The sequence below is a fragment of the Myxocyprinus asiaticus genome, chromosome 33, assembly GCF_019703515.2.
Source record: "Myxocyprinus asiaticus isolate MX2 ecotype Aquarium Trade chromosome 33, UBuf_Myxa_2, whole genome shotgun sequence".
NCBI classification, from domain to species: domain Eukaryota; kingdom Metazoa; phylum Chordata; class Actinopteri; order Cypriniformes; family Catostomidae; genus Myxocyprinus; species Myxocyprinus asiaticus.
This window is the reverse complement of record NC_059376.1, coordinates 3,759,433-3,903,611: the sequence shown is the minus strand read 5'-3', so window position 1 is coordinate 3,903,611 and position 144,179 is coordinate 3,759,433. Positions and strand designations below refer to the sequence as shown.

The window sequence follows — 144,179 nt, the reverse complement described above, 5'->3', positions numbered from 1 at the left end:
GACGCCTTAATGTGTCCCTTTTGCAAAATCCTGATTTCCAACAAATGTTAAAGACTGAAATCAATGTTTATATGGAGACCAACTGGTCCTCAGTATCCTCTGTGGGCATGGCTTGGGAGGCACTTAAGGCGGTTCTTAGGGGTCCTCACAGTATGCCTCATTCATCAAAAAATCCAAAGCACGAGAACTCGTGGAGTTGGAAGGAAATATTAAAATTGCAGAGGCAGAGCTGAAGCGCCATATGTCAGCTGATGACCTCAGAGAACTGACCCGATTGAAATATAGATATAATACTATTTTGTCAAGGAAAGTGGAGTTTGGGTTATTCAGGGCAAGACAGTCATACTTTGAGTCGGGTGACAAAGCAGGGAAGATTTTGGCTAGATATATAAAGCAGAGAGAGTCTCTTTCTATCATTCCCTCAGTGAAATCTGCTGGTGGTGAAATTTTTACCTCAGCCATTGATATTAAGAATGCCTTTAAAGGGTTCTATCTTGATCTTTATATCTTTATATAAAGTTCCACGTCTTTATAGTTCCACGTCTTCGTCTACTGATGAAGATATTAGAAACTTTGTTGAACCATTAGATCTTCCTAAACTGATGACTGAGCAAAAAAATTCTCTTGATTCTGAGATAACCTTGGAGGAGCTTGACGAGGTAATTAAGTCCCTACGTACTGGCAAGGCTCCGGGGCCAGATGGTTTTGCCGCAGAATTTTTTAGATCCTATGCTACAGAACTGGCTCCACTTTTATCAGACATTTATACTGAATCATTAAAGAATGGAAAGCTTCCTCCAACCATGACACAAGCCTGGATCAGTTTGATTCTTAAAAAGGACAAAGATCCAAGTGAGTGTAAAAGTTACCGTCCAATCTCCCTGATCCAACTAGATGTAAAAATGTTGTCAAAAATTTTGGCTAATCGATTGATTAAAGCTATGACATCTCTTATACATATAGATCAGGTGGGGTTTATTCGGGGCCGTAGCTCTTCTGATAACATTAGGCGTCTCATCAATATCATGTTGTCAGTAGCGAATGATCAGTCTCTAATCGCTGCCATCTCACTTGATGCCGAAAAGGTGTTTGATATGGTAGAATGGGATTATCTTTTTAAGATTTGGGAAATGTATGGGTTCGGGAGTACATTAATTGGTTGGATTAAGTTACTTTATAAACACCCTGTAGCAGCGGTACAAACAAATGGATTAATTTCAGATTATTTTACTCTGAATAGGGGCACTCGGCAGAGCAGCCCTCTTTCCCCATTATTGTTCCGTCTTGCCCTGGAACCATTAGCAGCCGCGATAAGAAAGGAGGATGATTTTCCAGGAGTGGTTGTGGGAGGTGTGGCACATAAGCTTCTGCTTTACGCAGATGATATTTTATTATTTGTCTCTGAACCTTCGAGCGATGTGGTTATGTGGGCTTCATTACATTTATTGATGATTGGGAAGGTTAATGTTATTAAAATGAATTGTATTCCAAAATGTAACTACCTGCTACAATCTCTCCCTGTAGATGTCCCCCTCTCTTATTTCAAGCAATTTGATAGCATAGCGAAGTCCTTCATTTGGAATGGTAAATGTCCCAGATTGCATTTTAATAAGTTACATAGGCCGATTGACAAAGGAGGGCTAGGCCTACCCAAGATTTTGTTTTATTACTATGCGTTCAGTCACAGACATTTGTCACATTTGTCACTACCACCTGAGAGAGCCCCTCCCTGGTTGGTTATTGAACAGGCAATTCTTGCCCCTATTTCACCATTACAAAGCATCTCTATCAAACTAATCAGAAAAGTTAAGTTACACCCCGTTATTTCGCATTTACACTCGGTATGGACTAAAGTGTCCAGATTGTTTAAACTGGACGCTTATTTAAATGTTGCCTCGAGCATATGGCAGAACCCAAGACTGTGTATTGGCAAGTCCCCTTTCTGCTGGCCAGAATGGATTGTGAGTGGGGTTGCTACACTCAGTGACCTATATGAAAGTGGAGTGTTGAGATCATTTGAAAACTTGGTCCAACATTTTGGGATCCCCAGACCTCAGTTTTATAGGTATTTACAACTGCGCCACCTGCTTTGGGAGTAGCACACCCCCCTAAGGAGGCAGATGCTTTGGGAGAGGTGATTGCGGCTTTTGGAAAAGGTCATGAGGCATCAGTGTACTACTCCCTGTTAATTCAGAGTATGGGGGGGCGGAGCCTTAACTTCTCTCAAGAGAGTATGGAAGAAAGATTTCAACTTGGCATTGGAGGAAGGAGTGTGGGCTAAGATTCTTAAAAACGTTAAGTCTGCATCTAGAGATGCAAGTGTGCGTCTTATACAATTCAAAATTTGGCATAGATTTTATTGGACCCCCTCTAGACTATATAGGCTTGGTCTCAAAGACACACCCACCTGCTGGAGATACCAGTCGGAGGATGGAGACATGGCCCAAGTTTTTTCTTGGTGTATCGAGATCCAGAAATTCTGGTCGAAGGTTCAGAATTTTGTGTGTGACGTGGTGAGCACTCGGGTTTCCACGAGTCCCCAGATTTTGTGTTCTGGGCGATGGGGCAGTCATCGATGTGGGGGATGGCCATATAGAGAAGTGGGTTCTGACCTGTGTGATGATTGCCAGGCAGGATTTTTTGAGGGGTTGGAGGTCAGCTGGTGCGCCCCCATATCCAGAGTGTTGCATGGAGGTGGGGAGGGTGGCAGCTTATGAGGAGGTATCATCGGGAAGACGAGGTGGCTTGGATATGTTTATATGGAAATGGGGCAGGTATCTGGAGTTTTTGGAGGGCTCTCGGGTGGGGTGCGGAGAGAATAGTGTAATATAGTTAGTATGATTATTATGTGTGTGTATGTATGTATGTATGTGTATATATATGTATATGGATTTATGTTTGTGTATATATATATATATATATATATATATATATATATATATATATATATGCATATATGTGTGTTTGATTTTTATTTCTATATATTTGACCACAGGGTTGTTTTTTGGGGGTGGGGTCGGGGAGGGGGGTTGTGGGGTTTAAATGTTGATTTTATATATATATATATATATATATATATATATATATATATATATATATATATATATATATATATATATATATATGTTTTACACTTCATTGTTATTGTATGCTTTAATAAAAAAAAAAAATTATTACAAAAACATATGACCTGTAATTCAATAAACCATGACTGAAAAAAAAAAAAAAAAAGCATGTTTCTACTCAATGTTCCAGTACCCTGTCATCGGCCCAATTCTGTAGAATTACTGTCAATCACACGTTACATTTTTGCATCTAACGATACATTTTTACCCCACTCATGGTTAGATTTAGAGTTTGGGGTAGAGTTATCAAATATGCATTCCTCTTCACTGTATTACATCACTTAAAGCTAACAAATCCCTTCACAACTCGCTTTTGGGGCCCCTCTGTGGACAGTTCTCCAGGACACTGAAGCTCACACGTGCCCCTAATTTCCAAAACAGTTCCTGCGTAGGCCACTGGGGGCAATGCTTTGAGTTTCTGTAAGCACAGAGTTAAAGTCTTATGACTTTATTTTTCTATGTAAACAAGCTGCATGCCTGTGCAGCTCCTATCTACTTGAATTGGGAAAGACCAAAATCTCCAAAACGGCTGGTCAAGATTACAATCAAAGAACATATTTAAAATCAGCAGTAAAATCTGACTACATTGGTATCATGAATTGTGATTCTTTACCTCAGATCATGCTAAATAACAAAAATTTCCCAGCTTGTCTAGCTAATGTGCATGTGCATTCTCGAGTTGATTGAAAGGCGATGTCTGTATCTAAAAGGTGATTGGCTCTTTTACCTGTAAGGTGGGACTTCCTTTCTACATCACACTCACCGTAAAAAAAACAAAAAGCTACGTGACATTTTTCACACGATTCGGCGCGAAGGTTCGCTCCAGGTGAGAATGGCTAGTTAGGAATCCATTGTTTTGGTTCAAAATGTTAATCGCAGTGAGTAACTGCAGCGAAGATTCACGTTTGCTGTGCAAAAAATTAGAATTAGAATAGGCCTTTAGAATGGGGTTTGTGTAGTACTCACATATAGGAGTGTGTGCGCAGTGTCTCTGCTCTCTGCATACACTCTACAGATGGCCTGATAATCATACAGATTCAGCCTGAAACACAGCAGCAACCATTCTTCAGTCTGTGATGCTTATAAAATTTATGCACATGGACAAAATACATTATTCTATATAAATAAAACACATGAAATCATATTCAGTCAAAAGCAAATTTACTGATGACAAACACTGAATGTGTGTATGTGTGTTTTGGTGGTTTAAGAGGACATTTTTTTTTAGGTTATACACTAGTAGTTAAGAAGGTATTATGCTATAAAGGTTGTTTATGAGGACATCCCTAGTGTCCCCATAATTTAAACGGCTTAAAAAACATACTAAACAATGTTTTTTTTTTGAAAACGTAAAAATGCCAAAAGGTTTCTGTGAGGGTTAGGTTTAGGGGTAGGGTTAGGGGATATAATACATGGTTTGTACAGTATAAAAATCATTATGTCTATTGAGAGTCCTCGTAAACCACAAATACCAACGTGTGTGTGTGTGTGTGTGTGTGTGTGTGTGGGCAGGTTTAAGTGGTTTACGAGGACTTTTTTTTTAGGTTACAAACTGGCAATTACAAGGGTATTATGCTATAAATGTGGTTTATGAGGACATTTCTAGTGTCCCCATAATTTAATCACTTAAAAATCATACTAAACGTAAATGTAAAAATGCAGAATTCTTTTTGTGAGGGGTAGGTTTGGGGGTGGGGGGGTAGGGGGTGTGGGGTGGTTAGGGTTAGGGGATAGAATCTATAGTTTTTACAGTATAAAAATCATTATGTCTGTGGAGAGTCCTCATAATGATAGCTGCACCAACATGTGTGTGTGTGTGTGTGTGTGTGTGTGTGTGTGTGTGTGTGTGTGGAAATTGAGAGCATAATATTATCATTTAAATTAACCTCATTAAAAATTAAAATTAAGTAATGTTTGGTGAACATAATTGAAAGATTTATAGGCTTGTCCACTATCTATAAGAGAATCTAGAGTATATGTTTATCCACTGTTTTCACAAGATCTCTGGGCTCAGCATATCTGATCATCACATTGCATCTATCATTCTCTTTAATGAGTGATTGTGAAAGCCTCAGGGTGTGTGTGTGTGTCTGAGAGAGAGAGAGAGAGAGAGAGAGAGAGAGGGCTGGCCTCCTCTCACGTCACATCGCACTGTAAATCAGAGATAATTATAGCGAGCCATTGCTTGCAGCTCTTTCTGTACCTCAACCACTGATGTGTGTGAAATAGACATGTTACACTCTCATGTGTGCACGTGTGTGAGCTGTGTTTGTATGTCAATGTCAGTACTTTTGTATGACATACTGTTGTCTGAATTACAGTGCATGTACTGTACATATTCTTAGCCATAAACTAATACAGGCTTTGGCAGCTTTAATTAAAAGAATCAATGTTTTTAATTAAAAGAATCAACGTTTTCTCCTTATGCATTCTAAAGATGTTTGAATCAGGCAAAATGTGCTAAGACAGCATTCCTGGTTTTTATTCTTTTTTATTATCAATTCTTGATTTATGTGTTCATGTCTTATGTTAGGGGTACTACTTCTTTTAAACAATAATAACACTGATAACTGATCATTTAAATTTTTCAGGTTTTAATCTAATTAATTTCAACCACTGGATTTTAAATAACTATATCCAGTAGGCACAGTTTTAGATATATACGGTATATTTATTTGTGTGACCGCCGCAGTATATGCCTTTTATAATAATGCATTTTCAAATGTGTCTGCTTTCATTGTTTGTTGACTTGTTGTAGCCCACCATCCATTCCACTCAAATCTCTCATCTCTGGGCTGTATCACTGAATGTTGACGTACCTTTTAAAAGATCTCATTGAAATGAGTTTGCTCATCACTGCTCCCTCAGCTTCCCCAAAGAACACACCTGTCTGAAAGAGACTCACACTTCACCAGAAAACTCTACAAGACAGGGTCCCACTTTACTGGGTGTCTTTTTTTTAGGTGTCATTTACTACTATGTACTTCCATTAAAAAAATAAGCATTTGATACAATGCATTTGATACTTATTGTGTATATACTTTATGTGGGTTTTCTGTGAAACTCTCTGTTGGTGTATGGCTGTGGAACTTTAAATAAACAGTAAGTATAATGTAACAGCACACTTGTAAACATTTTTAAATGATATTTGATGTAAAAAAAAAAAAGAAAAAAAAAAGAAAAACAATACAAGAAAAGCTGTCATCCCAACTGTTTTTGTTTTTTGCCAAGAAATGGCATTTGTGAAGAATTTCATTCAGAATTTAGTCCCCATCATAGTTAAAAGACTTGTCAGACTTGCAGATGAATTGCTATTAAATCTTTGTGCTACATTCAACACCATAAATCATGAAATTTTCTTGGATCGGCTCAAGAATTATGTTGGCATTTGTCGTTATTTGTATTTGAGTTAACCTGCTTCAGATCCTACTTATATATTCTCAACCACTTTGTTTGTGGAAATGAGCAATGGACACACAAATCACAAGTATGGAGTGACACAATATTAGGCTCAATATTAGGTCCTCTGCTGTTCTATCTGTGCATGTTTGCCTTAGGTGACATTATCAGGAAACAAGGAATTAGTTTTCACTGTTATGCAGATGATAATCATCTTTATATTTCTAAATTTAAATTTCCGATTTCTCCAAGTTATCAGAGTGTATTCATGATATCAAAGACTGAATAGCCAGTCTTTTCCTTCTACTCAATTCTGACAAAACAGAGGTATTAATTATTAGACAAAATCTTTAAACATAAGATGCTAGAATATAATTTGTGTCTCGATGAATGTAAAGTTATGTAATCTACTACAGTTAGGGACCTGGGTGTCACACTTGATAGCATTTTGTTCTATAAAAATCATCAATCTTCCACCTTAGAAATATTGCTAAGTTATGACATATGCTCTCCATTTCTGATGCAAAAAATGACCTCAAAACTAGATTATTGTAATGCACTACTGTGTGGATGTCCTGCAGTCTCAGTAACAAGCTTTAATTGGTTAATATCAGCTCAGATTTGTCATCACTACATTGGCTCCCTGTTAGGTTTCATATCGATTTCATATCAGTTTCAAAGCACTGTTGCTTACCTAAATAGCTCTAAATGGTCTAGCTCCTCAATACTTAAGCGACCTTATATTACTCTATTACTCCATCTTGTTTACTAAGAATCAAAACTCCAACCTGTTTATAGTACATAGAATATCAAAATCCACAAAAGGAGGTAGATCATTTTCCTTTTTGGCTCCTAAACTCTGGAAAAGTCTTCCTGCAAATGTTCGGGACTCAGGGCTTAAAGACTCATCTCTTTAGCAAAGGCATACACCATATTTATTCCTCAATCACTTAGTTATGCTGCATTATGTAGGTCTGCCAGAATTTGGACCCAATTCACATAAATTATATCTCTCCATAATGACGTGAATAGGATCTGCTCTAAAATTATTTCATTTGCCTCCTTGTCTATACCTCTGTTAGAGCCAGGATTTGAACTTGGGTCTCTGGCGCAAGAGTCTTAATTCCCACCACTGAGCCATAGAAGGGAGTTGAACTTTATGGTCAGACGCGTTCTTAAATGAACTAAGAAGAGTTTATTAACAAAAATAGCAAAAAGGGTACAAAAAGCAATTTCTTACTGATAACCACAAAACAGAAAAATCTTTAGTCCAAAAAGGATCCAAAAGGAGGAAAAAATAATCTCCAAAGAACTCAGGAAAAAGACACCAAAAAAACAGCAAAAATAAACACAGGGAAAAAACAATCCAAAAGGCTTTCAAAGTTTAGTACTTAGAACTAGAGCAGACTTACGGCAGCAACTGGCTAGGAACATCAATAACCAAGCAAAGAAACAAAAGGAAGTGATCAGCTTAAATACACAGCCCAGAACGAGGCACATGTGAAAACAATAACACATGATAAAATGGCGGGAAACTGAAATGAAACACAATGAGGGCCTCTAGTGGCCAAAATATAACATTAAAGCAAAAACTCTGACAGGACCCCTCTCTCTAGGAACGGCTCCTGACGTTCCCTCCCGGACGACTGGACTTGCGAGCATGAAATTCTTGGATTAGTTTGGGGTCCAAGATGTCCTTGGCAGGAACCCAGGAGCGCTCCTCAGGGCCATAGCCTTCCCAGTCCACAAGATACTGCCGGGACCTACGTACTCGACGGGCATCCAGTATTCTGTGGACTGTGTAAGCTGGCTGGCCACCAATGATACGAGGAGGGGGAGGTTTACCTGTCGTAAGAAAAGGAGAAGACAAAACAGGTTTTAACAGTGAAACATGAAAAGTGGGATTTATCTTCAAAGACTTAGTATAAACGATAAGTAACTGGGTTTACTTTCCTGGCAATCTTGAAGGGGCCAATGAACCTCTGGGAAAGTTTACGGGATTCCACCCGCAAGGGAATGTTCTTAGTGGAGAGCCAGACTCTTTGGCCGGGATGCAGAGTGGGGGCAGTTCTGCGTCTGCGATTGGCCTGGTGCTGATACTACTGAGAGACCTTCAAGAGCTTGAGTCGGGCTTTTTTCCATGTCTGGCGGCAACGTTTAACGAACTGTTGAGCAGAGGGAACTGCAACCTCCACTTCTTGCTCAGGGAATAGTGGAGGGGTGTATCCCAACTGGCACTCGAAAGGGGACATGCCTGTAGCAGAGGAGCGAAGGGTATTGTGAGCGTTTTGTGCCCACATGATGAAGGAAGACCAAGAGGATGGGTTGTTAGCTGCCATACACCTCAGTGTAGTCTCAAGATCTTGGTTAAGCCTCTCCGTTTGCCCATTGGACTCCGGGTGGAACCCAGAAAATAGACTCACTGTAGCCCCCAGAGATTGGAAAAATGCCCGCCAGAATCGGGAGGAAAATTGGGGTCCTCGATCAGAGACGATGTCTTGTGGGATGCCAAAGACTCGGAAGACGTGGTTTATAACCAATTCAGCAGTTTCTTTAGCGGAGGGTAGTTTGGGCAGAGGAATAAATCGGGCGGCCTTGGAGAATCTGTCAACTATGACCATGATAGTGGTGTTGCCTCGATAGCGGAAGTCCAGTGATAAAATCCATGGAAAGATGAGACCAAGGTCTATGAGGTATGGAGAGAGGATGCAATAGCCCCTGAGGAGAACGGTGAGGGACCTTACTTTGGTTGCACATGGGACATGGGTTTACAAATGTTGTCACATCCTCCTTGAAAGTTGGCCACCAAAATTGTCTTTGGAGGAACTCAAGAGTGCGAGAGGTACCAGGATGACAAGTGAGACGAGAGGAGTGTCCCCACTGGAGGATCTGGGAGCGGACAGCTTTAGGGACAAACAGGCAGTGGGTTGGCCCCCCTCCTGGGTCAGGTTCTCGGGCTTGGGCTTGTTTTACAGTATTTTCCAGATCCCACCTGATAGGAGCTATTATCTTGGAACTGGGGGTAATCGATGCAATAGACTCTTCCTGAGGTGTGTTTACATATACTCAGGACAAAGCATTAGGTTTTAGGTTCTTAGAGCCGGGGCGGTAGGATAAGATGAACTTGAATCGGTTGAAGAATAAGGACCAATGTGCCTGGTGGGGGTTGAGTCGCTTTGCCTGCTGAATGTATTCCAGATTTTTGTGGTCCGTGAATACTTGGAATGGGTGTTTGGCCCCCTCAAGCCAATGCCTCCACTCTTCAAGCGCTAGCTTAACTGCCAGTAACTCTCGATCCCCTACATGATAGTTCATCTCAGTCGGTGTAAGGCGGTGGGAAAGGAATGCACATGGATACAACTTGTTGTCCTCCCCCCTTTGGGACAGCACAGCTCCAACCCCTATGTCCAAAGCATCGACCTCCACGATGAAGGGTTTTTCTGGGTTAGGGAGAATGAGAATAGGTGCAGAGGTAAAATGGCTTTTGAGTTTGCTGAAGGCCAACTCTGCTTCATGTCCCCAATTAAAGCTGGTTGTGTTCCCCTTGGTGAGGGCAGATAAAGGAGCCGCCACAGTACTGAAGTTCCGGATGAACTTGCGATAAAAATTGGCGAAGCCAAGGAAAAGCTGTACTTCCTTTACCGAGGAGGGGGAGGGCCAATCCACAACTGCTTGAACCTTTTGAGGGTCCATTTGTATCTGGCCAGGCTTGATAATGAACCCCAGGAACTGAACTTTGGTCACATGGAACTCACATTTCTCAGGTTTAACATAAAGATGGTTATCAAGAAGATGTCTGAGAACCTTACTGACATGTTTTACATGCTCGTGGAGGGAACTCGAGAAGATGAGGATATCGTCTAAGTAGACAAACACAAATTGGTTGAGCATGTCTCTGAGAACATCATTGATGAGAGCTTGAAATACTGCAGGAGCATTAGTGAGACCAAAGGGCATAACTAAATATTCATAGTGCCCAGTGGGCGTGTTGAAGGTGGTCTTCCATTCATCTCCTTGTCTGATGCGCACGAGATGGTAGGCATTGCGCAAGTCAAGCTTAGTGAAGATGGAGGCTTCTTGCAGAATTTCGAAAGCAGTGGCCATTAGCGGCAAGGGATAGCGGTTTCGAATAGTGATCTTATTAAGGCCCCTGTAATCAATACATGGCCGGAGTCCGCCATCCTTCTTCCCAACGAAAAAAAATCCAGCTCCAGCAGGGGAAGTGGATGGTTGGATGATACCTGCCGCAAGGGATTCATTAATGTATTTGTCCATAGCAGTTAGTTCGGGGGGAGACAAAGAGAATATACGACCTCTGGGGAGACAGGTTCCTAGGAGCAGCTCAATGGCGCAATCATAGGGGCGATGAGGAGGTAAGGAGGTGGCCTTCTTTTGCTGAACACTGCTTTGAGGTGGTGGTACTGAGCAGGGACTTGAGACAGATCTAGGGCTTCTTGGGACTCGAGAACAAGATCAGGGGAGTTCTGGGCCAAGCATGTAATCTGACAGGTGGGACCCCAACTGAAAACAGCGCCAGTGGACCAGTCAAAGTGTGGGTTATGCTGGAGGAGCCAGGGGTGACCGAGGATAATAGGGAACTCTGGAGTCTGTATAAGATGAAAGCACATTCTCTCCTGGTGCTGGTAAGTGACGAGACAAAGGAGAGAGGTAAGGTGGGTTATTTTCCCTGGAGCTAACGGTCTTACATCCAAGGCTGTCGCAGTTAGGGGGGCAGGAAGGGAATTAATAGGAATCTGGAGACTTTTGGCAAAGGAAATATCCATGAAATTCCCGGCAGCACCAAAATCAATCAATGCCTGGAGTTGATGTGTTTGATCTCCCCAAGTGAATGTGATGGGAAGGAACAATCCAGAGTTGGAAGGTGAAGCTGTGCGTGTAACTCCCGTTACAGTCCTTCCTTGCCTGTACGGGACTGGGAGTTTCCCGAAAGCTCGGGGCAGGCGGAGCGGAAATGACAATATAGACAACAGCGCTCTCTCATGTGATGGTCTCGTTCTGATGGGGAAAGCCTAGTCCTTCCCAATTGCATGGGTTCCGAGGACTCATGAGGCACTGGTAGCATTTGAGCAAGTGCTGGACTGGTAGACAATGTGGAAACAGATGGCCGGTTCAGTCTTCTCTCCCTCAGGTGATTATCCAGCCGGATTGCTTGATCCATGAGGGTCTCGAGATCACGAGCAGGTTCTCTGGTAGCCATATCATCCTTGATTGCCTCAGACAGACCATTCAGGAAACACACCATGAGGGCCTCGTCGTTCCAGCCGCTCCCTGCTGCAACTGTCCGAAACTGTATGGCATATTCAGCCGCACTGCCATTACCTTGTCGGAGGGTGAGAAGTCTCTTAGAGGCTTGCCGGCCACTGAGGGGGTGGTCAAAGACTTGCTTGAACTCCTTTTCAAACACAGAATAACTTGAACAGAAGGGTGCCTGTGCCTTCCAGACCGCTGTTGCCCAAGAAAGAGCCTTGCCAGAAAGGAGGGTGATAACATATGCGATCTTGGCCCGATCTGAGGGGAAGGAAGATGGTTGTAATTCAAATGTGAGAGAGCACTGAGTCAGGAACCCATCACATGCACTGGGATCACCTGAGAAATGTTGTGGTGGAGGTAAGCGAGGTTCAATCAGAGGAGAGAGTACTCGAGAATCCCGAAGGGGTACCGAGTCAGCAGTAGAAACAGTAGCTGAAGTAGAGGTCAGCCGGTCCAGGATCTGACGGACAGAAATCATGAGATCAGACAGCACTTGTGAGTGTTTAGCCATCACAGTCTCCTGCTGAACTAGTGCTGACTCATGGCGTTGGATTGTGGACTCCTGCTGAGCAATTGTGGCCAGGAGTTCCTGAGCATTAGGCATCTCTGGGTTCATAATGTGGCTTGGTTATTCTGTCAGAGCCAGGATTCAAACTTGGGTCTCTGGCACAAGAGTCTTAATTTCCACCACTGAGCCACAGAAGGGAGTTGAACCCAATGGTCAGACACGTTTATTAACAAAAATAGCAAAAAAGGGTACAAAAAGCAATTTCTTACTGACAACCACAAAACAGAAAAATCTTTAGTCCAAAAAGGATCCAAAAGGAGGAAAAAATTATCTCCAAAGAACTCAGGAAAAAAACAGCAAAAATAAACACAGGGAAAAAACAATCCAAAAGGCTTTCAAAGTTTAGTACTTAGAACTAGAGCAAACTTACGGCAGCAACTGGCTAGGAACATCAAAAACCAAGCAAAGAAACAAAAGGAAGTGATCAGCTTAAATACACAGCCCAGAACGAGGCACATGTTTAAACAATAACACGTGATACAATGGCGGGAAACTGAAATGAAACACAATGAGGGCCTCTAGTGGCCAAAATATAACATTAAAGCAAAAACTCTGACAACCTCGGCATACCCATCGCAAAATTACCAGAACCTGTCGGTGTTTTCACCCTGTCAAAATCTTGTTATTGTTAATATGCCAGATCCTAACTTAATTGTGCAATTTAAGCTGATGTGTGTAATTTTTTCGACATCAAAATAATTTCTCCTATCCCAGATTAAAATGAATAGACAACAAAAAGTTAATAATTTGTAGGTTGAGTTCCCTGAAAAGTATAACAATGTGGCACTATGAAACATTCCTCTATTTGTTTGAGCAGCCTGAAACACAGCAACATTGACTCAACTGATGGCGTGAGTTTGGGGCATGACTATCTGTTCAATGAGCGGAAGATGGTGGGAGTAATTGGAAAAGCTGTTTGAAAACAATGTTTATTTTTTTTTTCAATTCAGAATATATTGTGGATTTAACTGATATCTTAATTTTTTTCATGCATTCCTTATTTCAGCAAATATGGCATATAATTTACTGTAAAATATATGTGAATATATCAGAATAAATTAGTATATCATATTCAAGTATTAATGAATATCGCACTGGAAAATATTTGAAATGTTTCTTACCAAAGACAAATCTCAGTGACAATAATGAACCCGTTGTTGTCTATTAGGTAACAACTGATGTCCTACACAGAGTGTAAAAATGATGGATATCGTTTTTTTGTTGTTGTGTTTGTAGTGTTCAGGGGTAACAAAATAAACACACAAAAACAGAGTTTCGCCTTGAACTGAATAAATAAATTGTTTAGGCACTCTATCAATGTAATAAATATCCCTTTATTTGAGTTTCTAACATAAGGGAACCAAAAGTGATATAACATGTGTGGCAGTAGAGTGACAGAGTGTAAAGAGTAAATATCTTACATCATTGTCACAGCTGACTATACATTTCCCATCCAGAGCTGCACACTACAGCATACAAGAGACTATTACACCAGAAATTACACCACATGAATAGAAACAGATTTATGATCCACTTTAAGATAAGTTCAAAACGACAATAGGATGAAGTGGTGTGTGTGTGTACAGGTTTGGGTGGTTTAGGAGTAAATGTTTTTAGGTTACAAACTGGTAATTACAAGGGTATTATGCTATAAATGTGGTTTTGAGGACATTTCTATTGTCCCCATAATTCAACTAAAGTATCGTGTCTAATTCATTCATCCAACCGAACCACAATGGTCTAGTAATCTAGAACAAAATCAAGAGAGTTTTGGTGAACACCAAGTGTATATTTCATAACTACAATACTAATTTCTTGCTGGAAATGAAATGAAAAGTTGGAAAAAAGTGGGAAAAAAGGTACTTCTTTTTATTCACAAACTGGCTATTAACCGCCTCTTTGGCCGCCTTTTTTGTTCTTCAGCTCAAATGCCATGGATCCGCGTGCACAGTATTGTGGGATTTCATAGGCAGTGAAGGATACATCTATGCTGCCTTCAAAAATCGATCTGATGAAGGTATCTCAGTAGACAGGATGTAGCACAAACATTGGATTTGGACATGCCTTGATCCCTTCCTACCTCCTTATACAGCCTCCAGAGGCAGCATTTTCCTGGTTTCGGATACAGCCATAAATTCAAAATTAAGCTTTGTTGCTTGAAGTCAAAGGCTTTATCCCAATACCCACACTTACAGTCTTGCCTACTGAAATGCACATGCAACCAAGTACTGTAAGTATTCAAGACACTTACAGTGTTCCACCCTCTTGTGAATGCACATACTGCTGCTGACCGGAAGCAATGGTTTATAGTTAAAAAGTACTTAAATATTGATCTTCTTCTCACCTAAAGCAATCATATCACTTTAGAAGACATTAATTTAGCCACTGGAGTCATATGGATGATGTTCTTTTTGGAGCTTCAAAAGTCTGATCACCATCCACTTGTATTTTGAGGACTTACTGAGTTAAGTTTTTTTCTATTTTTCTTAAAATGTGTTCTGCTGAAGAAAGTCGTACACACCTGGGACCTTATTTTGTTTGTTCTTGCCTAATACTGCTGGTGATTTTGGTAATTTATCAGGCAGTTTTGCATACAGTATACAATGTATTGTACATAGTGTTGTTTTAAAATGAAAAATAAAAAGTTATTAACTACTACCACTGTTTCTGTACATATGTTTATGTATTTAAATTTTTAATGCTTTTTATTTGATGTATGAAACCTTATACTGATAAGTTGTGTAAAGTATTCTTTGGCTGTCTAACATGAATGAAAAGCCAGAGCATATAATTTAAATGGTTTGTAGTAGTAGTGATTTATGGATAACAGGTTTATAGAATCAATTATTTGTATATACACCGATCAGCCGCAACACCAAAATCATGCCACGGTCCAAATCACTAAGATCACATTTTTTCCCCATTCTGATGGTTGATGTGAACATTAATTGATGCTCCTGACCCATATATGCATGATTTTATGCACTGCACTGCTGCCACATGATTGGCTGATTAGATAATCACATGGATTATTGTTGGTGCCAGATTGTTGGCCCCTCTGTAACTCCTCCCCCGTTGGGTAGGACCTACCATGAGACTTCTCCACATAACATACTTCCGACATAGCTCAGCAAGACCATGTGACGTATTTCCACTTAAATACCCCCCCTCTCTGGGAGAGGTGTGGTCTCCACGGTGTCCTCCCCTTGGGAGGGATACCCCCCGACTAGACCTGGTCGGCCTAGTCGGATAATCCCCCTCTTTTTTAGGGAGTGGAAAAAAAAAGGGGAAAAGAGGCCACGACTGGGCTAGCCTGTCTCTATCTTTTGGGTAGTCGACTTGTCCCAAAGGGCCGTTCGACACTCATAACATTGTTGGGGGAGGTTACGTGTCGGCCTGGTGCACTGGCTACGAGGCACACAGTGGTCTGCCCATCACACACCGCCAGTTCACATAACACAGTTCAGCCAGTTGTGGCGTTTTGTATAGGGACCCCTAGTGTCACTACATCGACACAACGTCGAGTGAGTGACAGATAGGGAACGTCATGGTTACTTGCGTAACCTCCATTCCCTGAAGGAGGGAACGAGACGTTGTGTCCCTCCTGCCACAACACTGAACTACCCGCTGAAATGGCCAGACCTTGTCTCGGCTCCTCAGCATAAAACCTGAATGAGTGGTTGCACGCCAGCTCCTTTTATACCCGTATGTCTGGGGGAGTGGCATGCAAATACCACTCGCCAATTTTCACTGGCCTTTTATCAAAGACCAGATGTGTCTCAGGCTCCCAAGAGTGACCCCTAGTGTCACAACATCGACACAACGTCTTATTCTCTCCATCAGGGAACAGAGGTTACGCAAGTAACCAGGACGTTTTGTTGCTTCATGGAATGGTAGGGAAATCTCCATTTGCAGGAATTGTATGGATCATGGTGGTGTGAATGCTGTTTTCCGAACTCGGATGCGCACCCACAAACTGCACCCGAGTCCGCTTGAAAAGGTGGTCTGGAGTATGGTTCATGTGAACTCCGGTGCAATTCAGTGCTAATATGAATGCAATTGTACCAAATCACGGTAGTGAACTGCCATTAATGACGTATAATTCACATCTTTGCATGCTCCCGATCGCAATTATTATGGTTTAATGAATTTCTCATACCAGCTTGTGTCCAAATATATTCCCTTCAGAGAGCAGCTCACATTCTTCACATCTCTTGCAATGCATCCGCATGCTTGAGGCAGACAAACATTAATATTCTTCACATCATTGCATATTCAATGCATCCATGGCAGACAATAAGCTCAGTTCAATTAGTCTTTCTATCAATAAAAAAAATAAAAATAATATATATATATATATATTTACTGTATATTTTTTTTAATATGTTAAAAAAAAAAATGACTACATACAGGACATCATAATTACAAAAAAAAGAAGTTGCTAAAATTATCTAATGCAATATCTTGTGATAATATACGCAATATGAGAGACTTATAAACAATCTTATTGAGCCGGTCATTTTTGACCGGGAACACAAAATGTGTTAGCACAAAACAAACACAGCACAAGGGTTAAGGGAAGCTCAGTGGTTTTAAATGTAAGTTACACATGTAAATGAAAGTTAAAGTTCACCCAAAAATGAATAAAGCGCATGAGTTGGATGGACTGCATTTATAGTACTTTATGGTACTTTTATGATGTGTTTTGAACTGCCATTGTCTGTAAAATAGATGTGTGAAGATTCTTCACTTTTTTTTTTCTAAATGTAAGGCACATAAATACATTTTAATAATGAGAATGTGTAATGCATTACTAGGAACAGTAGTGTGTATGCTTTAAAAACTGTTCAAAACTATGAAAAATAGACTGATTCATCACAAGGTCAGACCAGTCATCCGAGCATGAAACACACACACAAGAGCAAGCGCGCACGCGCGCACCACATACACACACACACACACACACACACACACACACACACACACACACTAATTTCCACTTGCGCAACTTATGTAAATGTCAATGTAACACAAACTGTCTCAGATCTGCCTAAAGAGCAACATCTAAAAATACATGACAGCTCTATCACACATATCAAGTGTAGTTAATGTTGCCAGAAAGCTTCTGTCAGTATTTTTTAAGACAGGACAAGAACAAGGAGGAGAGGTCAGATAGGAGCAGATTGAGTTTCACAGAGGAGTTAAACAACTACAATAAAATTACAGTGACTTACAGACCATTAAAAGTTGCAGACCAATGCAGGTCTACAAAAAAAGTGTATATATACACACTACTGGTCAAAAGTTTTGAAACACAAAATCTTTTGATCTGAAGGCGTATGTTTAAATGTTTGAAATTAGTTTTGTAGACAAAAATATAATTGTGCCACCATATTAATTTATTTCATTATAAAACTAAACTTTAATAATAAAAAAAAAGTTTTTGAAATGGATGACTTGGACCAAATAATAAAGAAAAGCAGCCAATGAGTGCCCAACATAGATGGGAACTCCTTCAATACTGTTTAAAAAGCATCTCAGGGTGATACCTCAAGAAGTTGGTTGAGAAAATGTCAAGAGTACATGTCAGCAAAATCTAGGCAAAGGGTGACTACTTTGAAGATGCTAAAATATAACACAGTATTATAACATAATTCCCATAGTTTCATTTATGTTATTCCATAGTTTTGATGGAGACTTTACTATTATGTGAAAAAAAAAAAAAAAAAAAAAAATTATAATAAAGAATAAGAATAAGTGTTTCAAAACTTTTGACCGGTAGTGTATATATATTTAAACTATAAATTAAATGGATGGCAAACCAGTGTTACTTTCGTCAACTATAATGAAGATGAGACAAAAAAAAAAAAAAATACAAAAATAAATAACATGATGAAAATAATTCAACAATTGTAATTAAAACATACTGTTGACGAAAATATGACGAGAGAAAAAAGTCATGTTGCAAGATATTAACAGTGCATTTTTATGTATCTTTTATATGTTTGATACAAGGATTGAATATTTGATTAAAGTTCTGTTATAGTCTGTATGTTTTTGTCATTTTGCACATTATATTGTCATGGTCTCGGTGAGTCTGCTGGTTTGTTCCAATTTGTCATTACATGTTCTCTCTCAGATGTCACTGGCTCGTGTAATCAGCATTGCCATGGAAGCCTTGATAGTTTCCATGGTAACGCTGATCATTCCAGCTTTCTGCAAGCAGCACCAGATTGCTATTAGTTCCCTGACTATATTTAACCTCACTCTGTTTTGTGTTCGTCACTCGAATGTCCTATTGAGAGTCCTATTGCTTACCACTCTCTCCCTTTGCCCTAGTATACCCTGTATTGTGTTCTGTGTATTGCTCATCCTTCCTGACATTATCATCAACTTGACTAAAAATATTTGCCATTCTAGTCTAAATTTTAGAGTAAAATGTACTAAAATTAATAAATAAAATCTTGATGAAATATTGACTACATTTAATGGATATTTTTGTAAAGACAAACTATAACTACGAAAAAAGAAAAAAAATATATAATTTGACTATACCAAACTTCACAAGTACAGTATGATCAATTCAAGGTGGCAAGTATCATTTGGACAAAAAACATTGCAAAGATACAGCCTCATTTCCTGTTTGGCATTGCAAATGTCTAGTATTGTACCGTTCAAAAAATGCATAAAAATACAAAACTTTATTTTTATAACTTTTTGTGCGATTTGTTCAGAAGATCATTTAAAGTCAACTTTAATTAAGATTTGATAACATTTGTAATGAAACTATTTTTGTTGTAATCCTTAGATGGTAGCCAATCTAGTGGAACGAGATTCAAATCAATGAGTAAATCAGGGCAAATAAGAGTTACAGGCTATAGAAAAATAAATATTGAGCAGTTTTTAGGATGAGGGTTTGAGTGAGAGACCGCAAAGTTGGTCAAAGGACTATTAAGGCCCATCATAATCAGTGTACCAAAGAACAAAAGCAAAACAGGCTTACTCACCTTTGGTTCTAGGCCCCCCTAAAGGCTATACACTAACAGAGAAGTTCTTCTTAGTTCTTTGCTCAGAGATAGAAAAAAAAAAAAAAAAAAAATTCAGTGGTTAAATGAATGTCTTATAAAGTGATACAATTGCTTTGGGAGAGAAACAGATCAATATTAAAGTCCTTTTCACTATAATTGTTTAATACCAGTCACTCTCCAATGCACTGCCTCTCGCTTGATGTAAGCGCATTGACATGTTCATGCAAAAACTGACGCAATACAACTGGAAGTGCAGCTCAATTTGTTTATAACAGAACGCTGTTCACAAGCTTAATTGGTTTTGCTTTCATTTGAACATGCCAATGCCAGCGTGAACTGATTCCCCTCATGGACATGCATTGGAGAGTGACTGGAAGTAAACAATTATAGTGAAAAGGACTTAAACATTGATCTGTTTCTCACCCAATGTGATTGTATCACTTTAGAAGACATTCATTTAACCAGTGAAGTCATATGGATTACTTTTACTACGACTGTCTGTGGTTTTTGGAGCTTTAAAGTGCTGATCACCATCTAATTGCATTGTATGGACCTACAGAGCTGAGATATTCTTCTAAAAAATCTTTGTTTGTGTTCTGCTGAAAAAAGAGAGTCATACACATCAGGGATAGCATGAGGGTGAGTAAATGATAAGAGAAGTTAAATTTTTGGGTGAACTATCCCTTTAAGAGTATTCTGGTTTTACCGACTGAAGCAAATCTGCCTGCCCGTAAGGTAAACAATCCATCCAGTTTAATAGCCAAGTCATGTATGTTGTTGTGGAGCCATATTTTCATGAAAATAAAAGTGCAACAGTCCCTCATTTCAAGCTCTGTGGTGTTTCTTTGCCTGAGGAAGACCATTTTAAATTCCAGTGAGTGGATATTTGTCAGGAAAATAGTTGGAATTGGTGGTCTGTTCGCGTTGGCCTTTAGCTTGACTAGCACCCCAGCTCTTTGCAGTGCTTCCACTATTTCTCTTACTGCTTGGCATCTCATTATCCGGGGGCACCTCTTAGGAAACAGCACAGGTCTAGGACATAGCAGGCCATGTTTGCAGAGTAGCGTTGAAACAGAAGCGCTGAGGGGCAGAAAACTCTAACTACTGTACATATAGTATGCCATTTTGGGACCTGGTGAAGCCACTGCTTATTAGTGCACCACCATCTTTATTTTTAGGTTTCAAAAAATGCATCTTTAACAATTTCTCTAGCTCATGATGTTGTCCTAATATGTCTCAAATCCACCATCATCACTCCAGTCCCAAAGAAATCACCTGCACACGAGACCTCAGTGACTACCGTGCCATCGCACTTAACCCGGTCAAAATGAAGTGCTTTGAGAAACTAGTCAAAGCACACATTAGGAAACTCCATCTCACCCACACTAGATCCACACCAGTATGCATACCGACACAACAGGTCCACTGAGGGCACCATCACTGCCAAAACATTTGTGGCCCTGACTCACCTGGGGGTTAAAGACTGCTACGTGAGACTGCTGTTTATATCCTTCAATTCAGCATTTAACACCATCATCCCCCAACAACTTTTATCCATGGGCCTCAACACTTAACTATGTTGCTGGATCCTAGACTTTCTGAACAACCGACCCCAGGTAGTAAAGATCCATCCTGAACATCAGTGCTCAACATGGCTGTGTGTTCAGTCCATTTCTGTACACCCTGCTGACCAACCCCACCATCCTGAACATCAGTGCTCCACAAGGCTGTGTGCTCAGTCCATTTCTGTACACCCTGCTGACCAACGACTGTGCTGCCAGTCAAAACAGCAACTACATCATCAAGTATGCTAATGATACCACAGTGATAGGCCTCATCACTAAAAACTATGAATCAGCATACAGAGATGAAGTAGAGCAGCTTGCAGCTTGAGGTAAGTCCAATAACCTGTTCCTCAATGTGGGAAAGACCAAGGAGATGGTTATTGACCTCATAAGGTCACGGCCCACCCCCATCCCCTTGAACATTTAAAGCTCAGTAATGGAATCAGTGCATAGTTTCAAGTTTTTGGGTGTACGCATCACATCAGACCTTTCTTGGACTCACAACACCTCATACTTACAGTACTGAAAAAAGCACAGCAATGTCTCAACTTCGTTAGGAGACTTTCAACACCATCCTCCTCTGATTTACAAGTGTGCCATTGAGAGCATCGTGACATGCTGCATCAGCTCCATCACTCTTGCCTTCTGGAAGACAATTCCGCATTCCATGAGCCAAGCGCACCAGGCTAAGCATGAGATTTTTCCCTCAAACTGTTTATGAACTTGTGTGGTCGTGTAAAACCTTGGAATATTCCATTACAGCCTGATCTGGGTGTGTATGTTAATACAGTTAATATTAATCATACAGTGATATTTATAAATTCAGCACATATGATTTAGCATAAATAATAATAAAAAAAGTATATAATTTAAATTTTGATGGGGTCCTTGTGCTTCTGGCGGCCCTTGGCCATTGCCTACCTTTGCCTAGTGCTAAATCCACCCCTGCATGTCTTTTTCATACACTGTATACCAAGGTTATTATAGTTAACTGAAACTGAAACTAAAGCTGAAACAAAATTCTAAAAAATAACCTAAAAAAAATTGAAATGAAATTAAAACAAAAATTTTCCAAAAAACTAAAACTAAACTGAAACTATCATGCATTGCTTCAAAACTAACTAAAACGAAATAGAAATGTTCAAAAAAACTAATTCAGTTTTCGTTTTTAATACTTGGACTTGCATGTTACAAAACTGTTTTGGTTTATTTTAATGTCTCCACGTACTGCATCGCAAACATGCCATCTACTGATGAGTTTCAAATGAGAAACATCATGGCCAGAAGAAGACGTACCAGCGGGGTTTGGGCGTTTTTTGAATATTGTTAAAGTTCACCCAAAAATGAATAAAGCGCATGAGTTGGATGGACTGCATTTATAGTACTTTATGGTACTTTTATGATGTGTTTTGAACTGCCATTGTCTGTAAAATAGATGTGTGAAGATTCTTCACTTTTTTTTTTCAAAATGTAAGGCACATAAATACATTTTAATAATGAGAATGTGTAATGCATTACTAGGAACAGTAGTGTGTATGCTTTAAAAACTGTTCAAAACTATGAAAAATAGAATTATTCATCACAAGGTCAGACCAGTCATCCGAGCATGAAACACACACACAAGAGCAAGTGTGACTTTGTGTGTGCCCCTGCTTCCCAAGCCTTTGCTGAACGGATTTTTTCAGTGTGTGGGCAGTTATCATTAGGGGTGAGGAACAGGGCCACCACATCACTGGAACAAAGAGTGTTCCTCAAAATCAACAAGAAAATTCTGTCTGATTGAAGACATTTACATCTACACACTGCTTTCTACTACATAAACACACATTGATCTAATGACATCACCTGGTTTAGTGTTATTAGTAATTTTCTTTTTTTCTAGTGATTACAAATACTATGAATGTGTGGCATGCCCTGAATTGTTCATTTTTTTTCAACTTCAAAGGGTTAAAGTTTTGTCACCATCCATAAATGGTCAAAATCCATTGTTGTTCAAAAAATAAAGGGATACATATCTCTTTGTCCTTGGTTGTTGTTTTTACCATGTTGTATGTCAACCTAGCTATACGCTATGTAGAATATGAAGACTGTGTAATCTGGACTGAATAGGAAATAGTTTAATTTAAAAACATAACACAAAGTTGTCCCCTTCCAAGTCATTTACTCATCTGTGTTAACTGAAATAGGAGTAAAAATAAAAACTAAAATATATTGATATGCTAAAATAAAAATGAAAACTAAAATTCATTGGAAAACTAAAACTAAACTAAAACTAACAAACACAGTTGGTAAAATAACTGAAATGAAACTGAATAATAATTTGAAATTTAAAACTAAATAAAAATTAAAACTAAATTTAAAATCCAAAACGATTATAACCTTGCTGTATACAAATATAATTATCCATAAAATCATTGCTTTGTTTAGTTAATGTGAATTTGTTCACAATGCAAATTCAATGCAATTCTTGTTGAGAGAACTACTAATTTTGTGTTCAGTCAACTATCAATTCGCAATATGAATTGTGAATTCACTTCCATTGTAAGTACCTAACTGTAACCCAGATTTGTGCTTTTTTATTTTTTTTTTAAGAAAAGGAGAGGCAAGTCAAAATAAATTTTTGTGGTAATAAATATTATGCCACAAATGCTGCTGATTTAGCATAACTTGTATTGAACTCGGAATATTCCTTTAACTGCAATCTTTGCCTCTGTAGAGAGTATGGAAGAGAGTATGTCTTGGCCATGCAGTACATAAAAATAACGGCAAAAAAAAAGAAAAAAAAAAGAAAGAAAGAAAAGCAGAAAAAAAAGCAGGAAAAAAAAGCAGAAAAAAAAAAGCCACTAACTGCATTTGTTCTACTAACTGCTATTCTTCTCTATGCAAATTGCCCTTTATTGTGGTAGTTACAGTCCATTATTTGTTTTCACAGGATATGTTGCTTTTCCCACTGGGGTCTGGCCACTACAATCACTACTGGCCACTTTCACAACCAGATGTTTGCAGGTGCTCCATTCTCAATCAATGCTGACCTAAAAACAGCATTCTTCTCACACTCAGATTCTGAGTTCGGAATGGCATACTACTCATACAGCTCTTACTACTTCAGCCATATCTGTCTATGGCAGAAATAGTAATAGTAATATGGTAGTATGCCATTCCGAACTTGGCCAGAGAAAATTTTAGCTGAAGAACAGGCAAACAGTCTTCATATAGAAACATACCAAAAAACACTCAAGGTTGCGATTGCAGCCAAAAGATGATGCACAATGCAGAACATTTAGAAATGCAGATGGGTGAATGCTTTCTGAAGGCACTGTACATGTGAGCAGTACCGCGTGAGCTGGTGAAGGCGCTTCAGGCATGTGTGTGTGTGCGTGCGTGTGTGAGGAAACGAGAGAACTGCTAGGACATGCTCTGCCAGTTCTCTGCCCGGGGTCACTCAGTGATGTCAGAGCAGTTCAGCACAACGCTGTGTGTGTGTGTTTGCGTTAGGCCCTTGACAGTGAGTGTGTCTTTTCTGTGTGTGTGTACGGACGATGCAATGAATGAGAAGATGGTAAAGAGTAAAACATGAAGATATTTGCATATATGTACATATATAGAGAACGAAAAAGAGAGAGAAGAAAATGGCTGCCATCCAGTAACACAAGTTCTTGTTAACGTGTTCTCTGAGCTTTGAAAACACGGATACGATATGCCGAACGTACCCTGGACACACTGACTGGAAGATCGCTCTAAGAACCATGATAGGTGAGTTTCAAAACACCAATATGATTTCAGACATTCATAAAAACACGAGCAATACACTCAAAGATCAGCCTGATGAACATGCTCACTGCGGTAGAATTAACCCTCTTAAATTGCAATAATTTTGTGAATTCTACCCTCCATAGGCAAGGGTCAATTATATTATGATTGCAGATTTATTACCGAAAGGTTTAAATGTGTTCTTAGGTCAGGGCATGTTGTCACATTTTTATAAGGGCAGGTTGTCATACGTTTTAAATTTAAAAAATGTATACAATTTATAATTTACAATATTTCTTGATCAAAACAGTGATTTTTGTACACTACCTTTTCCTTTTTTGTTGTTTCATAAGTCATTTGTGCCTCATATTTTAATACTTTTTAAATTTAGCGTAGATTGAAAGAGAGGTGCACAGCAGATTTTGTTTTGGTTGTGGGGTGAAGAGGGAATGTGTCCCCACCCCCCAATATTTACACAAATCCAACTCCACTGACAAATTACCTCATATAGTGTGACAACATGCCCTGCTGTTGTGAACGAGCATTATTATTTATAGATTTATTTTTTTTGTCGCCAAAACTTTAAGATATTTGGCTCTGCAGAAACTGACTTTCAAAAACAAACCAAAAAGTACTAGTCCCAGTGTTGTTACTGTTGTTATAGAGAACCAAAAATTCAAATATTGTACATACTGTATCATCCTGTAATTAGTTCATTACATGTATAATTTTAGTTTACTTGTAATTTGTGTTTAATTTTAATTGTATATATTTTATTTTGTTGCTGTTGTTATTCAAGTCTCAGCTATAATTGAAACAATTGTCTTAATCTCTTCATGCCTTGTTTGTTGTATACTAAAAGAATAATAAAAGAGAATTCTGATATAAGAAAAATATAAAGAAAATATAAAGAAAAAATACCATAATAACCAATATTGGATCTTATTTTAAGACACTGTTTATGTTAAAATTAGGAAAGATGTTGGATGGCACTGCATGACACTATCTATGCTCTGCAAACAAAAATACAAGACTAACATAGCATGACTATAGCAAATCTTTAAGGTTTGGTTGTAGGAAAATACAAAAATACCACCAAATAAATAAATAAATAAATAAATAAAATTGAAGTGAGACTTAATTATTCAGCTAAAGAGATGCTAAAAACATCCATAAATCTGTTTTAGGGAATAGAGGGAATGTATTTACTAAACTGACTGCTGATGTCTAGAACACTGAGAATAACATGCACTTTTCATTTGAGCCCATCACATCCATTTCGTTCAGCATTTCCATGTGTTTTACAAGGCTGCTACTGCCTGCTTTTGTGCATTGCATTAAATATGAATTAAAATGACACAAATAAATAAGGTTTAGAAATAGTGTAATAGCGAGAGTGTGTATCCACAGTCCAACTCTCATTAGTCTGAGGTTTGTGTCCTTAATTTAGAAATCCTTCAGGTCAGTGAACAAATCCACTCCAAACACGTCCTGCTTGCACAAACATCACATCTGTATATGGAGGGGAAAAGCAGAAAACTCAAGTTCCATGTGTGTAGCAAACCGTCCGCTAGCCTGTTCTCTCGCTACAGAGAAACAGTATCAATACATGGACACATCAATCCAAACATCAACGTGTTCCTGGATCAACATTCCCATCAAACAATCCAATTTTAGAGATAGGTGCAGGGTTAGGGGCTTGAACAACATTCTTACCAACCTATTACTTCCCTTTGATTGTAGGAGTAGTTATGTGCAATATGATCACAAGTCAGCATGTTGCTACCGAATGTACCAGAACACTGACATCATTATGCCGAGTTACTGTCAAGCGCCATCTCCCATCAGGCATTTTTGCATCAGTTCAGCTGTGTTAACCTTCTCATGTGGTGCGACGGATAGCGTGTTGCATGAAATACAGGAAGTAAGCGTGTTTGCATAATCAGTGACAGGCATGATTCAGAGGTTCCTTTTTCACTCTAACAATAAATTTTTACTTCACTGACAGTTAGGTTAAGGGATGGAGTTTGGGGGGTAGAGTTAATAAAATATGCATTGCTCTTCACTGTATTACATTCTTTTCAGCTAACATACTAAAACATGCTAAAACAACTTAAATAAAAGCTGTGTTTCCATCCCACTTGTTAAAAAACAAAAACAAATCATCACTTCTGGAAAAAATTGTAGCCACTGTGACTCGATTATTTAATAAAATACTTTTCACCCTTAGTGGACATTTCACCCTGAACTCACACATTTACTTTTACAGACCGAGTTTGGCTCATGAAATGTCAGCCTACTGTTTCCGAATTCACTTTAGCTGTGTTTCCATCCAAGTTGCGAATTTAATTTATGCAAAAAACCATAATATTGCAAAAACAATGTGCGAATTGAAGATGTGTTTCCATCCCGCTGGTTCAAAAGAACAAAATCGTCACTTCCAGAGAAACTGTAGCCGCTGTGACTCTTTTATGAGTAAAATACTCATGGTTTAGAGCATGCAGACAAAACACTGTAATGAACTTGTCTCATGTATGGGAGCAACAGTGCATCACACAGTTCTGGGAAAACTATGTGTGTGTGTTCCTCCTTCTTTATGTCTTTGTCGTGTGGGTCTATTTGATATTTTTCAAAAGTGTCAATAAACCTTTGGCACAGTTTAAGTTTGTATTCGACTTATTCAAACTCTATGCAGGCTTTGGATTTTCAGGACTGTTTTTTCAGGATGATCAGAGCAGATGAGATGATTGGTCCGCTGGTTAGTCTAGTCGAGTCATTCAGTCACTTGACTTTTTTGATGCCCATTTTGTAATCCTAATAAATTCGATAGGAGTTTATTCAGTAAATGTGTTTCCATCATAGTTTATGCACATTGCTTCTTATCGAATAAAAAATTTATCTACCTCAAGCAAGCGTATATGATTTTTTGAGAATTTTGGATATTTTATTAATATCTTGGTGTTTCCATCCAGCAGTTATGTGATATCCCAAAATGCGAATTGGAATATGATGGAAACTCAGCTATTGAGACTAGTCTGGTAAGTGTAGAGTAATGTTTGTTTACATAACATCCTTGGTCTTCAGGCTGCCCACATTTACCTGTTCAAAGGACCATGGGATGTTTGACTTCCATCCTTACCTCTACTCCACCACCCTTGATATGGTAGTGTGGTGTGGCAGTTATCATTACAAATGGTAACTGAAAGTTAAGCTACCACCATCCATGTTCCCTTGAGCAAGATAGTCAACTGCATTTTTCTCTAGGAGAAGTATGCTTGTAATACGTTCATGCTGCCATTCTTTGGTGACATCACGTAAAAGTTGTGGGAAAACCAATTCACAACCCCCAACTTATGTGGCGATAAACAAAGATTATGCCACTTGACCTGTTACAGCTCTGCATACTCAATACTTTATACAGTCTGTTTCAAGTATTGGGTGTTATCTGATTACAAAGTAATTAATGTAATCTAATAAAAAATTTGGACAAGACGTAGTGTAAACGCATTACATTTTGAATTCTTGGAATGAAATTAATGTTACTGATTTTCAATTCATTCAATTTAGTGCTGTCAGTTGATTAAAATATTTAATCGCGATTAATCGCATACTTTTTCACAGTTAATGGGGATTAATTGCAGATTTCATAACTGCTCAAATTTGACTAGAAATATACTTCTTTTCCCATCAGAATGCATTTACTTCCTTCTTAGAAAAGAAAACAATATGTAACAACACTGTTAATCAACATTTTCCAAACAAAGTATTCCACAAAAAAAATAGATAAATGCACTAACATAACATCAATTCAAGTAACATTAAACATTTTCCAAAGTCTAAGTGGGAAGTTGACTAACTGAAAGAACTCCCATAGGTTGAGTATTCATTGGACAATATTAATTGACAATACTAATAGTGGCTATCCACTTTGCTATAGCAATCGTGAAGTCACATTCACATGATTCATGCTGTTTTGAACTCCACATGAAAAGCACTTGCATTGAACTCTTTTGTTTTACTTTTAGTGCTGGCACTGCACACGTAAATGATACTTTATCCAAACTGTCCGGTAAGAAGGACGCGCAGCACAGCACCGGGGAAACCCTGATGTTTCACTTCAGCGAGTCATGTGAATGCGGCTTTTCACAGGTCCCATCTGGGTTTGTTTTGTACAAAATAATACAGTTAAGACATCCTTTCTTGATCACTTGATCACTGACACAGAATCAATGTTGTGTATGTGTCAGCGTGATGACCCCGGATGAACACATCTCGAAGGTTACAGAAATGTCAAATCTGTAAATGCATTAATCACAGTTAAGAAAAATTTATATTTTAAATCAATTGCATCTGTTAACACGTTAATTTCGACAGCTCTAATTTCATTATGTTTAAGTACATGACTAGGTTACAAATATTTCTAAAATAATATTATTTATGTGGAATACTTGTAAAACATGAATTTTGTTCATATGTAAGTCTGGATATAAGCCCCATAACAGGTAAGCGAGAAATATATAATTGTTTTTGAATTTGTTCAGTGTAAGGTGTTTTAGAAAGTATTAGTAATGTGATTTATTTTAAAATGAAGTTATCAGTTAAGTAATCTGATGACAATTTTAGAGAAGAAATTAATAATATGTAGTGGAATACTTTTAATGAATAACTTACCCAACACTGTCTGTTTCTGACCTTCTGAGGTTAATAATAATGCAATCTACATTTGAAGACTTCCAAATCCAATTAACCTGGTAATTTGTTAGACAATGAGGCACTATCCAGCCAATAAAATATTCAAACCCTTGTCCGCCCACTATTTGCAGAGACAGTAATTAACTTGCAACTGGACACCAGTTCCAGAAACCTTTTGTATTCTTATCAAACATATAGCCACACAAAACTTAAAACTGACAGCCGTACACCACTAGTGCATCAGAAAAATCAATAGCTACTCTACTGTCTTACTTTAGTCCTGAACATAAAATGCTTAGTTGCTTTGGAACAATACTTTAGAAATAAATGTAATTGAAATATTGTTTGAGGGGACACCAAAAAAGCCTGACAATTAAGGTAAAATTATTGTAGTGGTAACTCCCCCATTCATCTGTTTCTTCAGCAGGTGTGGTGTTTGCATTATCCAGCCTGTTGTTACTTCAGGCAGTCTCCTCTTGCCCCAAGGAGTGTTCATGTGACACTCACACCAAAGTGGTGGACTGCCGGGGACGAGGATTGTACGATATTCCTCATAAGATCCAACAAGACACAACAGAGCTATATCTCCAAAACAACCGCATCCGAGGCCTCAGCTCCATGTCTTTCCAAGAGACACCTCAACTCCAAATTCTGGATCTGGCCAACAATTCAATCACTACACTTTCCCCCAGTGCCTTTCTGGGACTCAGAGGCCTGAAAATGCTCATTCTGGCCAATAACTCTATTCGGGAGGTGGACCGGCGCCTTCTGGTTTCAATAAGAAACCTAACCCTCTTGGACCTGTCCCATAACAGCTTAGGAGGTCTACCAGGAGCTCTTGCTGATAGCTTCCACCATCTGACCCACCTATCCCTGCACTACAATCGGCTGACCAAGCTGGACCGTACACACCTGGAGTCTCTTGGGAATCTGAAAGTTCTTCATCTGAAGGGTAATCCCTGGAGATGTGACTGTCATCTGATAGGACTCAAGCTATGGCTGGAGACATTTGCCTTCAAAGGTAACAAAATAGTCAAATCCACCATACACATTGCTGATAGAAATGGATTTCATATAACTGATAAAGTAATTAGACAACAAAAATCAAGTATTTGCAATTAGATTACATAACATTTTTAAATAGTCAAATTGCAGTTACTTTTTACGAATTACATGTTTACATATTCATCAGGCAACAACAGTAAAAAAAATTATAATCTATTGATCCCCCTTATTTTTTTAAAACTTTTAAAATAAATTTACTGTCAGTTATTTTAATTATTGATTTTCATTATAGATTTTCAATTGATAAGTTTAATTTGATTCTTCTATTTTAAAAATGTTCATTCTAAATCAGCCTACAGCTGATATTAATTTTGTATGTCTGATAAGTAATTTTGGAAGAGGGTCAGGGGAGAGGGAGGGTTGTGAAATCATACACACAGTGTACCAAGATTACAATTCAGAAGTAATCTACCCAGCACTGAATAGACATTGCTACTAATTCAAGTTTATGTACTTGACCTTTGTACGTTTCATCTGGTCATGACAAGAGTTGAAAGATATAACTACACAGTGATTCTATCACACCAGTCATATGCAAACATATACTGTATTTAAAGCAATAGTTCACCCATAAATGAAAATTCTCTCATTAGTTACTCACCATCATGATATCCCAGGTGTTTATGACTTATTTTTTCACCAGAACACATTTGAAGAAAAATAGAAAAATATCTTATCTCAGTAGGTCCATAAAAAAGTGGATGGTGATCTGACTTTTGAAGCTCAAATTTCAAATTTCTGCCTTTAAACCCTCCAAAAATTTGGCCCCATTCACATCCATTGTAAGTGCCTCACTGTAACCTCGATTTTTTTTTTTTTTTTTTTTTTAATAAAAGGAGGGACAAGTCAAAATAAATTGTTGTGGTAATCAACATTATTCCACAAATGCTGTCTATTGAGCTTAACTTGTATTGAACCCATGGCTGACCATTACGGCAGGTTCACACACCCTCCGTGAGCGGGTGTGAGTGGCGCGTTTTCGTTTTGGTGCCCATAATAACAGATTACACCATTCTCATGGCAAGTGAGAGTCAGGAGGTGACTCATCCCAGAAGCGTCCCAGACGCAGCGAGAGGATAGTTTCCGCGTTGAGCTTATTTTTGCCGTGCGGCTCACGCTGATCTCAGCGGCTCTGGGTGCAGTACACAACACTAAAATAATCAGGAGATTACAGAAAAGACACAAAAGCAAATCAAAATTATTCAAACTAAACCTGCAGTACACTACAATTTATATGTCTGCATGCAAGTAAACTCAATAAAATAACTTAATAAAGGAAAGAATTAATAAACTGCCGGACCTTTTGCCATTCTGTATAGGTGTATAGTATAGACACAACATTAACCAATCACGACCATGTGTGCTGATTAAGATGAAGTGCACGTGACAGCCCGCTATTGTCCTTAACCAGCAGCACTAACCTCAGCTTATTATGACCTTATTAAAGAAAAAAATTGGTGTAGGACCCCAGAGATAACTTTATTTCTGCGCAGATGCACTGCTGTTTCTTGCGGAAGAGACATGGCCAATGTCAATGCCCAATGCGACCACCTTGCTTACGCCCCGCTCCTGGAGGATGTGTAAACCTGGCATTAGCTTAAATTATTGTGGCAGATAAGACAACACAAACGTGGCTTTAAACCTGTGTTTAGGCTGCCAGTTCGCAAGAATAATTGACTATAGAAATCTTCTATAGATTCTTCTAAATCATTCTTCTGACATGCTGGAAATTTACGTTTTATCCCAACTCATTAACTCAGGTATCAGGTTGGTGACCTGAGCGTGTGTGGATGCTCCATCTGTAGTGACTCTCAGCTGTGATGGGCAGTAATGCTTAAGCTGTTTGTTTAACTCTCTCAGCAGTAGTGTAGCAGTTATCTGAGCAATTAAGCCGATAATGTCAACGAAACTCACGCAGTGACTGACAGCCCAGTCTCCCTTAACACCAACTCAATTAGCTCATTACACATAAAAAAAGGTCATTGTTGCCACCTGCTGGCTAAAATCTTTAATGTCATAAGGATGAATGAAAATCCCCACATCTAGTCAAGTCAAGTCAAATTGATTTGTTTAGCGCTTTTCACACAGGCGTTGTTTCAAAGCAGCTGTACATTAAATTATGCTATAACAAAGAATTTATGAATATAATGCCAATATTAGTTATGTTTAGAACTATTAGTGGTTAAAATTAGTAAATGTATTAAGTGTTGTGGGTCAATGATTAAACAAAATGATTTTGTATTAACTATATGTTTTAGTGTTAAAGTTCTTGAAGTCATCCCGAATTAACTGAGGAAATACACGTAGATGCATTGTCCTTTGATTTTGGCAGATGAAGGCTTCTGTTAGTGGTTAATTCATTTTCTATGTAGTTTAAGAGAGTGTTGTCCCTCCTTTGACCAAGTTGATATAATTTAGGTATCATTCAGTGAGGTGCATCGCAGTCCGGCTGTAAGCTTATGGCAGGTAATTTTGGTGAATTCCATCCTGAGCCCATGCTTCAGACAGTGGCTCATGGAGAATCCCATGTCTTTGAGTTCGCATCAATTCATCCTCTGTGAAGTCCGTTTTAGTAGACTGAAGTGAAGTCTGGCTGGCACATGCTTCAGTTGGTCATCATCACTCAGTGACACAGTGGGAATCGGACATCAGGCAGGACTGGAGATGGATCTGGCAGGCTCTGGTAACCTTGGGATATAATCCCAAAATTTAGACAAGGAAAGAAATAGAATAAAATTAGTGTAGATGCCATTCACTTTAAAGCAGGGTTAAAGAATTAAGAGAAGTGTTTTCGGTTCCGGCAGACCTAACTAAAGCAGCATAACTATGATTTGAGGGATAAATTAGGTGTATGCCTGGCTTAACCCTCTGGGGTCTGAGGGTGTTTTGGGCCCTGGAGAAGTTTTGACATGCCTTGATATTTGTGCTTTTTTCAGTTGCTTAAAAACATATTAATGGCTAAAGTCTGATAACACTGTATTCAGCACAAACTAGGCTACAATAATATGTGAGCAACATGTATGTACTTGTTTGTATTTTTGAGAAAATAATGTTTATGTGTGGTTTTTGAAAAAACAAACATTTTAAGTTAGTGAAATAAGGCCATATAACACATACTAAATATTTGTTCACAAGACTTTTGAGAACTGGATCTTGTAGCCTAGAATTTTTGCTACAAAATGATGTGAAAACCATCCTGATCATTCATTCATACAAAACAATATAGTCATTTAACTTTTGTAAGACACTTTTAGTGTTAGAAAGGACATATGCAAGGAGGCGTGGATGATCATGAATATTGATGTGATTCACACCTGAGGAGACAAAGACCCCTCCCCTGAGAGAGAATGAATGTGAGGAGACTTAATGATTGAATGCATTGTTTGTAACTTATTCACAAAATCAAGTTTAAGTTAAACGTAATCTGACTATACATTTTCTTTATATAAAGACTTTAGACCTACACTACTGTTTAAAAGTCTAAGATCGGTAAGATTTTTAAATGTTTTTAAAAGAAGTCTCTTCTACTCACCAAGGCTGCATTTATTTGATCCAAAATACAGCAAAAACAGTGATATTGTGAAATATTTTTACAATTTAAAATAACTTTTCTACTTGAATATATTATAAAATGCTATTTATTCCTGTGATGTAAAGCTGAATTTTCAGCATCATTACTGCAGTCTTCAGTGTCACATGATCCTTCAGAAATCATTCTAATATGCTGATTTTCTAATATGGGCATATTTACAGCACATTTTACACATTTACACCTGAACAGATATTTGCAAGCACAAGCTTTGTTGATGATAATGAGGCAGCATAAACACTAGTTAAAATATAATCTAAACATTCATATTATTTTATATCATACAACACACAATTTAAATACCTGCTTTAGCCAAAACAACATTAAATGTAACTAAAACTTGTCTATTAGGACATATTTCAAATTTCAATACTTTGAATACTGGCTGGCAAGTCTGGAAATAGTCTAACTAGTAAAATATGTACATGTTTATATAAAATAGCATGTCAACTAATGTAAGTAAAGACTTACTCATCCGAAATTGTATCCTCGGCTGGATCAAGTCACTCTTCAAACTTTCATCGTCAGAGTCCCGCTCTTCTACTGAGAAAAATGTGAACTCTTCGTCACTATCCAGGACCATCTGTAAAGCTTCCTCACCTATGTAGCGTGCCATCTTCCAAACACGCAGGAAAGTGAATGAATCTGATGATGTTTTTTAAGGCATTGTTGGGGGCATTTACCATTTGCATTGATAGCCTCAGCACATTAATGTATGAATAGCGCGCTCTGCTGGTGGGTGGGATCACATTAGCTTTACATCACAGGAATAAATTGCATTTTAAAATATATTATATATATGTGTGATCACATTAGGGATAATTAGCTGAGCCAGGAGAAACTGTACATCGCTTTGTTTCATACAGATTACATTGCAGGAGAATATTTGTTTTAAATCTGAATTGTTTTATTTAAAAGTACACATTTTAAGCTTTCTTTAGACATATGTTTCATGTTTGTCTGATAAGTATTCGTGGAGTTTCCATTCGTTTTTGTGACGTGTTTCAGAAAGATGCTCGCGGAGACAGAGACGGCTGAAAGCGCACCATTTATTTTCTTTATTTTACAAAAGCACAAGGTTTTGTTGTTATTGTGAGTGTACACAAATAAAAGTAGACCCTTTATAGTCTCTACTGATGTCTTACACTTATCTGTATGCCCCAAAATGACGGAGTATTTTAAGTTTTTTCCACTGTAATGAGGAAAAAATCCAGCAGAACGCGCCGGCGTGTCCGTCGACCCCTGAGGGTTAATAAATAAGTCTTTAGTCTAGACTTAAACTGAGAGAGTGTGTCTGAGTTCCAAACACTGCTAGGAAGGTTATTCCATAGTTTAGGAGCCAAATATGAAAATGATCTCCCTCCTTTTGTGGATTTTGATATTCTCTGTATTGTTAACAGACCGGAGTTTTGTGATCTTAGTGAGCACGATGGATTATAGTGTGATAGAAAGTCACATAAGTACTTAGGAGCTAGACCATTCAAAGATTTGTAATTAACAGAATTTTAAAATTAATACAAAACTTAACAGGTAATGCTGATAAAATGAGGCTGATATGATCATATTTCTTGGTTCTAGTTAGCACTCTCGCTGCTGCATTGTGAACCAACTGAAGTTTATTTATTAAACCTGCAGGACATCCACCAAGTAATGCATTACAATAACCTAGTCTTGAGGTCATGAACGCATGAATTCATTTTTCAGCATTAGAAACAGATAGCATGTGTCATAACTTGGCAATATTTCTGAGGTGGAAGAATGCAGTTCTACAAATATTAGAAGTTTGTTTTTCAAAGGTTAGATTGCTATCAAATATAACACCTACATTTTTTGCTTTAGAAATTGAGGTTACAGTAAATCCAACAAGAGTCAGATTATATTTAAGCGTCTTATTTTTTGAGGTTTTTGTTCCAATAATTAGCACTTCTATTTTATCGGAATTGAGTAGAAGGAAATTTCTAGCCATCCAATCTTTGTTATCATTTCTACACTCAAATTTGGTTGGGTTTCGAAGAAATATAAAGTTCCCTATCTGTCACTCACTCGACGTTGGTGTCGATGTAGTGACACTAGGGGTCACTCTTGGGAGCCCGAGACACCTCTGGTCTTTGATAAAAGGCCAATGAAAATTGGCGAGTGGTATTTGCATGCCACTCCCCCGGACATACGGGTATAAAAGGAGCTGGTATGCAACCACTCATTCAGATTTTCTCTTCGGAGCCAAACGGTCATGCTCACTGAGCTGAATACTACTGTTCATTCACCTCTGCTGGATCTGACAGCGCGTTTCAGCGGCTTCTCCCCCCTCTGCACTGGTGCACTGCAGAGAACACCCCTGGGCGCTTCGGCAGAAAAACTAGAGAGTATATTTTCTGAAAGAGCATTTTTCTCCTCTAAAAGAGTATATATTTCTCTAAAAGAGCGCACACACGGAACGTCTTTTTAAAGACTCGTCTTTTTAAAGATGCTTTTCCGATTATGTGTTATTCCTGGTTGTGCTCGTTATCTCTCGCCTTCTAACGGTCACAATCACTGTCTTTCGTGTCTGGGCACTGCTCACGTGGAGACAGTGTTCGTGGATGGTCATTTTCTCATTGCAAGAATATGTCCATGGCAACGTTGAGGTCGTGGCTCGCCTTCGTAAGAAAGCGAGCCACCCCAGAGGCTCCCGCCTTGGTCCTTTTACCCACGGGTATGAGGCCAGACCCCAATGGGACCACCTCCGCCGGGTATCCCCCCGTGGACCTCCCATTCCCCAGCATGCTCGTCTGCCCCGATCGGGCTTCCGGGTGAGTCCGCCGGCTCGTCTCACGGCGAGTTCGACCTCTTATTCGGAGCCCGCGAAAGTGATGAGCTCTCCTCCCTTCGGGGTTGATTGCCCAGTCACAGGCTGACGCGGAGATGACGACATGCTTTCCCGGGCAGCCGCGAGTGTCAGTTAGAGTGGATTTCACCGCTCTTCCCTGAACCCTCGCGGCTCGGTGATTGGTTCCTGGGCTCGTGGCGCCGCTCAAAGCCACGCCCCGCCCCGTTCCTTTCTTCCCAGAAGTGCAGAAGTCCCGATCTTTTCAGCTTCCCCGCCCTCACTACCCTCGATGGTGGGGCGGCCAAGGGCTATTCGGCAATCCCCCGGTGGATAAAGGCGCTCGCGGTGCACCTATGCCCGCAGAGCGCCGCCACCTGGCGCGGGTGCCCAAAGCCCCCATCCAAGGCCTGTAGGTTTACGTCGTCTCTGACGGCCAAGGCCTACGGTGCCGCTGGACAAGCCGCCTCCGCCCTGCACGCCATGGCTCTCCTGCAAGTCCGCCAAGGCACTAAAGGAACTGCACGAGGGTAGTTCCACCCCGGGATTGATGCAGGATCTGCGCTCGGCGACCGAGCGATGGCCACACTAGTGGTCCAGGAGTGCCACCTTTGGCTCAACCTGGTCGAGATGGGTGAGGCCGACAAGACACGATTCCTTGCTACCCCCATTTCCCAGGCAGGCCTATTCGGTGACACCGTCGAGGACTTTGCCCAGCAGTTCTCGATGGTAGAGCAGTAGATGGATGCTAGCCAGCATATCCTGCTCCGGTGCAGCTCAAGATCCCGCACCCCGTCTACTCATCGCTAAGGGCATCCCCCTGCAGTGACTGCACCGGCTCCGCCACAGCCCGCCCCTTCGGCCCGGCCCCGGCATGGAGCCCACCGCAGGAAGCAGACGCCACCCGTCTCGCGGCTGCCCAGAACCCATGAAAGGCTTCAAAGTGCCCTTGAGACGGGCGACCCAGGGACAACGAAACCCGCTGCTCTGGAGCTGGTAAGTAGATCTTCATTTTTTTGTTACCTTTTGCATTTTGCGCTGCATGCCCAAGTGGCTGCAGTACTCAAGAGCTCAGCAAGAGAGGTTTCCTTGTTCCCTGGGTCATGTATCCGGTGTGTACGGCCGTCATCACGACCACCGTCCACCACTCCATTTGGCAGGTTTGGCGCTCCAGCGGCGGTCTCCCGCCCCTCAGCACCCAGCTGTGGCACAAATCTGCCCCCAATGTGATAGTCTCCACGGGTCACGAGGACAGGCCTCTTCCTCCCCGTCCCTCCCCCGTTCAAGGACGAAAAAGCTGCTACCTTGTGCGTGGAGATCGCTACCCTCCTACGGAAGGGCGCGATAGTACCTGTCCCTCCAGCCGAGATGAAGAGGGGGTTTTTCAGCCCCTACTTCACTGTACTGAAAAAAGGCAGTGGGTTGAGGCCAATCTTGGACCTGTGAGTTCTGAACTAGGCTTTACACAGACTCCCGTTCAAGATGCTGACGCGAAGACGCATTCTGGCGAGCGTCCGGCATCAAGATTGGTTCGTGGCGGTAGACCTGAAGGATGCGTACTTCCACGCCTCGATCCTTCCTCGACACAGACCCTTCCTGCGGTTCGCGTTCGAGGGTCAGGCATATCAGTACAAAGTCCTCCCTTTCGGCCTGTCCCTGTCTCCTCGTGTCTTTACGAAGGTCGCCGAGGCTGCCCTTGCCCCGTTAAGGGAGGTGGGCATTCGCATTCTCAACTATCTCGATGACTGGCTAATCCTAGAGACATGTTGTGCGCACACAGGGACTTGGTGCTCTCACACCTCAGCCGACTAGGGCTTCGGGTCAACTGGGAAAAGAGCAAGCTCCTCCCGGTTCAGAGCATCTCTTTTCTCGGTTTGGAGTTGGACTCAGTCTCCTTGATGGCGCGCCTTACGAACGAGCACGCCCAGTCAGTGCTGGCCTGTTTGAAGGCGTTCAAACAGGGAACAGCGGTTCCACTGAAACTTCTTCAGAGGCTCCTGGGGCATATGGCATCCTCGGTGGTGGTCACCCGCTCGGGTTGATGCATATGAGGCCGCTTCAGCACTGGCTCCAGACTCGAGTCTGGAGTCGAGTCACGGGACACACCGCGTGGCCATCACGTTGGTCTGTCACCGTCTTTTCAGCCCTTGGACCAACCTCTCATTCCTACGGGCAGGTGTTTCTCTAGAACTAGTCCCCAGGCGCTTCGTGGTCACGACAGACACCTCCAAAACGGGTTGGGGCACCGTTTGCAATGGGCACACAGCTGCTGGCCTCTGGACGGGTCCGCGACTGCATTGGCACATCAACTGCCTTGAGTTGTTGGCATTTCTGCTCACCCTGCGGAGGTTTCGGCCGTTGATCCAGGGCAAGCACGTGTTAGTTCAGACAGACAACACGACAACGATAGCATATGTCAACCGCCAAGGTGGTTTGCGTTCTCGTTGTATGTCACAACTCACCCGCGTCTCCTCCTCTGGAGTCAGCAGCACCTCAAGTCGCTGCAAGCCACTCACATCCCGGGCAACCTCAACACTACAGCGGACGTGCCGTCACAACAGGTTACCCTCAGGGGAGAGTGGAGACTCCACCTTCAGGTGGTCGATTTGACAGGCACAGGTGCACCTGTTCGCCTCCCAAGAATCCTCCCCACTGCCTGCTCTGGTACGCCCTGACTGAGGCCTCCCTCGGCATAGACGCGCTGGCACACAGCTGGCCCCCTGGCATTCGCAAATATGCGCTTCCCCCAGTGAGCCTGCTTGCACAGACCCTGTGCAAGGTCTGGGAGAATGAGGAGCAGGTCGTCCTGGTAGCACCCTACTGGCCCGCCCAGATGTGGTGCTCAGACCTCATGCCCCTCGCGACAGCTCCCCCCTGGCAAATTCCCCTGAGGAAGGACCTTCTTTCTCAGGGAAGGGGCACCATCTGGCACCCGCTCCCAGACCTCTGGAATCTCCATGTCTGGCCCCTGGACGGGACGCGGAAGACCTAAGCTGTCTCCCATCTGCGATGGTAGACACGATCACTCAGGCTAGGGTAGACCCATCGGGAAGACCCCCAGAGATGCGCAGTCAGATCAGTGCTTTCCTTCCTGCAAGAGAGGTTGGAAGGGAGGCTGTCCCCTTCCACCTTGAAGGTGTATGCTGCTGCCATAGCAGCACACCACAACGCAGTCAACGGTAAGTCCTTAGGGAAGCATGACCTGATCATCAGGTTCCTAAGAGGTGCCGGGAGGCTGAATCTCTCCAGGCCGCGCCTCGTTCCCTCATCGGACCTCTGTAGTTCTTCAGGGTCTACAGAGAGCCCCCTCTGAGCCTTTGCAGTCAGCCGAGCTTAAGGCACTCTCCTTGAAGACTGCCCTCCTGACTGTGCTCACTTCCATCAAGAGGGTAGGTGACCTGCAAGCGTTCTCTGTCAGTGAAACATGCCTGGAGTTCGGTCCAGGTTACTCTCATGTGATCCTGAGACCCTGACCGGGCTATGTGCCCAGGGTTCCAACCACCCCTTTAGGGACTAGGTGGTGAACCTGCAAGTGCTGCCCCAGGAGGAGGCAGACCCAGCCCTGTCATCGCTGTGTCCGGTGTGCGCTTTACGCATCTATTTGGATCGCACGCAGAGCTTTAGAATCTCTGAGCAGCTCTTTGTCTGCTTTTGGTGCACAGCGGAAAGGAAGCTCTGTCTCCAAGCAGAGGATCGCCCACTGGCTCGTTGATGCCATAACTATGGCATATCTCGCCCAAAACATGCCGCCCCCGGTAGGGCTACGAGCCCATTCTTCCCGTGGTGTAGCGGCTTCTTGGGCCTTGGCCAGAGGTGCCTCTCTAACAGACATTTTCAGAGCAGCGGACTGGGCAACACCCAACACCTTTGCAAGGTTCTACAACCTCCGGGTGGAACCGGTTTCGTCCCAGTTAGTGGCACGCAACACAAGCGGATAAGCCCGGGATAGCCGGCCGGGTGTATCGCTTGCACATAGCGCCTTCCAACTCCTTTTGTGCTGAAGACGTGTTCCATTAATTCCCAGTAGTGTTCACAAAATTTGTTCCCTGGTTGACTTCCTCCGAGCCCTGTGGCAGTCGAGTTTTCAGAGAGACTTGCTGCCGGCCCAGTACACATGTTAACTAAGAGCCCGGTTCTGGGGTAGGTGCTCTGCATGTGGCGGTTCCCTGTAAGGCTAACCCCATGCGATCTATATCTTCCGCTAATTTGTTTCCCTGCTGGCAAACTGCGTCTTCCTTGGGCAGAGCCCCTCTGCCCCAGTCTCCATGTTGTAGTAACTCCTCCTCCATTGGGTAGGATCTACCTTGAAGGCTCTCCACATGGTTGGAAAGACCATGTGACGTATTCTTCCACTTAAATATCCCCCCCCTCTTGGGGCAAGGTGTGGTCTCCGCGGTGTCCTCCCCTTGGGAGGGACACCCCCCAACTAGACCTGGCAGCCCAGTCGGATAATCCCCCTTCTTTTTTAGGGAGTGGAAAAAGAGAAGGGGAAAAGAGGCCATGACTGGGATAAACCTGTCTCTATCTTTGGGTAGTCGACTTGTCCCCAAAAAGGGCCGTTCGACACTCATAACTATGTTGGGGGAGGTTACGTGTCGACCTGGTGTGCTGGCTATGAGGCACACAGCAAGTCTGCCCACCACACACCGCCAGTTCACGTAACACAGTTCAGCCTTTTGCCGTTTTGTATAGGGACCCCTAGCGTCACTACATCGCCACCAACGTCGAGTGAGTGACAGATAGGGAACGTCATGGTTACTGGTGTAACCTCCATTCCCTGATGGAGGGAACGAGACGTTGGTCCCTCCTGCCACAGCGCTGAACTACCCGCTGAAATGGCCGGACCTTATATCGGCTCCTCAGCGTAAAACCTGAATGAGTGTTTGCATACCAGCTCCTTTTATACCCGTATGTCTGGGGGAGTGGCATGCAAATACCACTCACCAATTTTCATTGGCCTTTTATCAAAGACCAGAGGTGTCTCGGGCTCCCAAGAGTGACCCCTAGTGTCACTACATCGACACCAACGTCTCGTTCCCTCCATCAGGGAACGGAGGTTACACCAGTAACCATGACGTTTTGTATTGTCAGCATAAGAGTGAAAATAAATTCCATGGTTCCTGATAATGTCTCCCAGGGGGAGCATATATAGTGAGAAAAGCAGAGGCCCTAAAACTGATCCCTGTGGCACTCCATACTTAACTTTAATTTGATCTGACAGTTTCTCATTTACACAGACATAGTGGTAGTGGTCAGAGAGATAGGACCTAAACCAAGCTAATGCCTGTCCACAAATGCCAACATAATTCTCAAGCCTATCCAAGGGAATGTCATGATCTATGGTGTTGAAGGCAGCACTAAGATCTAAAAGCACAAGAAGAGAAATGCAGCCACGTAATGATAAGAGAAAGTCACTTGTAACTCTGATAAGTGCAGTCTCTGTACGATGATGGGGCCTAAATCCTGACTGAAATTCTTAATATATACCATTTCTCTGTAAAAATAAACACGATTGGGAGGACACTACCTTTTCTAGTATTTTCGACATAAATCGGAGATTTGAAATCGGTCAATAATTAGCCAATTCTCCTGGATCAGGATGTGGTTTCTTGATAAGTAGTTTGATAACTGCCAGTTTAAAGTTTCTTGGGACATGCCCTAAGGATAATGAGGAGTTAATAATATTAAGAAGAGGTTCTGAGATTACAGGAAACACCTCATTTAGGAGTTTAGTCGGTATTGAATCTAACATACATGTTGCTGATTTTGACGTTTTGATCATTTTTGTTAGCTCTTCCTGACCTAGATTGAAGTTCCTCATAGGGAATAATTTTAGTCTTCTGGGGTGCTGTGGCAGACGGATGTCTAATTCCAATTTTGGTTCTGATGATTTCGATTTTATCAGTAAAGAAATTCATAAAGTCATTACTACTATGCTGCAATGTAATATCTGGTACAATAGAAGTTTTATTTGCTAACCAATTTAGCCACAGTACTGAATAAACACCTAAGATTGTTGTGGTTATTTCAATGAGTTTGCTCAAATATGCATCCTGGCAGTTTTTAGAGCCTGTCTGTAGTTAGAGACACTATCCTTCCATGCACCATGAAATACCTCTAATTTTGTATTCTTCCACTTATGCTTCATTTTCTGAGCTGCTCTCTTGAGAGCATGAGTGTGATCATAGTACCATGGTGCAATATATTTATCTTTAACTTTCTTTAATCGAAGTGGGGCGACACTATCTAGAGTGCTTGAGAAGACTTTATCCATATTTTTTGTGACAACATCAAGTTCTTCTGAACTTTTTAGCATGAGTATTTGAGACAAGTCTGGAAGATTATTAGTGAAGCTATCTGTAGTAGTTGAAAGAATAGTTCTACCTAAACTATAATGTTGCATAGATTGAGTTACCTTTGCTAAGCGCAGCATACAAGAGACAAGGTAATGATTTGAGATATCATCACTCTGTGGCAGAAATTCTACACTTTCAACATCAATTCCATATGACAAATTAGATCTAGTGTATGATTTTGGTGATGGGTTGGACCTGTCACATTTTGTCTAACCCCAACAGAGTTGAGAATATCGATAACTGCTAATCCCAGCGTATCATTTTCATTATTTATGTGGATGTTGAAGTCACCGACGATTAAAGCTCTATCCACAGCAACCACTAGATCTGACAGAAAATTAGCAAAAAGGAATTCAGAATATGGCCCTAGTGGTCTATATACTGTTGCAAGAACAAAAGACAACAAATATTTTTTATTTATATCTGACAATATCACATTAATCATTATCAGTTTAAAAGAATTAAACTTATATCCTGACCTTTGAGTAACACTGAAAATATTACTGTAACTTGTAGCAACAATGACTTGTATTGCAGCGAACTGTAGCGACCTTTAGACGAGGCTCGTGTTTATAACAATAACCTGAGGGAGTAGATTCATTTAAAATAATATATTCATCTGTTTTAATCCAGGTTTCAGTCAAACAGAGCGAATCCAAACATTGATCTCTAATAATTTCATTTACAATTAGTGATTTGGATTAAAGTGAAGTAATATTTAGTAGACCTACCTTTATTTGATGTTTATCTTCAGTTTTTTTATTTTCAAGTTTGACATCAATCAGATTTTTTCTAAATGACTTAATGAGGGTTTTTTGTTTGGTAGTTCTGGGAACAGACACAGTCTCTATATGATATACATAGGTGATTTATTCTCTATGTGTTGTAGTTTATGTGACCTGTGTGATGTCTCAAGTCTTCCCCAAAAACTCTTCCAAATGTCTATGAATCCTATGCTATTCTACAGACACCACTCAGACATCCAGCCATTCAGTGACACTAATCTATTATAAACCTTGTCACCACGATGAGCAGGGAGGGGGCCAGAGCATATTACAGAGTCTGACATCATATTTGCAAGTTCACACACCTCTTAATCATTATCTTTATTGGCGAAGCCAGATATCGTTAGTGCCATCATGAATAACAATCTTAGAAAATCTACGTTTAGCATTAGCCAGCACTTGTAAATTTGATCTGATGTCAAATGTCTGGCACCGGAAATGCATTTAACAATAGTGGCTGGAGTCTCTATTAACACATTCTTTACAATAGTCACCATTAACAAGGGCACTTTCAACATGATTCTCAGTGGGTACATCACTGAGTGGGAAGAATCGATTGGAAATCTTAACAGGAATGGGAGAGTGGTGTCGCTTTGCCCTACAAGTATGCTGCCGAGATGTCAACCAAACGCCTGATGCAGGGGCTCTACAGTCGGAACCAAAGTGAGTGTGTTTCTCACTGTACTACCCACATCCAAAAAAGTATCTACCGGCTTCTCTTTCATTAACCTCCACTAGTGTTTGGATGCGTGTCTCTAACTCATTAAACTTCTCTGTCAGCGTGACTAATTCCTTACATTTATCACATGTGAATCCCTCATTGCTGATGGAAGAAGCTATAGTAAACATGTGGCATGCAATGTATGAAGCAAAAATATGAGCGGATGCCATGACTTACTGCAATTTGTTGTTGTTATGGTGGTGGTTCCTGATCATCAGTGATTTCAGAGGTCTACATACACTTTGTTAGTATTTGGTAGCAATGCCTTTAAATTGTTTAACTTGGGTCAAACATTTTAGGTAGCCTTCCACAAGCTTCTCACAATAAGTTGCTGGAATTTTGGCCCATTCCTCCAGAGAGAACTGGTGTAACTGAGTCAGGTTTGTAGGCCTCTTTGCTCGCACATGCTTTTTCTATTGGATTGAGGTCAAGGCTTTGTGATGGCCATGCCAATACATTGACTTTGCTGTCCTTAAGCCATTTTACCACAACTTTGGAGGTATGCTTGGGGTCACTGTCCATTTGGAAGATTCATTTGCGACCGAGCTTTAATTTCCTGGCTGACATCTTGAGATGTTGCTTCAATATATCCATATAATTTCCCTTCCTCATGATGCCATCTATTTTGTGAAGTGCACCAGTCCCTCCTGCAGCAAAGCACCCCCACAACATGATGCTGCCACCCTCATGCTTCACGGTTGGGATGGTGTTCTTCGGCTCGCAAGCCTCACCTTTTTTCCTCCAAACATAATGATAGCCATTATGGCCAAACAGTTAGATTTTTGTGTCATTAGACCAGAGCACATTTCTCCAAAAAGTAAGATCTTTGTCCCCATGTGCAATTGCAAACTGTAGTCTGGCTTTTTATGGGGGTTTTGGAGCAGTGGCTTCTTCCTTGCTGAACAGCATTTCAGGTTATGTCGATATAGGACTCGTTTTACTGTGGATATAGATACTTGTCTACCTGTTTCTTCCAGCATCTTCACAAGGTAATTTGCTGTTGTTCTGGGATTGAGTTGCACTTTTCGCACCAAACTATGTTAATCTCTAGGAGACAGAATGCATCTCCTTCCTGAGTGGTATGATGGTTGCGTGGTCCCATGGTGTTTATACATGCATACTGTTGTTTGTACATATTAATGTGGTACCTTCAGGCGTTTGGAAATTGCTCCCAAGGATGAACCAGACTTGTGGAGGTCTTTTCTGAGGTCTTGGCTGATTTCATTTGATTTTCCCATGATATCAAGCAAAGAGGCACTGAGTTTGAAGGTAGGCCTTAAAATACATCCACAGATACACCTCCAATTCACTACACCTCCTATCAGAAGCTAATTGGTAATAATTTTCTGGAATTTTCCAAGCTGCTTGAAGGCACAGTTAACTTGTGTATGTAAACTTCTGACCCACTGGAATTGTGATATAGTCAATTAAAACAATCTGTCTGTAAACAATTTTTGGAAAAATTACTTGTGTCATGCACAAAGTAGATGTCCTAAACTACTTGCCAAAACTATGGTTTGCTAACATTAAATCTGTGGAGTGATTAAAAAATTAGTTTTAATTACTTCAATCTAAGTGTATGTAAATTTCTGACTTCACCTGTACACATTACTTTAGAACACCACTCAGTTCCTTGAGTGCCCGGGACTTGTAGCCATCCCGGAAGGGAGAGTAGCAATGGTCCAAAACCCGGTCCCCTCGTGTGTTAAAACTAATGTGCTGGTGGTATTTTGGTGCGACTGATTTGAAACTGGCTTTGTTAAAGTCCCCGGTCACAATGAACGCGGCCTCAGGGTGCGCGGTTTCCTGCTTGCTTATAATCCCGTACAGTTCCTTGAGTGCCCGGTCTGTGTCAGCTTGTGGGGGGATGTACACAGCAGTGATAATGACTGCTGTGAATTCCCTCGGCAGCCAGAATGGTCGACACAGAAGCACGAGAAATTCCAGATCAGGAGAGCAGAAAGACTTGATAGAATGTACATTCCTCTGAACACACCAGGATTTGTTGATCATAAAACATACACCACCACCTCTGCTTTTACCTGAGAGGTCTTTCGCTCTATCCGCTCGGTGCACGGAGAACCTCGCGGGTTCAATGGCTGAGTCTGGAATCTCCGCAGACATCCAAGTTTCCGTAAGGCAGATAATGCAGCAGTCTCTCGTTGGAAAGAGATCCACGCTTTCAGCTCACAGAGCTTGTTATCCAGAGACTGAACATTTGCCAGTAGAATACTGGGTAGCGGGGGTCGATTTGCGTGGCGTCTTACTCTGATGAGAACGCCGGCTCTGTTTCCCCTTTTCCTCCTGCTTTCCGCGGCCGTGCAGCACAGACAACGAGCTCCACTTGCGTGTTTGTAAACGGCGGGTTGGCATTGAGGAATTTGAAGTCTGGTTTACGGTGTGTAATTGCTGAACCAATGTCCAAAAGTGTTTGTCTGTCGTAGACAATAAGGCAGACAACATCCAAGACAAAAAACATAAGAATTGTAAACAAAACAAACAAAACAGCCACCTTTGTGCCTGTTCCAAAGCAATCAAAAATCACTGCTTAAATGACTGGCGTCTTGTTGCTCTGACCCCCATCATCAGCAAATGCTTTGAGAGACTATCAGAGATTACATCTGCTCTGTGCTGCCTCTCTCTCTAGACCCATTGCAGTTTGCTTACCGCAACAACCGCTCCACTGATGATGCCATTGCATCTACAATACACACTGCTCTCTCCCACCTGGAAAAAAAGAACACTTATGTGAGAATGTTGTTTGTAGACTACAGCTCAGCATTCAACACCATAGTGCCCTCCAAGCTAGATGAGAAACTCTGGGCCCTGGGCTTAAACAGCTTGCTGTGCAGCTGGATCCTGGACTTCCTGTCAAGCAGACGCCAGGTGGTTAGAATAGGCAGCAACATCTCCTCATCACTGACCCTCAACACTGGAGCCCCACAGGGCTGTGTTCTCAGCCCACTCTTGTTTTCGTTGTAAGTTTGCTGATGACACGACGGTGGTAGGTCTGATCACTGACAATGATGAAACAGCCTACAGAGAGGAGGTGCACACTCTGACACAATGGTGTCAGGAGCACAACCTCTCCCTCAACGTCAGTAAGACAAAGGAGCTTGTGGTGGACTTCAGAAGAAAAGACAGAGAACACAGTCTCATCACCATCAATGGAGCACCAGTGGAGAGAGTCAGCAGCTTCAAGTTCCTGGATGTCCACATCACTGAGGAACTCACACGGTCTATCCACACTGAAGTCGTTGTGAAGAAGACTCATCAGCGCCTCTTCTTCCTGAGATGGCTGAGGAAGTTTGGAATGAACCGCCACATCCTCACACGGTTCTACACCTGCACTGTAGAGAGCATCCTGACTGGCTGCATCTCCGCCTGGTACGGCAATAGCACAGCCCACAACCGCAAAGCACTGCAAAGGGTGGTGCGAACTGCCAGACACATCATCGGAGGTGAGCATCCCTCCCTCCAGGATATATATACCAGGCGGTGTGTGAAATAAGCTCAGAGGATCATCAGAGACTCCAGCCACCCGAGCCACGGGCTGTTCTCACTGCTACCATCAGGCAGGCGGTATCGTAGCATCAGTACCCGCACCAGCCGACTTCATGATAGCTTCTTCCCCCAAGCAATCAGACTTTTGAACTCTTGATCTCCCACGATCAAAATACATCAGCACTGCACTTTATTACTCTTATATCTCACACCGGACTGTCATAAATTATATTACTATTATATTATATTCTCTCTTAACAACTTACTATCAACCGACTGAATGTCAATACAGTAAAATACAACCAACTGTACATTCTATATATACTATATATACTTTTTTTAACTGAATAATGTGTATCTATATTGTGTGTATTGTATACTGTACAGTGTATGTTATTATTTGTATATTGTGTTGTGTGTAATTATGTGTATATTAGATTTTAAATTGTGTTGTGTTAATTTGATGTTATTGTAAATTGGTATATGTCTCATCACTGTCATGACTGCTATGTTGATCGGAACTGCACACAAGAATTTCACACACCATTGCACTTGTGTATATGGCTGTGTGACAATAAAAATGATTTGATTTTGATTTGATTTGATTGAAGTGTCCCATTGCTGATATGACACCTTTATCAGCACTCTTGGAACACCTCTCGTCCAATCAGATTCGAGGACTGGAACTAACTTTTGTAAAATGCACAATACATACAACTGAGTTATGTATTTAAAATACATAATATTCCAAATTATATGTGTAAGGGGGTTCAGTGGAAAGGAGGAGGCGAGAACCGGCTTAATAATATAAATAATAATTTAATAAACAATTTAAACAAAACACACAACCAAAAACACACAGTACAGCTGCCTGCAATTCTCTCTCTCGAACTGTCGTCCCCGGCCGCCTTTATCCCTCGCGCGCCCCATCAGGCTGATTGGGGACCGGGTGTGTCTCATTCCAGCCTGGCCCTCCTTGGCTCTACAGTATTCTATGACATTTACAATTTAAATCAGTAGAAAATCAGAGTACAGTAGCATTCAAAAAGTATTTTGATGTCTGAAGAGATTACTTTGCATTTTATTATAATTTGTTTCATTTAATATTTAGTCTATTCAGTTTGCCCTGACCGCTCCAGGCGGTCGGTTAGGAGCCCCTCCTCCCCTCGTGGTCGGTGGCCATTCCTCTGTTCTCAGGCAGCCGGGCTCCTCTGTTCCGCGGCGGATGGCCACGGCTGCTCCATTGGGGTGGATGGTAGAGGCAAGGACTCTGCTACGGCGCATCCCTCCTCCTTCCCGGGTTTCGGCACCAGTGTAACACAGTTAAATGGAAAGGAGGAGGCAAGAACCGGCTTGACAATATAAATAATATTTTAATCAAGAACTGAATCAACAAGACACACACACAGGTGTCAGGCAGCTGCCCATAACTCTCTCTCTCTGTCGCACTGCCATCTCTGGTCGCCTTTATCCCTCTCGAGCTTCATCAGCCTAATTAGGGGCCGGGTGTGCAGAATCACAACCAGGCCCCGCCCTCCGCCCTGCCACAATGTGTTACATTCATCCAAGCAGACAGAGGGTGCTGTCTCTCTAATGTGAGTAAAAAGGTGGATATGAAGTAATTGAGAAACATCCTACTTTTGGGAGCATAGAGGAACTACAGCATGTTTCTACAGCTTAACAGAAAACAGTTAGAAATGCTTTGACAGATGAAACATGAATCCAATATATACACGATTATAACGATGTAAAAAACATCACCATCACTATTTGAAAAAAGTCTTTTTTTATTAAATCTAGACAGGCCCCATTTCCAGCAGCCATCACTCCAACACCTTATCCTTGAGTAATCATGCTAAATTGCTAATTTGGTACTAGAAAATCACTTGCCATTATATCAAACACAGTTGAAAGCTAGTTGGTTTGTTAAATGAAGTTTAACATTGTCATTGTGTTTGTTTTTGAGTTGCCACAGAATGCAATAGACTGGCATGTCTTAAGGTCAATATTAGGTTAAAAATGGTATAAAAAAAAAAAAGTAATATCTTTCTCTAGAAATTCGTCAGTCAATCATTGTTTTGAGGAATGAAGGCTATACAATGCTTGAAATTGCCAAAAAACTGAAGATTTCATACAAAAGTGTACACAACAGGCTTCAAAGACAAAGGACAACTGGCTCTAACAAGGACAGCAGGAGAGGTGGAAGGCCTATATGTACAACTAAACAAGAGAATAAGTACATCAGAGTCTCTAGTTTATGAAATAGATGCCTCACATGTCCTCAGCTGACAGCTTCATTGAATTCTACCCACTCAACACCAGTTTCATGTACAACAGTAAAGAGAAGACTCAGGGTGCAGGCCTTATGGGAAGAATTGCAAAGAAAAAGCCACTTTTGAAACAGAAAAACAAAAAGAAAAGGTTAGAGTGGGCAAAGAAACAGACATTGGACAACAAATAATTGTAAAAGAGTGTTATGGATCTTAACCCTCAGGGGTCGACGGACACGCCAGCGCGTCCTGCTGGTTTTTTTCACTCATAACAGCGGAAACAACTTAAAATACATTTTTGGGTGTACAGATAAGTGTAAGACATCATTAGAAACTATAAATGGGTCTACTTGTATTTGTGTACACTCACAATAACAACAAAACCTTGTGCTTTTGTAAAATAAAGAAAATAAACAGGGTGCACTTTCAGCCGTCTCTGTCTCTGCGAGCATCTTTCTGAAACACGTCACAAAAATGAACTGAAACTCTGCGAATACTTATCAGACAAACATGAATCATATGTCTAAAGAAAGCACTTACAAATAAAAGTACAAAATGTGTACTTTTAAATAAAACAATTCAAATTTAAAACAAATATTCTCCTGCAATGTAATCTGTATTAAACAAAGTGATGTATAGTTTCTCCTGGCTCAGCTAATTATCCCTAATGTGATCACACATATTTATGATATATTTTAAAATGCAATTTATTCCTGTGATGTAAAGCTGAATTTCCAGCATCATTACTCCAGTCTTCAGTGTCACATGATCCTTCAGAAATCATTCTAATATGATGATTTGCTGTAATATCTGACATAGGGCATATACACAATATAAAAAAAATCAGGATTCTTTGATGAATAGAAAGTTCAAAATAACAGCATTTATCTGAAATAGAAAGCTTTTGTAACATTATACACTACCGTTCAAAGGTTTGGGGTCAGTAAGAATTTTAATTTTAATTTATTTATTTTTTGGGAAAGAAATTAATACTTCTATTCAGCAAGGATGCATTATATTGATCAAAAGTGACAGTAAAGACATTTATGATGTTACAAAAGCTTTCTAATTCAGATAAATGCTGTTAATTTGAACTTTCTATTCATCAAAGAATCCTGCATTTTTTTAATATAAATTGTGTATATGCCCTATATCAGATATTAAATGTTTTTTCTGTTCACATCAATATTCATGATCATTCAGGCCTCTTCGCATTTGGCCTTTCTAACACTAAAAGTGTCTTACAAAAGTTAAATGACTATATTGTTTTGTATGAATGAATGATCAGGATGGTTTTCACATCATATTGTAGCAAAAACTCTAGGCTACAAGATCCAGTTCTCAAGAGTCTTGTGAACAAATGTTTAGTATGTGTTATATGGCCTTATTTTAGTCACTTAAAATTTTTGTTTTTTCAAAAATCATGCATAAACATAATTTTCTCAAAAATACAAACATGTACATACATGTTGCTCACATATTATTGTAGCCTAGTTTGTGCTGAATACAGTGTTATCAGACTTTAGCCATTAATATGTTTTTAAGCAACTGAAAAAAGCACAAATGTCAAGGCACGTCGAAACTTCTCCAGGGCCCAAAAACACCCTCAGACCCCAGAGGGTTAACCCCATTGAGCTTTTGTGGGTTCAGCTAGACTGTAAGGTGTGTGAGAAGTGCCCGACAAGACGGCCACATCTATGGTAAGTGCTACAGGAAGCGTGGGGTGAAATGTCACCTGAGTATCTGGACAAACTGACAGCTAGAATGCCAAGGATCTGCAAAGCTGTCATTGCTGCACATGGAGGATTTTTTGATGAGAACTCTTTGAAGTAATTTAAGAAGTTCTGAACATCTTTTTCTAACTGTAATAGTACATTTTCACATTATTAATGTCCTGACTATACATTGTGATCAGTTGAATGCCACTTTGGTGAATAAAAGTACCAATTTCTTTCCATAAGAGCAAAATCTGTACATTATTCCAAACTTTTGGCCACCAGTGTGTGTGTGTTTATATATATAAACTCAGCAAAAAAAGAAACGTCCTCTCACTTTCAAATGATTTTATTTTCAGCAAATTTAACATGTGTAAATATTTGTATGAACATAAAAAGATTCAACAACTAAGACATAAACTGAACAAGTTTCACAGACATGTGACTAACAGAAATGGAATAATGTGTCCCTGAACAAAGCGGGGGTCAAAATCAAAAGTAACAGTCAGTATCTGGTGTGGCCACCAGCTGCATTTAGTACCTCAGTGCATCTCCTCCTCATGGACTGCACCAGATTTGCCAGTTCTTGCTGTGAGATGTTACCCCACTCTTCCACCAAGGCACTTGCAAGTTCCCGTACATTTCTGGGGGGAATGGCCCTAGCCCTAACCCTCCGATTCAACAGGTCCCAGACATGCTCAATGGGATTGAGATCCGGGCTCTTCGCTGGCCATGGCAGGACATCATGCAGGAAATCATGCACTGAATGAGCAGTATTGCTGGTGGCATTGTCATGCTGGAGGGTCATGTCAGGATGAGCCTGCAGGAAGAGTACTACATGAGGGAGGAGGATGTCTTCCCTGTAACGCATAGCATTGAGATTGCCAGCAATGAAAACAAGCTCAGCCGGATGATGCTGTGACACACCGCCCCAGACCATGACAGACCCTCCACCTCCAAATCGATCCCGTTCCAGAGTACAGGCCTTGGTGTAACGCTCATTCCTTCGGGACCCTGGGCATCTTTCTTTTGGTGTTTTTCAGAGTCAGTAGAAAGGTCTCTTTAGTGTCCTAAGTTTTTATAACTGTGACCTTAATTGCCTACCGTCTGTAAGCTGTTAATGTCTTATTGACCATTCCACAGGTGCATGTTCATTAATTGTTTATGGTTCATTGAACAAGCATGGAAAACATTATTTAAAAGATCTGTAAAGTTACTTGGATTTTTACAAAATTATCTTTAAAATACAGTGTCCTGAAAAAGGGACGTTTCTTTTTTTGCTGAGTTTATATATATACAGGGTTGGGGAGTAACGGAATACATGTAAAGGGATTACATATTTAATATACAAAATATAAGTAACTGTATTCCACTACAGTTACAGTTGAAATCATTGGTAATTAGAATACAGTTACATTAAAAAAGTATTTTGATTATTGAAGAGATTACTTTGCAATTTATTGTCATTTGTTCCATTATTTAATATATTCAGTAATAATTAAATAAATTAATATGGTGGCACAATTATATTTTTGTCAACAAAACTAATTTCAAACATTTAAGCATACGCCTTCAGATCAAAAGATTTTTAAGATCATGAGAAACACTTCAGTCAAGTGTTTCAAAACTTTTGACCAGTAGTGTATATATATATATATATATATATATAGTAAATATATTATTTCTCTAGTAAGACCTTTAATATTACAGAAATGTCCTTCAAAAATCTTATTCCTATAAACAATTTCTGTATGTTTTTCCTTTAAAAAAATATCAAAAATTCCTTAAAACAAGATAAATGTAAGATATTTAGGCTTTTTTCAGATAATTTATTTTTAATACTGTACATATATTTTTTCTTACTGTACTGGCATTTTTATTTATTTTTTTTTACGTCACTTGTTTCAAAGAAGGTGAAATAATCTGCCAGTACTGAAGAAGTAATCCAAATTATTTAGATAACGTCACTGACCCTTAATAATCTAACAGAAAATGTTATAATTTACATTTTACAGCATGTATTCTGTGAATTTGCAAAGCAACAATCGCAAGGACTACAAATTATTCATGGATAATGATGCTGAAAGGAAGATTACCATCGATAATGATGAAGCCTGTGCAAGTAGAGCTCAATGTGAAAAACCACGATTCCAAAGATCTGAGTTTTGGGTGACAAGTTCACACAAATTTAAGAAACACAGAAACATACCTGTAAGTTTGTAAATACCCTGTTCTATAAACCTGATCTTCATCTATTACCCCTTTCTACATCATCATTTTCTATTTTTCTAAGGTGGAGCAGTTGACAGCATCACATGTGTCCAGCCTCACGTCATGCTGCAGCGAGACCTTCGTCAAGTTCCCTACGAGCTCTTCCATGCCTGCATGATCACCAGCTACAGCTACCTGTTCGCCAACATCCACTACCTGGACAACAAGCACCGCACGCTCAGCGGACAGCTCCACCCAAGCCCCAGAGCTCCATCCAGCAGCGATTTTAGCCCTCAGGGTGAGGTGGCGCTCCCAGAGTGCGAGATCAAGCAGCGACCGCGGCCTGTGAACTACAGACATGCTATAGCTACAGTGGTCATCACAGGAGTGGTGTGTGGGATCGTATTTCTGATGATGCTAGCGGCAGCAGTCTACGGATGCGCGTACGCAGCAATCAACGCAAAGTATCAAAGAGAGCTGAAGAAGAAAGCCATGGAGGCGAGCAGAGGAGAAGAACGAAAGAACATTGAGAGAGAGGAGAAAGAGCCACTAGAGTGACGCAAACATCATACAATGCACATTAAGCACAAATACACACAGGGAGGCCAGTGACCAGATATAGTTGTGCATCTACAAAGTCCCAAGTGGCACAAATGCAGTTGGCAACACCTCTGGGCAGCTATTTTCCAGTCATACAAGTACAGCTAATATCTACTTGAATGGGGAAAGACTGAAATCTCCAAAACTGTAGTCCAGACAATATTTCAAGTCAAATTAGCAATAATGGTATCATTGCTGCTTCTAGCTTTGCTTTTTTAGCTATTAATAGGAGAAATTTAAACTGATCCAAAGTCTCTTATTCCTCCACTGCTGTTTATACATTTTCAAATTGTTGGTAAGGCAATACAGTTTCTACAGAGCTCTTGTAAGGCCAAAGAAACATATGAACATATCAGTTTAACCTGTTTTTTTGTTTTGTTTGTTTTTTGTTTTTTTGTTTTGTTTAAACAGGAACAAATCTAACCTGTCTTTGTTCAGTGCGCATATTTAAAAGTGAAGTGTGTAATTGTTTTGATTTTAAAATTAGTAGTCAATTGATATTGATTTTTCAGAGGGCAGTGCTTATAAAGATATCTAATTAAGCAGAGATAACGCTAATATAACTGTAAGGTGACTTCCTGAAGGGTGTAACCACTGTGTCATTTTCAAAACATTGATCTGGATGTTTGAGTTGTCTGATATGTCAGCTTTTGACTCAACCAATTGCATGAGTTGTCTGACGCCTTTTTGTCTGACCAAAGGCATACGGATATGAATGGTGGAGTTTTGGTCATGTGAGTGGTCGCTGCAGAGCTCTTTTGGCATGCTTTGTTCGCCTGCTTTGTTTACAGTCCGTCAAGGGTGTGAGTGGCTGCCGCAGAGCTCTTTTGCTGTGATTTGTTACTGATTGGTGGATCTTTCTTTGGAGGATTATGGGTAATGTAGTTCTTAAAAAGGAAATCTGTGCTCAAACACTAAGTTGAAATAACACGGACGGATAGCTTCAACAGAAGCATGTACCATCGATTAACAACCTTAAAGCTCACGGTAGGTCTGCCTTGAAAGATGTATAATTATTCACTAAAAATCAATTCTGCAAATGAGAAAATGAAGTTGGATTTTTACTTCCGGAATTAGACTGTTATGCTCTATTCCACTGGTGCCACAAGTGGCAAAGAAATTATACACTGCCGCTTTAAGAAGCAGTATTTACATATGGACAAACTACACTGGTTTTAACAACATGTAACAAGTAGTATTTCATTTATAGTTTATTGAAGGATTTAATAATTGGCATATCCGTTAATAACAAGTCATGGTGGCAGCTCCTAATGTATGTGTCTGGTCTCAATCTGTGATTCTGTAAGAGTATTGTATAAGAAGCTCTGTAAACATACTGGTACAAACAGTGGATAAAGAGATTTTGAGAATTAGAATAACATAAATTTTGGTGAGTGAAGGAGGCAGTGATCTAGGAAGCTTATGCTGTGATTTACAGGATTATATAACAGGCTCCTCCTTAACTTGATCTGTCAGAATATATCTACTTAATATCAGAGTACACAGCCAACCAGTAATTGGGTAGTTGACATGAAACACTTGTGAAAAGTTGAAATGTCCTGTGGTAAGATGTGCTATACTCCATCTAAAATTATATTAAACAGTATTTTGCTAATTCTCACATATATGCAGTTTTGTGACCTCATATAATTGGAGAAACCATATACAAGTATTTGTAATTTAAAAAATGCACTCTCTCTCTCTCTCTCTCTCTCTCTCTCTCTCTCACACACACACACACACACACACACACACGTGTAACTGAATTTAAGTTCACATCATGGCTGTTGACAGTTGAGGATGAAGAATCATGTCGGACTTAAAAAGCATGTCACGCACAAGCGCATATATGGCGCAGTTACACAATCATTTACTGTCATCAACATCTCAGGCTGCATTACTGATGAAACACGCATATGGGGAAGAAACGCAGTGAGGATGCCAACAAATGAAACACTGTCTTTTCAAAGAGTGTTAATCTATTTTTAATGTTATTTTTCTGTTCAAATCAGCATGTGTGACAGAAATACACTCACTGACCCAGTAATTTCAGGTAACTGTATGAGTAAAGTAGCAATGTTAAATTTTTGTGATAAAAAAAAATGTGTATGTTTGTGCTCATAAGGAAATATGTTGTAATATGTGAAATATGTTTATTAGTGTGCAGCAGTGTATCATTTAAATAAAACTGTTAAATATTTGGAAAGTATATAAAATTTGATTTAGCCAATTTGATTTTATTGTGTGTGTGTGTGTGTGTATGTGTTCTACAACATAACAATGAATCATGTGCGGTGGAGAGTGAAAATCTGTCTCTTCTAGTTCATTTCACTGTCAGTTACAACTTGAATCATTTGTGCATGAGTGTACGTGTGTGTGTGTGTGAGAGAGAGAGAGTCCTGCTCCAGGTATCTGTATATTTAAACAAACACTTTCTATCTCTCTCTCTCTCTATTATAAATTTTTCATTATTATTATGTTGTTATATGAATTCCATTGCATTAGAGAAAAAAAAAAAAATAATAGGCACTTTTTGTAAAGAAAGATAGCATGAGCACACTTTTGAAAACATAAAAAAAAAAAAAAAAAAATGTGTGTTAGGTTTTAAAATATAAAACGATAGATATATTTTTCAAAATAAGCAAAACAAGTATTTGGACACATGCTAGGTGACAAATGTAATGTCCATAGTTCTATTTCCTCTTTCAGCAGCTCCCGTTAGGGGTCGCCACAGCGGACAATCCGTGATCCGCATATTTGACTTGGCACAGGTTTTACGCCGGATGCCCTTCCTGACGCAACACACAGTGGCTGGGGACTGAACATGTCCACAGTTAATGTGAGGAAATTCACCTGTAGTTAATCTGATTGAGGCAACTGTGTGAACTTGATGGTAATGGACAGATTGATCTCACAGTGAAATCGGAAAGTATGTCTCACAGTATGTTGACTTTTCTCAAGCTAAAATTGGTCTGTGTTTATCGAAATTCAAAACTCTGCCCCCAGTGGCCAAAGTGGTAAGTGTTTTTGGGCGAATGGGCAAGTGTGAGCTCTGTTTTCAAGGTGAAATGTCCAGAGAGGGGCGTCAAATACAAGATGTGAAGCGAGTTGTTTTCAACTGTGCAGGCTGTAATACAGTGAAGAGGAATGCATATTGTACAAACTGTATCCCCAAACCCTAAACCTAACAATCAGTGGAGTACAAATGTAATGCTAGAGGGGAAAATGCAACCTCTGAATTGCGTTCATCACTGATTATACAAACTTAATTACTTCTTGGTTTCAACACGGTATCCAAACCTGGGTCTCCCATGCTGCTGAAGCAACACTTCTGGTTGCACCACAGAGAAATGTGAACAAATTGGAGCTGATGAAAAAATGTCTGATAGGAGATGGCAGTTGTCAGTGATTCTGCAATGTGGCCGATCCTAGGGTACTGGAACTCTTGTAATTAACATGCCAACATCCTGTGTGATCATGTTGGGATCAGTTAGTTACAAGTAATAGCTTTTGGAAAAAATAATATTGCATTTGTTTGCTCAAAGAGGCCACTATGTTCATTAAATCAGCAAAAAAAAAAAACTCAATCTTTCATCCTCCACATTTGGTTATGTTGTAAAAAAAAATGTAAAATGAAGGACTTGAGAATGAGAATATTAAAGACCAGTAGACTGGACATGTAATTGTGAGTAAAAGGGGTAGGTTTGGATTAACTGTGGGTGTATGTGCGCCAGCTGTGGGTGTATTGTATGTTAATGAAGTGGCGCAAATCGCAATTAGCTATTTTCATGAGAAATAGGTCTCTGCGCTAAGACGTTTCAAAAGCATGTCTGTTTTCAGTGCAAAATCCAAACTCAATTCCTGCATTTGCAGTTTGGAGACTCCACCAGCAGGTGGTAATAAAGATCATGTATAAACTCTGAAAATATAGTGGAACATCAAATTATGTTCCTGACAATCACCGTTTTACAAAAAAAAAGGTATGAGATTTGTATTAAACTATCTACAATATAGGTCATTGTTTATTTTTCAACTAATTTTATCATGTTTATATCTACAATTGGATTTATGATCTAATTTGTATTGGTATTTTTCCACCTGTTGTCATACAAATATTTTTGGTTTAATGTTTTGGTTTCCCTATCTGTCACTCACTCGACGTTGTGTCGATGTAGTGACACTAGGGGTCACTCTTGGGAGCGCGAGACACCTCTGGTCTTTGATAAAAGGCCAATGAAAATTGGCGAGTGGTATTTGCATGCCACTCCCCCGGACATACGGGTATAAAAGGAAAATCTTTTGTTGCCTTTTTGTTTGATTTCGCCACATGCCCAAGTGGCTGTGGTACCCAACAGTTCAGCAGAAGAGCAGTTTCCTTCCTCCCTGGGTCACATACCTCCACGGGTTACGAGGACAGGCCTCTTCCTCCCCTGTCCCAGGCTGTTCCGGGGGTGGTCACAAGGAGCCAGGTAAGTGCTTGATGTCCCTAGACTCAGCATGGCCACAATGTGGTGTGGCACCTCGAGCTCCGCCCCGACGCGAGGCCCCACCTGCCGGTACGTCCGATGACGTTGTCCCCTTGGTCCCCCTTGCGCGGAACTTGGATGCGTGACTTGCGCTTTCCAATCCATCGCGATGGCTGATCCGGCTACGCGATTCAGTTCGCCAGGCGCCCGCCCAGGTTCAGCGGTATACACTTCACCTTGGTCAAGGACGAAAACGCTGCTACCTTGTGCATGGAGATCGCTACCCTCCTACGGAAGGGCGCAATAGAATCTGTCCCTCCGGCCGAGATGAAGAAGGGGTTTTACAGCCCCTACTTCATCGTACCGAAAAAGGCGGTGGGTTGCGGCCAATCTTGGACCTGTGAGTACTGAACCTGGCCTTACACAGACTCCCGTTCAAGATGCTGATGCAAAAACACATTCTGGCTAGCGTCCGGCATCAAGATTGGTTCACGGCGGTAGACCTGAAGGACGCGTATTTCCACGTCTCGATCCTTCCTCGACACAGACCCTTCCTGCGGTTTGCATTCGAGGGTCAGGCGTATCAGAACAAAGTCCTCCCTTTCGGCCTGTCCCTGTCTCCTTGTGTCTTCACGAAGGTCACAGAGGCAGCCCTTGCCCCATTAAGGGAGGTGGGCATTCGCATTCTCAACTATCTTTACGACTGGCTAATCCTAGCTCACTCTCGGGATATGTTGTGCACACACAGGGACTTGGTGCTCTCACACCTTAGCCGACTAGGGCTTCAGGTCAACTGGGAACAGAGCAAGCTCCTCCCGGTTCAGAGCATCTCTTTTCTCGGTTTGGAGCTGGACTCAGTCTCTTTGACAGCGCGCCTTACGAATGAGCGTGCCCAGTCGGTGCTGGCCTGTTTGAAGGCGTTCAAACGGAAAACAGCGGTTCCACTGAAACTTTTTCAGAGGCTCCTGGGGCATATGGCATCCTCAGCGGTAGCCACCCCGCTCGGGTTGATGCATATGAGACCACTTCAGCACTTGCTTCAGACTCAAGTCCCGAGATGGCGCCACGGGACACATCGCGTGGTCATCACACCGGTCTGTCACTGTCTTTTCAGCCCTCGGACTGACCTCTCGTTTCTACGGGCAGGTGTTCCCCTAGAACTGGTCTCCAGGCGCGTCATGATCATATGAGGCGCCAGGAGGCTGAATCCCTCCAGACCGCACCTCGTTCCCTCATGGGACCTCTCTGTAGTTCTTCAGGGTCTACAGAGAGCCCCCTTTGAGCCTTTGCAGGCAGCCGAGCTTAAGGCACTCTCTTTGAAAACTGCCCTCCTGACTGCGCTCACTTCCATCAAGAGGGTAGGAGACCTGCAAGCATTCTCTGTCAGCGAAATGGTCGGGCTACTCTCACATGATCCTGAGACCCCATCCAGGCTATGTGCCCAAGGTTCCCACGACCCCTTTTAGGGACCAGGTGGTGAACCTACAAGCGCTGCCCCAGGTGGAGGCAGACACAGCCCTGTCGTTGCTGTGTCCGGTGCGCACTTTACGCATCTATTTGGATCACACGCAGAGCTTTAGGATCTCTGAGCAGCTCTTTGTCTGCTTTGGTGCACAGCAGAAAGGAAGCACTGTCTCCAAGCAGAGGATCACCCACTGGCTCATTGACACCATAACTAAACATAAACATGAACTAGATGTAACTTGACTTGACTTGACTAAACTTGACATGACATGAACAATCCTACAATGTTACATTCACAATACCTGACAATGGACAATGGCAAACATGAGGCTTAAATACATGGACAAGGGAGAAACATGACAATGATTACCAATGACAAGACAGAACTGATAACAAGACAATAAACCAATGAAAGCAAGACATATGAAAATGGAGGGAAACATGAAATCACATGACCAGGGAACTACTGTACATGACATGAAACAGGAACAGGAACTAAACTTTCAAAATAAAAGACATGAAAAACATAAACACATACAACCCTGACAAATTCTATTAACCTAATTAATTGCATACAGTCCATTTACACTACCAACCTCTTATAAATGAGCTGTCTTTGTTTATATTGCTGGTGCTTGAAAGAAGGAACTATATAATAGGATGCAGATGCTGCAATAACCGGAGAAGAACCTTAGAATTAATTTGCACTTGACCAAGCCCATTTCCAAGTTGCATCCGTGATTTCACCAAACCCACTTGCGTCTAGACTTAGCGAATGCTTGCACAAAAATCCCAAAACTTCATGGCCATGCCCAATGACTTCTGGCATAGCACTGCACTTAGCTCTAGTGCTCTTAAAATAGGGCCCATCAGCTTTTGGAGAACTGTTTTGTTTTCAGATGAGTCCAAATTTACCTTGCATGGATTTGATGCTAGAGTATTTATCTGGAGAAAGGCAGGGGCAGAATTCCAGTTACACTGCACTAAGGGAACTATAAAGAACAGAGGTGGATATGTCAAAGTCTGGGTCTGTTTGTCTTAGAGTGGTGTCAGTGAGCTTGTGTTCACTGATGGAATTGTGAATGCTGGATGCAGACTTGCAGAAATCAGCGAAGAAATTATGTAAGAGACAGGAGTGGATCTTTCAACATGATAGCAATCCAAAGCGTACCAGCCACCTGATAAAAGTATCCTTTGCAAAAATGAAAATGAAGGTCCTAATGGCCCTCACAGAGCACTGTTCAAAACATTACAGAGCAGTGGTTCTCAACTGGTTTTGCTTGGGGACCGAGATTTTATATTGGAAATCAAGTGGCAACCCACCGTAGTAAAAATGCAACCTGTGATTAATGTATCCTAGGTCCCATTTGCTTTTATCTTGCATAGTTTTGTTCATGGTTTTCATGTAAAAGGGCATGTATCAAGTGACATTATTTTTGTTGATGTCAACAACAAAAGATACAGGAAGTTTTCTCTCCCCCCTTTTAAAAATTGAAGAGCATATTTATTTATTTGAGCCCATTATTATCCTATTAATTTCCTAATTTTTAAACATCATTCAAACAGAACATACAGTATATTAGACAGGAGGAAAGGCTCCTCATTTAAAAAAATAAAATAAAATACTAGTCAAAACACATTTTGAAACTTTAACTACAAATGTTACTGTTGTAATAAAATAATGTCTAATAGATTCTACCAGGAGATTATTTAATTTGAAACTAAATCTTTGTCAAAATATCAGTTACTTTTAATAATGTCAAATTGTGAAACAGTTTTGTAAAGGTGGTGATGTGTTACAAAAAACACTCTATTTCCTCCTCAGTGCTGTTTGGCATGTAGGGGCAGCCTACTATTTGAGAGGTTTGACTTGTCTTTCTCCGTAGCACTTTAAATTAGAAAATTGTCACTAGAATTCAAATGGGTCACATCAGTTTTGAGGTCTGCGCTCCGCAATATCGAGGGGAAGCCTGGTTGTTGCAAGCACATGCGCCAGGGAACAGAGCAGATCATTAGCGCAAGCTGATTCCGTTACTCGCACTAAAGCTTTAATTGTATCGCGCAAATATTGCAGTGCAGATGAGAAACCTTTAGCTGAATGCAAGATTATCATAAAATTTACCTCGGCAGTCCTAAACATCACTTGGGCGGCCGTCAAAAAAATTTAAATAGGAGAACCATGTCATAGTTCTTTCCCTGCTGTCCACGACCCAGTGCGAATAGACCTGTGACCCACTTTTGGGTCCCGACCCATCAGTTGAGAAACACTGCTGTCGAGCACCTATGGGAAAAAATAGAGATAAAAATGTCAGATTGTTGATGTTCTAGTGTGGATGAACTAAAAGCTTAGGTGGCTGAAACTTAAAGGAAACTTTCACCATAGCTTTTACAGAAGCTTGTTGATTCTTTGCCCTGGAATTGTCAAAAATGTCTGCGAAGGAAAGGATAGCAAACTAAATACTAACACTTGAACTATGATCTAAAATTAATGAAACCATTATCAAGTGTCCACAAATTTTTTTGTCTCGTTTTTAAACCGTATATCTCTTGTTTTATCATTTATGACCTAACAAGCTTTTGTTTGATAAATGTTTAGCTTGAAATGTTAGCATAAGTTATCTTTCTTTAAAATAAATGCCATTGGGTGTGATATTGTGTTCTCAATGTAATTCATATATTTTTAAGTGCAGCTTAGGTGTCCAAATATTTTTGGGGGGCCACTGTGTGTGTTGTGGTATCCCAACCTCATTTCGGTCCCCCACAATGCAACAGAAGCATTGCCAGTACCATGGAGACCACCCTCATTTCCAGAGTAGCCCACTGGGGATGGTGTTGGTAGGGAGATACTACCCAACCCCCTTCCGGTGCTTCACGTGTGGGAGGGAAGGGCACATGGCACAGGAATGCCCCGCCACCTACCTCACCACCTGTTGGATTCAGGAACAGGCACAAGCCTCAAAGATCACTGGGAAGGACACTGAAGCCCTGCTGGACTCTGGGAGCATGGTCACATTGGTCAAACCTGAGTTTTCTGGTCCCTCGCTCGGGACAGAAGTTGCAGTGGCTTGTATCCACAGGGTTACCTGAAACTACCCCACATCATAGGTAGCAATTATAACCCAGAGGGGTCGGTTCCAGATCCGCATAGGCATAGTAGAACAGCTTCCTGTCCCTGTACTGATTGGAAGGGACTGCCCAGGAATGTGCAAGTGATCGAAGGCCAGCTACAAGAGGAGGTAAGTAAACCTACCTACCCTTCATGATAATAAGTAAAATGCTGTATCGAGTAGATATGGTGAGGAGGGAAGTTTGTGAGCAATTACTGGTTACCAAGCCCTATGTTTCAAAGGTGCTGTACCTGGCCCACACTCACCTACTGGGAGCTCACCTTGGGGTGGAGAAAACTTATGGACAGATCCTCTTTCGTTTCTACTGGCCTGACATTAAGAGGGCAGTAGAGGACTACTGCCAACATTGTACAGAATGTCAGTTCAACAGCCCAAAGGTAACATACCAAAACATCCTTGTGCCACTACAAATAATTGAAACCCCTTTCATCAGGATTGCCCTGAATATTTTCTGACCTCTTCCAAGGTCTAGCCAGGGACACAGTTACATCCTAGTCATCCTTGACTATGCCACTCGGTAGCCGGAGGCTGTACCTCTTCGCACCGCAATTGGGAAGGCCGTTGCTAGAGAGCTGTTCTAACTATTCAGCCGGGTCAGAATCGCCAATGAAATCCTCACAGACCAGGGAATCTGTTTCATATCATCTGTGATGAAGGAGATGTGTAAAAGCCTGAAGGTAAAGCAGCTCAGAACGTCTGTCTTTCACACACAGACGGTTGGCCTAGTAGAAAGGTTTAACAAGACACTGTTACAATGTTATGGAAAATCGCTGATACTGCTGGGAAATAACTGGGACCAATTATTACCTTATGTCCTGTTCTCTGTACGTGAGGTTCCCCAGTGTTCCACTGGTTTCTCCCACTTTCAACTCCTCTATGGCAAGAGACCCAGGGGAATGCTTGACCTGGCCAAGGAAAGTTGAGAACAACAACCGTCCAGACAACACATCATCATTGAGCATGTGGAGTAGATTCATGACAGGATGACAGGAAGGTCTGGCCAGTGGTGCAAGAACACATGCAACAGGCCCAACTGCAACAGCTGAGCTCTTCTCTCCAATCACCCCAGATGTGAAAATAGGTAGTCATCTATCTCTCCTCCCAACAGATCCAAAGGCTGAAGGAACTTCAGATTTTGATATTGTGACCAAGGTTATAATAGTTTTGGATTTTAAATGTAGTTTTAATTTTTATTTCGTTTTAAATTTCAAATTATTATTTAATTTAGTTTCAGTTATTTTACCAACTGTGTTTGTTAGTTTTAGTTTAGTTTTAGTTTTCCAATTAATTTTAGATTTCATTTTTATTTTAGTATATCAATATATTTTATTAATATTATTTTTATTTCTATTTCAGTTAAAACAGATGAGTAAATGACTTGGCAGGGGACAACTTTGTGTTATGTTTTAAATTAAACTATTTCCTATTCAGTCCAGATTACACAGTTGTAACACAACTTCACAGAAGAAGGGAAGGAGAACACAGGGAAGCGGGTTTTCCAGGCTCAGGTAAGACTTTTAATCAGCCACTTCAATGCTTCACAACTTTACAAACTCATCAGCTTCACAGGCATGTAGACTTTTGAACACATTAGTTTCACAAAATACAACAGTTAAAACACAACATCTTCAGGAGCACCGTGGCCTTCCTTGTACCAGACTCTCTCTCCCTCTCTGCTGGTGGCGTGGCTACTTATATGCCGCTCTCCCCATGCTCACTGGAATTAGAGACAGGTGTTACACATAATCTAGCTCAGGTGCAAGAACCCTTACCGGTTTCTCTCTCTCCGGATGGATGCTTGTCAACGCCCCCACTGCCACATATCCCCACCGCCTGACTCAGGCCAGGGAGACATCTGGCCTGTCTACCACTCCCCCCCCACCCCCCCATTTCTGGAAAGGAAGTCGGCGACAGCCATCTGCGCTCCCGGTCTGTGGACCACCTTGAAATTAAATGGCAGAAGAGCCAGATACCAACGGGTGATCCGCGCATTGGTATCCTTCATGCGGTGGAGCCATTGGAGTGGGGCATGATCCGAGCAGAGGGTGAAGGCCTGCCCCAACAGGTAGTACTGGAGAGTGAGAACCGCCCACTTGATGGCGAGACACTCCTTCTCTACGGTGCTGTACTTAGTCTCCTTCAGCGAGAGCTTGCGGCTAATGTACAGCACCGGGAGCTCCTCCCCCTCCACCACCTGTGAGAGTACGGCTTGCAGCCCTCTGTCTGAAGTGTCCGTCTGCAAGACAAAAGGGAAAGAGAAATCAGGTGAATGTAAAAGCGGCCTGCCGCAGGCTTTAACCTGCATGAACGCCTGTTGACATTGCTCCGTCCACTGGACCGGGTCTGGAGCTCCCTTTTTAGTGAGATCAGTCAGCGAGCTGGTGACATCTGAATAATTGGGCACGAATCTCCTATAATAGCCAGCCAGCCCCAGGAACTGTCTCACCCCCTTTTTGGTCTTGGGCCTTGGACAGGTCGCAATCGCCACAGTCTTGTCAATTTGGGGACGCACTTGCCCGTAGCCCAAGTGGAACCCCAGATACCATACCTCCACCCGCCCAATCGCGCACTTCTTAGGGTTTGCTGTGAGTCCCGCTCGATTCAGCGATCTCAGAACTGCCCTCAGATGCTACATGTGCCGCTGCCAATCATTGCTGTAAATGATGATGTCATCTAAGTAGGCAGAGGCGTAAGCTGAATGCGGTCTGAGGATTCGGTCCATGAGACGCTGAAACGTAGCCAGGGCACCAAACAAACCGAATGGAAACATCACAAATTGGTGTAACCCAAATGGCGTGGAGAAGGCTGTTTTATCACGGGAAGTTGGTGTCAAGGGGATCTGCCAATAACCCTTTGTCAAATCCAGTGTCGAATAAAATCGAGCAGTGCCCAACTGATCAAGCAACTCATCAATGTGAGGCATTGGGTATGTGTCAAATTTAGACACAGCATTGACTTTTCTATAATCCACACAGAACCGTACAGACCCGTCGCTCTTAGGAACTAGAACAGCTGGGCTGGACCAGTCGCTGTGGGATTCCTCTATTACCCCCATATCGAGCATTGCATCCAATTCTTCCCGGACAATTTTCTTTTTGTGCTCGGGCAATCGGTAGGGACAGCTACGTACCACCACCCCCGGCTCGGTCTCGATGTGGTGCTGTATGAGGTTCGTACGACCCGGTAGAGGGGAAAGCACATCCGCAAACTCCTTTTGCAACTCGGCAACCTCTGCAAGTTGATACACGAAAATTACTAATAACACTGAACCAGGTGATGTTAACTCAGACTGTCATTAGATCAATGTGTGTGTATGTAGTAGTATGTAGTGTGTAGATGTAAATGTCTTCAGTCAGACAGAATTTTCTTGTTGATTTTGAGGAACACTCTTTGTTCCAGTGATGTGGTGGCCCTGTTCCTCACCCCTAATGATAACTGCCCACACACTGAAAAATCCATTCAACAAAGGCTTAGGGCACACACTAAGTCTAGTGCCACAGGGACTAACCTGGGATACACAGCCTCCCATGCTCGCCAGAACTGGATTGGTAATTCTACTTGCACTCCCATTTTTACCTCTTCCAGGTATTTTTTTCAGTTGAGAGTGTATACTTTTGAATCTGGTGTGTTCTTATCCAGCAGTCAAGTCAGTCTCCAAATGGAATACAAAACACCTGTAATGCTGGAGAAGAGTGCGTGAGGTCTGAACACCATCTAGAGTGCTGTTGTCATCCCTGCCACCCATGTCAGGTGAAGGCGATGCCTGGTTATATTGTGTTGCCGACTGGATCACAAATGACTCTGCTGCATTCTTTAGTGGCTCCATTTTCTTGGACAGAAGGATAACAGAAATGGTTGGATCCATCAGACATGCAGCTGATTGTGTTGAATCAAACCCAAAATACTCTGGGTTTAGTACAAAAGGCAAACCTGTTACAGAGGGACTTCAGCATTATTTGTGCCAGTTGCCAGTTGAGAAACAACTAGACATTTTGATTTGTCTATCAATGCACAATATTCAAAAAAATGCCCAAACTCCACTGGTACATCTTCTTCTGGCCATGATGTTTCTCGTTTGAAACTCATCAGTAGGTGGCATGTTTGTGATGCAGTACGTGGAGACGTTAAAATAAACAAAAACAGTTTTGTAACATGCAAGTCCAAGTATTAAAAACAAAAACAGATTTTTTTTTTTTTTTTTAATGAACATTTCTATTTCATTTTAGTTCGTTTTGAAGCAATGTATGATAGTTTCAGTTTAGTTTTAGTTTTTTGGAAAATTTTAGTTTTGATTTTAATTTGGTTTTTTTAGGTTATTTTTTGGAATTTCGTTTCAGTTTGTTTTAGTTTCAGCTAACTATAATAACCTTGATTGTGACAGAGCCAGGGAAGATAGTAAGGCTCCGACCTTACAGGATCTCAGAGGCTCGATGAGAGGCCATCAGGCAAGAGGTTCATAAAATGTTGAAGATAGGTGTTATAGAAGAGTCTCACAGCACTTGGTCCAGTCCAATTGACCTAGTGCCAAAGCCAGACAGAAATATCAGATTATGCAATGACTATAGAAAATTAAATGAAGTCTCTGTTTGATACTTACCCCATGCCCAGGATAGATTAATTAATTGAGCAGCTGGGTCCAGCCAGATTCATATCAACACTCGACCTGACAAAGGGATATTGGCAGGTGCCCTTAACCCCACAAGCAAAGGTAAAAAAACAGCCTTCTCCATTCTGGAGGGGGCATTCCAGTACCAGGACCATTCTTACCTATCCATGTCAACAGAGCCCCTGCCACCTTCCAGAGACTCATGGACCAAGTACTGTGATCTAACCGTGAGTATGCTGCTGCATATTTTGACGATATTGTGATTCACAGCAGGTTCTGGGAAGATCATCTGGCCCATCTAGAAGCTGTTCTGCCCTATGGAGAGCTGGCCTTATGGCGAATCCTACCAAGTGCTCACTGGCCCAAGAGGAAGCCAACTACCTAGGATACACAGTTGGAAGGGGGAATGTGAAGCACCAGCTCATGAACATTGATGCATTCACAACATAAACTAAGAAAAAGGTGAGAACCTTCCTGGGGCTTGTAGGTTATTACCGGCAGTTTATCCCTAACTTTGCCTTTCTAGCAGCACCACTAAATGATCTGACTTGGAAAACCCTACCTAACCAGTTAAAGTGGACCAAGGAAGCTGAACAGACCTTTGATGCTTTGCAAAGAGCCCTCTGCTGTAAGCTGATCTTACAAGCTCCCGACTTCAACAAAGCTTTCCTGTAACAAACTGACACGAGTTAAAAAACCAGTCAACTATATTATTTGCTGCCTCATGAAAGGAGTTATGCCACAATAGAAAAAGAATGCCTAGCTGTGAAGTGGGCTATTGACAAACTGAGGTACTACCTGTTTTGGGGGAAATTTATCCTTGTGACTGACCACACCCCACTAAAATGGATGGCTCAGAACAAAAGAAAAAATTAAAGAGTAACCCGATGGTTCATTCAATTACAGGACTTCCAGACTGTGGTAGAACATTGAACATAAAAGTCACAAGGAAATGCTGACGCCATGTCCAGAAAGAATGACTGCCGCTGGATGGGTGCTCACTGCAGTGGCCTGGAGCTGGAAAGGGGGTATGGGGTATCCTGACCTCAGTTTGGTCCCCCTCAGTGCAACAGAAGCATTGCCAGCACCATGGAGAGCACCCCCATTTCTAGAGTAGGCCTCTGGGGATGGTGTTGGACAAAAGATACTACACTAGAGGTGATCAGGACTCACACTGGTTTGCTGCATCTCCCCACTGGCCATCAGGTAGTATTCAGCAGCTCACAATTAAGCCAGGACAGAGATGCCTCAGAGTGTGTGAGACTGGGAGCATGAGCAGTTTGATGAACTTATCTAGACTGACCCAATAAAAGGAGAAAGGAATCTCCCCACACCAAGGACGTGAGTGCCTTACAGAATATCTTACTGATGTCTCCTCTACCTCTTTCCTCACTAGGACGATGTCCAGTGAATGCCACGTAAAGAGACAAAGAAGACCTGAGTTGTAGTTCCACCACCTTCCCTTGCCTGCACATTTTTAATAAATTTTAGTTGATTTCAATGCATTCCTGTCATCTGTTGTTTTGTTCTTGTAAACTGTGCTGAACCACAACCTTTTGCTGAGCAGGCTGCCACAATATGTATGTGTGTGTGTATGTGTATGTGTGTGTGTGTGTGTGTGTGTGTGTGTGTGTGTGTGTATATATATATATATATATATATATATATATATATATATATATATATATATATACAGTTAAAGTCAGAAGTTTACATACACCTTAGCTAAATACATTTAAACTCAGTTTTTCACAATTCCTGACATTTAATCATAGAAAACATTCCCTGTCTTAGGTCAGTTTGGATCACTATTTTAAGAATGTGAGATTATTTATTTCAGCTTTTATTTCTTTCATCACATTCCCAGTGGGTCAGAAGTTTACATACACTTTTTAATATTTGGTAGCATTGCCTTTAAATTATTTAACTTGGGTCAGTCATTTTGGGTAGCCTCCTACAAGCTTCTCACAATAAGCTGGTGGAATTTTGGCCCATTCTTCCAGACAGAACTGGTGTAACTGAGTCAGGTTTGTAGGCCTCCTTGCTCGCACACACTTTTTCAGTTCTGCCCACAAATTTTCAACCTCAATTGGATTGAGGTCAGGGCTTTGTGATGACCACTCCAATACCTTGACTTTGTTGTCCTTAAGCCATTTTACCACAACTTTGGAGGTATGCTTGGGGTCATTGTCCATTTGGAAGACCCATTTGCGACCAAGCTTAAACTTCCTGGCTGATGTCTTGAGATGTTGCATCAAAATATCTACATAATTTTCCTTCCTCATGATGCCATCTATTTTGTGAAGTGCACCAGTCCCTCCTGCAGCAAAGCACCCACACAACATGATGCTGCCACCCCCATGCTTCACGGTTGGGATGGTGTTCTTCAGCTTGCAAGCCTCACCCTTTTTCCTCTAAACATAATGATGGTCATTTTGGCCAAACTGTTAAATTTTTATGTCCAGAGGACATTTCTCCAAAAAGTAAGATCTTTGTCCCCATGTGCACTTGCAAACTGTAATCTGGCTTTTTTATGGCAGTTTTGGAGCAGTAGCTCCTTCCTTGCTGATCAGCCTTTCAGGTTATGTCTATATAGGACTTGTTTTACTGTGGATATAGATACTTGTCTACCTGTTTCCTCCAGCATCTTCACAAGGTCCTTTGCTGTTGTTCTGGTATTGATTTGCACTTTTTGCACCAAACTAAGTTCATCTCTAGGAGACAGAATGCATCTCCTTCCTGAGCAGTATGATGGCTGCGTGGTCCCATGGTGTTTATACTTGCGTATTATTGTTTGTACAGATGAACATGTTACTTTCAGGCATTTAGAAATTGCTCCCAAGGATGAACCAGACTTGTGGATGTCCCAAAGAAATTTCTGAGGTAATTGTCTAAAGTCTTCACATTCTTTTCTGGAATTTTCCAAGCTGCTTAAAGGCACAGTTAACTTAGTGTATGTAAACATCTGACCCACTGGAATTGTGATATATTCATTTAAAAGTGAAACAATCTGTCTGTAAACAATTGATGGATAAATTACTCATGTCATGCACAAAGTAGATGTCCTAAATGACTTGCCAAAATGATAGTTTGCTAATATTAAATCTGTGGAATGGTTAAAAAATTAGTTTTAATGACTTCAAACTAAGTGTATGTAAACTTCTGACTTCAACTGTATATATATGTATATACATACATTATATTATATACACACTGGCAGCCAAAAGTTTGGAATAATGTACAGAATTTGCTCTTATGGAAAGAAATTGGTACTTTTATTCACCAAAGTGGCATTCAACTGATCACAATGTCTGGACATTAATAATGTGAAAATTTACTATTACAATTTGAAAAAAAATGTCAGAACTTCTTAAACTACTTCAAAGAGTTCTCAGCAAAAATCCTCCATGTGCAGCAATGACAGCTTTAAAGATCCTTGGCATGCCAGCTGTCAGTTTGTCCAGATACTCAGGTGACATTTCACCTCATGCTTCCTGCAGCACTTACTATAGGTGTGGCTGTCTAGTCGGGCACTGCTCACGCACCTTACAGCCTTGCTGATACCACAGAAGCTCAGTGGGGTTAAGATCCATAACACTCTTTTCCAATTATCTGTTGTCCAATGTCTTTGTTTCTTTGCCCACTCTAACCTTTTCTTTTTGTTTTTCTGTTTCAAGAGTGGCTTTTTCTTTGCAATTCTTTCCCATAAGGCCTGTACCCCTGAGTCTTCTCTTTACTGTTGTACATGAAACTGGTGTTGAGCAGGTAGAATTCAATAAAGCTGTCAGCTGAGGATAATCTATTTCTCAAACTAGAGACTCTGTACTTATCCTCTTGTTTAGTTGTACATCTGGCCTTCCACATCTCTTTCTGTCCTTGTTAGAGCCAGTTGTACTTTGTCTTTGAAGACTGTAGTGTACACCTTTGTATGAAATCTTTTTTTTTTTTTTTTTTTTTGGCAATTTCAAGCATTGTATAGCCTTCATTCCTCAAAATAATGATTGACTGATGAGTTTCTAGAGAAAGCTGTTTCTTTTTTGACATTTTTGACCTAATATTGACCTTAAGATATGCCAGTCTATTGAATACTGTGGCAACACAAAAACAAACACAAAGACAATGTTAAGCATCATTTAACAAACCAAATAGCTTTCAACTGTGTTTGATATAATGGCAAGCAATTTTCTAGTACCAAATTAGCAATTTAGCATGATTACTCAAGGATAAGGTGTTGGAGTGATGGCTGCTGCAAATGGGGCCTGTCTAGATTTGATCAAAAATGACTTTTTTCAAATAGTGATGGTGCGTAATGTGTGTGTGTGTGTGTGTATACAGGTACTGTATATATCGGCCTGTTGACAATATTGCAATGTAAACAAACAAAACAAAACAAGCAAACCAATATACTGAATACAAACAACAACAGAGCCCAATTCAACAGTATAGGCCATATTGATGGTATGTTATTGAAAAAGAGGAATGTGATCCACCAGACAGTCCGAACAGAATGGCTGAGTCCGAAACCAAAGGTAGCTGTCTTGTTGCCTCGCTACCCTATCAGTTAATGACTCAATAGACAGCGTTTGCGTATGAAGGTACCTCTAGAAACTGGTTTTGGACACGCTACGGAGGCAGCATAACCTCACATCGTTGCTAAGATACCAGCAACTGATTAACGCCATCTGGTGTCCACTAAAGGTAACATGTCTTCATTCATCCAACCGAACCACAATGGTTTAATAATCTACACTGTAAAAAAATAAATGTATTTTTACAGAGAAAATACAGTATAATTGAACATTCATTTCTCATTTTTCAATAAAAGTGTTAATTTCCCCTAAAATTTTTTTATAAATATTCACACCAAATTAACCTTTCCAGCAAATATTGCTTATGAAGTTATGTATTGAACTTTATTCGATACTTTATTTGCAGAACAAGATATTCATGCTGTACTCATATAATGAAGAAACTCAACAAAGAATTTTAAGTGTAAAAGTTAATCTGAAGTTTAGTACACTCCAAAGTAAAATGTGTTTTTTTCTGCTCATTCAGTTCACTTCATTAAAATGAAAGCAACACAATTTCAATTTTTGAAATATACTTATTGTAGAAATTTTAAATGTAAGTTTACTTAATCCATTTGTTTTGGGATTTCTATAACTGTAAAACATTTCCATATTTAAACAGAAAAAGAATGTAAAAATGCTACAGTAAAAAAATGTTAATTGGATAACCTTAACATATATAGTAAGTATATATTAATTTTTCACTTTTTGAAAAAATAAATGTTTTTAGATATTCAAGTCTAATATAATTAAAGGTAAAACATTATATTATGTCTAACAGGAAATACATGTTCTTTTACGGTAAACTATTGTTAAAATTACGGTAAAAAACAATAACTGGGTATTCCCAGAAGTCCCTGCGTGAGCCATCACATTATATTCATTATATTTTGTGGAAATAGATATGTTTCTTCTTTTTTATATATATCAGTCATGTACATTGTGGTGTTCTGTGTTGTATTTTATGTAGTTTGATTAATTTTTATTACATTGTTTTAGTGTCACATTTGTTACCCTGATGGTGTTTTGTGTTTGTGTGAGTGACACTGTGCATGTTTCAGTGTCTACATGTTTATTAATAATTGCTCTTGGAAGGAACACTCATGATTAATTTTGAGTCATCATGTTGCCTTCTGTTGTTACTTTGTGTTAGAAAAATATAAAGTAAAAACAGATATTTGTAGTTCCAGATGGCTGATATATTAAGTTTATAACATTTTATAATATTAACAGTAGTGAACTGTAAATATACAGTATTTTACTGTAGATTTCCCCCCAAGCATGCTTTACATGAGACTTGATTGAAATTAAGAGCTATTTTATGTGTTTTTGTGCAAGACGAATAAAGGTATTTAATGGTCTGTTGAGATTTAGAAGAGTTTCTGTAATGTTGGAGTTTTGGGGGTTACCACTGTGGTGAAGAGTTGAGGTTGAGCTTACAGTAAGACTTACAATAATAAGTCTAAATGCATTTAAAATGCATAGTGGATCTCTTATGGTTAAAAAACTGAAAAGTATTTGTTGGCGAGGCACAGTAGTTACAGTAAAAACATGTTGCTGTTTTACTTAATGAATGGTCTAACAATGTTAATTCTATTTACAGTAAATGTTTATTTTTATTTTTTTTAATAAATGGTCTACAAATGTTTGTTTTTTTAAATGATCAGTCAAAATATATAATTTAATTTTATAGCTGAAATGTTCTTTTAAATTAAATGTCATTTCAACTGACAGTGTTAACATGCAATTTGTAATTACAATTTAAACATGTTATTTTAGTTTGTTGAAACACCTATTTCATTTTGCAGTCTAAACATGTTAATTCACGTTCTAAAAGTGTTGTTTCAGTTTATAGTAAACATTTTGCACCCTGTGCTGCCATGCATTTACCATTATTTTACATAGTTAATTTTTACAATGTAGAACAAAATCAAGAAAGTTTTGTCGATACCCAAGTGTATATTTAATAACTTCAATGCTACTTTCTCGCTAGAAATTTAATCAAAAGTTGGAAAAAGTGAATAATACACATTTATACACAAATTGACTTTCAACTGCCTCTTTGGCCGCCATTTTTTTCTTCAGCTCTGCCATTGTGGAATAGTATGCATGGGATTGTGGGATTTCATAGGCAGCGAAGGATACATCTGTGCTACCTTCAAAAATAGATCAGATAAAGGTATCTCAGTAGACAGGATGTGACATGAACATTGGATTCGGAAATCCCTTGGTCCCTTCCTACATCCGTATACAGCCTCCAGAGGCAGCATTTTCCTGCTTTCAGACGCAGCCATTGAGTGCAAGTGGAAAGATTAAATGTCCAAAGAAGAGGTCCCTGCTGGAGTCATGAAACAAACCGCTACTACCTGCAGATCTAAGGCGTGGATCATGGATAAATGGCACAATATCAAACCGCAAGCACAATGTGTTCAGCCAGGGCAGAGAGCTCTTGAGTCAGGGGTGGATGGAAGGCATTAGAATAGAAGGCATTTCTATTGACTGCTAGTCATGACAACGAACCCCACAGTGCAAAAATTGTCATAACTTAAAACATATAAAACCACAGTAAATGTGATAAGTGGATTTTTTAGAGAAAGCACTAAAATAAGCACTTCATAGCTCAGACAAATAACATGTCCAAAAACTTTTTTTCCCAACACAGAGATGTTAGTGTAAAATGTACATGAAAGTACAAGGGAAAGTGTGTATTTTAGGTGCTGTGACAAGTCATAAAGCATAAAGATCTTAATCACCTTTCAACGTTTTTCTATAAGTGCAAATAAACTATTGTCTTAGTTAATATGAGGTTGTGAAAACAACAAGTATAATAATAATATATTATATACAGTTGTGTTCAAAAGTTTGCATACCCTTGGAGAATTGGTAATATATGAACCATTTTTAAAGAAAACATGAGTGAGCAGGCAAAACACATTTATTTTATTTCTTATGGGATTCATATTCAACTGTAGGTTATAACAGAATGGCACAATCATAAAACAAAACATGGCAACAAAGAAAAAAAATGAAATGACCCCTGTTCAAAAGTCTGCATACCCTTAGTTCTTATTACTGTGTATTGCCCCCTTTAGCATCAATGACAGCATGCAGTCTTTTGTAATAGTTGTCTATGAGGCCCCAAATTCTTGCAGGTGGTAAATGCCTCCATGTCATGCAAAGTCTTTGGTCGTCTTGCATGAACCGCACGCTAGAGATCTCCCCAGAGTGGCTCGATGATATTAAGGTCAGGAGACTGTGATGGCCACTCCAGAACCTTCACCTTTTTCTGCTGTAACCACTGGAGGGCCAACTTGGCCTTATGCTTAGGGTCATTGTCGTGCTGGAAAATCCAAGAGTGTCCCATGCACAGCTTTCATGCAGAAGGATGCAAATTGTCTGCCAGTATTTTCTGATAACATGCTGCATTCATATTGCCATCAATTTTCACAAGATTCCCCGTGCCTTTAGAGCTCACACACCCCCAAATAATCAGTGAGCCACCACCATGCTTCACAGTGGGGATGGTATTCTTTTCACTATAGGCCTTGTTGACCCCTCTCCAAACATAGCGCTTACATTTGTGACCATAAAGCTCTATTTTGGTCTCGTCACTCCAAATTACAGTGTGTCAGAAGCTGTGAGGCATGTCAAGGTGTTGTCAGGCATATTGTAACCGGGCTTTTTGTGGCATTGGCGCAGTAAAGGCTTCTTTCTGGAAACTCAACCATGCAGCTCATTTTTGTTCAAGTATTGTCGTATTGTGCTCCTTGAAACAACCACACGTCTTTTTCCAGAGTAGCCTGTATATCTCCAGAGGTTACATGTGGGTTTTTCTTTGTATCCTGAACAATTCTTCTGGCAGTTGTGGCTGAAATCTTTCTTGGTCTACCTGACCTTGGTTTGGTATCAAGAGTTCCCCGAATTTTCCACTTCTTCATAAGTGATTGAACAGTACTGACTGGCATTTTGAAGGCTTTGGATATCTTTAAATATCCTTTTCCATCTTTATAAAGTTCCATTATCTTGTTACGCAGGTCTTTTGACAGTTCTTTTCTGCTCAGTATCTAGCCTGCGCAGTGCATCCACATGAGAGCTAAAAAACTCATTGTCTATTTATACACAGACACTAATTACAATTTAAAAAGCCACAGGTGTGGGAAATTAACCTTTAATTGCCATTTAAACCTGTGTGTGTCATCTTGTGTGTCTGTAACAAGGTCAAACATTCAAGGGTATGTAAACTTTTGATCGGGGCCATTTGTGTGATTTCTGTTCTCATTATGATTTAAAAAGGAGCCAAACAACTATGTGATGATAAATGGCTTCATATGATCACTATCCTTAAATAAAAGATCAAAATCAATGTTAAAATTTCAGAATTTCTGCCAGGGTATGCAAACTTTTGAGCACAATCATAAAATCTTTTTTTAAATAGTTAGATGAAGAAAGAGTCACAAAGCAGGACACTAATGACAATGCTTAAAATTTCATGTAAATTACTCACATAACTATGTGTAAATGTTTATTTAAAAAAATAAAATAAGTTGGTCAGAATATGTACATATATAAATATAAACAAATATAAATACAAGTAAAACAAAATAAACATACCTCTTAAAGTGTAGATCTTTACAGATATTTTGCAGATTATTTGTTCATATTTATATTCTGAGTTTGTTGTGTCTTTATATCTGCAGTGTTTTAATTCCTTCCTCAGATTTTTCTTGAGAAAAAGTGAAAAGCCCAGTGCTTTGACAAGCACTGTTTCTGCTATCCTTTAAACAATGTAAGCCTCAAAGACTCAAATATCCACAAAGTAATGTTTTTCTGCAATTTGTTATATGTAAGCATAATTCAGCAAGCAGCACTTCAGCTCCCAGTAATGCTTTGCGGTATGAATAAATTTAGCAAATGGCAATGTACTGCTCATAGCTTTACTGTTTGTAGATTTATATATGCTGCTGTTACTGTATACAGGATACTGTTACTGTATAACTTGCAGTTATTTGTCATTTTGTAATTATTCAGAGCTCATCTCATACTTAATATGTTGTCTTTGGTTGTCACCATTACTGTGATTTTTTATGTCAAATAGTGAGGTCCACGCAAGATACTGAGTTACTGCGCACATACGGAAAAGCGCTATGATGAGTAAGTACTATCAAAATAAAAGTCATTACAGTTTTTCAGAATAAAAGCCAGAATAAACAGCTTTACCATACAGAGTTTTTTGAACATTCACTTCTGTAATGGGGTCCGCGCAGGCATGTTTATATCGCCTGTAGGATGTGCCAGTACTTGCGCAGTAACGGGCCAGCCCAAATTACCCAGCAGCCCACCGGGAAAACACCCGGTGCTCCCTATAGCCAGTCCACCCCTGCTCACAGTTACAGACTAGCATGCAATAAAGCACGAACATTTTTTGGATTGGATACAAGGATGTGTGTATTATGAGACAGTTAAAACACAAATTAAAAGTAACAAAACAGAAGATAAACAAGCATATTTAGTGCATTATTAAAGCGGCAGCATTTGGTAAACAGACTTCCAGTATCCAGGAAGATGGCAAGTCAAAAAAATGACTTGCCAAGACTTCAGTGAAATCTTTGTGTGATGACACATTAGTGCTTTTTTACTCGCCCGTTGTGAGTTGTTGTCATAACTAATCTAATGACACGCTCTTTTAGACTTCAATTAAGAATGTCCTCACACTTACAATAGGGAGATTTTAACAGATTTTGTTAAAATTACTGGGCACTCACACACACAGACTTGTGTTCGATCATGCTGTAAAATTATCAGTTATATATATATATATATATATATATATATATATATATATATATATATATATATATATATATATATACATTTTATTTTATTTCTTTCTTTCTTATATTTTTTGTAAAATAGTTTTTGGGTTTTAAGGTGAGTGTGGTACCTGCAGCGACGGGCAACTCTCTCTCATCCAATAGATGAACAGCACTGCTGGCCAAAACCACACTCTTATTCTCAGAGCCTGAAATACAAGACACACACGGTTCATTGATGAATAGGTTATACTCACAGATAACATAGCTTTCTTTATTACAGCAGGTTAAAGAAACTGATTTCACACTTTCACAAGCAACTTGCAGTGCATTCAAGGCATGCATTATACAGTATCAGCTAGGGTTGTCACAATACAAAAATGTCAGTAGTCAGTACCAATACAAGTAAAATTTCACAATTCTCGATACCAATTTCGATACCACAAAATGGTAAAATGCTCTTGAACACACTCCTTTAGGATATTTAACAACGTGAAATGTATCAATGTAAATAATAAATTAAAAGAAATGCATGTTTCCTTAAAGAGTTTCAAATCAAATCAAATCACTTTTATTGTCACACGGCCATATGCACAAGTGCAATGGTGTGTGAAATTCTTGGGTGCAGTTCCAAGCAACATAGCAGTCGTGACAGTGATGAAACATATACCAATTTACAATAAACATCAGATTAAAACAACACAATTTAAAGTCTAATATACACATAATTACACACAACACAATATACAAATAATAACATACACTGTACAGTATACAATACACACAATATAGATACACATTATTCAATAAAAAAAGTATATATAGAATGTACAGTAGGTTGTATTGTACTGTATTGACATTCAGGCTGTCGGTTGATAGTAAGTTGTTAAGAGTGAATATAATATAATAATAATATAATTTATGACAGACCGGTGTGAGATATAAGAGTAAGAGTAATAAAGTGCAGTGCTGATGTATTTTGAACGTGGGAGATCAAGAGTTCAAAAGTCTGATTGCTTGGGGGAAGAAGCTATCATGAAGTCGGCTGTTGCGGGTCCTGATGCTGCAATACCGCCTGCCTGATGGTAGCAGTGAGAACAGCCCATGGCTCGGGTGGCTGGAGTCTCTGATGGTCCTCCGAGCTTTTTTTCACACACCGCCTGGTATATATGTCCTGGAGGGAGGGAAGCTCACCTCCGATGATGTGTCTGGCAGTTCGCACCACCCTTTGCAGTGCTTTGCGGTTGTGGGTGGTGCTATTGCCATACCAGGCGGAGATGCAGCCAGTCAGGATGCTCTCTGCAGTGCAGGTGTAGAACCATGTGAGGATGTGGCGGTTCATTCCAAACTTCCTCAGCCATCTCAGGAAGAAGAGATGCTGATGAGCCTTCTTCACAACGACTTCAGTGTGGATGGACCATGTGAGTTCCTCAGTGATGTGGACACCCAGGAACTTGAAGCTGCTTACTCTCTCCACTGGTGCTCCATTGATGGTGATGGGGCTGTGTTCTCTGTCTTTTCTTCTGAAGTCCACCACAAGCTCCTTTGTCTTACTGACGTTGAGGGAGAGGTTGTGCTCCTGACACCAGTGTGTCAGAGTGTGCACCTCCTCTCTGTAGGTTTCATTATTGTCAGTGATCAGACCTACTTAATGATGGCATTGGAGCTATGTGTTGCCACACAGTCATGTGTGTACAAGGAATACAAGAGTGGGCTGAGAACACAGCCCTGTGGGGCTCCAGTGTTGAGGGTCAGTGATGAGGAGATGTTGCTGCCTATTCTAACCACCTGGCGTCTGCTTGACAGGAAGTCCAGGATCCAGCTGCACAGCGAGCTGTTTAAGCCCAGAGCCCGGAGTTTCTCATCAAGCTTGGAGGGCACTATGGTGTTGGATGCTGAGCTGTAGTCTACAAACAACATTCTCACATAAGTGTTCTTTTTTTCCAGGTGGGAGAGAGCAGTGTGTATTGTAGATGCAATGGCATCATCAGTGGAGCGGTTGTTGCAGTAAGCAAACTGCAGTGGGTCTAGAGAGAGAGGCAGCACAGAGCAGATGTAATCTCTGATTAGTCTCTCAAAGCATTTGCTGATGATGGGGTCAGAGCAACAGTATGTCAGTCATTTAAGCAAGTGATGTTGGATTGCTTTGGAACAGGCACAATGGTGGACATTTTAAAGCATGTGGGGACTACAGACAAAAATGTCCATAAAAACACCAGCCAGTTGGTTCGCGCACGCTCTGATGACGCGGCCCGCGGCTTTGCGGATATTCACCCGTCTGAAGGATCGGATTACATCCGCTACAGAGACGGAGAGTGAACTAACCTCTGTAGCTTCAGCCGCGAGAGCTCTCTCCGCGAGGTCGGTGTTATTTCCCTCAAAACGAGCATAAAAAGTGTTTAGCTCATCCGGAGAGATGCAGCAGTGTTCATGGCAGAGTTTTTATTCCCTTTAAAGTCCGTGATGATGTTAATTCCCTACCACATGCTTCTAGAGTTGGTGGTGTTAAACTGTCCTTCAATCTTGTTCCTGTACTGACGTTTTGCTGTTCTGATTGTTTATGCTCCTCTGCGTTCCCGGAATTAAAAGCGGAGGTCCACACATTAAGTGCCGTGCAAACATCGCTATTAATCCATGGCTTCTGGTTCAGATAGATCCATATTGTTCTGGTCGGAACGACGTCCTCTATGCACTTTCTGATGAAACACATTACGCTATCAGCATAAAGCTCGATGCCGTCATCAGAGGCAGACCGGAACATCTCCCAGTCCGCGTGATCAAAACAGTCTTGTAGCGTAGAGTCTGATTGGTCCGACCAGCACTGGATCGTTCTGAGGGTGGGTGGTTTCAGTTTCTGCCTGTAAGCGGGCAGAAGCAGAATGGAAGAGTGGTACCATTTGTCAAATGGTGGGTGGGGGAGGGATTTGTAGCCATCCCGGAAGGGAGAGTAGCAATGGTCCAAAACCCGGTCCCCTCGTGTATTGAAACTGATGTGTTGGTGGTATTTTGGTGCGACTGATTTGAAACTGGCTTTATTAAAGTCCCCGGTCACAATGAACGTGGCCTCAGGGTGCACGGTTTCCTGCTTGCTTATTATCCCGTCCAGTTCCTTGAGTGCCCGGTCTGTGTCGGCTTGTGGGGGGATGTACACAGCAGTGATAATGATCGCTGTGAATTCCCTCGGTAGCCAGAATGGTCGACACAGAAGCATGAGAAATTTCAGATCAGGAGAGCAGAAAGACTTGATAGAATGTATGTTCCTCTGATCACACCAGGATTTGTTGATCATAAAACATCACCACAACCTCTGCTTTTACCTGAGAGGTCTTTTGCTCTATCTGCTCGGTGTACGGAGAACCCCGCGGGTTCGATGGCTGAGTCTGGAATCTCCGCAGACATCCAGGTTTCTGTAAGGCAGATAATGCAGCAGTCCCTCATCTCTAGTTGGAAAGAGATCCACGCTTTCAGCTCGCAGAGCTTGTTATCCAGAGACTGAACATTTGCCAGTAGAATACTGGGTAGCGGGGGTCGATTTGCGCGGCGTCTTACTCTGATGAGAACGCCGGCTCTGTTTCCCCTTTTCCTCCTGCATTTCCGCGGCCGGGCAGCCCAGACAAAGGGCTCCGCTTGCATGTTTGTAAAGAGCGGGTCAGCATTGAGGAATCTGAAGTCCGGTTTACGGTGTGTAATTGCTGAACCAATGTCCAAAAGTGTTTGTCTGTCGTAGACAATAAGGCAGACAACATCCAAGACAAAAAACATAAGAATTGTAAACAAAACAAACAAAACACTACCATGTTGTGTCGGAGTTCGCAACACAGCAGCCATACTCATCTTAAATGAGTTTCTCAATTAAGTAAACATTGTTTCAAGTTTTTTTAAGTAGGACCCTATGGAATCCATTTTATTCGTTTTTTCTAAATTCAGTTTTATTCCCCGAAATTCTGTTTTCCATTCCATGTTTTAAAGTTTAATCAATTTCATCATCAAAATGGCGTCTAATCAAATAAATGAATACAACTTTAATCAAACAAAAATAGATACATTTCAACATACTATTGAAATTATGTGATCCTCACAGAATAATGCAAAACACAAAATTGGTCTTATTTTTGTCAATAAAGTGCTACACAACAGTGCATAACATTATAAATGAAAACATTGATGAAGGCAGAACAGCAGCACTCTTGCTTGTGAGATATTGCTTAAATATAATAATAATAATAATAATAATAATAATAATAATTAGTAGTAGTAGTAGCAGGCCCGGTTCTTGCCAGCTATGGAAGGGAGAGCTGGCAGATATCCTGGGTGGGCAATTGTGGGGATAAATTTAGATTTCTTTTTTTAAATACAGATTACAATTCTCCCATTATTCTGAATAGACAACTAAACAAAACATGTCATTTACTAGAGTTTCTGACAAAATGTTAATTGCTGCAGTCTATTTAAAAATATTTCATTAATTTGAATTTTTTTTTTTTTTTATTGGTTTGAATGAATGATTTTTTCGTTACTGGATAAATCAGTGTTTTTGAACAAATCCCTTGAATGAATAATTCAATGACAAATACATTTTTTAACAGTCACTTGTTTAACAGTTATTGGTGAAACAATGTAATTGATACAATCATTATTTGAATCGTCAAGTTACTTCCAGAAGGAGATTTACTCTATTTTGATCACTACTGTAGACATCAGTGTTTATATCCGAACTATAAACTTTTATCCCTGTACTTCTGTGATAATTTGAATTATTGTAACACAGAAATAATGATACTGTGTGGTTGAAAAGACAGTTTATTTGTGAACTGTTTCACATGACAACTGCTCTCTCTGGATCAGCGGCAGCGCCAACGCAGATTTGAACGTTCACTGTGATCGTAATCGTACTGACAGATAGATAGATAGATAGATTTTTTTAAGATTTATTTTAGATTTTAGATTTTTTTTTATTTTTTTATAGATTTTTTGTATTTATTTTTTTGTGCTATGTTGGTGGCTATTTCATGGAAAAAACAAAATGTAACTACCAACTATTACTACAACTAACTTCTAAGTGTATGTGTTTTGTTCAATGATTGGATTATATTACATTGTATTGAGTTTATAGAAAACAAATAGAAAAATAGTTTTGAGGAGACACTACTTCAATGATACAATATCATCTACGCATCTACAGCATCAGTCTCCTGTTTTTTCTAGCAAAAGTCCTAACAAATTCATCCATATCTAAGGTACTAGTGATGGACTTCTCATGGGCCAATATCACTAAATGACTCTTTCTTTGGTGTAACATACAGCGACGAAAAGGGGTCAGAACCCGTGACAGAGTTGAAAAGGAACTCTCACATGATGCTGAGGACACTCCAAAGACAAGGGCAGTTACATACAATTTATGTAGCTCTGGAAATGCATCTTTGTAGCTTTGCAAGTGTTTGCACAAAGTTGACAGGTCTGTTTCACCAGATAATTGTTTCGTAAGCATAGGTTTGGCAACAAGAATTTCATTTGCCAGACTCACACTATCTGCAGTGCCTGCAAGCATATGTAGAGGGCTCAATAATGTGGCATCTAGAAATGCACTAGATGTTGGCACAAGACAAGATACGGCTTTCATCAAGTCAACATTTTTTGTGAAAAATCTATTTTCCAATTCAACAATGGCCCTGTCGAGAATGGACTGTGGAGTATTGTAGAATTATCACAGTCAGTGTGGCCCACTGTGGAATACACAACACTGTCATCAAGTTGTGTATTCAGTGATCTTCTTCTCTTGGAAGGGAATCACCACATGTCTGAAACTCATCTCTGCGAATTGCCTTTAAGAACTCCAAGGATGCACTGACAACCTCACCAGCTTTACACATGTCCACTGTCTGAGATTGGAGAATAGCATTAGCTGGTTTCAGGGCACCAAGTAACCGGACTAGAAATTTCCGTTTCAAAAAAATTGTGCCTTTTGATTTGGATTAAAAGGCCTGCTGCCTCAGTGCTTAGATCAGTGGTGGCAAAATCATCCTCTGCAATGTTTGAGAGGATGCTGAGAAGAATGTCTTCATTCTCGCAGCTGAGAGGTGGCTCAATATTTGAGTGGAAAGGTATTCAGCGTCTAGTTGATGCAAGTCAAGCAACCCAATCAAATGCTCCTCTGGCAAGGAACTGCACACAAACCTAATCATTACAGACAAGTTTTCCACATTACACTTGTCTCGTGTCCCATCACTTTTAAGGAAAAACCCTGCTGAGTCAGCATCTGTTTATCTGCACTTAATCTCAAAAAGCACCATATCAGCCAGTGTTTCAATGATTTCGTTCTGAATGTCCTTAGAAGTATACTTTGCATGTTTTGGTATACCCTTTACTATATCAGCCAGAAATGGATCCTTTTCTAAGGTGTAATCAAACAAGTTAAGGAAGAGGCCTGCAGATGTATCATTGTTTGACATTTCTGTGGTTCCACGCAGCCCTTGCTCGTTTACACAGAGAAATTTAACCACACCTCCAATGCTTTTCACATAATATCTGTTTTTTTCCAACTGTGTTTTGCCCACTAGCATGTAAGTCTATAGTTTTGCCAGACGCCTCCCAACATTTTAATTTGGATCAGGCTGCCATAGACTGCACGTGACAGTGGCTGGATGCATGTTTCTGCATACCCCTGTCATGTTCCAATGCTGCTTTCCAATTGGTATAACCACGCGAGGTAAAAACGACATCTCTCTCATTAGCGACACAGAACTTATGACAGGGGAAACAGAAGCATGCATCCCGCAAAACGCTGTATTCAAGCCATGGATGTGAACGGTTCCATCCAGCATTAAATGACCATGATATGGACCCAAATGCACGTTTGGGGTTGCTATTTAATATTGGCTGGGACGGTACGGTACCGGCATCGTGATTTTGGGGGGCTGAGGTGGAGGGAGACGGATTTATTTCTGAAGCGGGAGCTGGGGAAGATGGAGTTTGTGAAACAACAGTGGCCACTTCTCGGTCACTGCTGCCGGAGCCACTAACAGACTTCCTTATAGGCACCAAAAATCTATGCATTGTACTCAAATACTTCTGCTTATTGCGATTAACATTTTTATTGGTTCATCTATTAGTAAGAAACAGCAAAACATATATATACACAGAATCAATATTTAACCCAAACTACCCCACCCGACCCCCATCAACACCCTGGTGGTCACATAATTACAGACACACAACAAACAAAACAAAAAAAGTATAAAAATAAATAAATAAAAATTTAAATAAATAATAAACTAATCACACATATCCTCTACACCTCTCTTCACTGTCCCTCCCCGAGAGCCCTGATATTTGCCCTATTTCTCCCCAAACAGGTCAAGACTCCCCAGTCTTCTGGATATCCCCTCCTCAAGAGCTGCCACTCTGGCCACCTCTGAACACCATTCCTGAAATGGAGGCGCTCCAGCTGACTTCCAACTCCTTCAAATATTTTGTCTGGCAGTCATAATACTAGTTAGGACCCAGTTTTTCACGTGTTTATTTTCCAAATTAATGACTGCCCCATCTCCTAAAATACAGAGTCTGGGGCAGAATAAAATCTGACAGGCCAAAACCTTGCACATAAAACTCTGAATCCTCAATCAGAACTCTTGAATCTTAACACATCCCCAAAAGACATGGGTTGTGTCTCCGTCTTCTGATTGACGTTGCCAGCAGGTGGGTGTGTCTTTAAGACCAAGCCTATGCAATCTAGAGGGGGTCCAATAGACTCTATGTAAAATCTTAAATTGCATAAGGCAAACCCTTGCATCTCTAGATGCAGATTTGAATTTTTTTAGAATCCTAGCCCATACTCCCTCCTCCAATGCCAAGTTTAGATCTTTCTCCCATAATCTCTTAAGAGAAGCTGAAGTTCTGTCCCCCAGACTCTGAATTAACAGGGAGTAATACACCGATGCCTCATGACCTTTTCCAAAAGCAGTAATCACCACTCCCAGAGTGTTTGCCGCTTTAGGGGGGTTTAAACCATTCCCAAAAACAGTACAAAGCAGGTGGCGCAACTGTAAATACTAATAGAACTGAGATCTGGGAATCCCAAAACGGAAAGAGGGCAACCCTGCCGAGTGCCCCTATTCAAAATAAAATAATCTGAAATTAATCCATTTGATTGTATCGTTGCAACAGGGTGTCTATAAAGTAACTTAATCCAACCAATAAATGTAAACTGTGCACCCTGAGGTGACCGGGGACTTTAACAAAGCCAATCTCAAATCAATCGCACCAAAATACCACTAACATATCAGTTTCAACACACGAGGGGACCGGGTTTTGGACCATTGCTACTCTCCCTTACAAATTCCTCCCCTGCCCAGCATTTGGCAAATCAAACCACTCTTCCATTCTGCTCCTACAGGCAGAAAACCGAAACAGGAAGCACCCGCCCTCAGAATGATCCAGTGCTGGTCGGACCAAACAGATTCTACGCTACAAGACTGTTTTGATCACGCGGACTGGGAGATGTTCCGGTCCGCCTCTTATGACGACATCGAGCATTACGCTGATAGTGTCACATGTTTCATCAGAAAGTGCGTTGAGGATGTTGTTCCGACCAAAACAATACGGATCTACCCGAACCAGAAACCTTGGATTAATAGGGATGTTCACACGGCACTTTAATTCCGGGAACGTGGAGGAGCATAAACAAGCCAGTTATGCCCTCCGAAAAACTCTCTCCTGGATGAGCTAAATACTTTTTATGCTCGTTTCGAGGGAAATAACACCGCCCTCGCGGAGAGAGCTCTCGCGGCCGAGGCTACAGAGGTTAGTTCACTCTCCGTCTCTGTAGCGGATGTAACCCGATCCTTCCGACGGGTGAATATCCGTAAAGCCGCGGGTCCAGACAGCATTCCGGGCCGTGTCATCAGAGTGTGCGCGAACTAACTGGCTGGTGTTTTTACTTTGTCTGTAGTCCCCATATGCTTTAAAACATCCACCATTGTGCCTGTACCAAAGCAATCCAAAATCACTTGCTTAAATGACTGGCGTCCTGTTGCTCTGACCCCCATCATCAGCAAATGCTTTGAGAGACTAATCAGAGATTACATCTGCTCTGTGCTGCCTCCCTCACTGGACCCATTGCAGTTTGCTTACCGCAGCAACCGCTCCACTGATGATGCCATTGCATCTACACTACACACTGCTCTCTCCCACCTGGAAAAAAAGAACACTTATGTGAGAATGCTTTTTGTAGACTACAGCTCAGCATTCAACACCATAGTGCCCTACAAGCTTGATGTGAAACTCTGGGCTCTGGGCTTAAACAGCTCGCTGTGCAGCTGGATCCTGGACTTCCTGTCAAGCAGACGCCAGGTGGTTAGAATGGGCAATAACATCTCCTCATCACTGACCCTCAACACTGGAGCCCCACAGGGCTGTGTCCTTAGCCCACTCCTGTATTCCCTGTACACACATGACTGTGTGGCAACACACAGCTCCAATGCCATCATTAAGTTTGCTGATAATATGACGGTGGTAGGTCTGATCACTGACAATGACGAAACAGCCTACAGAGAGGAGGTGCACACTCTGACACGCTGGTGTCAGGAGCACAACCTCTCCTTCAATGTCAGCAAGACAAAGGAGCTTGTGGTGTACTTCAGGAGAAGAGAAAGAGAACACAGCCCCATCACCATCAATGGAGCACAAGTGGAGAGAGTCAGCAGCTTAAAGTTCCTCGGTGTCCACATCACTGAGGAACTCACATGGTCTGTCCACACTGAGGCCGTTGTGAAGAAGGCTCATCACCGCCTCTTCTTCCTGAGACAGCTGAGGAAGTTTGGAATGAACCGCCACATCCTCACACGGTTCTACACCAGCAATGTAGAGAGCATCCTGACTGGCTGCATCTCCACCTGGTACGGCAGTAACACCGCCCTCAACCGCAAAGCCCTGCAAAGGGTGGTGCGAACTGCCAGACACATCATGGGACATGAGCTTCCCTCCCTCCAGGACATATATACCAGGCAGTGTGTGAAAAAAAGCTCGGAGGATCATCAGAGACTCCAGCCACCCGAGCCATGGGCTGCTCTCACTGCTACCATCAGGCAGGCGGTATTGCAGCATCAGGACCCGCACCAGCCGACTTCATGTTAGCTTCTTCCCCCAAGCAATCAGACTTTTGAACTCTTGATCTCTCATGATCAATATACATCAGCACTGCACTTTATTAATCTTATAATCTTATTATCTCACACTGGACTGTCATACATTTTATTCTCTCTTAACAACACACTGGCAACTGACTAATCAACCGACAGCCTGAATGTCAATACAGTACAATACAACCTACTGTACATTTTATTTATGTACATTTATTGTATAATGTGTAATCTATATTGTGTGTATTGTATACTGTACATTGTTTGCTATTATTTGTATATTGAGTTGTGTGTAATTATGTGTATATTAGATTTTAAATTGTGTTGTGTAAATCTGATGTTTATTGTAAATTGGTATATGTCTCATCTCTGTCATGACTGCTATGTTGCTCGGAACTGCACCCAAGAATTTCACACACTATTGCACTTGTGTATATGGTTGTGTGACAATAAAAGTGATTTGATTTTGATTTGACTCCCAAACCTGTATATTTCCAAAATCTTAAATAGATAATCCCATTCTACCATATCAAACGCCTTTTCGTCATCAAGTGAGATGGCAGCGACCGGAGTCTGATCATTCGCCACTGACCACATGATATTGATGAAATGCCTAATGTTGTCAGAAGAGCTGCGGCCCCTAATAAACCCCACCTGATTTATATGTATAAGAGATGTCATAACTTAACTTAATCGATTAGCCAACATTTTTGACAATATTTTTACATCTAGCTGGATCAGGGAAATTGGACGGTAACTCTTACACTCACTTGGATCTTTGTCCTTTTTAAGAATCAGACTGATCCGGGCTTGCGTCATGGTTTAATGATTCTGAATAAACTTCTAATACAAGTGGAGCCAGTTCTGCAGCATAAGATCTAAAAAATTCAGCGGCAAAACCATCTGGCCCCGGAGCTTTGCCTGAAGGCAAGGCCTTAATTACCTTGTCAAGCTCCTCCAAGGTTATTTCAGAATCAAGAGAATTTTTTTTTGCTCAGTCATCAATTTAGGGAGTTCTAATGGTTCCACAAATTTTCTAATATCTTCATCAGTAGACGAAGATGTGGAAATATAAAGATCAAGATAGAATTCTTTAAAAGCATTATTAATATCAATGGCTGAGGTAAATATTTCACCACCAGCATATTTCACTGAGGGAGTGGTAGAAAAAGACTCTCTCTGTTTTATATATCTTGCCAGAAGCTGGTATCCATATAAACATTGATTTCAGTTTTTAACATTTGTTGGAAATCAGGATTTTGCAAAAGGGATACATTAAAGCGCCAACTATATGGTTTCTTTTTCTCTGTATGTGGCAACATCTCTAAACTCACCAGGGCGTGATCTGAGACTAAGATGTTTCCAGTTGAGCAATCAACAACAGATGAAATTAGGGATTTAGATTTATAAAAAAATCTCTTCTAGAATAAATCTTATGAACTGATGAAAAAAATTTATAGTCCCTACCAGATGGGTTCAAAATTCGCCAGATATCTGCAATACCAAGATTTGTACACATCTTGTGAAGTGTCACTCTTGCTCTAGGGGGCTTACACACTTTTGCTTCACTATGATCAAGGATTGAATCCATCAATAAATTAAAGTCTCCTCCCAATATTATATCATGAGGGGTGCCAGCGGTTTGCAACATCCCTTCAAGATCTATAAAAAAGCCCTTATCATCAGCGTTAGGTGCATAAATATTAGCCAAAATCAACCTTTGTCTCTGAATGTCTGCTAAAACAATAATGACTCTTCCTGTTTTATCTTTAATCTGTTTGAGAAATTTGAATTGTAAATGTTTATTTATCAGTATAATGACTTCCCTACTCTTACTTGAGCCAGCACTAAAGAAAACATGCCCACCCCATTCCATGTTGAGAGATATAATCCACTCATATTAACAATTTACATATTGATATAATAAAAAAAAATTGTGTGTGTAGAGCCGAGGAGGGCGGGGCCGGGCTGGAATGACGCACTCCCGGTCCCCAATCAGCCTGATGGGGCGCGCGAGGGATAAAGGTGGCCGGGGACAACAGTTTGGGAGAGAGAGAATTACAGGCAGCTGTACTGTGTGTTTTTGGTTGTGTGTTTTTGGTTAAGTTTATTATTAAACTATTAAGTTGTCAAGCCGGTTCTCGCCTCCTCCTTTTCACTTAACCTCCTTACACTGGTGCCGAAACCCGGGAAGGAGGAAGGATTCCCGTCGCAGAGTCCTCGACACTGCCGTCTACCCAGGGGAGCGCCGCTGCCATCCGACGGGGGACGGAGTAGCTCGACCACCCGGATGCGGAGAACGGCCGCCGTCAGCGAGGCGAGTGGGGACGGGACTCCCCGACCGCCTGGAGTGAGGGAGCCGCTGCCGGGGCCGAGGAGTGCCCTGCCGTCCCCTGGAAATGCGGAGGGGTCGAGAGAAGACCACCGTCCGTGGGGGGAGGAGGGAAGTGACTCCCCGACCGACTGGAGTGGTAGGGCCGCTGAGCGGAGGAGTGTCCCCACGGGACGCCGGGAAGCGGAGGGGTGTTCTGTCCGCTGGGGGTCGGAGGTCTGACTCCGGTCCGCCCAGGGAGGAGTGGCTGCCGTCCGCCTGAGAGGGTGGAGGAGTGATCGAGGACCATGTGACGGCACATCAGAGAACCGATGAGTTTCTTTTTCTCTCTCTCCTCTCTCTCTCTCTGTTGCTCCGTTTTGGCCTTTCCCTCGCCTATTTTGTTTTGTTGTTGTTTTTCCCCTCCTGTCTCCTCCCAGGTCGAGGAAGGCAGGGATGACCGCCGGCAGTCGGGGCGCAAGGCACGCCCCCCCGGAGAGGAAGGGGGGATGTACATCATGCCGGGGGCTCCCCGGCCTGAGGCAACACCGGGAGGAGTGTAGAGCCAAGGAGGGCGGGGCCGGGCTGGAATGACACACGCCCGGTCCCCAATCAGCCTGATGGGGCATGCGAGGGATAAAGGCGGCCGGGGATGACAGTTTGGGAGAGAGAGAATTACAGGCAGCTGTACTGTGTGTTTTTGGTTGTGTGTTTTTGGTTAAGTTTATTATTAAACTATTATTTAAGTTGTCAAGCCGGTTCTCGCCTCCTCCTTTCCACTGAACCCCCTTACAGTGTGTCAAAAGCAAGATTATACAGACCACATTTCCCATTAATGCAACAATCAAACCCCGAACTTCCCCCCGAACAAAACAAACAGAAAAAAGGGAAACGTGCACATTAACCCCGCGCACGACAGCGCCAACCAGCGTCAATCCCTCTAAACTCAAAAGGTCAATGTACACATGCGAGAACCCCCGCGACAACTTTGCCATCGGATTGCTCAAGTACGGTGCTTCTGCACAGGTTTTGTGAGGCAAAATTACATAACAGAAAATATTTTGTAAAACAGACCCAAGCCAACAGGCAGAATAAACACAAAGAACATGTAGATTCATTCACAGAACTGTCTTGAAGGTGTGTTCCTCCACAAAACAAACTCTAGCTGATATAAAGCCATTCAGTTTCCTCGGACAGACAAACAATTGTTCAGTGAGCCAGCTGTTATAAGTGTAGCAGATGACGTAATCATTCCAATGTCCCTTAAAAATACTCCACAAAACAGATTCATCCACAGCTGACCTGAAGGAGTATTATTCAACAAAACAAACTCCAGCCGCTAGGCGGAGCCAGCACATAAAGAAACAAAATAGGCATTCCTCGGATGATCAAGTGTCAAATTCACTCGGAGTCCGCATAAAAAAAATACATCATGACTTACTCAGTCCATCAACTTTATAAAAGACCTCCTTTATGTGAGCATGTAGATATTTTGCGGTCATCCATAGTGTCCATTCTCAATCTGGCCGGGAACTTCAGTGTAAAAGCGATCTTCCGTCAATGCAAAAGTTTCTTGGAGTGTCATGCCACAAAACAAACTCCAGCCGCTAGGCGGAGCCAACGCAGAAAGAAACAAAAAATAGCACCCAGCTTCCTTATATAGTCGAGTCACTGAAGAGCGGGTCAGTCCACTCACATAAGAAACGCCCAATGGTTTACTCACCCATAGTTTGTATGAAGGTCAGTGCCTTTTTGGGGCATAAAAATACTTTGCTGCCGTTCTTGGTGTCTGTTCTCAGTTTGGCCAGAAACATCAGTGTAAAAGCGATCTTCCAGAGTTTCTTACATTCCTTGAACCGATCGCGTTTCTCTCTTGTCGAATTCGCAAAATACGGGAACAGGAAAATATTGTGATTATTCCATGAAAGCTTTCCTTTGCTCCTTGCCTGGCGCAACACCAGATCTTTATTGGATGATCTCAGAAATTTGGCTAGAATTGATCTGGGCCTGTCTCCCTCAGCAGATCTGTGAGCCGAGACTCTGTGAGCTCACTCGATTTCCAGCTTATGGCCTGTTATGTCGAGCAGACTCAGGAAGAGCTCATCTAGGAATTTCACCATATCTCTGCCCTCTTCATGTTCAGGAATTCCAACAATTCGAATATTGTTCTGTCGATTCCTATTTTCGAGATCTTCCAGTTTTTCCAAAATAAATTCCAAGCCTGTTTTGGACACGGGTGGATTAGCGGATAATTCCCTTTCCGATGATTCCAGACAATCGATTCGTATCTCAACATATGTCACTCTCGTGACCAACTCAGAGAATTTTGTTTCCATCACCATAATCGATCAACGTATTACAGCGAGATCCTCCAAGTCAGCAACAACCTTCATCAGCATCACCGACGTGCCGTCCAAATCGAGTCCCCGGCTCGCAGTCCCATCAGAGGCCTCAGCTTGAACATGTAAGTGTCTTTTAATGTCTCCAGAGTCTGAGGATTTTGACTTCTTTGCCATATTTACCTCAAAGAGCAAATATGTAACTGGGTGTATCAAATCTCACCGGTTATAACATGAAAATAATTAAAAACCAGCAAAGAGCGCAGAGCTAGCCACTCAAACGTCTGCTTCTCGCATGGTGTCACAACTCAGTCCGAATACTTCTGCTTGTTTATGTTATCGCTCGTGTCGTGTCTGTCAGAATCTGCTTCTCTGCTACTGAAGGCGAGTCGTGAGTGTGGAGTGCAGCGTACCCATGCGCTCCGCCCACCCCTGCCCATGCCTAGATCTGGCCCTGAGTAGTAGTTGTAGTAGTAGTAGTGGTAATACAGTAAATACCACATTGTAATATAGAGTAATAATTCTCCTATCAAGCTTTTATTTTGACATGAGAGCTTTTCTGTTTTGGGATGATTGTATCACACAACCAGTTAAGACTTTGGTTATATGGCCCAGTGAAGTGGCGTGCACAGACCTCAGCAGGGACAGGTGCGGAAGGATAAATAAGGCACTGATGTTTTTTTTTTTCAATGAGTAGTGCTTATATATACCTAACTAATTGAGTATTTAAGCATTTTTCTTGTATTATGTGTACATAATTTTTCCATTATTTCCTTTATCACAAATAATAGCCTATTCTGTTTTATTTCTCACAATAGCACCATGGTATTACACTTTTGTGTTTTTTATTTTTTTTTCCAGACATGGTCTATGATAATCCCATTTTTTTGATGTCTTATAGTATTTATTTTTTTATTTTTTAAGTACCTTAGAGTACCATGACAATATCATGAAATATAAATATAATCATTCAGTACCATGGTATTACCCTGGTAACGGCACAGTGTCTTTTTGATATAGACCATTAATCTTTTTCTTGTCTCATCACTTTTCGTATCTCTGCTCCCTCACTTTATCATTTCATCTCTGCTGCTTCTACTCATCATCCTCTTTATACTGTACAACTTTATACATCTTATTGTAGCCTACTTTCTCTTCATTTTTTTTTTTCACATTAATGAAATATTATTTTAGTGTATTCTGTCATTAATATTTAGGACCTTACAGTAATAATATGGCGGAACCATGGTACAATATGGGCTCAGGATAGTATACCATGGTTTTGAATGTTTTTTATGGTAACCTACATGTCCAAAAAATGGTAATACTATGGTATTTTTCTGAAAGTGATTAGTCCAATGGCTAATTAGTTTAAACAAAAACCGAACTGGCTTTGGCTGGATCAGACAGCTCCTTTAGTTTATAACACAATTCTATAAAGACGTATTGAATTTCTCAACTGAATTGAGGACGTATTGAATTTCTGAATTTCACTGAATGTGACTGCTCCCATTATAATTAATAAAGCTGTCTACACTGTGAGTGTGCGATGCCAAAAAAGTGATTGCAATTGAGTATTAAACTTTTGACGAACAACACAATACATAGAGTGGGCTTTTTATCTGACCTGTTACTCGTCTGAGGCCACGCCACTTCGATGTTCGGGGCGAATTCAAAACAAAATTTTTGCTACCTTGAAGGGCACTGCTGCGGGGAGGGGATGCCACTCAAAAAAAAAAGTGAGAAAATGTATCTTTCCTCGAAGGGTCCTTTCATAAGACGAAGGGTACATTCATACAGTAATGTTGTGTTCCCTTCAAAGTATCCACTTTAAAGGCTCTGCACCTCTAAGTGAGTAGGGCATCACTTGCGATTGGAATCCGCCCCCGATCTACTGTAACGTGCTGTTAAAGGCACCTCCGCTTAATTTTCTTTAATAGGCCTGTGATTTACAATGAAATCTCATAATTACACATTATTATTGTTATTGTGAGATTATTATTTGTTTATTTTAACTATTTTAATTTAATTATTTACATTTCTCCCCTTGTTCTGCACGAACAGAAGGGCCCCTTTAGATTTGTGAATGGCCCTGCTGCCCCACCTTCTGTGCACATCACTGACCCAGTGTATTTATTAGAATGCAAAATGTTGTTTTTTTATATACATTACATAAAAAATAGTCTGCATGCATTGTGTGCTTCACAATAAATGTGCACTCTATGTGGTGTTTTGAGCACGCATGGACCAAATTGAGTCGGTGTTCCCTGTGAAACCCATGACATTGGCGTTGATGGTGTCATGCTCTACCAATTGAGCTACATGATTCAGGGACAACTTTTGAACAAAGTTCTGGTCAACTCCAAACCATTTCACTAAAAATATTACAGTGTTGAGTTTGTATTGGATTTTCTATCCATCCTCCATTGTAATCACGAGCTAATGATGTTTTGACAAGGCATTTGGATACGATGTTGGTCTTTTGTGAATTAAACTATAAAACATGAAGTTGCTGTTACATACTGAGAGCTCTTGACTGCCCACATTCATTTCACAGTGACAGTATTGTCTGTCTTTTTTTGTTTCTCTCAAGATCTGATTCAGATGTGTTTGTTGGATTTCTTTGGGTTTGATTACGGATAATCTGTTCTGATTTCCATGTTCTTTGCCATGCATTCACTCATTCAGTACATATAAATTGTCATACAGAATTGTGTGAATAACACATCTAATTTGCTGTACTGACTTTAAAGGAGAAGCTGTGAGTTTAGCCTCCAAACACAGTTACTAAAGCTTTTATGTTACAGAAAAGGAAAAGACACTGACAGCAGCACTGAAAAACACACAAAATTACAATAATAAAAAACATTAATATGAAATTATTTTGTGGAGATGCTTATAATTAAGCATCGTTCTTTTCATAGGTTTTGTGGGTACACGAGGGGTAAAAGGCCACCTGGAGGGAGCTGTAAAAAAGTGAAGATATAGGGGCAATAGTTAAAGGGCAAAATTTGTCAACTTCTGCAAATACTTTTGAGACAGCAAGATGCTTTTTCAAGTAACAAACTAAAATTCTTAATCAAAATAATAAAATTGTGAGCACATGAGGTAATAACGTTTTTTTTCTTTTTCTTTCAAAATATAATTATTAAGGTTATAACGTTATAAGGAATTAAATAAATTTAACAGATGCAAATGTATACCACAGTGTGACATCACAATGTGGAGGAAGTAGAGAATGAGGCATTTTTTTCCCGAGCTTGGATTCAATGACTATGATTATTATTATATTATATTATAATTTTTATTATATTATATGACCTAACTTATAATATACTGAATATAAATGTACATATACTGCTAATAATTTTAATAACATATAAATATATATTTTTATGTCATATTTTTATGTTTCTATTTGTACATGAGCCCAAAAAAACATGTAACCTACAGTTGGAAGAGGATGTTAAATGTTTTTTAAATTCGATAAAGGTATACATATGTCATAGTTTGTCACCTTCCTGTTCAAAGTGCTTATTTTGACATGGTTATTGTCTTCTGTTGTCAGTTTGCCCCATACTACAATTCCCATGTTGCACTGCCATCATCACAGCCATCTGTTCCCCATCTTCCTCACCTGTTCTCTGCTCCGTCATCAATCATCTGTTTGTATATATACCCTCTAGTTTTACTCACGTATTGTCAGTTCTTATGTTTCCATGTATGTTCCTGTGATCGTTGTTCTTTATTTAAGAATGTTACTAAACTCAGCAAAAAAAGAAACGTTCCTTTTTCAGGACACTGTATTTTAAAAGATAATTTTGTAAAAATCCAAATAACTTTACAGATCTTTATTATAAAGGGTTTACAAGTTTTCCATGCTTGTTCAATGAACCATAAACAATTATTGAACATGCACCTGTGGAACGGTCGTTAAGACACTAACAGCTTACGGACGGTAGGCAATTAAGGTAAAAAAAACTGACACCAAAAGAAAGATGCCCAGGGTCCCTGCTCATCTGCGTGAACGTGCCTAAGGCATGCTGCATGGAGGCATGAGGACTGCAGATGTGACCAGGGCAATAAATTGCAATGTCCATACTATGAGACACCTAAGACAGCGCTACAGGGAGACAGGAAGGACAGCTGATCGACCTCGCAGTGGTAGACTATGTGTAACAACACCTGCAAAAGATCGGTACATCCGAATATCACACCTGCAGGACAGGTACAGGATAGCAACAACAACTGCCTGAGTTACACCAGGAATGCACAATCCCACCATCAGTGCTCAGACTGTCCGCAATAGGCTGAGAGAGGCTGGACTGAGGGCTTGAAGGCCTGTTGTAAGGCAGGTCCTTTCCAGACATCACCGGCAACAATGTCGCCTATGGGCACAAACTCACCTTTGCTGGACCAGACAGGACTGGCAAAAAGTGCTCTTCACTGATGAGTTGCAGTTTTGTCTCACCAGGGGTGATGGTCGGACTCGCGTTTATCGTCAAAGTAATGAGCGTTACACCGAGCCCTGTACTCTGGAGCGGGATCGATTTGGAGGTGGAGGGTCCTTCATGGTCTGGGGTGGTTGTGTCACAGCATCATCGGACTGAGCTTGTTGTCATTGCAGGCAATCTCAATGCTGTGCATTACAGGGAAGACATCCTCCTCCCTCATGTGATACCCTTACTGCAGGCTCATCCTGACATGACCCTCCAACATGACAATGCCACAAGCCATTCAGCTCGTTCTGTGCGTGATTTCCTGCAAGACAGGAATGTCAGTGTTCTGCCATAGCCAGCGAAGAGCCCGGATCTCAATCCCATTGAGCACATCTGGGACCTGTTGGATCGGCGGGTGAGGGCTAGGGCCATTCCCCCCAGAAATGTCTGGGAACTTGCAAGTGCCTTGGTGGAAGAGTGGGGTAACATCTCATAGCAAGAACTGGTAAATCTGGTGCAGTCCACAAGGAGGAGATGCACTGCAGTACTTAATGCAGCTGGTGGCTACACCATATACTGACTGTTACTTTTGATTTTGACCCCCCCTTTGTTCAGGGACACATTATTCCATTTCTGTTAGTCACATTGAAACTTGTTCAGTTTATGTCTTAGTTGTTGAATCTTTTTGTGTTCATACAAATATTTACACATTAAGTTTGCTGAAAATAAAAGCAGTTGAAAGTGAGAGGAGTTTATTTGGTTCTTTGCATTACTCCACATTGTTTGTATCATCTTCATCATCTCCATTAAAAACCCTGCATTTAGATCCATCGTCTCGCATCTCATCTCTACAATAGCGTTACAGAAGAACTGACCTCACAAATGGATCTAGCGGCTGTCCGAATTCTCCTCCTCACACAAGGGGATCGTCCATTGGAAGATCATGTCTGTGAGTTCTTTGAGCTGGCTAATGTGGTTCATTATGATGACCGTGCTCTGATATCCTTTTTCAGAGCTGGTCTGAATGGAGCATTGAAGGCACAGCTGCCTCTGGTGGACCCTCACTGGACATTATACGAGTTCGTGGAATTGGCTCTTAATCTAAGTGGCTCACCTTTTACCACAGGGAAAGAGGAAGAGGGTGTTAATTCACCCCCCACAGAGAATGCCCCACGGCCCCTTCCTCCCGGCCTCCCATGGCCCCTTGCTCCACGCCTGCCATGGCCCCTTGCTCCAGGCCTGCCATGGCCCACGAGCCAACGGCCATACCTGCCATGGCCAATGAGCCAGTGTTGCAAGCCTCATCCATCCCAGAGCCAGCTCCAGCCCTAGCCCTAGAGGAATTTTCAGGGGGGCTACTATGGTTCCAGTGGTCTCCGAACCCCCATCAGCAGAGACAACTTTCTCCCCAACCTTGGTGGCCCTGGAGCCTCCTGTGGCTCCGCCTCCCACAGCTCCGCCCCTCAAGCTTCTCACGGCTCTGCCTTCCATGGCTCCGCCCCTTGAGCCTCCCTCAGCTCCACCCGCCTTCGTCGAGTCTTCCACGGCTCCGCCATCAGAGCCTTCCACGGCTCCGCCCTACACCCCAGAAACTCCACCTCCAGTGGTTCCGTCTGCTTCGCCTCCTGAGACTCCATCTTCTCCTGAAACTCCACCTCCTACGGCTCTGCCACTGTCTCCACCTAAATCTCAAAACCCTTCTCCTACTGCTCCGCCCCCTAAGTCTCCACCTCCTGCGACCAAATCACCTCCCAAGCCTCCTGACCCTGTCCCTGCTCTGTGGCCGCCTCCCAGGCCTCCTGACCCTGTCCACGCTCTGTGGCCGCCTCCTAGACCTCCTGACCCTGTCCCTGCTCTTAGGCCGCCTCCCAGGTCTCCTGACCCTGTCCCGGCTCTGTGGCCACCTTCCAGACCTCCTGACCCAATCGCTGCCCTGTGGCTTCCTCCCAGGCCTCCTGACCCAGTCCCTGCCCTGTGGTCACCTCATTGTCCGTCAATTCCTCCTTGGTCTCATAATCGACCCCTGGATCCTTACTCGTCATCTGCTTCATCCTACCCTCCTCATTTGTCTTTGGGTGCCAGGAGTTGCCCTTTGGGGGGGGGTTCTGTCACAGTTTGTCACCTTTCTGTTCATAAGGACTCTTATTTTGACATGGTTATTGTATTCTGTTGTTGGTTTGCCCCATACTACAATTCCCATGTTGCACTGCCCTCATCACAGCCATTGGTTCCCAATCTTCCTCACCTGTTCCCTGTTCCGTCATCAGTCACCTATCTGTGTATATATACCCTCTAGTTTCACTCACGTATTTTCAGTTCTTATGTTTCCTGGTATGTTCCTGTGATCGTTGTTCTTTATTTAAGAATGTTACTATTTGGTTCTTTGCATTAATCCACGTTGTTTGTATCATCTTCATCATCTCCATTAACCCTCTGGGGTCGACGGACGCGCTGGCGCATCCTGCTGGATTTTTTCCTTATAACAGCGGAAAGAACTTAAAATACTCTGTCATTTTTGGGCATACGGATAAGTGTAAGACATCATTAGAGACTATAAAGGGTCTACTTTTATTTGTGTACACTCACAATAACAACAAAACTTGGTGCTTTTGTAAAATAAAGAAAATAAACAAGGTGCACAAAAATGAACTGAAACTCCACAAATACTTATCAGACAAACATGAAACATATGTCTAAAGAAAGCTTAAAATGTCTACTTTTAAATAACATAATCCAAATTTAAAACAAATATTCTCCTGCAATGTAATCTGTATGAATCGAAGCGATGTACAGTTTCTCCTGGCTCAGCTAATTATCGCTAATGTGATCACACCCACCAGCAGAGCACGCTATTCATATGGTAATGTGCTGAGGCGATCAATGCAAATGGTAAACGCCCCCAACACTGCCTTAAAAAACATCAAGTTCATTCACTTTTCTGCGCGTTTGGTGGATGGCACGCTACGCAGGTGAAGAAGCTCCTGGATAGTGACTAAGAGTTCACATTTTCCTCAGAAGAAGAGCGGGAATCTGACGAGGAACTTTTGAAGAGTGACTTGATCCAGCCGAGGATACAATTTCGGATGAGTAAGTCTTTTAGTTTTACGTAAATTAGTTGACATGCTATTTTATATAAACGTACATATTTTACTAGTTGGACTATTTCCAGACTTGTCAGCCAGGATTCAGAGTATTGAAATTTGAAATATGTCCTAGTAGGCAAGTTTTAGTTACATTTAAATGTTGTTTCAGCTAAAGCAGGTATTTAAATTGTATGCTGTATGATATAAATATGATATGTAATATGATATAAAAAATATGAATGTTTAGATTAGATTTTAACTAGTGTTTATGCTGCCTCATTATCATCAATGAAGCTTGTGCTTGCAAATATCTGTTCGGGTGTAAATGTGTAAAATGTGCTGTAAATATGCCCATATTAGAAAATCAGCATATTAGAATGATTTCTGAAGGATCATGTGACACTGAAGACTGCAGTAATGATGCTGAAAATTCAGCTTTGATCACAGGAATAAATTGCATTTTACAATATATTCAAATAGAAAAGATATTTTAAATTGTAAAAATATTTCACAATATTACTGTTTTTGCTGTATTTTGGATCAAATAAATGCAGCCTTGGTGAGCAGAAGAGACTTCTTTTAAAAACATTAAAAAGTCTTACAGATCTAAACTTTTAAATGGTAGTGTAGGTCTGAAGTTTTTAAGTAGTCTTTATGTAAAGAAAATGTAGATTTTGTGAATAAGCTACAAACAATACATTCAATCATTAAGTCTCCTCACATTCATTCTCTCTCAGGGGAGGGGTCTTTGTCTCCTCAGGTGTGAATCACATCAATATTCATGATCATCCACGCCTAATCATATGGCTTTTCTAACACTAAAAGTGTCTTACAAAAGTTAAATGACTATATTGTTTTGTGTGAATGAGTGATCAGGATGGTTTTCACATAATTTTTGTAGCAAAAACTCTAGGCTACATGATCCAGTTCTCAAAAGTCTTGTGAACAAATGTTTAGTATGTGTTATATGGCCTTATTTCAGTGACTTCAAATTTTTTGTTTTTTCAAAAACCACGCATAAACATTATTTTCTCAAAAATACAAACATGTACATACATGTTGCTCACATATTATTGTAGCCCAGTTTGTGCTGAATACAGTGTTATCAGACTTTAGCCATTAATATGTTTATAAGCAACTGAAAAAAGCACAAATGTCAAGGCATGTCAAAACTTCTCCAGGGCCCAAAACACCCTCAGACCCCAGAGGGTTAAAAAGCCTGCATTTAGATCCATCGTTTCTCATCTCATCTCTACAATAGCATTACAACATACTGATAAATGACAAATAGTGTTAGGTAACAACACTATGTATAAAGCATAGCCGTCTTTGTCATAAAAAGCCCAACAGTTTATACAGTATTGTATACCTAAAATGCAATGTTTTATATACAGTATGTATATATATATATATATACTGTGTGTGTATATATAAATACAATTCCAAACCAGTAACTTTAAAATTAATAATAATATTTAAAAAATTGTTTAAAAACATCAGCAAGGACAGAACATTAATGCATGTAAAAAGTGTGTAACTTTTTCGATGATAAAATACTTTGTTATATCACAGCTTAATAAGCAGTGACAATTGTAAGTAAGTCATTCATAGCTTAACTTTCTGGAAAACTGTAAAGGTCTGATCTTAGAAATTCTCTCTTGTCCTCCTGTCTTATCCATGTGATTTCGTGTTTCTGTTTGTTTTTGTTTTTCAGGTGCCATGTGCTGTTGCAGCCAAGGGGTTTCCCAGAAAGGGCTCGTTTAGTGTGTCAGCTCGTTTTTGTGATCAGAAGCACCAATAAAAATGTATTGAAATTGGGTTAACTAACCCAAAGCTTCTGTACATGGCTCAATAAACTTAACATCTGGTGGTCAAAAAAATGAAGCACACCTAGTAAGTCTCTGTGGCTAACAATGTTATTTTGATCTGAAGCAAGAAAAATTATCAACGTTATACAGCATGTCGTTTTTGTGTTTTGTTCACTTAAGTGTTTATAAATAACCCATAACTCAAGGCACAAATAAGGGCTTCATTAATATGTTACAAATTTGGCTCTCACAGTTCGGGTAGATGACCATCTAGCCCTTCGCTGCCGAGCTCTTGTGATCCCCCAATGACTAGAGGGTACAACCTTGTTCCTTTTTTCCCACCACGTGTCTCTGGCTGAACGGGACTATGAAATCGGCAATACAGAGTTTCTAGCCATTAAATTAGCCCTGGATGAGTGCCGCCACTGGTTGGAGGGGGCAGCAGTTCTTTTTCTGGTCTTTACTGATCACGGGAACCTGGAATATATCAGGTCTGCTAAAACTCCCAACAGGCTCAATGTGCTTTGTTCTTTGGGGACTTTGACTTTACCCTGTCATACCATCCGAGGTCCAAAACTGTCAAGTTGAACGTCCTGTCCCGTTCCGGCCGACAGTATTCTCCCCAATATCATCTTGCCTACTGGCTGTGTGGAGGGGCCTGGAGCATCGAGAGATGGGTTAGGAAGGCTCTTGTCTCAGTCGTAGTGCCCAGAGCTTGCCCAGAGGGTCTGTTGTTTGTCCCTGAGTTGGTCCAAGCTGCTGTCCTTTGGTGGGGTCACATGTCCAGGCTGGTCTGTCATTCGGAGGTGAGGAGAATGCTGGCTGCAATTCACCAGCAATTTTGGTGGCAGGCCATGGCAGAGGATTTCAGCCAGTTCGTGGCTGCCTGCTTGGTCTGATCAAAATAAATCCAGTAATTCTCCTTTTGTTTGTCTCCTGCAACCCTTTACCATCACCTCTCGCCCCTGGTCAAATATTGCCCTGCACTTTGTTACGGGTCTTTCCCCTTCCAGTGGCAATGCTGTGATCCTCACAGTGGTGGACTGCTTTTCTAAGGCAGTTCACTTCATCCCTCTTCCCAAGCTTCCTTTAGCCAGGGATATGGCACTTGTGGTGGAAGACCACATCTTCTGGATCCATAGTCTTCTGGTGGATGTGGTCTCCGACAGCGGACCCCAGTTCATGTTGTGGCAGGGTGAGCAAGAGACAGACACAGCAGGTGTTGTGTCAAGCCTCGGAGAGGCATTTGATGAAAATAATAATACATATAAAAATGTCAAAAAATGGGGGAAATAGTGTCTAATGGGAATAGTGTTCAAAATAAAGGGGAATCTGTCGTCCTTGTGGTGAAAGGAGGCATTGTGTAGAATGGGGAATGTCCAGAGGAGGATCCAGGATGTGGGCGGTTCCGGCGACCGCACGCGCTCCCCTCCATGATTTGTGGCATGAGGGGTGGTGGCTTCATTGACGGCTTGTCTTCTCTGGAGTCACGGCGAGTGTGAGGGGAAGGCGGCCTAGCATCCATGCCCATTGGATGCAATGTGTGCTCCAATCCCCCGGCGTTGCATCTAACTCATGCCGGGGGTCCAGGTCCAGAGCACATCTAACTCAGCCGGACCCTCCCTGCTCTGCTCCTGGATCTGCGAGGATGCCAGTGTGTGCACACAAGGAGATAGAAGCCAGCTCCCCAAGAAGAAGCGCTCTCTATGTTTATTTGCCTAAACGAGGCTTACTAATTATGCACCTCTTCTCTCTCCTGCCCACTCCCGTCATGAGCCTGGCTGAAGGATGGACCCTTAGAGGCAGGGCAATGATGACAAGAGGGAGGAGCGGGTCATTCCACCACATGGTCCAATTTATGGAGGAAGTTCTGTTGACAGATTGGCTCTTCAGCCAGTCTGTAGTCAGGTTTCCTTACCCAGAACAATGGCCAGACAGAGCAGGCCAACAAGTATCGGGAATGTATGCTCCGCTGTTTGACCTCTCACTACACCTTTTTCTGGAGTCAGCATCTTACATGCAAAAATTATTTTTTTTAGTTAAACCTGAAGTGTGTAACTTTTTTTCTGAGTTAAAATACTTTCTCCTATCCCAGCTTAAAATGCAGAGACAACTACAGGCATGTGGTTTCCTCAAGATCTGTAAACACTGTGAGGAGAATTCACTAAGAATGAAAAGCGGCAGTTATTTGCACATGCTGTCTGCTGAACGCAATTTGCATGTGCAGTTCTGATCCTGCAGGCCGATTATTAGCGCTATATAGTTGAGGATGCAATAGACCTCCGTGATCTGACACACTCTGCTGGGACTGTAAAGAATCACTCTGTAATCACTACTGTAATCCGGAGACCTGAATCATCTCTTTAACCAAAACTGTGCTTGACTTCACAGCATATTTGGTTATATGCTGGGTTATTACGCTCTTCTCCATCATTTGATCATCATTTGATGAATTACTCTTTTAATAAAAAAAATAGAAGAGCCTGCTTTTATCTACTGGTAACAGCAGTTGGAAATTGCACCGGGCAATTTTTGTGAACGAAGCGCAATCTATAATGAGCCTAATTTACATAGAGGGGAGGCATGTTTGTGCAGAAAGGAATGACAATGACTTCATTTAAATACTTAAGACACAGTCCAATTTCAGTGCTGATTGCACCTGCATAAACTAGATTGCAGTGGTTACTGAACATGATGCAGGTTTTTACGCTGAAATAACACACGCAAAAGTGGCACAACTGTTTAGTAAAATCACCCCTGTGTCTCTGTAGCATTATTAAAAATTGCTCTGTTTGTTTTAAGTGTCCCGTCCAGCCCAACAAAACAACATGGACTTGACCAATTGCATGAGTTGGAGTGGGAATATGGAGTGGGGATCAACAGCTGAAAGGGGGGAGTTTTCAGAAAGCTGTTTGAAAACATTTTTTTCCACAGATATTTCACACTTCAGCTTTAAATTCAGTTTAGATTCTGTATACTGTATATTTGCCAGGAATGTCATAAAATATACACATATCAATTATTGATCGGCATGTTATTTTCTTGATACATTTTTGAGGCATCAGTATATTAAATGTAGCCAACATTTAAATTAGAAATCTAATTTGTTTCCTTCCGTTTAATGTAGTCTGGCGTAATAGCTTTGGGAGACCACAAGAGGGTGATATAATATTTACTGAAGCTGGACGTGGGTAGGACAAGGCACAGGTTTCACACAAATGATGTGTTGCTGCAGTGCAGGTGGCAGTCCAAACTAAGTTGGTGATCTAGTCACCATACCAGGGGCAGACTGGCCATCGGGAGCACTGGGCGTTTTCCCGTTGGGCCGATGGGTAGTTTGGACCAGCCCATTGCTGCGCAAGTACTGGCCTGTCCTACAGGTGATATAGGCGGCCACCCTGGGCTCCAATATGTCCACACGGACCCCAGTACAGAGTGAATATTCAACACAATTTGTAAGGTAAAGCCAAGACAATGGCTTTTATTTTAGAAAACTGATATGACTTTTAGTTTGAAATTATTTATGCATCATAGCGCATGTCCATATGTGCGCATGAAGTACGTACCTCGGGTGGATCTTATTATTTGACATACAAATCACAATAATGGTGACAACCAAAGACAACATATTAAGTATAAGATGAGCTCTGAATAATCAAATGACAAATAACAAATTACAACAAATACTATAACAGCAGCATATATAAAATCTGCAAACAGTAAAGCTATGAGCAGTACTGTCACAAACGCCGGTGAAGATTCTTCAATCGGCCACCGGAGGTCTCACTCGCCTGAGTATTAACATTGGACTACATTTCCCAAGTGCCCACATACCTGGACTGATTACTGTACATCTATTCCATATCACTCAGACTATTTAGCCCCGTGTGTGTGTTCACTCTTTGCGAAGTCTTGTTTGCCCCGGCTACATTTCTGAGCATTATTATTTCCTGCGTTGTTCTTCCCGTATTTGACTCTGCCTTGGATTACCTCTGTACGAATCTTTGCTGCCTGCCTACCACTGCGTTTGCCTGGACTAGAGGTCTTCACGGGTCCAAAAATGTGTGCCCGAACCAGAAGAGACCCGGAAATGTGCTATCCGGAACCAACCCAGACCCGTCTATTATTTGAAAGTTAGGACCCAGACCCATGCAGAACCGAGAAATGCCATAAATGTACTACCCGGAACCGACTCGGACCCTTCTATTATTTGAAATCTGGACCCAGACCCAGCCGGGACACACAGACCCAATTGAACCCGATCGGCACAGATCCCACAGCTAATTGCTATTAACAAGTTAATTTACAAGTTGTGAAAATAAAACTTTGTGTATTACCTAATGTAACGTTAGTAGCCTTCTCTCCTGTACCTGACCGTGATGCATACAATTCAACCTCCTTGCCAAGAAAGTTGGTATAATAACATCCATGTTGTTCCTCTCTTGCTGATTGAAAGAGCATGTATAATCCACTCATTATTTCAGCTTCTAAATTCCACTTGCTGTCACAGTGGCGGATGACAAACAAGACTTTGCAGCTTTGCAGTTTTTTTGTATCTCGCATAATACGATAACTTCCACTGTTTGCCCTTTTGAACTATAATAACGATTGCTCATTCAGTGCCACGGCCGCTGACATTAGCATTACTAATTTGCTGTCATCTGTGCTCTCTGAGACATGTCTGACCATAGATTTTAGATATACAAAGCTGTGAGAAAAGTTGACCATTTCAGTTGATCTATAATTAAGCAAGCTGACATTTAACGGCTAGTACTCAGTTCCTATTTTTAAAGTGTGTGTGTTAGTAACGGAAATCATGTGGAAAGGGTTCCCTGTTTCACTCCTCTGAGTGTCTCAGCTCAAAAGTTGAACACCGTCTAGAATATTTTCATTTCATTTATGTAATTAATGCAGAATCTATATGTATGTCTTTTTCAAATATGTTAATGACTGATCTCATTGGATAATGTAGTTCGTGTTCTGCTTTTCCTGTTCCTACAAAGGTATATAATGCTGTGCTGAACAATAAAGTACGAGAAATCTCTGATGAATACTTAAGTGTCTGTGTCATTTCTCCCCTCATGAGGATCCATATCGAAATAGCGACTGCAGACCTGACTTGATACTTCGGGGCCAATCCTAAAAATTCCTAACAGCCCTGGTGTCAGAAGGTGGGATATTTCCAGACAGGTAGGACAAAATTATATATAATTTTAAGAACTCCTGTCTGCTGAAATATTACACATACAATTTGGTAGAGAATTTGACGGTCACGCCTACAGTCGGAAGTCCTCTTTTTGTAAGGGTTGACGGTAGACTTATTTTGAAAGATAAAGAGGTAGACTTATTCAGGCTGAATAGGAAGGAGATTATATTCTCAAGAAAAAAATTATATTGGTCTGCCGTCCTGTTCTCCGTCTGCATAGCATTTTTACTAACTTGCTTCATTCCTCTTTACTAAGCACTATATACCTGAATACTCGTACTGTGGTGACAGGAAATAAGCCGTCCTTTACTGGAGGAAACACCAAAACAATGGATGTTTCATAATAATCAAGGTTATAATACTGAGACGTATATCAGCAATTTGGCTGGGTGGTCAGAGAGAAAAAAAAAACACAATTAGATCCGTACCCTAAAGATGGCTCATTTGACGATCAATATATGAATGAGGCCAAATCGATGGTAAAAGGTGGGTGGGGAGATCCACAATGGGATTCCTGACTAAACTTAAACCAACCCCAGTAATGGCACAAGTCGTACAAGTTAAGAATAATAGAAATTGCTATTACTGTGGCAAGCTGGGACACTTTAAACGTGAATGTCGGAAAAGGCAATATGATTTACAACAGTGCAAAAGCAGGCACAATCGGCGACAAAATGACCGTGGAAATCATGATGACAACCGAAATGACCGAAATGCTCTGCGTAATTGACCCTCAGAGCGCTCTGCACCTGCTTACCCAACAGAGTGGATCCTGCGCCAGGGATGCCCGCAGAGTACTGAGCCCTCGTTATATTTTCTACTTTCTGTTTTGCGATTCTACCTTGCCCTTTATTGAGTTGTATGTTGATCGTAAACCCTATACGTTCTTGGTAGACACTGGCGCTTCTAAAAGTTCCCTGGCAGGGCATTGTTACAAAGGCTCAATTACAGGATGCACCATAAACTCAGTGGGAATTAACGGCGTCCCTGTGAAATATCAGATGACACCAAAATTGCCCGTTACCTCCCCAGATGACTCAACTCTGTTTAAAATGCATGATTTTGTCATTTTACCTGACTCACCAATCTGCTTATTGTGGCGTGATCTGATGCACAAAACTGGTGCCAAGATATCATTTGCATCTACCTTTTTGCATTTTATATTTTCTTCAGTGTATTTTCAGTCTGTGTGTACAGGAACTTGTGGTGAAGTGCTAAGCTCAATGTCTGTGAGGTCTTCTGATGTGAAACAGGAACTACTCAATGTCAACCCAGCATTGTGGGCCACCCACAAAGATGAGGACGGCCTAATTGACGTTAGGCCATATGTGGCTAACTTTGGCCTAACATACCAGTATACTGCAAACAGTACCCACTCTCAAAAGAAAAGGAAGAAGGTATTGGTCCAATAATACAACGGTTGCTGTCACAAGTGTGCCAGACTTGCCTGTCACGAAGCCCTTGTTCGCGTTCACGTACGGAGGCCGACAGTACACATGGACAAAACTGCCCCAGGGATTTAGAGACTTGCCTGCTGTGTTCTCTGCTGTAGTGCACGCTACTTTGAAAGACACCAAGCTGCCACCACAAGCTGCCACTGCTGCAATATGCTGACAACATCCTGGTTTCAAGGTGTCAAGAGACAAGCTGCAATGGGTGAAACCGAGAGTTGACTATCTGGGTCATGAGCTGCAGAAAGGAACTGTTCATCTCTCCACAGACAGATTCAAAACAATAACCACCTTTCAGCGTCTGACAACAAAGACTCAAATGCAAAGTTTTCTGGGCCTAGTTAAGTATTGTCGAGCCTGGGTCCCGAACTGCTCATTGTACGACAAGATATTGAGAGAGGCCACACTCTCAGGGTCCGAAGAGCCCATAAAATGGACTGCTGAAATGGACATGGTCTAAGTTACACTAGAGTTACGCTAGAGTTATGCTCTAGGTCTGTCAAACTATGGTGAACCTTTCCATCTGTACGTGCATGAGGCTGGAGGCACAGCAGCAGTGATCCTCACCTAGTCCCATGGTGGAACATATAGACCAGTGGCATACTTCTCGAAGACATTAGATGCAGTCGCCAAAGGCCTCCCTGCGTGTCTGTGGGCAGTTGCTGCTGCGGCATTTATGGTACAAGATGCAGAACACATTGTTCTTTCACCCTATGACTGTGCACATCTCGCATCAGGTAGAATCAATTATGCATAATATTACTACACAACACATGACAGCACAACGTTGATCGGGGTATGAGGCTATTTTGTTGGCTACTGCTAATCTGACTATTAAACCAACCTCCGTTGTGCATGGTCCAACTTTGTCATTGCATAAGTTGTTAACCAGTGACCAGTTTTCTGATGATTCACATGATTGCTTGGATCACCTGCATGCATCCACCTCTTGCAGGCCGGACATTTTCTCATCCGCCCTGGAGGAGGGGGATCACTGGTATATAGATGGTCATGTTCAAAACCGAATGATGCTGTATACTGGTGTGGTTATGCCATAACTGAACTTCCAAATCATATTATCGAAGCATATTTGCTTCCATACAAAACCGCACAAGCAGCTGAGTTGTTTGCATTGATTATAGCATGCCAATTGGCCAAAGACAAATCAATCAATATATATACAGACTCAAAATACGCATATGGGTGGTGCACGATTTTGCCTATATGTGGGAAGAAAGAGATTTTAAGACAGCCGTGGGCAAACCGATATCCCATCACAACCTAATAACAGAGCTCCTGAGAGCAGCACAGTTGCCTGCTAAACTGGCTGTAATGAAAGTTGCAGGAAACATGACAGCAGAGTCTGAGGAGGCAAGGGGAAACAGATTGGCTGATGAGGTTGCAAAATGGGCAGCGAAGGAAGTTGTGGTAAGCCCTGATCTAAATTAAGTTTCGATGATGCAATCCACTTTAGTCAGAGATATTGACATCAAATTGGTGCAGGCTAATCCATCTGAATCTGATCTCTAACATTGGGCCTCTAATGAAGTAAAACCAGATCAAAATAATTTGCTACGAGACAAACAAGGGTGCCTAGCTTTAACAAAAACAGCCATAGTAGTACTTTGTCATGGTATTTTTCTTGTGTCAAAAGAAATGGTAATCCAGTCAATTAATCAAACTTATTGCATAAACGGGGTAGGGAAAGCGGTAAATTTAATCCTGGATTCATGTTTAACGTGCACACAGAATAACAGACATAAGCCTATAAAACACGACTCGTTACCGCATCCGGAATTACCATTCCAACATCCGCAAATTGATTTCACCCACATGCTGCCGTGTCGAAACAATAAACTATTATTAGTCATTGTGGACCGCTTCTCCAAGTGGACGGAAGCCTTCCAGTGTGCGAGGGAAAATGCTAAGACCTGGTTAAAATTTTAGCTAAAGAAATAATACCGAAGTTTGGTATCCTGTCGGTCATTGAAAGCTATAATGGCAAACAGTTTGCGTCAAAGGTAACACAGCTCTTAGCAAAAGAACTAAACATAAACTGGCATTTTAACATATCGTATCATCGGAGAACTAACCGCACTCTGAAAGAATACCTACATAAGACCTGTACTGAAACAGGAAGAACATGGGTTGATGTATTGACGGCTGTGTTGACTGAGCTCAGAATGTCACCATAAACTACCTAAGCTTTTTCCATTTAAAATACTAATGGGTAGGCCTTTCCCGACCCCATGGGTTTCTTTCCACAGGTGATACCGAGGTGGTGATTGTAGAATATGTGGATTCCCTCATCAAGACATTAAATGGCATAAATGGTGATGTCTCTCTCTCTCCTCTGCCTGCAGATAGCCCTACTCACCCATTTGTCAACAGGTTCTGATCAGCTGTCTAAACCTACTAAGTTGGGGGAGCCAAAGTATCTGGGCCCAGCTACTGTCCTGGCGGTGACCAGAACCAGAGTGCTAACGGATCTTCAACCACAGTGGATACATGCAAGCCGCTTGAAACCTGCACCTGAGGAGAGCCCGACTTCCTAACAAAAGCGAACGTACTCCAACCACAATATCTCAAAAATCGCGCCAACGCCAATAATGCACTTGTTATGGCAGAATAAGTCCCGCCTTCTAAATAAAAGAGCAAATCGTCAATTGGTAAAGTCATCGCGTCACTGCAGAAGCTCTGGTTGACTCACTGCACACATGTGCATTAGCTGGAGAAACCTGAATATAAGCTTTTTTAATGCAATTTGAGCGTCAGAGAGAGACAACGTTTATGTTACATTTCATGTTAGATTTTGTTCCGTTTGTTTGCCTTTGCTGTTGCACTACACAATAGAAACAGGAAAACGCAACAAAATTAAACTTACGTCAGTCAATATTTACTGTGCCAGGAACAGATTAAAATAAGTAAAATATAAAAAATTATATATAGAATATAATAGACTTATATAGGAACCATGCATTTCATGTCAACAAAAAAACTTTTATTGATGGCTAGCTGAACTTAATTAAACAAACCAAAAAATACTGTCTTGAAGTAATGAACAACAACAAAAAAAAAAAGCTGACCGAGTCCGCTCTGCCTCTGACGGCTTCGAGTTTTTTTTTTTTACCTTATTTCCCAGCTCACACTTTCTCATCCTAATTTTACAAAACACACACAGCAATTCCACATCATGATTCATCATCTTAGGCACTGTCTGACTCAATCTGAGACCCAAGTCTCGGATCGACTCGGGTATTACACACAATGTTAAACAGACCCGGGACCCAAAGTACAAGAACGGGACCCGACCCATACCCGGCTGACCGTTTAAAATATGGACCTGAACCCGTATGGGTCCCGGGTCAGGTCCTGGGAGGACCCGTGAAGACCTCTATTTCTATTGCTGTTTGCTGCCTGCCCCGATCCTCTGCCAGTTATACCACGTTTACTGCCCTGCCTCTGATATTGTTGGTCGCCCTGGTTATTCGACCCATGCTTGTCTGTGCTCTGAACTTGTTGTGTTTTAATAAACCACACATGGATCCCAGTCCATGTCACAAGTACATAGTCATTTGCATAATTTATTCATACCGCAAAGCATTAGTGGGAGCTGAAGTGTGACTGTTGAATAATGCTCACGCCTGATAAACATGCAGAAAATAACTCATGAAAAATATTACTGTAAGGGGGTTCAGTGGAAAGGAGGAGGCGAGAACCGGCTTGACAACTTAAATAATAAATTAATGAACAATTTAAACAAAACACACAACCAGAAAACACACAGCACAGCTGTCTGTAATTCTCTCTCTCTCGAACTGTCGTCCCCGGCCGCCTTTATCCCTCGCGCGCCCCATCAGGCTGATTGGGGACCGGGTGTGTCTCATTCCAGCCCGGCCCCGCCCTCCTCGGCTCTACACTCCTCCCGGCGTTGCCTCAGGCCGGGGAGCCCCCGGCATGACGTACATCCCCCCCACCCTTCCTCTCCAGGGGGGGCGTGCCTTATGCCCCGACTGCCGGCGGGTCCTCCCCGCCTTCCTCGACCTGGGAGGAGACAGGAGGGGAAAAAACAACAACAACACAAAATGGAGAGGGAAAGGCCAACACGGAGCGACAGAGAGAGAGAGGAGAGAGAGAAAAAAAAAACTCACCGGTTCTCTGATGCGCCGTCGCGTGGTCCTTGATCACTACTCCACCCTCTCAGGTGGACTGCAGCTGCTCCTCCCCGGGCGGACCGGAGTCAGACCTCCGACCCCCAGCGGACAGAACGCCCCTTCGCGTTCCCGGCATCCCGTGGGGACTCTCCTCCGCCCCTAGCAGCGGCCCTACCACTCCAGGCAGTCGGGGAGTCACTTCCCTCCTCCCCCCGCGGACGGCGGTCTTCTCTCGACCCCTCCGCATTCCCGGGGGACGGCAGGGCACTCCTCCACCCCCGGCAGCGGCTCCCTCGCTCCAGGCGGTCGGGGAGTCCCGTCCCCACTCGCCTCGCGGACGGCGGCTGTTCCCCGCGTCCGGGTGGTCGGGCTACTCCGTCCCCTGTCGGACGGCAGCGGTGCTCCCCTGGGTGGATGGCAGTGTCGAGGACCCTGCGATGGGAATCCCTCCTCCTTCCCGGGTTTCGGCACCAGTGTAAGGGGGTTCAGTGGAAAGGAGGAGGCGAGAACCGGCTTGACAACTTAAATAATAATTTAATGAACAATTTAAACAAAACACACAACCAGAAAACACACAGCACAGCTGTCTGTAATTCTCTCTCTCTCGAACTGTCGTCCCCGGCCGCCTTTATCCCTCGCGCGCCCCATCAGGCTGATTGGGGACCGGGTGTGTCTCATTCCAGCCCGGCCCCGCCCTCCTCGGCTCTACAATTAATTTGAGTCTCTGAGGCTTACTTTGTTTAAAGGAAAGCAGAAACAGAAGCATTGGGCTTTTCAATTTTTTTCAAGAATAATCTGGGGAAGGAATTAAAACATTGCAGATATAAAGATGCAACAAACTCAGAGTGAAAATATGAGCAATTCATCAGCAAAATATCTGCAAAGATCTACACTTTAAGTGGTATGTTTATTTTGTTTTACATATATTTATATTTGTTTATATTTATATATGTACATATTCTGGCCAACTTTGTTTTATTGATTTTTTTTTTAAATAAACATTTACATTTACAACAACAACACAAAATGTTGTTACAACACAAAATGTCGCATAATTATGTGTAAATAAACATTTACACATAATTATGTGAGTAATTGAGTAATTGACATGAAATCTTAATCATTGTCATTAGTGTCCTGCCATCTAACTATTTTAAACAACATTTTATGATCTTGTATAGCTATACAATATATACAGTACATATATAATATATTATTATTATACTTGTTGTTTCCACAACCTCATATTAACTAAGACAATAGTTTATTTGCACTTCTAGAAAAAAGTTGAAAGGTGATTAAGATCTTTATGCTGACTTTTCACAGCACATAAAAAAAAAAAAAAACACTTCTCGTTGTATTTTCATGTACATTTTAACCTAACATCAGTATGTTCGGAAAAAAGATTTTGTACATGTTATTTGTCTGAGCTATAAAGCGCTTATGCTGGTGCTTTCTCTAAAAAATCCACTCATCACATTTACAGTGTTTTTATATGTTTTAAAGTTATGATTAATTTTGCACTGTGGGGCCCGCTGTCATGACTAGCAGTCATTAGAAATGACTTTTTTTTTTTTCAACACAAAAATTTGAAATTGATCCGGAAAATCAAATCAATGAGCCGGTGTGTTACGGTGTGGTATGTTGTGGGCCGGGTTTGGTGGGCCGCTCTGGTCCAGAAAGTCCAGGGCCACTTTTTAGTCCCAGTCCGCCCCTGCACCATACGCACAAAAGTTACAAAGGTTTTGTACTACTTTTTAAGAATGAACAAAGTGACGTTGATGAGTTTGCAGGTTAGTGTATAAAACTGGTGTAACTGCACAAACTGATCCATCAGAAATGGCGATGTTTATTATGCTATTTCTCTGTAAGTAGAATTGAATATGTTTCATTCAAGATGTGAAACCACAGAAATACATACTTGTAACTGAAAATACATTGTGTAGGCTCTATGTAACATACATATATGCAGTATATCATCCAGTGTTGTGCTCCGTGGTGCTGCAGAATTTTGAGCAGCCTCCTCCGGAGTCGTAGCTTGGCGTCTTTTAGCAGCGGTGTGCATACCTTCATAGAAAATAATTGTTTCAAATTTTAGAACACACCATATCGTCCACCAGACATGTCCGTTGTGCAAACCCCTTTAATTTACCAGGACTAGCCTATACCTCAACTGAACTTCGGCTGAAAAGGAGTGAATACTAGCCATTTTGAATCATTGCTTTCCTGTTCTTGATTGATAATAATGATAATAATAAGTCTTAAAATCTTGATGAATCACTTGTTTTGAACGAATGCTTCTGAGTGTGTATTACACTGGCCAGGTCACTAGCAAATGGCATTTCAAGAGCCTCTACATTCCAAATCATTTACTGAAGCAATTGATGCATTAAATTCAAAGCCCCTAAACACTTTAAATTAACAGTCATTGCCTCAAAAACTCATTGCCTAACTCAAAGAAACACTAATCTCATCCAGGGTAACTAAAAAATAAACCCATGTCATAACATAAAACAACATCATTAAAATTAAACAGAACTTAAACATAACTATAACCCCCAATAATTTTTAAATGTTAATTAATAACACCCCCAAACAGTCCCCAAAACCTGCACAGATGTACCTCATTAATTATGCAATGACAATAACCAAATAGAACTCCTCAAACATTATCAACATCAGACGTTAAAGTCAGCGAGCTGAATTCCACTGCCGGTCCATTCACCTTGAAAGAAGCGTATGCTTTTGGATATACGGTGCATTCCAGCAGCGTTTTCTCCTTCAGCACACTTAGTACAGACTATGTCCCTGGGTGCTTCGACAGCTCTACTAAGAGAGTATATATCTCTGCAAAAAGTACAGTTTCCTCTATTAGAGCAGCACAATTGACATGAATGTCTTTTTAAAAACGCGTCTTTTTAAAGATGCCGTTCTGTCTTTCTGTAATTCTTGGATGCGGTCGTTATCTCTCTGCCTCTGACGGCCATGGGGCTGCCTCACGTGTCTGAGCCACGCTCACACTGAAGCAGCGTTTGTGGATGGTTCGTGTTCTCATTTCGAGAACATGACCATGGCAACGCTGTGGTCGCGGCTTTCCTTCCTCGGAAGACACCCCCCACGCTGGACCTTCTACCTATGGGTATGAGGCCAACCCGGCTGGCGCTGGAGGTGATTTGGGGACTCCAATGGCCGCGACCTCGCCGGGTAAATCCCTGCGGACCTACCGTTCCCCAGCATGCTAATTTGCCCCGGTCAAGTTCCAAGGTGAGACCAGCTCGCCTCACGGCCAGCTTAACGTCTCCTTTGGGGCTTGTGAGCAGGATGAGTCCTCGATCGCTGCATTGGAGAGTGCGCTGGCGATATCGGATGCAGAGGACTTGTCTGGGCTGCCACCTTCGGGTGTGCCTGCCCAGTTTGAGTCCGACGCAGAGCTGACCGCCATGCTTGCCCGGGCCGCCACAAGTGTCGGGTTGGACTGGAACCCTCCACCCTCCCCTGAGCCCTCGCAGCTAGATGATTGGTTCCAGGCTTCGGGGTGCCGCTCACAGCCGCACCCCCCCGGTCCCTTTCTACCCGGAAGTGCACGACGAGCTGACGAGGTCGAGGAGGGCATCTTTTTCTGCCTGAACCTAATTCCCAGTTCGTCCACTCTCGCTACCCTCGATGGCGGGGCAGCCCACGGGTACGCTGAGATCCCTCAGGTTGATAAGGCGGTTGCGGTGCATCTCTGCCCGCAAAGCGCCACCACCTGGCGGGATCGTCTGGCGCTCCCCTCCAGGGCCTGTAGGACTACGTTGTCTCTGGCGACTAAAGCCTACAGTGCCTCAAGGTAGGTCGCCTCCACCCTGCATGCCATGGCCCTCCTGCAAGTACACCAGGCCAAGTAGTGTAGTCCTGATCCTGATGTGATGCAGGAGCTGCGTTCGGCGACCGACCTCGCCCTCCGGGTGATGAAGTTCACGGCGCGAGCACTCGGGCAGGCGATGTCCACTTTTGTGGTCCAGGAGTGCCACCTGTGGCTGAAACTGGTCAAGATGAGGGACACCGACAAGGCTCGCTTTCTCGACGCTCCCAGATCGGCCTATTCGGTGACATCATCAAGGACTTTGCCCAGCAGTTCTCGGCGGTGAAGAAGCAGACTGAGGCGATACAGCACATATTGCTCCGGCGTGGCTCAAGATCCCGTACCCCGTCTGCTCGCCCCCAAATGGGCTGCAGTACCCACATTTTTAAAAAAAGAGCAGTTTCCTCACTCCTTGGGTCACACGGTCAGTGTTTACGACCGCAATTATCATGGCAACCAGACACTGAGCACCTGCGACATGGACATCGCGAAGGCGGGCGTCCGACCGCACCACACTCGCACCCACGGTCAGGCGGTTGTGATGAATTACGAGGACGGTCAAAAAGTCCCTTCTCCCCCGTCACCGAGCCCCCCGATGCCGGGTACATGGAGCGAGGTAAGTGCTTCGAGGGCCCTCGAGGGTTCGAGACGAAGCAAGGCTCCTCGACGTTGCGTCCCCTGCTCCCCCCCGCCGCGAGGCCCCACCCACAGGTATGTTAGACGCGATTGTCCCCTTAGTGCCCCTCGCCCGGAGCTTGGACGCATGGTTAGCACTTTCCAACCCATCACGGTGGCTGGCCAGGACCATCCGACTCGGCTACGCGATTCAGTTCGCCAGGCGCCTGCCTCGGTTCAGCGGCGTCCGCTTCACCTCGGTGCAGGGCGAGAACGCCACCACCCTGCGTGCGGAGATCGCGACCCTTCTGCGCAAAGGCGCGATAGAGCCCGTCTTTCCAGCCGAGATGAGGAAAGGCTTCTACAGCCCTTACTTCATCATGTCAAAGGAAGACGGTGAGTTGGGGCCAATCTTGGACCTGCGAGTTTTGAACCGGGCCTTACACAGACTCCTATTCAAGATGCTGATGCAGAAGCACATTTTGGCGTGCGTCCGGCATCAAGATTGGTTTGCGGCGGTAGACTTGAAGGATGCATACTTTCACGTCTCGGTTTTGCCTCGTCATGGACCCTTCCTACGGTTTGCTTTTGTTGGCCGGGCGTATCAGTACAAGGTCCTCCCCTTCGGCCTGTCCCTTTCCCCTTGCGTCTTCACAAAGGTTACAGAGGCAGCTCTTGCCCCATTAAGGGAAGTGGGCATCTGCATACTCAACTACCTTGACGACTGGCTGATTCACACTCTCGAGAGTTGCTGTGTGCACACATGGACCTGGTGCTCAGGCACCTCAGCCGTCTAGGGCTTGGGGTCAACTGGGAAAAGAGCAAGTTCTCCCCGGTTCAGAGCATCTCTTTTCTCGGCATGGAGTTAGACTTGATTTCGATGATAGTGCGCCTCACAAGTGAGCATGCGCAGTTGGTGCTGAACTGCCTGAAGTCATTCAGGCGTAAGACAGCGGTTCCACTGAAACACTTTCAGAGGCTCCTGGGGCATATGGCATCCTCGGCGGCGGTGAGGCATCCTCCTGGGCCTTCGGAGAGCCCCGTTTGAGCTGCTAGAGTCAGTCGAGCTGAAAGCCCTCTCTTTGAAGACAACCCTCCTGATTGCGCTCACCTCCATCAAGAGGGTTGGGGACTTGCAGGCATTCTCTGTCAGTGATACCTGCCAGGAGTTCAGTCTGGTAGACGCTCACGTGGTCCAGAGACCCCGGCCGGGCTATGTGCCCAAGGTTCCCACGACCCCCCTTCAGGGATCAGGTGGTGAGCCTGCAAGCGCTGCCCAGGGAGGAGGCAGACCCAGCCCTGTTGGTGCATGCTTTGCACATCTACTTGGATTGCACGCAGAGCTTTAGACGCTCTGAGCAGCTCTTTGTCTGCTTCGGCGGACAGCGGAAAAGGAACACTGTCTCCAAACAGAGGCTTGCACACTGAATCGCTCTGACATACCAAGCCCATGCCGTGCCTGCCCCTTTGGGAATACGAGCACACTCTACAAGGAGTCTGGCATCCTCGTGGGCACTGGCCAATGGCGCCTCTCTAGCAGACATCTGCAGAGCAGCGGGCTGGGCAACACCCAATACCTTTGCGAGGTTTTACAATCTTCGGGTTGAGCTGGTTTCGTCCCGTGTTTTGTCAGGTACAAACAGGTAAGTTTGGTAATACGTTACAGCTGGCCAGGTGTATCGCTTGCGTAAAGAGCCTTTCTCCTCCGTGAGGTGAAGACGTGCGCTTCTTCTCCCATGAGAGTTCACGAACCTGTGAACCCTGGATGTCCTTCCTCCCTAGCCCTGTGGCTTGTGAATTCGGCGGAGGAATTCACAGCCAGAACCAGTACGTGTGCTAATATGCCCTGTACTGGGGTAGGTGCTTCACAGGTGCCGGTTACTCTGGTAACCCCCTGTGATGTATTTTCCGTGGTACGGTCTCCCTAACGGCAGACCCGCGTCTCCCTTGGGCAGAGCCCTCTCTGCCCCCAGTCGCTGTGTTGTAGAGCTCCTCCACTTCAAAGCAGGACCTACCACCACACCTCTTCCATGTGTGGCTGGTGATCCCACGTGATGTATTGCCACATGTTACCTCCCCTTCAGACAGGATGTGGTCTCCGCGGGGTCTTTTCGCCCCAAAAGAATAGGAAAGGGAAAGAATACCTTCCCTGATGCGTATTATAGCGTTAGATGGCCACAGCCGAATCTAATACTCTGTGGAGAGAAACATAGAGAGAAAAGACCGCAGCTGGCGCCCATGCTAGTTACGTCGCTTCCCCCTCACTGTGATGTGGGATACTACATGACATCTTGTGGGGCGTTGGGGGAGATTACGTGCGGACTGATGCACCTGCCATTACGCACACAGCAGCAGAAGGGGAACGTTACGGTTACTGTCGTAACCTCCATTCCCTGATGGAGGGAACGAGACGTTGTGTCCCCCCTGCCACATCGCGGTACTATCCGCTGAAATGGCCGGGACCCTGTCTCGGCTCCTCAGCACAAAACCTGAATGAGTGGTTGCAAGCCAGCTACTTTTATACCCGTATGTCCGGGGGAGTGGCATGCAAATTCCACTTGCCAATTCTCATTGGCCTTTTCTCAAAAATCTGAGGTGTTAGGGGCTCTCAAGGGTGACCCCTAGTGTCACTACATCGACACAACATCTCGTTCCCTGAAACTTACCACAAAGGGTGGTGCGAACTGCCAGACACATCATCGGAGATGAGCTTCCCTCCCTCCAGGACATATATACCAGGCGGTGTGTGAAAAAAGCTTGGAGGATCATCAGAGACTCCAGCTACCCGAGCCATGGGCTGTTCTCAGTGCTACCATCAGGCAGGCAGTATTGCAGCATCAGGACCCGCACCAGCCGACTTCATGACAGCTTCTTCCCCCAAGCAATCAGACTTTTGAGCTCTTGATCTCCCACGATCAAATACATCAGCACTGCACTTTATTAATCTTATATCTCACACCGGACTGTTATAAAATATATTATTATTATTATATTATATTCTCTCTTAACAACTTACTATCAACCGACAGCCTGAATGTCAATACAGTACAATACAACCTACTGTACATTCTATATATACTATACATACTTTTTTATTGTATAATGTGTATTCTATATTGTGTGTATTGTATACTGTACATTGTATGTTATTATTTGTATATTGTGTTGTGTGTAATTATGTGTATATTAGATTTTAAACTGTGTTGTAAATCTGATGTTTATTGTAAATTGTCTCATCACTGTCACGACTACTATGTTGCTCGGAACTGCACCCAAGAATTTCACACACTATTGCACTTGTGTATATGGCTGTGTGACAATAAAAGTGATTTGTTTTGAGTTCGATTTGTTAAACATAGTTTGAAACTTAAAGGTGCAATATGTAAAAAAAAAATGTTTTGCCAATGTGTGAACGGCTTGTAACGCAACTTAAAAAATTAGCCCTTCCCAGACTTCCTAGGTTGCCTATTAAAGCCTGTAGACTGATTTTCATGCGAAGGGAGTGGGTTGCTTTTGCCGGGAAAATCCAAAGGATGTGAAGTTTATGCACGCTCCCGAGAGCCTTGCCTCAGACAGTAATAGCTTCTCTTCCACTACTCAACAGCGACAACAAACTGCAACACTAGGTAACGTTACCTTAGAGATGGAATCCAGCAAACGTCCGGAACAACACCGACTCCCACACAAACTCAGAGGAAGCAAAAAAAAAAAAGACAAGCATTTATCTACTGAATCCAGTCTGGCTAAGCAGGAACGTGATCGCGGTCAAGCAAAAACTAGAGTGAACATCGGCAGGGCATTTGATTCCTGGAGGGACCTTCGTTCGGTTTTGGGGATCAAAACCGACCCTGAATTGGTGTTCTTCTTATTGGACAGGTAAGCTTACATAACTGCAAAGCATGTGAAATATAGTGCCATAAGGATTGATCTGTGTAATTTTAGCTAACTTGATCTTGCCTGCTAATGTTGACGAATTGCAAGCTACCTTGCTTCGTATCTTTCAGATAATTTCAACGATCTTCTCTTTATACTAAAAGTCAGGTATACAGGATAAATTTAAGCAAATACGCTGGTTTCTTATTCGTAGTACAACATATGACATACAAAACATACAATAGTGCAACATAACAGTGCAGTGCAACAGTAAACTGTCTGGTATAGTTTGGTAGTATGTAGCTGTATGTGTGTATCAGTATGCTATGTTAGCTGATAAGTAGTTTTAGTTTAGTCTCAAAGTTTGTAGTAAAACAATCATAACTGTGTAATTTTAATTATGCTACCTCATCTGTCAGCATGATGCCGGTGGATCACGTTCAGTCTCTTTGTACGTTACGTCATTGTTTTGGCTGATTCTCGCTCACTCGCATCCCTATGGAGTGTGTGCACGAGTGCGAGCATGAGCAACAGGTAGCTGGCTGCAGTTCACTTAACGGCCACAGGTGTCATTAATAACAAGGGTTTCTGAATCTTACATACTGCACCTTTAACAAAGCACATCTCAACGCCATTGCACTCTGCGCCGCCCAGCTATCTCTAATCATCAGTTGGTTTGTTGTCTGAACAGCTGCGCGATTCCTGGAGAGCTGGAATGGCGCTTACTGCCACCTGCTGACTTAGAATCGAAAAAAACATGGAGGTGGCACTTCAACAACAAATTCAATTGTTCCATTGGTAGGGCAGTTTCTGATGGAGAAGAGCGCATTCACTGGAAACTGTTCTATCACATAATGCCATGGGAGCTGAGGAGATGTCAGGTTCAAAACACTAAATAACAACAAACAAACAAACAAAAAAACACAGAGAACTGCGAGTGCTGTTGCTCTTTTCACCTGTAAGCTCTATTTATGCTAACAAAGTTGTAACTTGTGGTGAAATTGTACTTGTTTAACGAGTAAATTATATTTCAGGGTTGTTGTTATTACGTCATATATTCGGTCGTTAGACAATAGTATGAAGTATGTCCGGAATGTATTCATACTATTCACCTGCATGCCTAAAGTATGTACTTTTTTACCGACAGAGAAGTATGTTCTGTGACATCTGAGGCTGCTGTTTCTCCTCCAGCCCACCAGAGGGAGCCCTTGCCCGAATATTTGCTCAGAGAAACCTTTAATCCTTAGCTCGCTTCACCGGGAGTGTATTCCAGAAAGCAGGTTATGCAACATACCTGGGTAAGTTTACGGATAAGTTAACGGATAACCTCAGCTTTCGGTTCCAAAAACGGAGGTAACTTTCAGGGTATGTTAGTAGCCATAGCAACTTAATCTCTGAACAAAACCTGCTCCAGAGTAGGTTATGTTCCAGAGTTAGTTTATTTCAGGTAGATGTTAGTATGTTTCAGAGGCTGTCAGCGCATGTGTGCCCTTTTAATAGCGGCACAGTGGCCAAGAAAGTTCAGATTACGCACAATATTATACTTTTAAAGCAATATTACGGTAAACTGCAATCTTTACCTCACAAATCTTTTCTCCAGCATTTCCAGTCTCACACTGCAGATTTGCATTCAAAAGTGAACAAACTGTGTACATTGTGCTTTAACTTTTAATATTTTTTAATGCAGAACACATTGTAAAGTCCCCCACGCTCTTCACTGTGAAGACAGGGCTTTATGTATTTATATTTAGCCCTTCTAATAAATCATTTTTATTCTATAAATTTCATAGAATAAAATTATTATAGCACCCACATTCTATTTACAGTTCCTTCAGTCAATGAATATTAATGTTATTTATAAAATGACATTCCATAGTATCAATATGTAGGTAATGTCTGCCAATTAAAAGCTTAAGCAATTAATCACTCGTTATTCTTCTTCATTAACTAGATAATATGTGATAATTTCACAGACCACAGATTAGAGATTTTATTTCTTATCACTCTAATTCATGTAGGCTACGGTACATATAAATGCACACATTTCCAGACTTGTACATTACTCTATTATCTGAAAATATAAATGAGACATGCTGTCATTTAGAGTCACCCACAGTACCCTCATTTAGCTGGTGGTTAGGTGATTCAAAAGATGTATCTTTCTGATGCTCAGCCTCCTCTACTCCATCAGAAACTGTACATGATCCATCTCTAAATTACATTTTTTGTTTTGCATTTCAATAGGAACCTTTTACAGCTTCCTGTTAACAAGGAAGAGATGAGTTACTTTTCCCTAATGCTGAGATCATGAACATCTATAATGTATAGTCAGACACATGATCTTCAATTAAAACAACATAATTTCATTACCAAGTTGGTGGAGGCAGATGGACCCAACTGTACATGACAACACAACATGACAAGTTTTAATGCCACATCAAATGAGAAAAGAACACAATGGACATGTAACTCCTATCACTCTCCACCTCTGTTACAGCAGATCTTCATCTTATAATGCACACAAATAATCATGTGTGGCCTACTAAAAAACATTACATTAAATCAATGGAAAATGATGACAACTGTGGGAGATCCTACAACTGAAAGAGGGTCTATTAATACAATGAGACCATCAGCAACTGTGGGAAATTAAAGGTGATATGATTCTAAGTTTTTGAAACCCCAACTGGGTACATCAAATGGTATTAAAAATAAAGGAAATACATTCAGTTCACATGACAGTAAAATAAAATTAGCGTGCATAGATCATGGTAAATACCATTAAAATTCATCTTAAAATAAAATATATATAAAACCTATAGCCTATTATCATAATATTAATAGAATATGAATGTTAATACTTATAATAAAGTTCATTGCAAACAAAGAACGTAATGGTCGACCTATTAAACATTAATGTAGTTGAGAGAGGTCTAATATTAATGTTGAATTAAGCTTTTATGTACTGTAGAACTTTTAGTTTTATTCATTAAAAAATTCACGCAATGATTCAGTATAATTTCTGTCAAGCAAACTCTCAGTCCTAAACCAATGTAGCTCCTATCGCTATTACGAGTGAAGATGAAGTAATGCTCGTTTGCAGTCATTAAAACTTAATGTTCTGCTTCACCAAAATATGGCGCGCCTTTCTTCTTAGCGTCTGTTTCCATGGTGACTCGTGGATTTTTTTTTTCGACACAAACTACGAAGCTTCGGTGTTGACCTTTTGCCTGTAGATTTGGATTTGTCTTCTGAATTAATCTGACTGTTTGGACTTTGACCCTGGCCTGTTATATTGACTACTCTTTTGGCTTTTGCACTGTAACTTCACATGTTTTTAATAAACTTATGCAAATGGATTCTACAACTCCAAGTTAAGCGTCTTTGTTACATTTTCAAAGAATATATTTTGAATATGTGTATTATTCTCACCCCATTGGGAAATTTGATTGCTGTAAACATAAACATATCCTTAGGCAATTTTGCTTCTCAATTAAAATGATATCTTTAAATGATTTTTAAAGATATCATTTTAAGGATGTTTTATATATTGGGTATATAACGTTGCTTTATGCAACATGTAAGGTTATTTTTTGTTTTATTATACCAAAACACTGCTGAACAGCAACTGTATTTTTCGAGTTTTTCAAAGACTACAATAATTGCGATTAGGGTTAGGATTAAGTAGGAATGTTGTGGGGATTTTATGTACATGCTGTACTGTACTGCCAGTCTGCAGCTGTACGGTAGCATCAGAGCAAAACAGATTAATATTTATTTGAACCATGGTCAAAAAAATCCTTGCTGTCATTGAAAGCATACATCCTCTGTATAATGGCCTATGATAACACCATACATTTTTATTCTAAAGGTGGTATTCAATAAAAAGCATTTATAATCATTTTGTTCAGTTTATAACTTGTCCATTTGAAGTTGACAATTCGGACACACCAGTAAAAGAGTGTGTACTCAGTAAAGAGTTTGTGGACGGTGCGCACATATTTACAGCACATTTATTTTTTATTAATCACAATGTGTGTGTGGGAAATTGCGTATGCACGTTTCAATGCCCATTTTGTGCATCCACAACATTAATTCATCAAGGGCATCATACGTAAGTTCTAACTAACTTCGACTAGTTTTGTATAAATGGACACTAAGTTGCCATTTACGCACTACTAAATATTTGAGCGTTGCACAATTAAACTTAGTGTCACTTTCCCAGACAGTCAGTCTGGTTTTGTGCTGTGTGTGTGTTTCCCTCACCATCATGTGTTTACAGGTGCCTCATAGCAGACAATAGCAGTGTCTCCACGGGAACCCTCGTTCACACCATTGCTTTTCTCTAGTCGCTGTTCTGCCAGTCAGATACACCGTGCTTGGTTCATGTGGATTATCTTGTGGATTTATAATTACCTCTCGCTATCCGGGTGCCCCAGGCAGACTTACCTTCTTCACCTCTGTCCTCCTGCTGCAGCCTATGCCTGGTTAATGAACTGTTTCCCTGTTTGCCTTGTGTGCTTCAATAAAAAACATTGACTGTCATTCTCTGCATTTGGGTCCTCACTTTCAGAAGTGTGACATAATAATCCAGCCAACTTTGACCCAGCGGAGTAATCTCAACAAGGGGCTCTGCTTCGTGTCATCAGGATCAAATCTCTGGCCTGGACTAAGCAATGGAAGCGGTGGAACAGCAGATAGCTGAGTTATCCTCGATGGTTCAACAACTCCATCTGACTCCCGATTCCGGTTCCACCACTGAAGCTGTTTCTTCTACCCGTCGGTCGCTGCCTATTCGTGGCGATTGAACCCACCATCTTCATATTCTGGTGAGCCCAAGACATGCCGATCATTCCTGTTTCAGTGCACTATCACATTCTTGTCATCTGGTTGTAGTCATTGTCCTGTTCTGTGGATCACTGAATCACCTATCTATCCTTCACCAGCGCCCCGTGTTAATCTTCCTGAGTCTTCTGTGGAGGGCGAGCCCATACCATTTGGGAGAAAGGGGTTACTGGTGAGCGTGACTCCACTGGATAAATCCCCTGGATCTTGCTCCTTCCTTCCAGCCAGGCTGCAGTGAGGCACCATCTCTCATCAGTGCTCAGCTTTAGGGGATTTGTGAGCCGATGGAAACTTCATAGAAGTCAAAATAGCCACTCGCTGAGGATTACCTACCATCTGTCTCGAAGATCCTATCTCAACCAGGAAATATTATTTCTTCTCATCAAGTCACCCTCTGCACTCGTGGTCCTGGGGCTCCCATGGCTGGATAAACATAATCCCCATATTTGCTGGGGTAAGAATTCTATTTTGACGTTTTTGTTTATCCCATTGCCTTGTTTCTGATCTCTCTCCTGTCTTGTCTGGTTCTGTTTTGTAGGATAAATTGGTGGACTTAACTGGGGTTCCTTAAGAGCAGTGTTCAGCAAGTCCCTCCTCACCACGCTCACCAGTAACCCCTTTACTATTGGTGAGCATTGCCTTTTAATGACAGGAAGCAGAGTGTGAGGCAGTTTTCAGCAAGTCCTTCCTCATCGCCCATACAATTGTGCCTTTCAATTTCTCCCTGGTACTTCTTTGCCATAAGCTTGATTCTTTTCACTCTTTGTTCCAGAGAGGAGGTCATGGCTAAGTATATCAAAGAGTATCAGCAGCCAGTCTCATCCATTCTTCCTCGTCCCCAGCAGTGGCAGTGGGGGTGTGGTCGAGCATTCGTCCGGAGAGAAAGGAAGCGGTAAGGGTGCATACTCCTGAGCCAGATAATGATTAACACCTGTTTCCAATTGCAGTGAGCTTGGGGAGAGTGGTATAAAAGAGACTACGCCAGCAGCAAAAGACAGAGAGAGTCAAGGACAAAGAGTCCTGTTGTGAAGCTGTTGTGTTATTGTGAAGCTGAAAAGCTGATGTAATATTGTGAAGCTGTAAAGCGCTGAAGTTTATTAATTAAAAGCCATACCTGATAACAAGTAGTAGGGAAGTAGTAAGGCCAGGAGGTCCTCGGAGCGCTCATTCCTAGATGAGTTTTGCCGACGTGCAGCGCTACTCCGCGTCGACCAGTGGGTCCCCCGAAGACAACCAGAGGTGTCCCCGAGCGACTGCGCCCCATGGTGGCCACGCTACGAGCGTTCAAAAACTTTCCTTGCAGTTCTGCAGCCGACTGCTGGGTGGCGCCACCACGTCCCACCGCAGGCTTATTGTAGTGGGATCCCTCTCCATTCAAATAAACCACAGGTGGGCTCTTTTTTTGGGGAAGGTGGGGGCTGACCATGAAAACCCTATAAGCCCAAATGCCCACTATATTGCTTCACTTCCTCTTGGGGGTGCCAAGGACTGCCCCCACGACCCACGGAGCCACTAAACTGCCCCTTACCAGCTATTTTGGGGAAAAAGCCCACGGAAGCGAGCCTTTGATTGGCCGACCACTGGGGCGTGTCCGGGAGGGGGCGGGGCTTACCGCGAACACACTATTTGTCCCCTTTGACCATGTTAAAATATTTATGACTTGCAAGTGGGTGCAGTAGCAATTAAATTAACTTATGATATGACAGTGGTAGATCTAATCACTGACAATGATGAATCAGCCTACAGAGAGGAGGTGCACACTCTGACATGCTGTCACCACCAACATACTAAATGTCCATTTCCAATTTATTGTATTGGTCTATTGTGTCCACCAACATATTAAATGTCCATTTCCAATTTATTGTATTGATGTGTTCACACTAAGTCCACCAACATACTAAAGGTCCATTTCCAATTTATTGTATTGGTCAATTATCCCTGTGTCCACCAACATACTAAAGGTCCATTTTCAAATTATTGTATTGGTATATTGTGTCCACCAACATATTAAATGTCCATTTCCAATTTATTGTATTGATGTATTTACTCTAAGTCTATCAACATACTAAAGGTCCAAGTGAGCCTTTGATTGGCCGACCACTGGGGCGTGTCCACGGGGGGCTGGGCTGACCACGAACACACTATTTGTCCACCTTCCCACTATATTACAGGACTTTGTCCCTGGGGGTCCACGGACCCCGGGGGTGTGTCCGGGAGGGGGCGGGGCTGACCAAGAACACACTATTTGTCCACCTTCCCACTATATTACAAGACTTTGTCCCTGGAGGACCACGGACCCCTGGAGTGTATCCAGTAGGGGACGGGGCTGACCACAATACAACTATTTGTCCATTTACCCACTAAATTGAACAACTTTCTCAATGTTGGTCTGAGGACCCTCTGTGTGTGTCCGGGAGGCAGTGGGTCTGTCCAAGGACAAATTATTTGTCCCCTGTGACCACGTTAAAATATTTATGACTTGCAAGTGGGTGCAGTAGCAATTAAATTCACTTATGGTAAGACAGTGGTAGATCTAATCACTGACAATGATGAAACAGCCTACAGAGAGGAGGTGCACACTCTGACACGCTGTCACCACCAACATACCAAATGTCCATTTCCAATTTATTGTATTGGTCTATTGTGTCCACCAACATAGTAAATGTCCATTTCCAATTTATTGTATTGGTCTATTACCCCTGTGTCCACCAAAATAATAAATGTCCATTTCCAATTTATTGAATTGGTCTATTACCCCTGTGTCCACCAACATACTAAAGGTCCATTTTCAATTTATTGTATTGGTATATTGTGTCCACCAACATATTAAATGTCCATTTCCAATTTATTGTATTGGTCTATTACCCCTGTGTCCACCAAAATAATAAATGTCCATTTCCAATTTATTGAATTGGTCTATTACCCCTGTGTCCATCAACATACTAAAGGTCCATTTCCAATTTATTATATTGGTCTATTACCCCTGTGTCCACCAACATACTAAAGGTCCATTTCCAATTTATTGTATTGGTCTATTGTGTCCACCAACAAAATAAATGTCCATTTCTAATTTATTGGATTGATGTGTTCACTCTAAGCCACCAACATACTAAAGGTCCATTTCCAATTTATTGTATTGGTCTATTGTGTCCACCAACATAATAAATGTCCATTTCCAATTTATTGTATTAGTCTATTACCCCTGTGTCCACCAACATACTAAAGGTCCATTTTCAATTTATTGTATTGGTCTATTGTGTCCATCAACACACTAAAGGTCCATTTCCAATTTATTGTATTGGTCTATTGTGTTCACCAACATACTAAAGGTCCATTTCCAATTTATTATATTGGTCTTTACCCCTGTGTTCACCAACAAAATAAATGTCCATTTCCAATTTATTGTAATGGTATATTACCCCTGTGTCCACAAACATACTAAAGGTCCATTTTCAATTTATTATATTGGTCTATTACCCTAAGTCCACCAACATACTAAATGTCCATTTACAATTTATTGTATAGGTGTATTACCCCTGTGTCCACAACATACTAAATGTTAATTTCGAAATTATTGTATTGGTGTATTAACACTAAGTCCACCAACATACTAAATGTCCATTTTCAATTTATTGTATTGGTCTATTGTGTCAACCAACATATTAAATGTACATTTTCAATTGATTGTATTGGTCTATTACCCTAAATCCACCAACATACTAAATGTCCATTTCCAATTTATTGTATTGGTGTATTGTGTCCACCAAAATACCAAATGTCCATTTTCAGTTTATTGTATTGGTGTAATAACCCTAGTCCACCAACATACTAAATGTCCATTTTCAATTTATTGTATTGGTGTAATAACCCTAGTCCACCAACATACTAAATGTCCATTTTCAATTTATTGTATAGGTCTATTACCCCTAAGTCCACCAACATACTAAATGTCCATTTCCAATTTATTTTATAGGTGTATTAACCCTGAGACAAAATATTTGACTTTCTCCTCTCAAAATTCACACCAAAGATAGAGACTGAGATGAGCACAGAAGTACCAGTTTCAACTTCCTAGCTAAACACAGAGCTGAGATATGCAGATCCCACATACAATTTATCCAATTCAAAATATTAGGTGGTTCGTGGACAGTAAAATTCTGAGGTTTTGAAGTGTGTATGTTGTTCAGGGGGCATCAGTGAGTCATACATTTTATCCTGGAGTTATAAAAATGATGTCCACCAAACACCTATTTTAGCCCATTAGATAGATTGTAAGTGGGATGGCCCACGGGCAATTTATTTGCATTGCCTGAAATAGTCACTTAGTGGACATCTGTTTTTAATGTGTGGGATAGGTTAATTCACTGAATATCACATGTAGGTTACTGTATGACACCCCCTGAAAATTATGCACCCTTGAAAACCTCAAAATTCGACTGTCCACAAACCCCCTAATATGTAACTGGGATCTGCATATCTCAGCTCTGGAATTAACTAGGAAGTTGCAACTGGTACTCTTGTGCTCTTCTCAGTCTCCTCTCTCTATGGTGTGACTTTTGAGAGAATCAGAGAAAGTCCAAAAATTTCACACAAAAAATTGAAACTGTCTGTGATTTTGTGATAAAGCATGCACTTTTAGCACTTTTGCACAGTGCAATTCTCAATATGTCAACTATGTATGTATGTATGTATCTATCTATCTATCTATCTATCTATCTATCTATCTATCTATCTATCTATCCATCCATCCATCCATCCATCCATCCATCAATCTATCTATCTGTCTGCCCTGTCATTTTTTTCCACGAACCATGTATTTGCATCCATTAAATAAGCTGCAGATGGGACCTTCCTTTTGGAATTAGAATTTTATGAGGAAAAATTGCCACACTTTTTATTTATATGACTTTATTGGCATGTATTTGAAATATTATCAATAAAACACCCTGTATAGCACTCAACATACTCAATGGAACCAACTTATGCAACTTACAACTCTTTAAAATGTATAATTAGCTAAAAAATGACTGTCCACAAACCATGTATTTGCCACCATTAAAATAAATTGTACATGGGCACTTCCTACAAGAAAGCAAAAAGATAAAAGTGCCCACATGCAATTTATTTTAATGGTGGCAAATACATGGTTCATGGACAGTCATTTGTATGGCTTTTCTTGCTATTTGCATGTAATATTATCAATAAAATACCCTGTATAGCACTCAACATACTCAATGAAACCCATTTATGCAAATTACAACTCATAATACTGTATTATTTGCATTAAAATGATTGTCCATGAACCATGTATTTGGCGTCCATTAAATAAGCTGCAGATGGGACCTTCCTTTTGGTCTTAGACATTTTTTGGTGAAAAATTGCCAAATTGTTTTAATTTATATGACTTTTTATCATTTATATTAAATGTTATCAATAAAACATCATGTATGACCCTCAGGACATAAATGCATGTATGTAACTTACAACTCTTTAAAATGTATAATTAGCTAAACAATTACTGTCCACGAACCATGTATTTGCCACCTTAAAAATAAGTTGTACGTGGGCACTTCAAATCAAATCAAATCACTTTTATTGTCACACAGCCATATACACAAGTGCAATGATGTGTGAAATTCTTGGGTGCAGTTCCGATCAACATAGCAGTCGTGACAGTGATGAGACATATACCAATTTAAAGTCTAATATACACATAATTACACACAACACAATATACAAATAATAACATACACTGTACAGTATACAATACACACAATATAGATACACATTATTCAATAAAAAAGTATATATAGTAGTATATATAGAATGTACAGTAGGTTGTATTGTACTGTATTGACATTCAGGCTGTCGGTTGATAGTAAGTTGTTAAGAGAGAATATAACAATAATAATATAATTTATGACAGTCCGGTGTGAGATATAAGAGTAAGAGTAATAAAGTGCAGTGCTGATGTATTTTGATCATGGGAGATCAAGAGTTCAAAAGTCTGATTGCTTGGGGGAAGAAGCTATCATGGAGTCGGCTGGTGCGGGTCCTGATGCTGCAATACCGCCTGCCGGTAGCAGTGAGAACAGCCCACGGCCCGGGTGGCTGGAGTCTCTGATGATCCTCCGAGCTTTTTTCACACACCGCCTTGTATATATGTCCTGGAGGGAGGGAAGCTCACCTCCGATGATGTGTCTGGCAGTTCGCACCACCCTTTGCAGTGCTTTGCGGTTGTGGGCTGTGCTATTGCCGTACCAGGCGGAGATGCAGCCAGTCAGTATGCTCTCTACAGTGCAGGTGCAGAACCGTGTGAGGATGTGGCGGTTCATTCCAAACTTCCTCAGCCATCTCAGGAAGAAGAGGCGCTGATGAGCCTTCTTCACAACGACTTCAGTGTGGATGGACCATGTGAGTTCCTCAGTGATGTGGACACCCAGGAACTTGAAGCTGCTGACTCTCTCCACTGGTGCTCCATTGATGGTGATAGGACTGTGTTCTCTGTCTTTTCTTCTGAAGTCCACCACAAGCTCCTTTGTCTTACTGACATTGAGGGAGAGGTTGTGCTCCTGACACCAGTGTGTCAGAGTGTGCACCTCCTCTCTGTAGGCTGTTTCATCATTGTCAGTGATCATACCTACCACCGTCAAGTCATCAGCAAACTTAATGATGGCATTGGAGCTATGTGTTGCCACACAGTCATGTGTGTACAAGGAATACAAGAGTGGGCTGAGAACACAGCCCTGTGGGGCTCCAGTGTTGAGGGTCAGTGATGAGGAGATGTTGCTGCCTATTCTAACCACCTGGCATCTGCTTGACAGGAAGTCCAGGATCCAGCTGCACAGCGAGCTGTTTAAGCCCAGAGCCCGGAGTTTCTCATCTAGATTGGAGGGCACTATGGTGTTGAATACTGAGCTGTAGTCTACAAAAAGCATTCTCACATAAGTGTTCTTTTTTTCCAGGTGGGAGAGAGCAGTGTGTATTGTAGATGCAATGGCTTCATCAGTGGAGCGGTTGTTGCGGTAAGCAAACTGCAATGGGTCTAGAGAGAGAGGCAGCACAGAGCAGATGTAATCTCTGATTAGTCTCTCAAAGCATTTGCTGATGATGGGGGTCAGAGCAACAGGACGCCAGTCATTTAAGCAAGTTATTTTTGATTGCTTTGGAACAGGCACAATGGTGGATGTTTTAAAGCATGTGGGGACTACAGACAAAGAGAGGGAAAGGTTGAAAATGTTTGTAAAAACACCAGCCAGCTGGTTCGCGCACGCTCTGATGACGCGGCCCGGAATGCCTTCTGGGCCTGCGGCTTTGTGGATATTCACCCATCGGAACGATCGGGTTACATCCGCTACAGAGACGGAGGGTGAACTAACCTCTGTAGCTTCGGCCGCGAGAGCTCTCTCCGCGAGGGTGGTGTTATTTCCCTCAAAACAAGCATAAAATGTATTTAGCTCATCCGGGAGAGAGGCAGCGGTGTTCATGGCGGAGTTTTTATTCCCTTTAAAGTCCGTGATGATGTTAATTCCCTGCCACATGCTTCTAGAGTTGGTGGTGTTAAACTGTCCTTCAATCTTGTTCCTGTACTGGCGTTTTGCTGTTCTGATAGTTTTTCGGAGGGCATAACTGGCTTGTTTATGCTCCTCCGTGTTCCCGGAATTGAAAGCAGAGGTCCGCACATTAAGTGCCGCGCGAACATCGCTATTTATCCATGGCTTCTGGTTCGGATAGATCCGTGTTGTTCTGGTCAGAACGACATCCTCCACACACTTTCTGATGAAACACATTACGCTATCAGCGTAAAGCTCGATGTCATCATCAGAGGTGAACATCTCCTAGTCCGTGTGATGAAAACAGTCCTGTAGCGTAGAGTCTGATTGGTCCGACCAGCACTGGATCGTTCTGAGGGTGGGTGCTTCCTGTTTCAGTTTCTGCCTGTAAGCGGGCAGAAGCAGAATGGAAGAGTGGTCCGATTTGCCAAATGGTGGGCGGGGGAGGGATTTGTAGCCATCCTGGAAGGGAGAGTAGCAATGGTCCAAAACCCGGTCCCCTCGTGTGTTGAAACTAATGTGCTGGTGGTATTTTGGTGCGACTGATTTGAAACTGGCTTTATTAAAGTCCCTGGTCACAATGAATGTGGCCTCAGGGTGCGCATTTTCCTGCTCACTTATACTCCCATACAGTTCCTTGAGTGCCCAGCCTGTGTCGGCTTGTTGGTGGGATGTACACAGCTGTGATAATGACCGCTGTGAATTCCCTTGGTAGCCAGAATGGTCAACACAGAAGCATGAGAAATTCCAGATCAGGAGAGCAGAAAGACTTGATAGAATGTACATTCCTATGATCACACCAGGATTTGTTGATCATAAAACATACACCACCACCTCTACTTTTACCTGAGAGGTCTTTCGCTCTGTCCGCTCGGTGCACGGAGAACCCCGCGGGTTCAGTGGCTGAGTCTGGAATCTCCGCAGACATCCAAGTTTCCATAAGGCAGATAATGCAGCAGTCCCTCATCTCTCGTTGGAAAGAGATTCATGCTTTCAGCTCGCAGAGCTTGTTATCCAGAGACTGAACATTTGCCAGTAGAATACTGGGTAGCGGGGGTCGATTTGCGCTACTCTGATGAGAACGCCGGCTCTGTTTCCCCTTTTTCTCCTGCGTTTCCACGTCCAGACTGACCAGAGAAAGGGCTCCCCTTGCGTGTTTGTAAACAGCGGGTCAGCATTGAGGAATTTGAAGTCCGGTTTAAAGTGTGAAATTGCTGAACCAATGTCCAAAAGTGTTTGTCTGTCGTAGACAATAAGGCAGACAACATCCAAGACAAAAAAAACATAAGAATTGTGAACAAAACAAACAAAACACTACCATGTTGTGTTGGAGCTCGCAACGCAGCAGCGATACTCGGTGCCATCTTGAGTCCAACTTCCTACAAGACTAAGCAAAAAGACAGAAGTGCCCATGTACAATTTATTTGCATTGCCTGAAATAGTCACTTGGTGGGCATCTGTTTTTAATGTGTGTGATAGATTAATTCACTGAATATCATATTTAGGTGACTGTATGACACCCCCTGAACAATATACACCCTTCAAAACATCAAAATTCGACTGTCCACGAACCACCTAAAATTTTGAATGGGATAAATTGTATGTGGGATCACCATGTCTCAGCTCTAGATTGAGCTAGCAAGTTGAAACTGGTACTTCTGTGCTCATCTAAACCTCCTCTATCTTTGGTGTGAATTTCAAGAAGATTGGAGAAAGTCAAAAATTTTCTCTGATCCACTTGAAATTCACACCAAGATGAGACTGAGATGAGCATAGGAGTGCAGGTTTGAAGTGTCTAAGGTGTCCCAGTCTGGAGTTATGGAGATCCCATGTACAATTTATCCCATTCAAAATTTTAGGTGGTTCATGGACAGTAAAATTCTGAGGTTTTGAAAGATGTATGTTGTTCAGGGGGCATCATAGAGTCACCTAAATGTGATTTTGAGTCATAAATGTTATCCTGGAGTGATAAAAATGATGTCCACCAAACACCTATTTTAGCCCATTAGATAGATAGTAAGTGGGATGGCCCACGGGCAATTTATTTGCATTGCCTGAAATAGTCACTTGGTGGACATCTGTTTTTAATGTGTGGGATAGATTAATTCACTGAATATCACATTTAGGTGACTGTATGACACCCCCTGAATAGCATACACCCTTCATCACCTCAAAATTTAGGAAAAATTGCCAAATTGTTTTAATTTATATGACTTTTTTAGCATTTATATTAAATATTATCAATAAAACATCATGTATGACCCTCAGGACGCTCCTATAAATGCATGTATGTAACTTGCAACTCTTTAAAATGTATAATTAGCTAAAAAATGACTGTCCACGAACCATTTATTTTTCACCATTCAAATAAATTGTATGTAGGCTCTTCCTGCATGACTTGGCAAAAACACAGGAAGTGCCCACGTGCAATTTATTTGAATGGTGGCAAATACGTGGTTCGTGGGCCATCATTTTAAAAACTTTTCTTGCTATTTACATGTAATATTATCAATCAAACATCAAGTATATCACTCAACATACTCAACAGAACCCATTTATGCAACTTACAACTCAAAATAATGTATAATTAGCTAAAAAATGACAATCCACGAACCATGTATTTTTCACCATTCAAATAAATTGTACGTGGGCACTTCCTGCATGACTTGGCAAAAACACAGGAAATGCCCACATGCAATTTATTTGAATGGTGGCAAATACATGGTTCGTGGGCCGTCATTTTGAAAGCTTTTCTTGCTATTTGCATGTAATATTATCAATCAAACATCAAGTATATCACTCAACATACTCAGTAGAACCCATATATGCAACTTGCAACTCTTTAAAATGTATAATTAGCTAAAAAATGACTGTCCACGAACCATTTATTTTTCACCATTCAAATATATTGTACGTAGGCACTTCCTGCATGACTTGGCAAAAACACAGGAAGTGCCCATGTGCAATTTATTTGAATGGTGGCAAATACATGGTTCGTGGGCCGTCATTTTAAAAACTTTTCTTGCTATTTGCATGTAATATTATCAATCAAACATAAAGTATATCACTCAACATACTCAATGGAACCCATTTATGCAACTTACAGCTCAAAATAATGTACAATTAGCTAAAAAATGACAGTCCACGAACCATGTATTTTTCACCATTCAAATAAATTGTACATGGGCACTTCCTGTGTGACCTGGTGAAAATAACCTTAAATTTGATGCTAAGACCTAGGGGCTTCGAGTACTTCATCTTTGTGCTCTCATAAACAACGTATTAAAAATCCGTGTCTCTCATCGATTGGGAAGCACTTAAAAAAATCAAACTTTGCACACTTACTAAGGGGCCCCTAAGAAGCTAGATTTTTAAAATTGGAGTCATTTGGAGCTTTCTGAGGGGTGTACACGAAACACCTATAGAAATAAATGGAATAAATTGCTCGTGAGATGCGCCCTGGCAGCATGCCCAGATGTCCAACAGACCTAGGACTAAGGCTTAGGATGCAGTAAAGTATTTTTCATTATTTTCAATAGATCTCCCTGCTTGTCATAGGAATCAATGAGACAGCCTGCCCTGTAGGCCCATGTGCATCAGTACATTCATCAGAGGCTTTAATACTTAGCAAGCACCTACAGCCTCCAAAACCCCTGATTTGGGGGCCCCTAATGGTCGAGGATCTCAAATTTCAAGGTCCTGTGGCCTTCGGAACCCCCTTTTCTAGACGGCCCACTTGCCCATTAAACCAATGCAATTCCATAGGTGTTTCGTGGACCACCTTAAATTAGGTGCTAAGACCTGGGGGCTTCGAATGCTTCATCGTAGGGCCCTTAGAAACAACAGATTAAAAAGCCGTGTCCCTCAGAGTTTGGGAAGTATTTAAAAAAAAATTAAGAAAAATATTATAGAAAAATAACTGTCACTTTTCATTCACAAGTCAGCCAATTAAGCACTTAACGAAGTAATTCAGACTTCAAACTTTGCACACTTACTAAGGGGCCCCTGAGAAGCTATAGATTTCAAATTGGAGTAATTTGGAGCTTTCTGAGGGGTGTCCACGAAACACCTATAGAAATGAATGGAATAAATTCCTTATGGGATGTGCCCTGGCAGCATGCCCAGAGGTCCTAGAGACCCCAAATTTCACATAGTGATCCCTTGTGGGCCTCTTGAAGACATGCTAAGAGTGCTAACGATTTTGGTGAAGTTTTGGCCGAACATCAGAAAATACCTTTAAAGGACTCTGGGCGGGCACAGTGGGCCCCTGCTGTGTGTCTCACGAGGAAATGGTTAAAAAAAATTTAACAAAAAATAATTTGTGTCAGGAACGCCTAAAAACACACTTACAGGGGGCATGTGGGATGTCTGGGTGCTGCCCGGCATGAATTAGGGTGATGTATGTCATCAGGGGGCACACTGGGGGCAAAGGCATGCCAAAGTAGTATTTAGTGGGTAAGGGGACAAATAGTGGTTCTGTGGATGGAAAGAAGACTATGATGAAGACTAGTGGGTAAGGGGGACACAGGAAGTGAGTTTGTGGACAACAGGAAGCCCATTTAGAAGAATAGTGGGTAAGGGGTCACAGGAAGTGAGTTCGTGGACAACAGGAAGCCCATTTAGAAGAATAGTGGGTAAGGGGTCACAGGAAGTGAGTTCGTGGACAACAGGAAGCCCATTTAGAAGAATAGTGGGTAAGGGAGACACAGGAAGTGAGTTTGTGGACAAGAGGAAGACTATGGTGAAGACTAGTGGGTAAGGGGGACACAGGAAGTGAGTTCGTGGACAAGAGGAAGACTATGATGAAGACTAGTGTTAAGGTGGACAAAAAGAGGTTCTGTGGATGCTGTTTACATTACTAAATGCCTCGTCGGCAGTAGGTGGCTCGTGGGCACTCCCCGAAGTGACCATGACAACTTGAGAGCGCCCCTAGAGGTGTCCATATGGCGAGATAAGGGGGAAATTGAAACTTACCCCAAAGTAATGGGGAAGTGACAGATGGCCACCAAGCTAGTGGCCAAGTGGGTGTCCACGTAAGGGGTACGATCCATCGCACCAACTATGGGTCCAATGGCAATTTAAATGAATAGGGCTTGATCCCTCGAACCAATAGAAAGGCTGTGTAACTTTGCTGGCTTGATCTTCATCCTGGCCCATGCCAAAAGCTCTTCCAGCATTTTTTTTTTGTATATATATATATAATCAACATTTAAACCCCACAACCCCCCCTCCCCGACCCCGCCCCCCCCAAAAAAAAACAATATACATTGTGGTCAATATACATACATACATATACAAACATAAATACATATATATATATATATATATATATATATATATATATATATATATATATATACACGTATATACATACATACATACACACACATAATAATCATACAATCTATAATACACTTCTCTCTCCACACCCCACCCGAGAGCCCTCCAAAAACTCCAAATACCTGCCCCATTTCCGAACAAACTTGTCCAAGCCACCCCGTCTTCCAGATGACACCTCCACATAAGCTGCCACCCTACCCACCTCCGTGTACCACTCCGGATATGGGGGCGCACCAGCTGACCTCCAACCCCTCAAAATAACCTGCCTGGCGATCATCACACATGTCAGAACCCAGTTCCCTATATGGCCATCCTCCACATCGATGACTGCCCCATCGCTCAGAACACAAAATGAAATCTGAGTGCCCACCACATCGCACATAAAATTCTGAACCTTCGACCAGAATTTTTGGATCTCGACACACCACCAAAAAACATGGGCCATGTCTCCATCCTCCGATTGGCATCTCCAGCAGGTGGGTGTGTCTTTAAGACCTAGCCTATACAGTCTAGAGGGGGTCCAATAAAATCTATGCAAAATTTTGAATTGTATAAGACGCACCCTTGAATCACTAGATGCAGACTTAACGTTTTTAAGAATCTTAGCCCACACTCCTTCCTCTAATGCCAAGTTGAAATCTTTCTCCCATACTCTCTTGAGAGAAGTTAAGGCTCCGTCCCCCATACTCTGAATTAACAGGGAGTAGTACACTGATGCCTCATGACCTTTTCCAAAAGCCACAATCACCTCTCCCAAAGCATCTGCCTCCTTAGGGGGATGTGTGCTACTCCCAAAAATAGTGCAAAGCAGGTGGCGCAGTTGTAAATACCTATAAAACTGAGGTCTGGAGATCCCAAAATGTTGGACCAAGTTTTCAAATGATCTCAACACACCACCTTCATATAGGTCACCGAGTGTAGCAACCCCCCTCACAATCCATTCCGGCCAGCAGAAAGGACACTTGCCAATACATAGTCTTGGGTTCTGCCATATACTCGAGGCAGCATTTAAATAAGTGTCCAATTTAAACAATCTGGACACTTTAGTCTATACCAAGTGTAAATGCGAAATAACAGGGGTGTAACTTAACTTTTCCGATTAGTTTGATAGAGATGCCTTGTAATGGCGAAATAGGGGCAAGAACTGCTTGTTCAATAACAAACCAGGGAGGGGCTCTCTCAGGTGGAAGCGACCAATGAGCCAAATGTCTGAGACCGAACGCATAGTAATAAAACAAAATCTTGGGTAGGCCTAGCCCTCCCCTGTCCATCGGCCTATGTAACTTATTAAAATGCAATCTGGGACGTTTACCATTCCAAATGAAGGACCTCACCATGCCATCAAATTCCTTGAAATAAGAGAGGGGGACATTCACAGGGAGAGACCGCAGCAGGCAGCCAAATTTTGGAATACAATTCATTTTAATAACATTAACCTTCCCAATCATCGATAAATGCAATGAAGCCCACCCGCCCACATCGCCCGAAAACCTTTCCACTAAACGGTCAAAATCAACACCAACCAAATCAGACAAATTTGCTGGGAATAAAATCCCCAAATACTTAATGCCCCGTTTGGGCCACTGGGCAGCACGCCGTCAAAGCCAAAGCCTCGGATTTAGCCCAATTGACTTTGTATCCCGAGAACCTGGAAAAGGAATCAACAACTCCGTGGAGGCAAGGCAAAGATCTAGTAGGTTCAGAGACAAATAATAAAATATCATCTGCGTAAAGCAGAAGCCTATGCGGCATACCTCCCGCCACCACGCCCGGAAAATCATCCTCCTTTCCCATTGCCGTCACCAATGGCTCCAGGGCAAGACAGAACAACAATGGGGAAAGAGGGCAACCCCGCCGAGCGCCCCCCCCCCCCCCAAAGCAAAACAATCTGAGACCAACCCATCTGCCTGCACCACTGCCACAGGGCGCCTACAAAGCAACCCAATCCAACCAAGAAATGCACTCCCGAACCCACACATTTCTAAAATCTTAAAAAGATAATCCCATTCTACCATATCAAACGCCCCCTCGGCATCAAGTGAGATGGCAGCGATCGGAGACTGACCACTCGCTACTGACCACATGACATTGATGAGACGCCCGATGTCATCAGAAGAGCCACGGCCCCGAACAAACCCCACCCGATCCACATGTATAAGAGATATCATAACTTTACTTAATCGATTAGCCAAAATTTTGGACAATATTTTTACATCTAGTTGGATCAGGGAAATTGGACGGCAACCTCCACACTCGCTTTCGATCCAGACCTGCGTCATGGTTGGAGGATGCCCTCCACTCTTCAATGACTCAGCACAAACCTCCAACAAAAGTGGAGCCAGCTCTGCAGCACAGGATCCAAAAAACTCTGCGGCAAAACCATCTGGCCTGGGAGCCCCGCCAGTAGGTAAAGCCTCAACCACCTCATCAAGCTCCTCCAAGGCCATCCCAGAATCAAGAGAGTTCCCCCGCTCAGTCATCAGTCCAGGAAGATCCAATGGTTACATAACGTTTCCAATATTCTCATCAGCAGACGAAGACGTGGAACCACAAAGATCAATACAGAACTCTCTAAAGGTATTATCAATATCAATGGCCGAGGTAAACACTTCACCACCAGCAGATCTCACAGAGGGAATGGCAGAAAAAGACTCTCTCTGCTTTATATATCCAGCCAAAAGCCTCCCCGCTTTGTCACCCGACCCAAAGCATGACTGTCTTGCCCTGAACAACCAAAACTCCACCCTCCACAACAAAATAGTATTATATCTATATTTCAATCGGGTCAATTCTCTGAGGCCATCAGCTGACATACGGTGCTTTAGCTCTGCCTCTGCACTTCCAATATTTCCCTCCAACTCCACGAGTTCCCGTGCTTTGGATCTTTTGATGAACGAGGCACACTGCACGATCCGGCCCCCAAGAACTGCCCCAAGTGCCTCCCAAGCCACGCCCACAGAGGACACCGAAGGCCAGCTGGTCTCCACGCAAACATTGACCTCAGTCTTTAACATTTGTTGGAAATCAGGATTTTGCAGAAGGGATACATTAAGGCGCCAACTATATGATCCCTCTCCCTCCACATGTGGCATCACCTCCAAACTCACCAGGGCACGATCTGAGACCAAAATGCCTCCAATCGAGCAATCAACAACAGATGAAATTAGGGATTTGGATATAAAAAAAAAAATCTATTCTAGAATAAATCTTATGGACTGATGAAAACAAATTATAGTCCCTACCAGATGGGTTCAAAAGTCTCCAAATATCCGAAAGACCAAGATTTTTACACATCCTGCGAAGCGTCAGTGTTGCTCTAGGGGGCTTACACACTTTTGCTTCACTATGATCAAGGACTGAATCCATCAAAAGATTGAAGTCTCCTCCCAATATTATATCATGAGTGGTGCCAGCGGTTTGCAACATCCCTTCAAGATCTATAAAAAAGCCCTGATCATCAGCGTTAGGTGCGTAAATTTTAGCCAAAATCAACCTTTGCCCCTGAATTTCAGCCAAAACAACAATTACTCTTCCCAATTTATCTCTAATCTGTTTGAGACATTTGAATTGTAAATGTTTATTAATCAATATAATGACTCCCTTGCTCTTATTGTGCCAGCACTAAAGAAAGCATGTCCACCCCATATCTTCCCAAATTTTTCAGCTTCCTGCAGGGAGAGATGTGTTTCTTGAAGAAACACTATATCATATTTCTTATGTTTAGAAAAGAAATAACCTTCCTTCTTTTTATTGGGTGCCCTAACCCATTTACATTCCATATGGAGAGAGATAGTACACTTATATTAATAACTGACATATTGATATAATAAAAAATATAAATTGTGTGCCAAAAACAAAATTATGAAGACCACATTCCCCATTAGTGAAACAATCAACCCCCGAACATCCCTCCAAACAAAACAAACAGAAAAAAGGAAAACGTGCGCATTAACCCCACGCACGACAGCGCCAACCGGCGACAATCCCTCTAAACTCAAAAGGTCCATGAACGTCCACGAGTCCCCACAACAACTTTGCCATCGGATTGCTCAATTTAATTACATAACAGAAAATACTTTGTGAAATAAACCCAGTCAATAGGAAGAATGAACACAAAGAACAT

At 41.7% G+C, this 144,179-nt stretch overlaps 1 protein-coding gene and 1 long non-coding RNA gene across 6 annotated transcripts; both read left to right on the top strand.

Annotated features, from left to right (window-relative positions):
* Nucleotides 1-24,393: 24,393 nt before the first annotated feature.
* On the top strand, nt 24,394-103,141 carry LOC127424745 (leucine-rich repeat and transmembrane domain-containing protein 1). Of its 5 annotated transcripts, none has more exons than XR_007894510.1 (5): nt 24,394-24,709; nt 29,823-30,419; nt 54,500-57,070; nt 57,727-57,856; nt 103,082-103,141. XR_007894510.1 is itself a non-coding variant. In XM_051670178.1 (3 exons), exons 1-3 carry the CDS (start codon nt 24,703-24,705, stop codon nt 54,973-54,975), a joined length of 1,077 nt encoding a protein of 358 aa, XP_051526138.1. In that variant the 5' UTR covers nt 24,394-24,702; the 3' UTR covers nt 54,976-57,432. The 5 variants fall into 5 exon arrangements, 2 of the variants coding, with proteins under 2 accessions (XP_051526138.1, XP_051526136.1); XR_007894509.1 differs by lacking the exon at nt 103,082-103,141 and adding an exon at nt 73,617-73,761; XR_007894508.1 differs by lacking the exon at nt 103,082-103,141 and having other exon boundaries at nt 57,727-59,151.
* Nucleotides 103,142-123,251: 20,110 nt separating this feature from the next.
* On the top strand, nt 123,252-131,192 carry LOC127424765 (uncharacterized). The gene is made up of 4 exons (XR_007894513.1): nt 123,252-127,147; nt 127,265-127,617; nt 127,702-127,791; nt 127,936-131,192. It is a non-coding gene; the product is annotated as an uncharacterized LOC127424765 (long non-coding RNA).
* The last annotated feature ends 12,987 nt before the right edge of the window (nt 131,193-144,179 follow it).

Bases quoted from the DNA above. Each gene is read 5' to 3' on its own strand.
- LOC127424745 (XM_051670176.1), top strand. The intron at 30,420-54,499 runs GTAACAAAATAG...TATTTTTCTAAG, and splicing joins GGAGACATTTGCCTTCAAAG to GTGGAGCAGTTGACAGCATC.